We start from the raw sequence: 143218 nt of genomic DNA on the forward strand, positions 1-143218 counted from the left end.
GTACTCTGGTGTCTCTCAAGGGAGACCTGACTGGTGTCTCTCGGGTGAGATCTGTTCACTGACCTAGTGTCTCTCAGGGGACATCTGTACACTGACCGGTTCCTCTCAGAGTAGCACACACATAATGCTGGAGGAACGCAGCTGGCCAGGTCGCATCTATGGAGAGGAATAAACAGATGATATTGGGGCTGGACTGGAAAGAAAGAGGGAAAAAGTCACAAGCAAGATGAAGCAGTCATTGTCTGTCAGTGTTACCAAGTAGTTTCAGGAATCTATGGCCAGCAGGTATCGAGATGTACCAGAGCCTTGCCCCTCACGTACTGTTAAAATGGAAGTATTTTAAAATTCGTTCCTTGTTCTTCTCTGATTTAGCAGCAAGAGATGCTCTTTTATTTTATGAGTAAATACAGGAAGCAAAATAATTCTCATTCAATTAATGGGCCAATGTATTTAATGAACAGAGGGAACATCCGGTTTCCGAGAGCCATCTTCTCTCTGTCTCAGCACCCTGAGAGACGATGCCCTTTTATATCCCTCAAAAACTACCCTTACCCCACAGCTCTTCCGCCCCCTAGTGGTATCCAACCACTGGCGCCAAGCAATCTCGGATAACGGCTGGGGTCGCCCGTCTTGGAAAGATAGACGATGGCAAACCACTTCTGTAGAGAAGTTTGCCAAAAACAATCACGGTCACGGAAAGAGCAGAATCGCCCAGGTCATACGACCGGGCGCATAACGAGGACGAGTCGTACCAGCCTCTCGGCAAGTAGCTTAGAAACGGAGACAATAGGTCTGCCTGGAGGGAAACATTCTGCACTACAGAAATTGTAAGCTCGGGTATTGTATAATAACGGGGGTGCTGAGACCTCTGCGCAGTACTGTATTTGTCAGCATGGAGCGGAGAGCGAGTTTGTAAATGTGGCGGGAGCAAATAGAGATCGGTGAGGGTGGAGCGCCGCGGGAGGGGTGTGGGGCAAGTGGCAGAGAAGGAGTGCCAGGGGCGGGGAGTCGAGTGGGTGCAGACACCCCCCCCACCCTGAAACACTAGGTAAGGTACATTTGACTCCTTATTGATCATTACACAATGTCTTTCCGGTGCCTCCCACTTCCTCCCCTTTTCCCAACCATGATTTCCTCTCCCTGCCAAGGACTTTTGCAATTTACTGTATAGCTATATTGCATAAGACTTTTGTGCAGTACTGTGGCAATTTTATGTACTACTCTGTACAGCGGCCACAAAAATAAAAAATTATGACGTGAGTGCTGATAAACCTGATTCTGTTCTGGGTCTCTACTGTGGACTGAGATTGGGAAAGGGGGCAGGGAGAGTTTGTTTGGAATCAAATGACCTTGTCTCAGGGCTGGGTGAGTCTGCACCCGCGCCAACCCCCCACCCCTGGCACTCCGCTGCCACCTGTCCCACACCCCTCCCGTGATGCTCCACCCTCGCTATTCCCAAATCCTTTGGCTCCCGTCGGATTTACAAACTCGCTTTCCACTCCACGTTGACAAATACAGTACTGTGCCGACCCCCCCCCCCCCATCACGAAATCAACTTGATGAATCACCTCCTGAGCCTCTTTCCTCAAGTCAGGAGGCCAGAACTGAACACAGTACTCCGGGTACGGCCTCACCAGTACCCTGTACAGTTGTAGCATAACCTCCCGGCTCTTAAATTCAATCCCTCTGCATTGCAGTTACCACACGTACAAAAGGTTGGAGGGATTCAGGCAGCATCCGTGGAAGGGAATGAACAGATCCTCCCGTACTTGCTGAGTTCTTCAAACGTTTTGTGTGCTGCCCGGCACGGCTCTGGGCTTTACTCACTGGAATTTAAGAGAATGGGGGAGGGGGGAATCTCATTGAAAATGTCGACAGGCCTAGATAAGGTGGGTTTGGAGAGTGAGCTCAGCCTTAGAATAGAGGTGGCATCCACTTAGAACCATTTAGAGGATGGTGAATCTGTGGAATTTGATGGCATGGGTGGCTGTGAAGCCAAGTCACTGAGCGGTTTTAAGGTTGATTAATCAGGCCATGAAAGGTTTGGGGAAGAAGACTGGAGAACGGGTTTGAAAGGGAAATGGATCGTTCTAACTCTGCTCCTATGGCCTGTAGTTCCCGGCATCTGCAGAATCTCTCTTGTTAACGAGTCCCTCTGCCGCTCACTGTCCCAATGCCCTGTTTCCTCCCCCAGGCTTCGACCATTCCTTTCCCCCGCCAGTGGCACCACTGGGTTCCTCCAGCTGCCGGCGGCTGAGGCCTCCGGTCCCCCTGGCCGGTCGGAGCCGTGAGGAAGTGGCGGTCACAGCAGAGCAAGCGGAACAGCGGCCCAGTTCCCACTGGGTCTCGCCGGTTGTAAATGAAGCCACATCAGGAGAAATGGTTAAATTGCGATCTGTTATTGCGTTTCCCGTTTGTCCTCAGTATTATTTTTATCTGTGCAGTTTGGCTTATTTTGCACATTGTTTGTTTATGTATAACTTCTCGTAACATTTAAGTTCAAGCTTAATTGTCATTCAACCATACACACGTGTACAGCACTGTGCAAAAATCTTAGATACACACTCACTCACGTCTAACTAGGGCACCGAAGACCTGCAGAGCTGTATTTGTTAACGTCGAGCAGAGAGCGAATTTGTAAATCTGGCGAGGGTGGAGCGCCGCGGGAGGGGTGTGGGACAGGTGGTAGAAAGAGGGCCAAGAGTGGGGGGTGGCGCGGGTGCAGGCACACCCAGCCCCGATACACCAAGCAAGGTTATTTGATTCCAAATAATCGGTTTATTGATCATTACAGAAAGTCTCTCCCACTCCCTTCCCTCTCCCTGCCCCTTTTCAAAACGTGATTCCCTCTCCCTGCCCCCTTCCCACTACAATAGAGACCCACAATTTTATTCCACAATAGAGACCCACAATTTTATTCCACAATAGAGACCCACATCAGAATCAGGCTTATCATTACTCAGATTTGTCATGAAATCTGTTATTGCTGCGGCAGTACTACATAGAGTTACTGCAGTACTGTGCAAAAGTCCCTAGCTATATATGTTTATGTATACTAATACTTTGCGCGATACTGTATACAGCTAAATGAAGAATTTTAAATATGCCAGATGCAAAACCCAGTACACACAGCACACATAGTTACGATCCAGCACAGACGACAAAATAATATTAGCGCGGTTCCTGATTGTCATGGGCTGAAGACTGGTGGTGCGTGGGATGGTGTCCTGGAGCCACAGTTGTGCAAGAACCAGTGTTTATTGTATTCGCCCACTGCAAACTCCTGAACTTCCGGGCCACCCTCCTAGCTCGCGTCCTCTCCTTTTCCCTCAAAGGGCAACCCCTTCCGTTCCAGTTTCGTCCGTCCTGGAACTCTCAGTTCCCAGCCTTGGTGTCTCGGCACGAACGGTTCAACCCCGCCTCGCTTTCCGTTCTGGGTTTCCCGGCTTCACCCACCGAGTTCGGCCAGCTGCGAGGAAAGGACCCGAAAGGCGCTTCTCGCTCGCTTCTCACCTGTAGTGACCTGTACGGATGGGGTGCAGGTCACTAAATTAATTGATAAATTGGTTTATTATGGTTCTGCGTGCCAAAGTGCAGAGAAAAACTTGTCTTGCATACAGATTAGATCATTACGCAGTGTGGCCAACCCGGGTAAGTCCTACACAGTGAACGGTAGGGTACTGAGGAGTGTGGTAGAACAAAGGGGTCTGGAAATACAGACCCATAACTCATTGAAAGTGACGTCACAGGTAAATAGGGTGGTAAAGAAAGAAAACTTATGGCCCATTGGCCTTCATAACTCAATGTATTGAGTACAGGAGATGGGATATTAGGCTGAAGTTGTATAAGATGGTGGTGAGGGGTAATTTGGATATCGTGTGCAGTTTTGGTCACCTCCCTACAGGAAAGTTGCAAATAAGATTGAACTACTGCAGAGAAAACGGACAAGGATGTTGCCAGACCTGGAGGACCTGAGTTATAAGCAAAGATTGAATAGGTTAGGGCTTTATTCCTTGGAGCATAGAATATTGAGAAAAGATTTGGTAGGGGGAATGCAGAATTATGAGCGGTATAGATAACGGTATAGATAGCACTTTGGTTGGGTGGGACATAGCCAGAGGTCATAGGTTAAGGATGAAAGGTGAAAAGTTTAAGAGGAACTCGAGGGGAAGTATCTTCACTCAGAGGGTGGTGCGAGTGTGGAGCAAGCTGTCAGTGCAAGCTCAATTTCAAAGTTTAAGAGAAGTTTGGAAAGGTGCATAGATGCTAGGGCTACGGAGGGTTATGGTCGATGACAGGAGGCAGTTTAAATGGTTTGTCACAGACTAGATGGGCCAAAGGGCCTGTATCTGCTGTGTTTCTCTCTGTCTCTGTGACAGCACATTGAATTAGTGCAAGGTAAATCAATAACAGAATGCAGAATTAAGTTTGAAATAAATTTATTATCAAGTACATACACAGTATGTCAGCATATATAACCCTCAGAATCGTTTTCTTGTGGGCATACTCAATAAATCCATAGAATACTAACCATAACAGAATCAATGAAAGATCACCCAACTTGGGTGTTCAACCAGTGTGCAAAAGACAGCTACCTGTGCAAGTGCAAAAGGAAAATAATAGATAAATAAGCCATGAATATTAAGAACATGAGATGAAGAGTCCTTGAAAGTGTGTCCATAGGTTGTGGGAACAGTTCAGTGACGGGACAAGTGAAGTTATCCCCTCTGGTTCAAGAGGGGTAATAACTGTTCCAAAACCCGATGGTGTGAGTCCTGAGGCTCTTGTACCTTCTTCCTGATGACAGCAGTGAGAAGGGAGCACGTTTTGGGTGGTGGGGGCCCCGGGTGATGGATGCTACTTTCTTCAATAACACTCCGTGCAGATGTGCTCAGTGGTGGGGAGGGCTTTACCCGTGATGGACTGGGCCATATCCACTACATTTTTAGGACATTTCCATTCAAGGATATTGGCGATTCCATACCAGACTGCAATGCAGTCAATATTCTCTCCATTACACAGCTATACCTTTAAGAAGACCACAACCTAGTCGAGCTTTGGAGGTGCGCGCCTCAATGACCCAGAGAGCTGTGTTGGCCGGAGTCAGGGCTTTATGCTTTAGCTCTTGGTAGGGTCACCCATGCCAAACAGGTCAAAAGGTAGAGGCCAGACTAGGAGTGGTCCACTGGTCCTCCAGATTTGGGGGTTCAGCTCAGGGCTAACAACCCTGACCAGTAAAACAAAATTGTTACGGAAACAGCAGTGAAGACACTTTCTACATCTGAGTGGGACGGTATTCCTGAGTCTCCACCCGGGACTTACATGACTGACAGTAGTGAAAACCGAGAGGAAGTTACAGGCACGACGAAGGAAGCCCTGAATACCGCCGGCGATGGAGGACCTTCACTGCTGCCCGAAATGCCAGCAGCGTAACAGACGGTAACGACACATCAATAGAAGTTATTCAAAGTTTTAGATGTCATGCCGAATCTTCGCAAACTCCTAAGGAAGTGGAGGCTCTGCTGTGCTCTCTTTGTAATTACACAGATCTGCTGGCTCAGTACTCTGGAATGATCGCACTGAGGAATTTTAAATTGCTGTTGTATAAATGTAGTGTCACATCTACAGAGGAAGTTCAGAGCAGACACTTTCCTTTTATTCAAACTTCATCCTGTATAACCATATAACAATTACAGCATGGAAACAGGCCATCTCGGCCCTTCTAGTCCATGCCGAACGCTTACTCTCACCTAGTTCCACCAACCTGCACTCAGCCCATAACCCTCCATTCCTTTCCTGTCCATATACCTATCCAATTTTACTTTAAATTACAATACCGAACCTGCCTTTACCACTTCTACTGGAAGCTCGTTCCACACAGCTACCACTCTGAGTAAAGAAGTTCCCCCTCATGTTACTCCTAAATTTTTGCCCCTTAACTCTCAACTCATGTCCTCTTGTTTGAATCTCCCCTACTCTCAATGGAAAAAGCCTAGCCACGTCAACTCTATCTATCGCCCTCATAATTTTAAATACCTCTATCAAGCCTCCCTCAACCTTCTACACTCCAAAGAATAAAGACCTAACTTGTTCAACCTTTCTCTGTAACTTGGGTGCTGAAACCCAGGTAACATTCTAGTAAATCTCCTCTGTACTCTCTCTATTTTGTTGACATCTTTCCTATAATTCGGTGACCAGAACTGTACACAATACTCCAAATTTGGCCTCACCGTTGCCTTTTACAATTTTAACATTACATCCCAACTCTTATACTCAATGCTCAGATTTATAAAGGCCAGCATACCAAAAGCTTTCTTCACCACCCTATCCACATGAGATTCCACCTTCAGGGATCTATGCACCATTATTCCTAGATCACTCTGTTCTACTGCATTCCTCAATGCCCTACCATTTACCATGTATGTCCTATTTTGATTAGTCCTACCAAAATGTAGCACCTCACACTTATCAGCATTAAACTCCATCTGCCATCTTTCAGCCCACTCTTCTAACTGGCCTAAATCTCTCTGCAAGCTTTGAAAACCTACTTCATTATCCACAACGCCACCTACCTTAGTATCATCTGCATATTTACTAATCCAATTTACCACCCCATCATCCAGATCATTAATGTATATGACAAACAACACTGGACACAGTACAGATCCCTGAGGCACACCACTAGTCACCGGCCTCCAACCTGACAAACAGTTATCCACCACTACTCTCTGGCATCTCCCATCCAGCCACTGTTGAATCCATTTCTTTCGTCCTTGTATAATATTTCATAATTTCGGTGAATTTCCCATTTCTACCCCGCTGTTATCAGACTATTGAATGGTTCCTTAGTACAAACATATGGATTCTTGACCTCTCAATCTTCCTCACCGTGACCCTTATTGTCCGCCTGGACTCTTTAACAACGAGATCAGCTGCCGGGAATTAAGGGACCTGGCTTCGGAGACAGTGGAGCCATCAGCTGAGGTCTTGTCTTTAAGGCTCTCCAAGTTCTGGGTTGAAAACTGCAAGCGCGGCCCTGTCGTTCGAGGGATGAGGAAGATGGACGAACTGCAGGGACTCTAGTTTATTATTGTCACAGGTACAGAAGCACAATCTCGTCTTTCTGTACCGCCGTATTCCACTTATCAGTGCACCGAGGTCATACAAGGGAAAAGCAATCAGAAAATGCAGAATAGTGTTATTGTGACAGAGCAAGTGAGGTGCAGGGGCCTCATTGTGTAGATTGTGAGGTTAAGAGTTTGCCGTATCGTACTAGGGAACCATTCAGTAGTCTGATAACAGCAGAGTAGAAGCACAATGTTTAGAAGAGAAAAACATAGAACATGCAACATTACGCAAGAAAGAACAAAATTGGAACAACAGTCCATTGTAGTGCAAAGGATTAGCGGTGTTGTTGTACCGACGGTCCTTGCTGATGGACGTTGCCTCGTTGAGGTAGCACCTCCTGTAGATGGTGGGCAGGGATGTGTCTGTGATGTATTGTAAAGGGAGCTTGGGGAGCACCGCTGCGGGCTGAAAGCAGGTCCCCTTCCCCCCGAACTGGCAGCCCCAGTGGAGAAGAGAGCTGAGCGTGAGGAACAACCTCTCACTCAGCCTCGGTCAGACCAAAGAGCTGATTGTGGACCAGAACCGATCCTCACAGAGGGATCAGAAGTGGAGAGAGTGGGCCATTGTCACGATCTCAGAGGATCTAATTTAGTTGCAACATAGCGACGCGGCTACAAAGGAGGCAAGACATCAGCTATATTTCCTAGGAGTTTATAAAAGTGACTTAACTTGAGTTTGAGGAGATTTGTTTTGTCACCTAAAACACTCGAAAAGCTCTACAGATGTATCATAGAGAGCCTTCTGATAGACTGCATCACTGTCTGGTATGAGGGGGTGAGGGAGTGGATTACAGACTGTCGTAAAATTAGTCAACTCCATGTTGGGTACTAGCCTCTGTAATATCCAAAACATCTTTAAGGAGCCGTGCCTCAGAAAGGCGGTGCCCATTATTAAGGACCCCCACCACCCAGGGCATGCCCCCTTCTCATTCTTACCGTCAGAAAGGAGGTACAGAAGCCTGAAGGCACACACTCAGCGATTCAGGAACAGTTTCTTCCCCTCTACAATCGATTCCTAAATGGACATTAAACCTATGAACACAAACTCACTTTTATTATTTCTGTTTTTCACTATATTTAATTTAACCATTTAATAATATTTACTGTCATTTACTTTTTTTTACTGTATTATCAAGTATTGCATTGTATCGCTGCCGCTGTTAACGATTTTCACGAGACCTGCCGGTGATTTTAAACCCGAGTCTGAGTCTGAAACACTGGGAACGTTCATCTGCCGGACAACGCCGCCCTCTAGTGGCCGTATAGAGTTACTGCACCGTGTGGATTTGTGAGAGTGAATGGGAGAGAGAGAGACTGCCATTGCTGTGTCAAAGCTGTTTCTATGTGTGTGTTTATCACCGAACACCAACAAACTTCTACAGATCAAACACGAGGAAATCTGCAAATGCTGGAAATTCCAACAACAACACACACAAAATGCTGGTAGAACAATAGATGCTGCCTAGCCTGCTGTGTTCTGCAAACTTCTACAGATACTCTGTCGGAAGTGTCCTAACTGGTCGCATCATGGTCTGGTACGGCAATTCAAACACACGTGAAGCTGCAGAGAGCAGCGGACCACGCCGTCTTCTCGCAGCTACCACCGGGCAAGAGACACAGAGGCCTGAAGTCCCTCTCCACCAGGTTGAAGAACAGCGAGTTCCCTTCACCCACTTAGTTCTTGAACCAACCGGCGCATCCCCAAAACGCATTTTTTTCTCTCTAAACGTGTTTCTTCCCATGTGGGAGGAAGCCTGTGCGGCCGCGGGAAGAACGCGCGAAATCCTCACGGACGGCGTCCGGAATTGAACCGTGAAGTGATGCGCTACCGCGAGTTTTTCACCACCCGTGTGAGCGTACACTGTGCGTGTAACACGATGTAGTGACTCGGTGACCAAGTACGTGATTAGAGAGTGTTTTTCAGATTGTACGGGACACTCTTTCGGTGTGAGATTGTGTGTGTATGTTTCAATTAGAGCTTCTGGTATTTTGTGTGTGTGTTGTGTCAGAGTTGAGCTGATCATCGATTTATCTAATTTCCGGTGATTTTTCTACCCTTCCCTTCTCTCTTTTTCCATTCCCCGTTCCGGTTTTCCTCTCACTCCTTTCTCCTCGCTTGCCCCTCACCTCCCTCTGGAACTCCTCCCTCCTCCCATGATCCGCTCAAATTCCTTCTTCAGCCTTTTGCACATATCACCTAACAGACTGTCACATCGACCGCCATCGCACCTTACCCTTCATCTGGTCTCACCCCGTCCCCCTCCCCTCGCTTTCTTCTTCCACCCCTTCCCCCTTCCCGAAACACCGACCTGCTGAGCTCCTCCAGCATTCTGCGTGAGATTGTGTGTGTGTGTGTGTGATGGCGTGTGCAAGGCTCGGAGCTTTAAAACGTGTGTGCAAGCGTGTCAAGGTCCGAGGCTGTGCAAAACAGAGGGTCTGCGGTTGTGAACGTGTTTGTAAGTGTGAGTAAGACTTAATCGTCTGTGAATATCTGTGTGTGTGTGTATCTGTGACTAGTTGAGTCTCCATATCACTTGTGTGTATCTGTGAGTACTTGTGTGTGTGTGAGAGAGAGTGAGTGTGTGTGTGTATCTGTGAGTGTGTGTGTGTGTGTGAGAGAGTGAGTGTGTGTGTGTATCTGTGAGTGTGTGTGTGTGTGTGTGAGAGTGAGTGTGTGTGTGAGTGAGTGTGTGTGTGTGTGTGTGTGAGAGAGTGTGTGTGTGTGTGTGAGAGAGAGTGTGTGTGTGTGTGTGTGTGTGTGTGTGAGAGAGAGTGTGTGTGTGTGTGTGTGTGAGTGTGTGTGTGTGTGTGTGTGTGTGTGTGTGTGTGTGTGTGTGTGTGTGTGAGAGAGAGTGTGTGTGTGTGTGTGTGTGAGTGTGTGTGTGTGTGTGTGTGTGTGTGTGTGTGTGTGTGTGTGTGTGTGTGTGTGTGTGTGTGTGTATGTGAGGGATGGAATGTGATAGACAACGCGCCAAGCTCCAGAATACGGAGAAGACAGCCAGGTTCGCTTTACTGACCTTCATTTCAAACGTGACCGCCGCGGGTTACAAGCGGAGAGCGAGGGGGATCGCAGGCCGGGTGAGAGTCCCGCTGTGCTCGGATCTGAAGTTCACAGTACACTCATCCATAAAGTAGGAAACACTACAACGGCAGAGGCACTGAGTAATGCTCGCTACTTTATGGGAGAGTGCACTGTTGGTTCCTGTAGCTGTGTCCTCGCCGGTCTTCGGCCCGTCCGCTCCTTCCCGCCTGTCCACTCCCCACCCCGCCGTACCGACCCGAGCTTTCCTGTTGCTTGATGGTCTCCTACACCCCCCCCCCACCTCATGTCGATTCCCAGGAGTCATTCGCCACCTTCTCCCTCCCGACCACACTCCGGCCTGCACCCCACCGGCGCTGTCGCTGCTCTCCGCCCCATCCTCCCGTCCTCCCATCCTCAACGGATCGCACAGACCCATACATTTGCAGCTCTCACACTCACTCTCTCTCACACACACACACCCACTCACTCTGTCTCTCTCTCACTCTCACACACACTTTCTCTCACTCTCACACACACTTTCTCTCACTCTCACAATCTCTCTCCGTCTCACACTCACACACACTTTCTCTCTCTCTCTGTCACACAGTCTCTCGTTGTCTCACACATTCTCTCCTCATATGGACCTTCACACACAGATGGGGTAGAGAGGTTGATGGAGAGGGGAGGGGGAGGGGTTAGCAAGGGTGAGGGGAGAGATAGAGACTTGAGAGAGAACTGGGGGAGAGAGGGAGGAATGGAGAGACAAGAGGCCCAAAGCATGATCCAGTCACTACTCACCTCTGCCCCCTCGCCTCACAACCCTCCACTCTTTGCAACGGCTCCCCTCAGTATAAACAAAACTTCTGGAAGCAACTGCTGTGTCTACACCAAGGAATCTCCAAGTCTGTGCCTCTCCTCGGGGTGGGGCGGGGGGGCTCCAAAGAATGGAGAATGGTTGTCAGGTAGCCATTTTGGAAGCAGGCAGGCCCATGTTAAACCTGTAGGCCTTGCTGGTGTTCCCAGAAACAATGGGGGCCTTCCGAACTCTGATCCCATCTCTGTGTGGACCTGGGGCAACAGTAAAGAGATCCTGGCAGTGAGGAGAGACGGAGGGGTAGGGCGTGGACAATCCAGTGTCACAAAACATCTCTCGAGAGGAAGTGGGGTGGCAGCCAATTCGTTAGTGAAATGGGATGAATTCACCTCACTTGGAGAGGGAGGGGGGGGAGAGAGAGAGAGAGAGAAAGTGAAAGGGGTAGGGAGAGGGAGAGTGGGGACGGAAGGAGAGAGGGGCTGGGGAGGGGAGGGGGGAAGACAGAAAGGGAAGTGTGGGTGGAAATGCAGGAAAGGAGGGGAGATAGAGGGAGAAAGGGAGAGACACACAGGGGGAGTGATTTAGGGAGTGGGATAGGGGCGGGAAGAGAGCAGTGAGAGAAGGAAGGGAAGGTGGGGGGAGCCAGGAAAGGGGAGAGTACTGGGGAGAGGGGAGTAGAGAGGGAAGGATACATACAGTCAGGGTGGGGGAGAGGGAGATGGAGGAAGAGGGGGGAGAGAGACAAATAAAAGGTTAAATAGGTTAAATAAAAGAGTGTAAGTAAACAAAACCACAGCAGAAGGCAGAGAAGAGGGTGAGAGCAGGAGGAGGCAGGCGTCAGCCTGGGGAACTCACCACTTTGCGCCCTCCTTTGCCGTCTCAGACTAGGCCTCATCTTCCCTCCGTCATCCCAACCTCCCACTGGTCAGGAACGCCACCCTCCTAACCCCTCCCTTCAGCAAGCAGGGGGGAGTCCTAAAATGAGATTAAGGATTAATGTGGGGGGGGGGAGGGTGAGATGATCGTGGAGGGTGGAACAAGGCCAGGCCTCTGGATTTAGGTCCCAGAGGCCTGGATGTTACCGGGAGCCTGGGGCTGGGTCTTCAAGGTTTGGGAGGGATGGGGGCTATCCTGGAACTGGATGGAGGCCATGGTCCCAGGAGTAGATTTTCGGAGGGGGTGGCAGGCCAAAACTGGGGTCCAGAGACGAAGGCGACGCGGCTGCTCTCAGACAAGGCCCCAGGCCTGGCCTGGCTGGGTTTCCCTGAAGCAAGAGGTGGCAGAAAGGGCTGGGCAACTTTTAAAGGAAGTTCCCCCTCCCCCACCAAACTGATGCAATACGTGGGGGACAGGGTGAAGGAACAGGCCCGCCCCAAAACCACAGACCACGAGTTTCCGCCTCAAAAACAGTGCTGGAGGACTTAGAGAGAAAAGGGCCGGAAAAGAGAGGGTGGGGGCGGTGGGAGGAAATAACGGGAAAGAGTGAGGGACAGTGAGAGAAAGGAGGGAGAGAGACAGGTGGAAGGGGGAGTGGAGGAGGGAGAGAGAAGGGGAGAGGGGGGAGAAAAAGGGGAAAGATGTGGGAGGGGGGGGCAAGGAAGGCAGTAGAGAGGGGTGGTAAGAGTCAGGAGAGAGAGCTGTGAGGGAAAGAGAGGAACTGAAAGAGGGGAGAAATAGTATAGGGACAGAGGGAGGTTTGAGAGTGAGGTGGAGGAGGGAAGAGTGGGATAGAGGGGGAGAGAGGGTGGGGAGAAAGGGGGAGGGGAGAGAGAGGATTTGGGGTGTGGGAGAGGGCAAGAGAGGCAGTGAGAGAGGGGGGTGGAGCTGGATAGAGGTGGGAGAGAGAGGGGGAAGGGGAGAGTGCGTGGGTAAAGAGTGGAAGAGGGAGCCAGAGAGGAGGAAGACCAGAAAGAGAGAGACGATGGGGTGTCCGATGCCCGTCCCAGAGGAAGAGTTGACAGAACGCACACAAAATGCTGGAGGTTTCTCAGCAGGCCTGGCAGCATCTTTGGAAAAGAACAGACAGTCGAAGTTTCAGTCCGAAACCCTTCATCGGGGAACCTTCTCCAAGGAGTGACAGATGTAACTGAGGAAATATCGAAAGATTTGTCTGCCGCAACGTCATTGAGAGCGATTTCCCTACCCTGATAAAGTGCTCTTTGTTCCCCTGACCTACCCTTTGCTGATATCATCTTGGAAATAGGGAAATGAGTGTGCGTATGCAAAATTTCACCCTCATCACACACACACAATAAACAGGAACACATCCCCCTCCCCCCGTCCCACGACACTTTCGATCATTCACAACGTGTGTCTTTCTCTTGTATGCCAAGGCCCCATCGAGGATCTGTGCTCCTCGGTATTTCCCACTATTCACAGAACATAGAACAGGAACAGGCCCTTCAGCCCACAATGTCGTGCTGAACCAGCTGAAAAGTAAATTTTTAAAATAGCAAGATTAATCCCTCCTATCTACACTATGTCCCTATCCCTCCATCCTCCTCACATCCATGTGCCTCTCCAAACGTCTCTTAAAAGCCTCTAATGTATTTGCCCCCTACCCCCATACCAGACATCCACCACTCTCTGAGTGGGAAAACAACCATCACATCCCCTTTCAACCTTGCCCCTCTCTCTTTCAATGCATGCCCTCTGGTATTAGACATTTCAACCCTGGGAAACAGATACTCCCTGTCCACTCTATCCATGCCTCTCATAATCTTATAAACCTTTATCAGATCTCCCCCTCAGCCTCCGCCACTCCAAACTGAGGTGGCACAATAACTTTACAGTACAGGTGACCTGGGTTCATGTAGGGAGTTTGTACACTCTCCCTGTGGCCATGTGGGTTTCCACAGCGTGCTCTGGTTTCCCCCCCATAGTCCAGACGTACTGGTTGGTAGGTTAATTAGTCATTGTAAATTGTCCCGTGATTAGATCGGGGGTTTCTGGGTGGAGTGATTCGAAAGGCCTGTTCCGTGCTGTATCTCAGCAAACAAACAATCTCATAAACAAATAATCAAGTTTATCCAGCCTCTTGTGATAGCACAAGCCTCTAAGCCTGGCAGCATCCTGGTAAACTCTCCAAAGCCTCAACATCCTTCCTATTGCGGGGCGACCAGAACTGTACTCAATACTCCAGATGTGGGGCCTAACCAGAGTTTTGTAAAGTTGCAACATAACCTCCTGACTTTTGAACTCAGTGCCTCGACTAATAAAAGTAAACATTCCATAAGCCTTCCTAACCACCTTATTGATCTGTGTAGCCACTTTCAAGGAGCTATGAACTTGGACCCCAAGATCTCTCTGCTCAGCAACACTGTTTAGGGTCTTGTCCTTAACAGGAGACAGTCTCCTTGCATTTTCCCCACCAAGGTGCAACACCTCACAGTTATCTGGGTTAAACTCCATCTGCCATTTCTCTGCCCATATCTGCAACTGATCTATACCGCACTGTATTCTTTGCCAGTCCTCTTCACTATCCACAACTCCACCAATCTTGGTATCATCCACAAATTTACTAACCCACCATCTACATTTTCATCCAGGTTATTTATAAACATCACAAACAGAGGTCCCAGCACAGATCACTGCGGAACTCCACTAATTACAGACTTCCAGCTCAAATAAATCCCTTCACCCACTACCCTTCTATGTGTAAACCAGTTCTGAATCCAAACAGCCAAACCCCGTGCATTAAATCTTCTGGATGAGCCTCCCACGAGGGACTTCGTCAAATGCCTTACTAAGATCCATGTAGACAACATCCGTCTCCCTACCTTCACCAACCTCTCTTGTCACCTGGTCAAAAAAACTCAAATCAAGTTGGTAAGGCACAACCTGCCATGCACAAAGCTGTGCTGGCATGGGTTTCCGAAAGCTCATATATCCAATCTCTGAGAGCTTCCTCCAGCAATTTTCATACAACAGACATAAGACTCACCGGTCTATAGTTCCCAGGGTTTTCCCTCGTTCCCTTATTAAATAACATTAGCCACTCAAACATCCTCCGGAACCTTGCCTGTGGCTAGAGAGGGCATGAAGCCCACCGAAGTCCCTCCATTTCTTAATACGCCCCACCGTGCACCGTGTGTGCCCTGCCGTTGGACATTGAGGTCCCTCTTTGCTTCAATACTCCCAACCAGTCACAGTGTGTGTCCTACCCTTGCACATTGAGGTCTCCTGTCCTCAGTACTCATTCTGGGTTAAAAATTCCTATTAAGTTTCATTTCTCCCCCTAAACCGGTGCCCTCTAGTTCTTAATTCCCTGGCCCTGGGGAAGATACTGCGTGCACTCACCACATCTCTGCCCCTCCTAATTTTATACACCTCAGTAAGATTACCCCTGTCTCCTAAGGAGTAATGTCCCAACCCACCCAACCTCTCTAATAGCTCAGTGCCTCGATTCCCAGCAATATCCTCGTAAATCTCCTCTGCACTCTCCCCTATAGTAGGGCAAGCAAAACTGAGCACCATCCTCCAGTGCGGCAACATAACATCCCCCTCCAGGAGGGTTTGGAGGCTCGCGCGCCTCAGTGACCGGGAGAGCCATGTCAGCTGGAGTCGGGGCTTTACGCTTTGGTTCTCGCTGGGGGTCTCCCGTGCCAAGCAGGTCAAAGGGTAGAGGCCAGACTGAGAGGGGTCCACCGGTCCTCCGGGTTCGGACTGTAAACAAAACTGTTACAGAAACAGCATTGAGGAATCCTTCTAAACAGACAGAGGTGGAGGAGCTTCATTGCTGCTGTAAACAAGCAGTAATAATATGATAACATAATATCCAAACTGCTGTATGTGTGACTCCAGTCTCGGGGTACCATGTCTGGGTCTCTCTGTTCCATTTTAGCTCTTAGGTTCAGACCCAGTGACAGTGAAGGAGCAGAGGTACTCACTCCCTGATATTGACTGGCTCCTCCTCAGTGCAAAAGGTTTAGACAGGGTGGAATTTGTTAGGTGTCTCCAGGAAGGATTCTTGACACCGTACGTGGACAGGCCAACTGGAGGGGAGGCCATCTTGCATTTGGTACAAGGCCATGAACCTGGTCAGGTGAGAGATCTCTTGGTGGGAAAAAAGTGACCACAACTCCCTGATCTTTAGCCTTCAACAAGGATAAGACTAGATGACACAGGAAAGATAGTAATATTTTAATGTAACACCTTGGGTAAAGTTTCTACTGCTATGCTGTGAGGTACTTTCATTTTATCAGTTTTCTATAAAGGCAGTGTGTCGTATTGGTGAGAGTGTTTTGGCTTCGGCTAAAGAGATGGAGCCACGTTGTTCAACTTAGGAACGTGGTGCCTGGCAATCAGGATTGATTTGGTGCATGTTGTAACTTTCTGCCCAGTGGAACATCCTGGAGTGCCAGGTGAGAGCTGGTTTCTGAGGGTCTGGTTTGGGGGCTTCTGGCAGGAGCAGCTGAGTGGGGCACGAGGGAAGATGTGTTTGGTGATGGGAATTCAGCGCCATGAGTACAGCAATATGCCCAGCTTCTACGGAGGCGAGCTCCAATGTTTATGAGCACATTGGACTAGTTTAACTGTAATGGGCCCTTTTAATTTTATTTTCCAATTAACCGATAAAGTTGAAAATAGATAAATATAATTTTTTGTAATCTTTCACCACTTTTTTCTCTTTTGCATTATTTATTTAATTTATCTCTCTCTCACACATACACACACACATTTTATATACATGCATATATTTACGGGAGTCGGGGCTTTTTGCTTCGGCTCTTGGTAGGGTCACCCATGCCAAACAGGTCAAAGGGCAGAGGTCAGACTAAGAGTGGTCCACCGGTCCTCCAGGTTCCAGGGTTCAGCTCAGGGCTCACAACCCTGACTAGTCAAAAACAAACTTACGGAAAGAGCAATGAAAAATCCTTCTACATCTGAGCGGGACGGTATTCCTGAATTTCCACCCGGGACTCGCATGACTGCCAGTAGTGAAAACTGAGAGGAAGCTACTGACATGACGAAGGAAGCCCTGAACACCGCCAGAGATGGAGGACCTTCATTGCTGCCCTAAACGCCAGCAGCGTAGCAGGCATTTACAGATTGTGATGCTGAGTCACAATACTCCAATGCCTTATAAAGCCTCAGCATTACATCCTTCCTTTTATATTCTCATCCTCTTGAAATGAATGCTAACATTGCATTTGCCTTCCTCACCACCGACTCAACCTGCAAGTTAACCTTTAGGGAATCCTGCACAAGGACTCCCAAGTCCCCTTTTTACCTCTGCGTTTGAGTTTTCTACCCATTTGGAAAATAGTCCACGTATTGATTCTTTCTACCGAAGTGCATGACCACATACTTGCCACACTGTATTCCATCTGCTACTTCTTTGCCCAATCTCCCAATCTATCTAAGTCCTTCTGAAGACTCCCTGCTTCCTTAACATTACCTGCCCCTCCACCCGTCTTTGTATCGTCTGCAAACTTGGCCACAAAGCCATCAATTCCTTCATCCAAATCATCGACATATAATGTGAAAAGAAGCAATCCCAACACCAACCCCTGCGGGTCACCATTAGTCACCAGCAGATGACCAAAAGAGGCCCCTGTACATTGGCCTGTTTTATCACATGCCTCTGAGTATTCTAAAATCACATTATTAATGATGGACTCCAACATCTTCCCAACCACTGAAGTCAGGCTAACTGAACGATAGTTTCCTTTCTTCTGCCTCCCTCCTTGGTCACATTTTCAATTTTCCAGTTCTCAGGAACCATTCCAGAATCTAGTGTTTCTAGAACGATCATTATTAATACCTGCACAACCTCTTCAGCCACTTCTTTCAGAAACCTAAGGTGCAGTCCATCCAGTATGTGTGACTTCCCTACTTTCAGAACTTCCATCTTCCTAAGCACTTACTCCTTGGTAATAGCAACTACACACCTTTTTGCCCCCTGACATACTGCTAGTGTCTTTCACAGTGAAGACTGTTGCAACATAGGGGCACCCACGGTAGTGCAGTGGTTAGTGCAACACTATTACAGCTCGGGAGTTTCAGAGTTCATTCTGGCATCCTTGGTAAGCAAGTTTGTATGTTCCTTCCTGTGTGTGCGTAGGTCTCCTCTGGGTGCTCTGGTTTCCTCCCACTGTCCAAAGAGGTTTCGTAGGTTCATTGGTCATTGTAAATTGACCCGTGATTAGGCTAGGGTTAAATTGGTTTGTTGCTAGCTGGCGTGGCTCAAAGGGCTGGAAGGGCCCATCCCATTCTGTATTTCTGAGTAAATAAATACTTACTAAGTTCATTCACTGTTTCTTTGTGCCCCATTACTACCTTTCATGCATTATTTTCCAGTGGTCCTCTGTCCGCTCTCACCTCTCTGAAAAAACTTTTATTGGCTAACTTCATACTTCATCTTTCCTCTCCTTAGAGCTCTTATTGTTGCCTTCTGTTGGTTTTTAAAAGCTTCCCAGTCCTTTAACTTTTCGTGATTTTTTAAAATATTATATACCCTCACTTTTACTTTAATGCTGTCATTAACTTCCCTTGTCAGCTACGTTTGCATCGTCCTGCCTTTAGGATACTTCTTCTTTGGGATGTATCTTTTCTGCATCTTCCAATTGCCCCCAGAAATTGTTGCCACTGCTGTTCTGCCATGATCCCTTCTAGTGTTCCCTTCCAGTCAACTTTGGCCAGATCCTCTCTCATGCCTCTGTAGTTCTCTTACTGCACTGAAATACTGATACATTTGACTTTAGCTTCTCCCTCTCAAATTGTAGTGTGAATTCTATCATATTATGATCACTGTCTCCTAAGAGTTCCTTTATCTTAAGCTCCCTGATCAAACCTGGTACATTACACAACAGCCAATCCAGAATTGCCTATCTCCTAGTGGACTCAACCACAAACTGCTCTAGAAAGCTATCTTGTAAGCATTCTTCAAATTCCCTCTCTTGGGATCCAGCACCAACCTAATTTTCCCAAACTACACGCATATTGAAATCCCTCATGGATAGGTTTGTTCCATTGAGGCAGGGAACGGATGGTAGGGCAAAGGAACCATGGTGACAAGAGATGTGGAACATCTCAGGAGAATGAAAGACGCTTGCTTAAGATTTAGAGAGCAAGGATCAGACAGGACTCTGGACAGTTACAAGGTTGCTAGAATGGAGCCTAAGAAGAGATTTTGTAGAGCTAGGAGGGGACATGAGAAGGCCTTGGTGAGAAGGATCAGGGAAAAAGCCCATGGAGTTCTGCACATAAGTGAAGAGTAGGGAGATGATCAGAGTGAGGCAAGGACAGATCAGGGAATAAAGAGGAAACGTGCCTGAATCAGAGGAGTTAGGAGGGGGCCCTTAATACTTTTCTTCACTTTCACCAGTCAGAGGGACCTTGGTGAATGTGAGGTCAGCATGGATTGGGCTTATATGCTGAAATACATCGGCATTAAAGAAAGAGGCTAGACAGGATATACCTCAGGTTACTATGGGAAGTGAGAGAAGTGATTGTTGTGCCTTTGGTGATGATCTTTGCATCATCACAGGCCACAGGAGTTGTACCAGAATACTGGTGGGTGGAAAACATTATTCCTTTGTTCAAGGAAAGCAATGGGGATAATCCTGGGAATGATAGACCAGTGAGCTTTACGTCACTGGCGGGCCATACTATTGGAGAGGATTTTAGTGAAAGGATTTACAAGCACTTTGAGAAGTATAGTCTGATCAGGGATAATCAGATTAAGCATGGCTTTGTGAGGGGCAGGTTGCGCCTCATAGACTGGTTGATTTTTTTCAAAGTTCAAAGTAAATTTATTACAAAGTCAGCATATGTCACCATATTCAACACCGAGATTCACTTCCTTACAGGCGTTCACAGTAGAACAAAGTGGTACAATGGAATTACTGAAAACTGCACAAAGACTGACAACCAAATGCAAGAAAAAAGACAAACCGTGCAAATGCGAAAAAAATGTATTGAGAACACAAGTTGTAGAGTCCTTGAAAGTGAGTCCGTGGGTTGTGGAAGCAGTTCAGTCCTGAGGAGAGTGAAGTTATCCATGATGGTTCAAGAGCCTGAGAGTTGAAGGGTAGTAATTGTTCCTGAAACTGGTGGTGTGGGTCCTGAGGCTCTTGTACCTCCAATGTGCCTCATCTATGTTTCAAGAAAATGACAAAACAAATTGATGAACGCAGAGCAGTGGATGTGGTGTACATGGATTTTAGGAAGGCTTTTGACAAGGCTCATTCAGAAAGTCAGGAGGCATGGGATCCAGGGAAACCTGGCTACATGGATTCGGAATTGGCTTGCCTATGGAAGGCAGACAGTGGTAGCAGATGAGGATCTTCTCCCTGGAGATTGTTGACAAGTGGTGTTCTGCATGAATCAGCTCCCGTGACTTTTATAAACGACTTAGAGGAGGAAGTCGAAGGTTGGATTAGTAAGTTTGCAGGAGACAGAAAGGTTGGTGGAGTGGCAAGTTGATGGGGTGGTTAAGGAGATGCTGGGCATGTTGGCCTTCGTTAGTTGGGGACTGAGTTCAAGAGCTGCGAGGAAATGTTGCAACTCTCTAAAAGTCTGGTTTAGACCACACTTAGTGTATTGTGTTTGGTTCTGGTCACCTCATTATCAGAAGAATTAGAAAGTTTTAGAGAGGGTGTAGCCGGGATTTATCAGGATGCTGCCTGGACTCTGCATATTGACTGGGTCATCCATACAGTGTAACAGTGATAGAGTTTGTCACACATGTTCAGGAAAGTTTCTTTAATTAGTAGTCCCAATGAGACACCGTAAGACCATAAAACATAGGAGCAGAATTAGACATTTGCCCCATTGAGTCAGTTCCACCATAGCTGATACACTTCTCTCTCAGCCCCAGTCTCCTGCCTTCTTTCCATAACCCTTTATGCTCTGACTAATCAAAAATTTATCAACCTCTATGACTCCACAACCGCTTGTGGCAACAAATTTCACAAATTCACCACTCTCTGGCGAAAGAAATTCCTTCTCACCTCCTTTCTAAATGAATGTCTCTCTGTTCTCTGGCTCTGGTCCTAGACTCAGACACCAAAGGAAACATCCTCTCCACATCCACTCTGCTGAGGTCTTTCAACATTCCATAGGTTTCAGCGAGAGAGTGTGCAATACTTGCAGGGGATCCCCTTGCATCTAGTGATCATAATGCCATTAGCTTCAAGGTAATTATGGAAAAAGATAGGTCTGGTCCTTGGGCTGAGGTACTAAATTGGAGAAAGGCCAATTTTGATGGTATCAGGAAGGATCTGACAAGTTTGGACCGGGGCAGGCGGTTTTCTGGCAAAGACGTACTTGGTAAGCGGGAGGCTTTCAAAAGTGAAATTTTGAGAGTACAGAGCTTGTATGTTCCTGTCAGAATAAAAGGCAAGGATGACAAGAGATCTTGAGGCCCTGGTTTAAGTAAAAGGACATGCAGAGCGGGTATCGGCAGGTAAATTGGGAGGTCTAAAAGAAGGCATAAGGTTGCTCTGGCAGAGAAGGTGAAGGAGAATTCTAAGGGATTCTACAGATACGTTAAGAGCAAAAGGATTGCAAGAACCAAGGCTGCCCAGGCACTCAGTGTTACACGGATGACATCATCATAACCAGTGAGGATAAGAAAGAATAGTTCCAGAGTCGCAAGATAATGTTAAAACTATTAGAAGATAATAGGCTCAGAAATTATACAAAATTACACAAGTGTGCCGACAAAAATCAAGCAGTGGTGGTTTGCCCATAGTTTGCTTTTTGTATGTGTCCTACTTTGTTGCATTTTCTGCAAGTTTCACCTCTAAACTTGCATTTTGTTTGGTGAATGTGAGCCCCTGCACAACAGTAACACAACTTGTTCAACTAGGCCAGTTCTGTTTCAATTTTGCAATTTTGTTCCTGCTCACTTTCATCCCTGACCTTGCAACTCTGTCTGCAGTTTCAATTGAAACAGCGATTTCAACTGCTCTTTTCAATGTGAGCCGTGTTTCAGTTTGCAGCCATTTCTTAATGCTTTCGTGTAAGATTCCACAAACTGAACAAATCTTTCAGTGCACCATTGAACTGACAATGCTCAATCTCATCAATTCAGCCATGTATGTTGAAATGAACTCCCCTTCTTTTTGATTCTGCTTATGAAACCTAAAGCATCTGTAATCAATAATGGCTTCAGTTCTAAATGTTCCTGCATTACTTTTACATGATCAGCAATGCTCACTTCTGCTGCTTTGATTGGAGTACTTAAACTTCAAAGCAAACTGCATGTACTTAAACCCAATGCACTTAGTAGAATTGGTACTTGTTTCTCATTGGCTATTTCATTTGCTTCAAAATACTGTTGAATTAGCTCAGTATACACATTCCAGTTACCTTTTGTGTAACCAAACATGTCAATTTTCCCAATGTAGCCAGCCATTTCTGTTTTTTTAAAGCTTATTATCACTTGATACTTTTTATATATGAACACACAAATTCTTCCATTTTGTTACTTTAAAAAAAAACTTAATCATGACTTCCGAGCTGCTTTTATCTCTCACTGTTCCTCGCTACATTTAAAAAAAAAAGCATGAACATCTTGCTGCACTTTAACAGCTGTCTTGGGTTCATTTAAAAAATACCTTTGTCACCAGTGTTATATTTTGTAACTTCAAAATATTAAACTAATTCAAAGGCAGACACAGGAGTTGGAAATGTGGTCTAATTTCATGTTTACTTTAAGCGAGGAGTGCACATATCACATGGTAGTGTGATGACATATGCAATTCATATATTTATACCAGATATACCTGTAACCTGTAATGGATTACTCAATTATAACACATAATAAATGCACAACAACATCCTCTGCTCCACCCTGATCAATGCTCTTGGTTTCCTTTTGGAAAAACTCGAGAGATTTGTCAGCAATGATTTCTCATTCAAAGGCCGCTGGCTATTCCCAAGTTGGTAGATCCTGTCCCTCAGAATCCAGTCCAGTAAGATACCAACCACTATCATCAGACTCAACAGCCTGTGATTCCTTAGCTTGTCTTTTGTTACGAGTGATTGACAGACCTGGTGGACAATGGGGTGCAGAGTTAACCATTCCCCCCCCCCCCCGAGAACCTCCTGAGCTGTTGCTATGCTGCTATTGAGAGAGAGAGATAAAGCCCAGGTAAGAACATTTGCTACAGATTAGAGAGGGGAGAGAGAGACAGTTGATTTACTGTATTATGACTCTTCCTGGATTATCTACCTTCCACTACAAGGACTTTACTTTGCTCGTTAACATTCCTCAGGAGATAGCAGGAGTGGCCTGATTTGATGGACACAGTCATTCAGAGTTGATGGATAGCTGAGACCCCGTTAGTAGGGATAAAAGACAGGTCTGGAGAGACACCTTTCAGACACACCAGTGGACACTGACTGAGCATTGTGAACCCATAGGAAGGTGGGGGCTTCGGAGACCGAACCAGGAGATCGGTCAGTAAAGCTCACAGTGTAAAGGCAGGGCCGGTGGGGACTTGTGTGTGTGTCCACTCATGCCAGAGTGATGAGCCCACCACAGAAGAACGGTCCAGCTGAAGACCAGAGGGGTCATAACTGAATGACCACAACGATACGATGGAAGAAAGCAACGGCTGCTGTTGCTGTTACATCTCACTCGCTCTCTCTCTCTCTCTCTCCAACAATTTCAATACAACCATAACTACATCAGCATTTATGAACTGAACTCTATACTTTCCTATGACAATATATTTACCCCTAGACAGCAAGAGAGCTTGTTTATTATTGATTATTATTATTCCTATACATTTAGGTTTATTACTGCTAACTTGTATTATATGTATATTTGCATTTTTGATATTGTATTGTGTAGTTTACTAATAAACACCTTTAGTTTGGTACCACCAGACTCCAACGGATTCTTCTTTCTCTGCTGGTCAGACACCCAAAGTATGTAACACTTTGTTGCTCTTCTTAAATAAGTGTACAATTTTAGCCACACTCCAATTTTCCAGTACTTCATCTTTGGCAGAGTTGCATCTATCTCTGTAAGGACATCTTTAGTTTCTGCCATATCTTCCTACTAGTTTCTTTTGGCAAATTAGGGTGGACAAATTTCTAGGACCTGGCAAGATATTCCCTTGGACCCTGTAAGAGGCAAGTGCGGAAATTACAGGAGTCCGAGCAGAGATATTTAAATCATTCTTTGTGACAGACTGGAGGATAGCCACTGTTTAAGAAAGGCTTAAGAATAAACCAGGAAATTATAGGCCAACGAGCCTGATATCAGTAGTGGGGAAGTTACTGTGAGGTATTCTGAGGGACAGGATATATGAGTATTTGGATAAATGGCGACTGATTAAGGATAGTCAGCAATGCTTTGTGTGTGATAGGTTGTGTCTAACCAACCTTATAGTTTTTCGAGGAAAGTTGATGAAGGTAAGGCAGTGTGTGTTGTGTACATGAACGTCAACAATGTAGTTGACAAATCCCCCACTGGAGGTTGGTCAAGAAGGTTCGTCATTTGGCATTCAGGATGAGATTGTAAATTGGATTAGACATTGGCTTTGTGGGAGAAACCAGAAAGCATTTGCCTCTCTCACTGGAGGCATGTGACTAATGGTGTGCTGCTGGGATCGGTGCTGGGTCCATCGTTGTTTGTCATCTATATCAATGATCTGGATGATAATGTGGCTGGCTGGATCAGCACATTTGCAGATTGGTTGTGTAGTGGATAGCGAGGCAGTCTATCAGGGCTTGGAGCAGGATCTGCACCGGCTGAAAAAAAAAGGGCAGATGGAATTTAATGCAGACAAGCTCACGGTGAGTGGATGGTGCCAAGCAGGGCAGTAAAACAGAGATCTGGGAATAGAAAGTGATGGCATGTTGGCCTTCATAGATCGAGATATTGACTACATGAGTTGGGCTGTTATATTGAAATTGTATAAGATATTGGTGAGGCCTAATTTGGAGCGCAGTGTCCAGTTTTAGTCACCTATCTACAGAGAAGATGTACATAAGATTGAAAGAGTATAGAGAAAATCTACAAGGATGTTGCCAGGACTGGAGGACCTGAGTTATAAGATTGAATGGGTTAGAACTTTATTCTCTGTAAAGTAGAAGACTGAGGGGAGATTAGAGGTATACAATATTATGGGGGGTATAGATAGGGCAAATGCAAGCAGGCTTTTTCCACTGAGCTTGGGTGAGACTACAGCTGGAGGTTATGGGTTAAGGGTGAAAGGTGAAATGTTTAAGGGGAGCATGAGGTGAAACTTCTTCACTCAGAGGTCCATGAGAATGCGGAATGAGCTGCCAGCGCATGTGGTGCTTGCGAGCTTGATGTCAACGTTTAAGAGAAGTTGGATAGGTACCTGGATGGGAGGGGGATGAGGACTATGGTCCAGGTGACAGTCAATGGGACCATGCAGTTTAAGTGGTTCAGCACAGACCAGATAGGCCAAAGGGCCTGTTTTTGTGCATTAGTTTTCTATGACAGCGTCAAATGAGGTATAGGTTGAGCGAGCTAGGGCTTTTCTCTTGGAAACAAAGGATGACTTGATAGAGGTGTACAAAATATCAAGAGCATAGATTGAATAGATGGCCAGCACCTTTACCCAGCACAGAAGTAGCTAACGCCAGACGACACAACTTTAAGGTGATTTGAAGAAAAGATAGGCGGAATGTTAGGGCAGAATCCTGTTTTACCCAGAGAGGGGTAGATGCATGGGGCTCGCTGCTGGGGTGGTGGTAGAGGTAGATACACTAGGGGTATTTAAAAGACTCTTAGGTAGACATAAGGATGATATAAATATGGAGGGAAGGGTTAGATTGATACTGAAGTAGGTTAAAAGGTCAGCATATCATTGTGGGCTGAAGGGCCACTGTTCTATGGTCTGTGTTCATACATTTCCTAGTGTGGATGGTGTGCAGGTTGGAGGGCAACTTCCAGCAGGGGTTTGTAGTGTTCTCCGTGCTTTTGCCACCCATGTTTCTCTCGCTGGGACAGGTGCTGGGGTTTGGAAGGTGCAGACTGAGGATCCTTGAGGAGTTGTGCGTGTGTAGCCCATCGAGTGGCCTGCTACCTCCTGGATGGCATCCGGGCTTCTTGAGAGCTGCTGGACCCAGGAAAGTGGGGAGCGTCCCGTCCCAGTCCTGAACTACAGCCAGGGGAGAGGTAATGTGGCGGATGAATGAATGATCTTTATTATCATTATACACAGATATAATGAAACTCTGTTTGGCTTCCTCCCAGGTAATTAGATAAGGCAGTAGATAAAAACAAGACAGTAATAGAAAAACAATATTAAATAGATAAGTAGCAGAAAATAAGTTGCAGCAGCACCAGATGTGGAGTGCATGTTCTGTTTTCACCCAGGCAAGTGGGGAGTGTCCTGACACACTCCTGACCTGTAGACAGGGGAAGAGGTAATGTGGCAGATGGAGATGGTTCAGATAGGCATCTTGGTCTGCATTGACAAGCTGGGCTGAAGGGCCAGTCCCTGTGCTGTATAACTCTGTAATTCTACTGAGGAACAGAAGGACCTTAGTGTACAGGACCAGTATACAAGTCATACCTTCATCAGGTGGGGCTTTGAGTATAAAGAATTGTGAAGTCACATGGCAGGTGTTTGAAACTTTAGTCAGACCACACTTACAATACCGTGTGCAGTTCTGGCCACCCTGGTGTGGGGGTTTTGGAGAGGATGCAGAAGAGAGTCGCCAGGATGTTGCCTGGATTAGAGGCTATAAGCTATGAGAGGTTGGATACACTTGTGATGTTTTCTCTGGAGGCTAAGCAGAGATCCGATAGAAGTTTGTAAGATTATGCAAGGCATAGATGGTACATTCAGTCAGAATCTTTCTTACCCAGTGTAAGAATATCAAATACCATAGAGCATATATTTAATGTGGGAAGTGGAGAGTTTAAAGAAGATGTGCAGGGTAAATTTTTGTTCTTTTAAAAAAAAAAGAGGATGATGGACACAATAGAGGTACTGGAAGGCTCTTAAACACGAATCAGTCGAGAATGGAAATATATAGACACTGTGTAGTCAGAGGGGATTATGTTCGACTCAGCTGAGGGATCTTGGAATACAAATCCACAATTCCTTGAAAGTGGCATCACAGTTACAGTGGTGCGAGGAAGTTTGCCAAACCTGCAGAATTTTCTCCATTACTGCATAAATGTAACTTTCAGTAACTGGTATAACCCCTCGTACAGCAATAACTTCAACCAAACATTTCCGGTAACTGTTTATTAGTCCTGCACATTGGCTTGGAGGAATTTTAGGCCATTCCTGCTTCACCATTCGGATGTTGGTCCACTTCCTTGTATGAACTACTTGCTTCAGGTCCTTCCAAAACATTTCTATAGGATTAAGGTCAGGATTTTGACTCTGCCATTCCAAAGCATGAATTTTCTTCTTTTTAAACTATTCTGTTGTTGATTTACTTGTCTTTCAGATCATTGCTTGTTGCATTATCCAACTTTATTAAGCTTCAGGTGACAGACACCTACCCTGACATTCCCCTGCAAAATGTCTTGATACAATTTTGAATTCATTGTTCCCTCAACGATTGCAAGCTGTCCAGGCCCTGAGGCAGCAAAGCAGCCCCAAACCATGATGCTCCTTCCACCGTGCTTCACAGTTAGGATGAAATTTTGGTGTTGGCATGCAGTGCCCTTTTCCCTCCAAACATAGCAATGTGCATTTCTGCCAAAAAGTTCATCTTCTGTCTCATCTGTCCACAGACCATTGTCTCAGAACATCTAGGTGGTCTTTTGCAAACTTGAGACATGCAGCAATTGTTTGTTTTTTTTTGGAGAGCAATGGTTTCCTCCATGGTGTCCTTCCACAAACTCTATTCTTGTTCAGCATTTTTCTTATAGTGGGCACATGAACACTTTAGCAAGTTCTAGAGATTTCTGCAGGTCTTTTGTTGTTACCCTTGGTTCTTTCTCATCTCCTTCAGCAGTGCACACTGTGCTGTGATCCTTACAGGATGCCCACTTGCAGGGAGAAAAGCGACAGTACTGAATTTCCTCCATTTGTAGACAGACTGATGATCACACAGGTCTTTGGAAATGCTTTTATAGCAGTTTCCAGCTTCACGCATCTCCACAATACTTCTAAGGTCCTCAAAGTTATTTTGATCAAGGCATGGTGCACATAAACAGATCTTCCTTGAGAAGAGCAGGCTCTGTCAGTAACCTGCCCTTGTGTCTTTTTTATAGGGCAGGACACCTCGACAACCCACACCTCCAATCTCATCTCATTGATTGGAACACCTGACTCAAAATGGCTTTTGTAGATGGCATTACCCCAGAGGTTCACATACCTTTTCCAACAAATACATGTAATATTTGATCATTTTTTCAATAAATAAATGAACAAGTACCAAGTTTTTGTTATATTTAATTGGATTGTGTATCTATTTTAGGCTTTGCATGAAGATCTGATCACATTTTAGGTAATCTTTATGCAGAAATAGAGAAAATTCTACAGGGTTAACTTTCCAGCACCATTGTAAGCTTGTAAAGAGAGCTTTTGGCACATTGGAATTCATAAATCAGGGTACAGGAGTTAGAATGTTATACTGAAATTGTGTAAAACGTTGTTGAGGCTGAATCTGGAGTGTTGTGTACAGTTCTGGTCACCTACCTACAGAACAGAGATCAATAAGGTTGAAAGAGTACACAGAACATTTACGAGGATGGTGCCAGGACCTGAGTTATAGGGGGAAGGTTGAACAGGTTAGGACCTTACTCCCTGGAGGGCAGATTTGATTGAGGTGTATACAATTATGGTAAATGCAAGCAGGAATTGTCCGCTGAGGGAGGGTGAGACTCAAACTGGAGGTCATGGGTTCAGGGTGAAAGGTGAAGTATTTAAAGGGAACCTGCACAGGAGCTTTCTTCACTCACATTCCACCAGGGTCAAGGACAGCTTCTGCTCTGCTGTTATAAGATTACTGAGCACATTCAGAGTGTGGAATGAGCTGCCAGCATAAGTGGTGCATGTGTGTTCAATTGCAACCTTTAAGGGTAGTTTCGATAATTACATGGCTGGGAGGGGTATGGAGGGCTAGGGGATAGGTGCGGTCAATGGGACTAGGCACAATAACAGTTTAGCATGAACCAGGTGGACCAAAGGGCCTGTTTGTGTTGTAGTGTGCTATAACGCTACAACAGGGTGGCTGAAGGACCTATTCCCGTGCTGTACTCTTTTCTATGTTCTCAGAGATTTCCACGGACCTCCACTTTAAATAGCCAACCCCTTAGCTTATAATTGTTTCCTGTTGTGATCTTCCCACCGTCAAAGCAACTCCACATCCAACCCTTCCAAGTACCCTCAAGATCGTCCATGTTTGAACCTTCCCAATAACCCGTCAACTGTGTAGACACCACAACCAAGAAAGCACATCAGCACCTCCATTTCCTCAGGAGGTCTAAGAAATTTGGCATGTCTCTGTCAGCCCTGTTCAGATGCATTGCTGCTTGGTATGGCAACTGCTCTGCCCAAGAGAGTTGTGGACACAGCACATAATGAAACCAGCCTCCCCTCTATGGAATCTGTCTCTACTTCCTGTTGCTTTGGTAAACCAGCCAACATAATCAACTGCCACATCCATCTCGGACAATCTCTCTTTTCCCCTCACCCATCAGGCAGAAGATACGAAAGCCTGGAAGCGCGTTCCACCAGGGTCAAGGACAGCTTCTACTCTGCTGTTGTAAGATTACTGAGCGTTTCCCTAGTACAATCAGATGGACTCTTGACCTCATGATCTACCTTGTCATGGTCCTAGCCTGCCTGCAGTGCAGTGGAGGACATTGTCGAGTGGTGCAAGCTGAATCATCTGCAGCTCAACATCAATAAGACAAAGAAGATGGTGATGAACTTTAGGAAGATTATGCCTGCACTGCTCCGTTACTGTTGATGGTGAGGACGTGGATGAGATGAGGACCAACAAGTACCTGGGGTGCACCTGGATGACAGATTTGAGTGGAGCACCAACACAGAGGCTGTGTACAAGAAGGGCCAGAATCGCCTCTACTTCCTGAGGAGACTAAGGCCCTTTGAAGTGTACAGGCCTCTTCTTCACATTCTACCAGCCTGTTGTCACCAGTACAATCTTCTATGTGGGGGTGTGCTGGGGCAATGGCATCAACATGAGTGATGCCAACTGGGTCAATAAACTGATTAGAAAGGCCGGCTCTGTTATAGGAGTCAAATGGGACACACTGGAGTCTGTGGTAGAACAAAGGACCCTCCAGAAAATCCTGGCAATTCTGGACAATGTTTCTCACCCTCTGCATGCCAACTTGGCTGAACAGAGGAGCACGTTTAGTAATAGACTAAGACAACAGTGTTGCTCCAAAGAGCGCGATATGAGGTCATTCCTACCCTCGGCCATTAGACTCTATAATGAATCGACCTATGGCTGGGAAAGTGATGACCCCCCCCCCCTTCCTGTTAGACTGTGATAACTTTTTCTTTTATTTTCCACTTCTAATCTAATATTTGTATATCTGTGCACTTGCTACTGTGACATTGTAGTTTCCTTTGAGATCAATAAAGTATCTATCTTTGTATTACCTCACTGTATTTGTGTATGGAATGATTGGTATAAAATGCAACAAAAACTATTTTCATCTTCAGTAAATGTGACCAAAAAAGGCAAAAACTTTTCTCAGGTGCCCACATGATATTCTGTGCCGAAACAAAAATCTCCCTTCACTCTGACACACCCACTAAATTCTCCATTTATCCCATTTCCTTTTAAACCTTTAAAATTTCCATCATCACATCACTGCACAGAGTGCTCTTGGCTACAGGACACTCCTTGGACATCAGGGTTTGGAATACCATTGCAGAGATTTACTAGGATGTTGCCTGGATTGTGGAGCGTGCCTTATGAGAACAAGTTGAGTGAACTCGGCCTTTTCTTCTTGGAGTGACGAATGATGAGAGGTGACTTGATAGAGGTGTATAAGATGATGGAAGGCATTGATCGTGTGGACAGCCAGAGGTTTTCTCCCAGGGCTGAAATAGCTGAAATGAAGGGACATAGTTTTAAGGTGCTTGGAAGTAGGTACAAGGGTGATGTCAGAGGTAAGTGTTTCACACAGTGGTGGGTGCGTGGACTGCACTGCCAGCAACAGTGGTAAAGGCGGATACAATAGGGTCTTTTAAGAGACTCTCACATAGTTACCTGGAGTTTGGAGACATAGAGGGCTGTGTGGTAGGGAAATTCTAGGCGGTTTCCAGAGTAGATTACATGGTCGGCACAGGATTGTGGGCTAAAGGGCCTTTAATATGCTGTAGATTTCTATGTTCTAACACTGCACTGTGTCCACACGACCCTAAAGAAGTGAAAATGATCTGAGAATCTCATGGAGCCGTTTCAATGCAGAGGTCACTTCTGTTCAACTTGTAGTTGTTTGGGGAAAGAGACGTGCCCGACGCCCAGTCCCATGGGGGGGGGGGGCAGGGAGAGGACGGTGTGTCCAACGCCCAGTCCCCAGGGGAATACAATTTTAAAAAAGGCCATTTCTCTGTCTCAGTTCACTTCCTTTATTTTATATTTATAGACCTTGCAATTGCAAAATAAAATTGCTTGGTAGCTCAAGAACATTACAAAGAAGATAAATTCACTGTGTGTTTACACAATATGTTTACTTGAAAATGAACAAAAAACCTTACTAAAGAACCAAAAATAAAACAAGAGGAAACTTCTGGTGAAGCAGACCAATTTCTTCAGGTTCGGTGATCTGTATACTGATAACATCTGGGTTTCTCTGCTAACTCTTACTGAGTTCCTGGGAGAAGAGTGGGTGGGGGGAGGGGGGTATGGGAAGGAAATCTGCTGCTCTGTGGCAAATAACCCCCCCCACTCTCTCCCCTCTGATGAGGAGAGCTGGGTCTGTTCAACACGGACTCAGACATGTGATCGCACAGCAACTAGCTGTGAGGTGCACAGGTTCTCATGTGAGAGAGGTCTCTCTCTCTTGTCCGCCTCGCTCCCCCCCCCCCCACCTTACAATAGTCTGCAGAGAGCGAGTGTGTGTGTGTGTGTGTGTGTGGGCGTGGCCCTGCTCACTCCCACTCCCCTCTCCCCACCCCACACCCTCTGATCTCCATTTCCGACAACCCGAAGCAAGGTTCAGGAGGATCCCAGATCAGATAATTCCGAGCCGGGGGGGGGGGCCACAGGATCAGCTACCTTTACATACACAGTGCCCGAGCGAGGGAGTGTGTACGATGCCTGGGATGGGGCTACAGCATGTTCAATGCCCCATCCTGGGGACAGGGCACAGGGGGCATGTCCAACACACCATTCTGGGGAGGGCACAGAGTGGGTTGTGTCAACGCCCCATCCCGGGGGCTGGGGGCAAAGAGGGTGTGTCCAACACCCCATCCTGGGAGGAGGACAGAGAAGACAGTGTCCAATGCCCCATCCAGGGAGGAGGGGGGCAGAGAGAGGGATGGAAGATAAGTTGCTAGGGGTGGGTGAGACAGAGACAGGGAACAAAATTGGAGAAGATCCCTTGGGTGTTTTGAGGTTCGTCTATAGATCCCCCACCCCCACAAAGGTGTCCTACATCAAAGAGGCGGACACAGGGGTCAGATTCTGTCACCAAAGCCTGGAACAAAAACTACTCGTCCTCCACTAGGCCGTGTGCGTAGTATAACTGCACAGGTATGTGCGTGGAGTGAACAAGGGATGACAAATTCAACCCCCTACACCTGCGGGATGGTGGGGGGTTTATTTCAGGAGAGAGAAGGGGATGTACATATTTGGGTGGGATCATTGCCCCTGATTGAAGGGAAGGGGTGGGGATAGGGCAGGTGAAGATACTGGCTACAGTGTGGGAGTCTAAGATCATGCCCCCACCCCCTTTCTTACTGAGGGTGGGGCCCTTGACATCTTGACATCTCCATCTCTCTCTCTCCTGAATCCCCCACAGTTTGAGCACCCCCTTCCCTCCCAGTCCCATGTGCAGAATTTCTGTTGGCTTCTGCCCCCAACACCCCCCCCCCACACCGTGAGTGAACTTGCAGGAGGGGTTATTCAGGGCTTCTGCTGTTTATGGGAGAAGGGCTGGGGTGGGGGGGTGTGGGGCACGAGAAAACAAACAAGGGAGGATATATCGAGAGAGAGGGAGAGTGGGGAGTGAGGGGGAGAGAAGGGGGAGAATGCGGGACAGAGAAAGGACAAAGTGGAGGAAAGAGGGTGATGAAGATGGGGGAAAAAGTGAAAACAGGGATGAGGAAGTGGGGGAAGAGAGGAATGTGGGACAGAGAGGGCGAGGAGGGGTGGGAGGAGTAAGCAGAGGGGGAAAGCAGGTACGTGAGGTCTGAAAGCGAGGGAAAGAGAGTGAGAGCAGGTGGGAGGGACGGTATGGTATGGGCAGCAGGAAGGATGAGGAGGGAAAGGGTTGAGTCCAGTGTGTTCAGCCAGTGTGCTGAGTACAGGCAGCTGGAAGGGCTGCCCAGTGCGACAGCTCACTGGACGGCCTGTTCATTGGCACTGCTTCCAGAGTCCTGGGGCTTCATCACGTCCGGCAGCTCTGGTGGGCTGGAGAACGGGTCGATACGCAGTGGTTCAAACTGGTCATCTGCAGTGGGCCAGACAGAGAGATGGGTTAGAGTGCAGGGCTGGACAGTAACACCCTCCCCACATTCCCACGACCCCCTTCCTCCTTATGCCCCTCCCCATTCTGCAATCACCTTCTTTCTGTCTCTGTAATCGCCACTGCCTTACACCCCCCTACTCCGTCTTGCTAACCTCCCCCTACACACCTCACCATCTCTGAGAGACAAAGACAAACAGAAAGGGAGCGGTCAAGAGGTCATAAGACATAGATGCAGAATTAGGACATTCAGCCCATTGAGTCTGCTCTGCCCTTCAATCATGGCTGATTTTTTTCCCTCCACTCAATCCCATTCTCCTGAATTCTCCCCTTCCCCTCCTAATCAAGTGCAAAAGTAACAGGGCTGTTGTCATGGGAGTCTTCAACTTCCCTAACAGAAGAATGGACGGTGGTTGGGTCTCTGCACTGAGTTGTCTCTGTAACTCGGAAGGGAAGACGGAAGATGAGGCACACTGTGGTGATAGGGAATTCATCAATTAGGGGGATGGACAGTGGGCAAGTAAGAGTTTCCCCATATAGTATGTTGCCTTCTGGGTGCCAGGGTCCAGGATATCTCAGATTGAGTTCTCAACATTCATAAGTGGAAGGGTGAACAGCCAGATGTCGTCGTCCATGTAGGTACCAATGACATGGGTAGGACGAATTACAAGAGAGTTCAGGGAGTTAGGTGCTAAAATAAAGGACAGTACCCTCCAGGGTTGAGACCTCAGGATTGCTACCCGTGCCACGTGCTAGTGAGGCTAGAACTTGGAAGATTATACAGTTTAATACGTGGCCAAGGATTTGGTGTAGGAGGAAGGACTTAAGATTTTTGGATCATTGAACTCTCTTGCAGGTGGGACCCATACAGAAGGGACGGCTTGCACCTGAACCGGAAGGTGACTAATATCCTAGCGGGAAGGTTTGTTATTGCAGCACGGTGGGGTTTAAATTGGAGTTATAGGGGGATGGGAATCAGTGCCAGAAGAACTTATGGAGAGGTTGTGGAGGCAGATGTTGATAAGACCTCAGACAAAGTTAGGAGTCAAAAGGCTGAGCATGGGGGCAACAAAATAAAAAGGGGTGAATACAGGACTGAATGCACACAGTATACGGAATAAGGTAGATGAACTTGCAGCACAATGGCAGATTTTCAGGTATGATGTTGTCGGCATCACTGAATCATGGCTGAAAGATTATAGCTGGGAGCTTAATGTCCAATGATACACATTGTATCGAAAGGATAGGCAGGAAGGCAGAGGAGGTAGCGCATCTTTGTTGGTAAAAAAAAATGAAATCAAATAGTTAGAAAGAGGTGACATAAGGCCAGAAGGTGTTGAATCATTGTGGATAAAGCTAAGGAATTGCAAGGGTAAAAAGACCCTGATGGGAGTTGTATACAGACACCCAAACAGCAGTAAGAATTTGACCTAAAAATTACAACAGGAGATAGAAATTGCATGCCAAATGGGCAACGTTACAATAGTCATTGGGGACTTCAATATGCAGGCAGATCGGGAAAATCAGATTGGTGCTGATTTTCTAGGGGGGTGGGGGAAATTTCTCGAGTGCCCACAAGATGGCTTTCCTGAATTGGGTGTTGTGCAAGAACTGGAATTGATTACAGAGCTTAAGGTAAAAGAACCCTTAGGGGCCAGTGATCATTACATGATCAAATTCACCCTGAAATTTGAGAAGGAGAAACTAAAGTCAGTTATATCAGTATTACAATGGAGTGAAGGGAAATACAGAGGCATGAGAAAAGAGTTGGTCAGAGTGGTTGGAAAAGAACACTGGCAGGGATGACGGCAGGGCAACAATGGCTGGAATTTCTGGGAACAATTCGGAAGGCATAGGAGATATACATCCCAAAGAGGAAGAGGCATTCTAAAAGAAAGATGACACAACCGTGTCTAACAAGAGAAGTCAAAACCAACATAAAAGCCAAAGATAGGACATATAATAGAGCACAAATTAACGGGAAGTTAAAGGATTGGGAAGCTTTTAAAAACCAACACAAGGCAACTAAAAAAAAATGTAATTAAGGTAAAGATGAAATACAAAAATAAGTTAGCCAATAATATTAAAGAGGATACCAAAAGTTTCTTTAGATACATAAAGTGCAAAAGAGAAGCAAGAGTGGATATCGGACTGCTGGAAAATGATGCTGGACAGGTAGCAATGGAGAACAATAAAATGGCAGATGAACAAGTATTTTGCATCAGTCGTTACTGTGGAAGATACTTGTAGTATCGTGGAAGTTCCAGGAGTCATGTAGAGTGTGATGTTACCATAACTAGAGAGAAGGTTCTTGGGAAACTGAAGGTTTGAAGGTAGATAAGTCACCTGGACCAGATGGTGTACACTCCAGGGTTCTGAAAGAGGTGGCTGAAGAGATTGTGGAGCCATTAGTAATGACCTTTCAAGAATCTCTAGATTCTGGAAGACTGGAAAATTGCAAATGTCACTCAACTCTTCAAGAAGGGAGAGAGGCACAAGCTAGTTAGTCCTGACCTCTGATTGGGAAGATGTTGGAGTCGATTATTAAGATTCTCAGGAAACTTGAAGGCACATGTGAAAATAGGCCATAGTCAGCATGGTTCCCTCAAGGGAAAATCTTGCCTGACAAATCTGTTGCAAATCTTTGAATTACAAGATAGACAAAGGAGATTTGCTTGGTGTTATGTACCTGGATTTTCAGAAGGCTTTTGATAAGGTGTCACACGAGGCCACTTAACAAGCTACGAGCTCGTGGTATTACAGGAAATATTTTAGCATGGATAAAGCAATGGCTGATTGGCAATAGGCAAAGAGTGGGAACGAAGGGAGTCTTTTCTGGCTGGCTGCTGGTGGCTAGTGGTGTTCCATAGGGGTCTGTGTTGGGACTGATTCTTCTTACGTTATATGTCAATGATTTGGATGATGGAATTGATGGCTTTGTTACAAAGTTTGCAAACAATATGAAGATAAGTGGAGAGCAGGTAGTTTTGAGGAAGTAGAGAAGCTACAGTAGGATGTAGACAGATCAGGAGAAATGGCAAAGAAATGACAGATGGAATACAGTGTTGGAAAGTGTACAGTCATGCACTCTGGTAGAAGAAATGAAAGGGTCGACTATTTTCTAAGTGGAGGGAAAATACAAAAAAAAACTGAGGTGCAAAAGAATTTGGAAGTATTTGCGCAGAATTTTCTGATTTGCAGGTTGAGTCCGTGGTGAGGAAGGCAAGTGTAATGTTAGCATTCATTTCAAGAAGATTAGAATATAAAAGCAAGGATGTAATGTTGAGACTTTATAAAGCACTGGTGATGCCTCACTTGGAGTACCCTGAGCAGGTTTGGGTCCCTTATCTTAGAAAGGATGTGCTGAAACTGAAGAGGGTTCAATAGAGGTTCACGAAAATGATTCCCGGATTGAACAGCTTGTCACATGAAGATCATTTGATGGCCTGGGCCTGTGTTAATTAGAATTCAGAAAAATGAGTGGTGACCTCACCGAAGCCTATTAGATGGTGAGTGGATGTTTTCTATGGTGGGAGAGTCTAAGACCAGAGGACACAGCTTCAGAGTAGAGAGATGAGGAAGAATTTCTTTAGCTAGAGTGGTAAATCTGAAGAATTCTTTACTACAGGCAGCTGTGTAGGCCAAATTTTTATGTGTATTTAAGGCAGAGGTTGATAGATTCTTGATTGTTTAGGGTATGAAGGGATACAGGGCACAGGCAGGAGATTGGGGCTGAGAGGAAAATTGGATCAGCCATGATGAAATAGTGGAGCAGATGCGATGGGCCAAATGGCCTAATTCTGCTCCTATATCTTATAGTCTTATGCTGTCAGATCTCTTGGTGGGTGAACACTTTGGAGAGTGCCCATTAATTTGTCATTAATTAGGATGGGGGAATTATGATATTAGGCAGGAACTTGGGAGCATAAATTGGGAATGCACGTACTCAGGAAAAGGCACAATGGAAATGGGGAGCTCTTGCTTGCTGTTCTAGATAGGTTTGTCCCATTGAGGCAGGGAAAGAATTGAAGGGTGAAGGAACCATAGTTGACAAGAGATATGAAGCATCTTATCAAGAGAAAGAAAGAAGTTTACTTAAGGTTTAGTAACAAGGATCAAACAAGACACAAGAGAATTACAAGGAAGCCAGGAAGGAACTTAAGAAAGGATGGAAGAGTGAGAAGAGAGCATGGTGATTAGAATTAGGGAAAATACCAAGGCATTCTACATGTGAAGAACAGGAGGGAGACCAGAGTGAGGGTAGGATTATTTTAGAAACATGCACTTGGAGACAGAGGAGGAAGTTTTTAAATGAATATTTTGCTTCAGTATTCACCAATGAGAGAAACCTTGAAGTCTGTGAGGACAGTGTACATCAGGCTGATATTTTGCAACAGTCGACATTACAAAAGAGGATATGCTGGAACTACAGAAAATCATTAGGATAGATAAGTCCTAGGGCCATACGAAATAGAAATGTAGAAAATAAGTGCAGGAGTAGGCCATTTAGCCCTTTGAGCCTGCACGGCCATTCAGTATGATCATGGCTGATCATCCAACTCAGAACCCTGTACCTGCTTTCTCTCCATACCCCCAATCCCTTTAGCCACAAGGGCCATATCTAACCTCCTCTTAAATATAGCCAATGAACCGGCCTCAACTGTTTCCTGTGGCAGAGAATTCCACAGATTCACCACTCTCTGTGTGAAGAAGTTTTTCTTCATCTCAGTCCTAAAAGGCTTCCCTTTTATCCTTAAACTGTGACCCCTCGTTCTGGACTTTCCCAACATCGGAAACAATCTTCCTGCACCTAGCCTGTCCAATTCCTTTAGAATTTTATACGTTTCAATAAGATCCCCCCTCAATCTTCTAAATTCTAGTGACTATAAGCCTAGTCAAACCAGTCTTTCTTCACATGAAAGTCCTGCCATCCCAGGAATCAATCTGGTGAACCTTCTCTGTACTCCCTCTATGGCAAGAATGTCTTTCCTCAGATTAGGGGACCAAAACTGCACACAATATTCTAGGTGCGGTCTCACCAAGGCCTTGTAGAACTGCAGTAGAACCTCCCTGCTCCTGTACTCAAATCCCTTTGCTATGAATGCCAACATACCATTTGCCTTTTTCACCGCCTGCTGTACCTGCATGCCCACCTTCAGTGACTGGTGTACAATGACACCCAGGTCTCGTTGCATCTCCCCTTTTCCTAATCGGCCACGATTCAGATAATAATCTGTTTTCGCAACCAAAGTGGATAACCTCACATTTATCCACATTAAATTGCATATGCCATGAATTTGCCCACTCACCTAACCTATCCAAGTCACCCTGCATCCTCTAAGCATCCTCCTCACAGCTAACACCAGCGCCCAGCTTCGTGTCATCTGCAAACTTGGAGATGCTGCATTTAATTCCCTCGTCTAAATCATTAATATATATTGTAAACAACTAGGGTCCCAGCACTGAGCCTTGTGTTACCCCACTAGTTACTGCCTGCCATTCTGAAAAGGTCCCGTTTACTCCCACTCTTTGCTTCCTGTCTGCCAACCAATTCTCTATCCACATCAATACCATACCCCCAATACCGTGTGCTTTAAGTTTGCACACTAATCTCCTGTGTGGGACCTTGTCAAAAGCCTTTTGAAAATCTAAATATACCACATCCACTGGCTCTCCCCTATCCACTCTACTAGTTACATCTTCAAAAAATTCTATAAGATTTGTCAGACATGATTTTCCTTTCACAAATCCATGTTGACTTTGTCCGATGATTTCCTAATATACCCTAAGTAACTACAGTAAGTGAGGGAAGAGCTGCAGCACTTTGGCAATGATCTTTGTGTCCTCACCAGCCACATGAGTAGGGGTGACCCTGGTAATTATAGACCAGTGAGTCTTATTTCAGTGGTGGGCAAATTATTGAATCGGATTATTAGAGACAGGATTTATGACTATTTGGAGAAGCATAGCCTGATTAGGAATAGTTGGGGCTAGTCACGCCTCACAAGCCTGACTGAATTCTTTGCGGACGTGACAAAGTACATCGATGAAGGTAGAGCAGTGGACGTGGTGTCTGTGGATTTTAGTAAGGCTTGATAAGGTTCTCCACAGTAGGCTCACTCAGTAGGCATAGGATCCAGTGAACCTGGCTATGTGGATCTGGATTTGTCTTGCCACTAAAGGCAGACCGTGGTAGCAGAGCGAGCAGTGGTGTTCCACTGGGGTCTGTTCTGGGACCGCTGGCCTTTGTGATTTTTATAAATGACTCGGATGAGGAACTGGTAGGCTGTGTTGGTAAATTACAGGTGACACAAAGGTTGGTGGTGTTGTGGGTAGCGTAGACAGTTGTCGTGGGTTATAGTGGGGCATTGGCAGGATGCAGATTTGGGCTGAGAAGTGGCAGATGGGAGTTCAACCCGGTAAAGTGTGAAGTGATTCATTTGGAAGGTCGAATTTGAAGGCACAATAATGGCAGGATTCTTAGCAGTGTGGAAGGACTGGGGGATCTTGCAGTTCACACCCATAGATCCCTCAAAGTTGCGGCGGAGGCTGATAAGGTGGTTAAGGCAGCACATGGTGTGCTGGCCTTCATAAGTCACGAGTTAGACCACTGTGCTATATTGTATCTGCCACTTCTTTGCCCATTCTCTCAAACCAGCAGAGATGGGGTGAGGGGGAGGGACAGAAAGGGCAGAAACAGCAAGATTGAGGGGGAGGAGGCAGTGAGTGAAGTGATGGTGAGTGGACGACTCTGTCTGTGACGAGCAGCCCATCTCCTACAGTCCCCCCAACTGTGGCTGAATGAGGGTTGCTCTTTTTCTGCATGAACGCAGGAAACTATCTGCCCACACACGCCTTGCTTCCTCTGACTGGCAGCTCAGAGTGAGGGGTGGGTGTTGTGGAGAGTGCAGGGGTGTGGGACAGCATGGCTCCTGGGAAGGGGCAGGGAGGTGAAAGGGAACTATGGAGAATATCTCCAGAGATCCAATCTGAAAACCGACTGGTGCCTCGCAGGGGGAGATCTGTACACTGACCGGTGTCTCTTACTATCTCTTTTGGGAGTCGGGGGGTGGGGGTTTGGGAATCTATAACACTGTTAGCAGAGGCTGCACAGAGGGGTGAGATCAGCCAGTGTTGTGGACTCAGTTACTTCCAAATAGGGTCAAGGGAGTAGAATTGCAAATGGTAGAGGGTTGGGGACATACATGTGGAGAGCGTGGAGCATGAGGCAGATGGTGGGGGTAAAGAGGGCGAGCAGAGCAGGCCCAGAGGAAGCCCTCCAGCCCTCTCTGCCCCAGGAATTACTGCAGCTGACACCACCATCCTCAGAATATCTTCCCCTAACCGTCTAAAACTCCCCCCTACCACCCTGCCGTTTGGCCGGGGTTGGGAAATGGGAGAGGGCTGCATCTTGGAACACCCCTCTCCCCCTCAAGCTGTGGGACACTCACCCAGCGACTTGAAGGCCAGTCCCACTGTGGCCGGTGCTTGGGGTCGGGCGGTCTGGCTGGTGAAGCCACAGTCACCCAGCGTCTTCGCGTCATCCAGCAGCTGGTCATCCTGTCGGAGGAGGGAGAGGGAGGGGGGGACAGAGTGTGAAAACAAGTTAGTGTTGTGTAATTGTTCGCCTCACAGGTACAGACACACAAGTATTCTCGCTGCGACTCAGATGGTTGATGAGAGGATCCACCGTCTCCCCCAGCACAGGGCCAACCCCCTCAGCAAGTGGCAGCTCCTCTATCACCCACTGAAGGACAGTGCACCATACAGGTTTCTCCTCCAGGAGCAGGACAGGGCCATTCACTCTTTAAACCACATCTGATTTTTCTCTTAAACCCTTCTCCCTGCAGCCCTCAACTTCCTCACCAATCAAGAACCTCTGTCTTAAATACACCCAATGACGTGTTTTCCTCTTTATTTTGACACTGTGTCCTTGGATCGCAAACTCTCCCACTGATGTGGACGTCCTCTCCACGTCCACTCTATCCAAGCCTTTCAGTACCTGGGAGGTTTCAATAAGATCCCTCTCCTCATCTCTTCCTCTTGAACTCAAAGGTACAGGCCCAGAGCCAGCAAACACGCATCGTTCTTTAACCAATTCAGTCCCAGAATCATCAACGTGAATTTCTCTGAGCCCTCTCCAACGCCAGCATGTTCTTTCTAAACTATAGGGCCCAAAACTACTCACAATACTCAGAATGTGGTCTGACCAATGACGTATTATAAAGCCCCAGCGTTGCATCCTTCCTTTTAAATCAGGAATTTTTGTATACGTTACACTGTTCACTTATAGTTCCATACATGACTTACTCTGTAGAGGTGTGGGGAAATACATACTCAGTTTTTCTACTCCAAAAGAAAGTTAAACGAATCGTAAATAAGGCAAGTTATTATGAGCCAACCAATCCACTACTTATTCAACTAAACACTTTAAAATTCAGAGATTTTGTAGATTTTAAAATAATACAAATTATGTATAAAGTAAAAAATGGACAGATACCACAAAGTATCCAAAGATTGTTTAAAATGAGAAAGGCAACATGATTTGAGAGGAACATGTATATTTCAAAAACAAAGGATAAGAACAAATGTAAAAAATCATTGTATTTCAGTCAGAGGGGTGAATCTATGGAACAGTTGTAGTGAGAATTTAAAAACATGCACCACACTTAACAAGTTAAAAAAAATTATTTAATGAACAAATATAAAATACATGATTTTAAATGAATGGGAGTAATGTACATAAATGATATTTGGAATTGGATTTTGTGTTAAATGATTATGAATTTTTTTGTTTTTGATGTGATGATTGACACCAAATATGTTGTCGTCTCAGTAAGAGGGGAGGGCGTAATAAGCTGTAGCTTCAGCCTATACCCTTTCGGTTTGTTTTAAAGAATATCTATGTTTTTTGTTGTGATTTTGTCCTATGAAATCACCGTTGTAAATGATGCTTTTTGTTATGTTTGTACTGACCGAAATAAATTAATTTCATTCATTCATATTCTATTCCTCTGGAAACGAATGCTAACATCGCATTTTCCTTCCTTACAATCGACCCAACCTATAAGTTAACCTTTAGGGAATCCAACACAACTAAGGACACCCTCTTCATCGCCAACATGGTGGAATAAGCTGATACAGCTCTCCTGCATTCAGCTAAAGTAAATAGCGAGGCAGAATGCACAAGAAGTAAAGTTCATGGGAATCTTAATCAGCTGAGTAAGCAGGCCAAGGAATGGCAAACAGAGTTTAGTTTGGATAAGTGCAAGATATTGCTTTTTGGCGAGTAAAATCAAAGTTGGACTTTCACAGAGGACAGAAGGGAGTGTTGTAGAACAGAGGGAGCATTGAGCTCAGGTATGGGATTCCCTGAGAGTGGCAGCACAGGTAGACTGGGGGGTGAAGACGATGTTTGGCACGCTGGCCTTCAGCGCACTGAGTACCCGGGTCAGGAGGTCATGGTGCGTTCGTACAGGATACACTTGGGAGCACTGTGCTCCGTTCTGGTTGTCCCACTAATGGGAACAATGCCATTAAAGTGGAAAGAGTGCTGGTGATTGATAAGGATGTTGTTGGTACTTGAGAGACAGGCTACACAGGCTAGATTTTGATTCTCGGAGGAAAGGAGACCAAGTGATCTTGTAGAGATGTCTAATATCAATAGGGGCATAGACAGGGTGAATACAAACAGTCTTTTTCACTAAAGGCGGGGAATCAAGAACAAAGGGCACAGGATTAAGGTTAAAGGGGAGATTTAATTGGCACTTCCCCCCTCCCCCCAAACTGAGTGTGGTTAAAATATGGAACAAGCTGCAGGGGCATTAACAACATTTAAACTGCATTTGGACAGGTACACAAATAGGAAAGACGTCAAGAAACAAGGGCCAAGTTCAGGCAAATGGGACTGGCTTGGCCGGGGCATCTTGGTCAGCATGGAGCAGATGGGCTGAAGGGTATGTTGTTGTGCTGTATGACTCTACAAGGTGTCTCAGGATGGCAAAATCCACTTTAACACTCATTATCACACCAGTATCAATATTTATTTTGCTTTTCAATGAATGTTACATTAACTCATGTTTATCCTCGTACTCCGCCACAGCAGATAAAAGCTAATTTCATGGCATTGTGTAATAACAATCCAGTTAAACAAAGATTAAACTGATTTTTTTTTCCAAAAAGTTATTAATTAATAATAAGCTAGATAGAGTGAAGCTCCCTCAACACAATCCCATCACACACTCCCAGGGTCAGACAAAAGAGTGAAGCTCGCTCTGCACCATTCAATCACACACTGCCAAGGTCAGACAGGGTGAATCTCCTTCTGTGCTGACTCATCACACATTCCTGGGATCAGAGACAGAGTGAAGATTCCCTCTGCAATGTCCCAGGACATTGGGAACCGCAGTGCATAAGCATAAACACAAACAAACACACACACTTTGTACAGTTCAGATGGACTCTTCACCTCCCAATCTACCTTGTTATGGCCTAGCAACTTATTCTCCACCTACACCATGCCTTCTCCATAACTGTAACAGCTTCTTCTGCACTGTTACTGCTTACTGCACTTATACTACCTCGACATACTGATGTGACAAAATGATCCGTATGGATGGCAGTATGAACAAGGCTTTCCACTGCAGTCTGATGTTACCCTCCCTTCTGGCATCCCCGGGTATCAGTTACACACGCTCCCCCTCATCACTGGAGTGGGCGTACACAGGATTCACCAGGATGTTCCCAGGACTGGAGGGCTTGAGAGGCTGGAGAGGGCCGGGACTATTTTTCCTGAAGGCCAAAGGGTGCCCTGGCGGAGGTTTATAAGACCACGAGAGGCAAATAGAAAAGATGCACAGACTTTGTCTGCAGGGTTGTGGAAATCAAGAACCAGAGGGTATAAGCTTTAAAGTGAGACAGGAGAAATTTTATAGGAAGCCATGGGGCAACCTTTTCACCTAGAGGTTGGTCAGTATTTGGAATGAGCTGCTGGTTGAGGTAGGTACGTTTACCAGTACCTGCTGTTTAAAAAACAGGACATGGATAGAAAACATTTAGAATGTGAGGTCCCAACTTGGATTCCATGGACCCCTCAGTTAATGGTAGGGGTCCATGGCATTAAAAATGTTGGGCACTCTTGGCTTAGAGGGATTTAAGCCAAAGCACAGGCAAACAGAACTAGCTTAGATGGGAATCTTCGTGAACACAGACCAAATGGGTTGAAGGGCTGGATTCCATGATGTATGGCTCAGTGACTCAATGATTCTCGCTCTTCTCCCTCCCTCCACTTTGGGAGGTTAAATCAAGGAAGGTCCTTCATAGAGAACAGCAGGGCCCTGGGGAGTGTTGAAGAACAGAGAGACCCAGGGCTACATATGCATGACTCCCCTGGGACTCCCTGAAAGTGAAACCACTAGTACTCAGGGTAGTGAAGATATCTGACACGCTGGCATGGAGTACAGGAATTGGGACGTCTCGTTACAGCTGTACAAGATATCAGACAGACCATACGGAGAATTGTGTGCAGTTCAGGTCACCCAGCTGTATGAAGGTGAGATTAAGGTGGAGTGAGTGCAGAAAAGATTCGCCAGGGCATGGTTGGGACTGTTTTTCCCTGGAGCGAAGGAGCTGAGGGGTGACCTCTTGAGAGCTTAGATAAGTTGACCAACTCTTTTTTCCCCAGAGGAGGGAAGTCTAAGTGTAGAGGGCAATATGCTCAAGGTGAGAGAGGAAAGTTTTAAAAAGGGCAGACTTTCATCCAGAGGGTGGAAGGGATATGGAATGAGCTGCCAGAGGAAGTGGGAGAGGCAGATACAATTAAGTGTACACGTACACAGATAACCAAGTTGAAGAGGGATATGGGACTAATGCAGGCAAATGGGGGCTAGGTAGACGTGTTAGATAGCAGGGTCGAGTTGGGCAGAAGGGCCTGTTTCCGACTCTATATTTCGATAATGAACCATACATCAATTTACCTGATGGGAATAAACCAACTCTCAGGCAGAGCAGAAGACAACATCACCACCTGCTGGCTGCAGCTTTACCTCAAATGTCTCCTCTCTCCTGCACACCACCACTTTGCTCCCACTAACCTTTAACCTACCCATGGGTGGGATTCACAGGCACCAATTAATTCCCAACCTCCCGCCTGTTGTCGAGACACTGGATGGAACCAGAGCTTCTGGGAGAAACCCACATTTATACAGAAAACACGCAAATTCCCGCACATGCACACGCAGGCAGGGCAGGGTTCTCTCTGCAAATTTAACAATCTCGCAATCCTTAACAATGGGAGATATGCAGCGAGTTTCCTGCAGGAAACCAACACCATTCCACAAGATGAGTCCACTTGGCTCCTGGAGTGGCAGGGAGGGGTCTACGTGAGCCACCTCAGCTCCATCACTAGTGGGGTGGCAATCTCGATGGCCCTATCATTCCAGTAGAAATGATCAAAGTCCAGGATATAATTCCCAGTCATCTGCTCCACCTTGCTGTGTGCCTGGACGGCGTACCATTGCTATTTGTCGACGTGTATGCCCCCGGGGACAGGGTGTTGCAGATGCACCTGTTCTACCAGGTGTTCACCCTGCTGAGTTCCATCAACGCCAGAGACTGCGTCATCCTCAAGAGGAGATTTCAACTCTACCCTCGGGGGGGGGGATGACTCTGGTCTCCAGCGTCAATGAAGAAGTTAAAGGAGTTAGTGGGCTCCTTTGGCTTGGTGGCTTTGGCTCCTTGGCTTCCTGTTCCTAGTTCCTTCTTGAGATGGTCGGGGGTGGAGGGGAGGGCCTGCATAAACAACCCTCTTAGGCATATGCCTCCTGCACTAGTAGCCTCCATGCAGCCTGTGGCATGCTCACACCACCACGACACGTGGATGCAGTTCGCTCCTCTGCATTTGCAGGGTGGGGTCCAGGTATGGGCATTTTAGCAACCATCTGCTGAAGGACAGCCGATTTCAGGGCCACCTGGAAGGACACATGAGGACTTCTGCTCCTCCTTTCTATGGTGGGATGTGGGGCTCTGAGATTGAGCAGTTTGAGAGAGAGTTGCTCCACTTAGAGCCCTGCCTTGGTCCAACTGCTGAGGATTCACAGTTATACCAGAAGGAAGGATTCACTGAAAGATCTGTAGCTCCAGCAGCCCCGAGATGCATGCGTGCTGCAGGATTTGGACTGTGGCTTACCCTACTTCTATTCATTAGAGAAGTGGAGGAGAGCAGTTCCTAGCTTCTGAATGTGCCTAATGAAATCAACCAAGAATTATTCTCTTTCTATGAGCCCTTGTTCTCGCCAGACCCATCAAATGTGGAAGCATGCAGGGAGGTCTGGGAGGGTTTGCTGATGGTCAGGCTGGCTGCTCCCGATTTGAGCTGAGCTGTCTACAGCCCTTCGAGCAATTCCTGAGGGTCAAGTTCCCCCAGCCTAGATGCCCTGACCATTGAGTCACTTCAAGCTTTCTGGGATGTCCTGGAAGATGATCATCGTCTTGTTCTAGAGGACAGCCTAGGCACCAGGAAGATTCACCTTTTGTGACAGAGAGCTGTCATGTACCTGTTGCCCAAGGAAGGAGATCTGAAGTGTCTGGTCTCCATTTTGTGTGTGGACTGTTGGCAATGGCCAACAGTCTTGGCTCAGTGTTGGGGCAGGTGATCCATGCCGACCATTGCAATGTAGCACTGGGCCGGTCCATTCTGGACAATGTTCATCCAGTTCGGGATCTGATCCACCTGCTCCAGGACACTGGGTCCCTGGCAGCATTTCTCTCTTTTGACCAGGAGAAAGCATATGACAGTTTCCTGGTGGGCACTCTGCAGGCCTGGACCACACTTTGTAGCATGGGTTTGGCTGTTACACTACACCACAAAGTGCCTCATCAAGGTCAATGGATCATTGATGGCACCCACTCCCTTTCACAGGAAAGTACGTCAGGGAATCCTCAAATCTCACTGGTTGTACACCATCTATGTAGAGCCAGTCCCGTGTCCAGCTCAGAGGGTCTAGTTCTGTACAAGTTGGGCACAGAGGTTGCCTGTCAGCCTATACCAGTGATGTGCTCCCAATTTGACAGATCCCGGTGACCTGCAGTTGATGCCAGGTTTACGCAGCTCCATCCTTCCCCAGGATCAACTGGGCAAAGTGTTCCGGACTCTTAGTGGGTCAACTGCAGGTAGACTCCCGCCGGGGGTGATGAAACATTTTCCTTGGAGCACCAAGCATCTTCCTCTGGGAGGCCTGGCTGGCGAATCGGGAGGACCTAGAGGTGAATGTTGTGGCCTGGCTCCTGAGGGTACTTTCCTACCGAGGTGAGGTTTTTTGGTACCAAATGGCCATGTTACAGAGGAAGTTAGTGGACTTCTTCTGGGGCAGCAGGAAATACTTTGCAGTGGTCCCGAGTCTCCTGATTGGAAATGGTAGACAGTCGCCGGTGCGCGTCTGCACACATGTTGGCGACTCTTGGTCTCAGGACCCTGTAGAGACTGCTGTACTCCGAGCACCCTCTCTGATGTCATGGGTTCATGACGGCCCTACTTCAGAGTGGCCACCACATTAGCGAAATGGCTTGGCTATCTCTGGTGGACGTCAGCCGTGCTGTTCTGCAGAGGCTGCCTGGCTTCTATCAGGACTTGCTAAGGTCTTACCCCAGCCCTACATCATTAGGTGCTGGTGCAGCTCAGGTCAGTGGAGTATTTCTAGCTGAGCCCAGCTCTGCTCAACTGGAGTTTCTTGTTGGCCCCAAGCCACAGATTCTTATCTGGGAGCTGGTCTCTCAAAATTTGAGCCATCTCACATCGACACCTGCAGTCCCTTTCAGAGCTGCAGGTAGGGGATACCTATATGAGCAGCTACCCTGCGCCATCTGTTTCCTAGCCATCGTTCACCATCCCAACATGCTGTGCATCAATCTTCACACCTGGGAGCCAGTGAAAGCCATTCTGTTATGGTGTCCTCCCCTTGTACACGGATCTCCCAGCTGCTTGTCACTTCTGCTGGCTGGAAGAAACCATGAACCATATGTACATGGAGTGCACGAGGCTGCAGCCCTTACTTGCATATCTGAGGGGGCTGTTTCTTGCCTTCTGGCTGCATTTTAGCTCCACCCTAGCTCCACCCTCTCCATCTTTGGTCATCCAGTAAAGAGGGGGAAGGGAGGGAGGAGGATGTCCTAGTTAACCTGCTCCTGGGGCTGGCTAAGATAGTTATCTGTGGGTCCTGGAGACAGACTGGGCTCACTGCCTGGAAATGTTCAGGGGTTATGACTGGAAACACAACACGTGGCATCCATGGGTAACAGAGGTGATTTGAAACCGCTGGGCACCGCAGGGATCAAATCTTCAAGGGATCTTGAAGAAGATGAGAATGCATTAATTTAGTTTCTGTTAGTTATGATTTGGCCGGGTTTTGTTTGTAATTGTACATTGGTGTAGTGGCATGAATTTGTAATAAGCGTATTTTTGTAAAATGAAAGGGGGCAAACACAGAGTGAAGCTCCCACCACACTGCACTATCACATACTGTATTCCCGGGGTCAGATACTGAGTAAAGCTCCCTCCACACCAGAATATCATATACTGTATTCCCGGGGTCAGATACTGGGTGAGGCTCCCTCCAAACCAGAATATCACATACTGTATTCCCGGGGTCAGATACTGAGTGAGGCTCCCTCCACACCAGAATATCACATACTGTATTCCCGGGGTCAGATACTGAGTGAGGCTCCCTCCACACCAGAATATCACATACTGTATTCCCGGGGTCAGATACTGGGTGAAGCTCCCTCCACACTAGAATATCACATACTGTATTCCCGGGGTCAGATACTGAGTGAGGCTCCCTCCACACTAGAATATCACATACTGTATTCCCGGGGTCAGATACTGAGTGAGGCTCCCTCCACACCAGAATATCACATACTGTATTCCCGGGGTCAGATACTGGGTGAGGCTCCCTCCACACTAGAATATCACATACTGTATTCCCGGGGTCAGATACTGAGTGAGGCTCCCTCCACACCAGAATATCACATACTGTGTTCCCGGGGTCAGATACTGGGTGAGGCTCCCTCCACACTAGAATATCACATACTGTATTCCCGGGGTCAGATACTGAGTGAGGTTCCCTCCACACTAGAATATCATATACTGTATGCCCGGGGTCAGATACGGAGTGAGGCTCCCTCCACACCAGAATATCACATACTGTGTTCCCGGGGTCAGATACTGGGTGAGGCTCCCTCCACACTAGAATATCACATACTGTATTCCTGGGGTCAGATACTGAGTGAGGTTCCCTCCACACTAGAATATCACATACTGTATTCCCGGGGTCAGATACTGAGTGAGGCTCCCTCCACACCAGAATATCACATACTGTATTCCCGGGGTCAGATACTGGGTGAGGCTCCCTCCACACCAGAATATCACATACTGTATTCCCGGGGTCAGATACTGGGTGAGGCTCCCTCCACACTGTCCCGTCACCCACTCCAGGGACAGCCACACATTAGGAAGCGGCAAACTGTCACCACACCTTGTAGAGTCGCTGGTCCTCAGGCAATCGCTTCAAGATGCCCTCGACTACCTTCTTCAGCTCCAGAACTGTGGTCGATTCTTTGGCATCGGTGAATATTGTTGTCCTGTGTCGGCGAATCATTAAAAACACATCCTGTTGAGGGGACGGGGCAAAAGGAGACGTTAGCCCTTCCAGAACAGCAGATACCCCCAGTTCAATCACATACTAACAGGAATGGAAGTGTAGCTTCCAACATCCCATCACAGACTCCCGGGGTCAAACACAGGCTGAATCTTGCCCCACCGTACCGTCCCATCACACAATCCTGGGTCAGACAGAGTGAGAAGACCTCCACACCATTCCACCACACTCTCTGCGCTGTCCCATCTTTACTCTCTGTACATCCATGATTGTGTCACCACCCACAGCCCCAATCTGCTAATTAAATTTGCTGACGATACTACATTGATTGGCCTAATCTCAAATAATAATGAGGCAGCCTACAGAGAAGTCATCACCCTGACACAGTGGTGTCAAGAAAACAACCTCCCCCTCAGTGTCACAAAAACAAAGAAGTTGGTTGTGGACTACAGGATGCATGGAGGCAGCTATAACCCCCATAGACATCAATAGATCTGGGGTTGAGAGGGTGAACAGTCTTAAATTCCTCAGCATACACATTACTGAGGATTTCACATGGTCTGTACATACCAGCTGTGTGGTGAAAAAAGCATAAGTGTCTTTCACCTCAGATGTTTAAAGAAGATTGGTATGGGTCCCCAAATCCAAAGGACTTTCTACAGAGGCACAACTGAGAGCATCCTGACTGGCTGCATCACTGCTTGGCATGGGAACAGTTCTTTCCTGAATCACAGGACTCTGCAGGGAGTGGTGCAGACAGCCAGCGCATCTGTAGATGTGAAGTTCCCACTATTCAGGAGGCTTACAAAGACAGGTGTGTAAAAAGAGCCTGGAGGATCATTGGGAAACGGTACTACAGCATGAAAGCCAGAACCAACAGGCTGTGGGACAGCTTCTTCCACCAGGCCACCAGATTGATTAATTCACACTGATACATCTGTATTTCTATGCTTTATTGACTGTTCTGTTGTAGATACTGTAACACTTACCCACAGGCTGGTATATGTCTAGGGGAAAAAGGGATCCAGCCACTCTCCAACCCACCTCCCGTACACGCAGGTGCTGTGAGAATCGAGTTTACGCCTCGAGCCCGCCAACAGTATCAAATCCACAACAAATACCGTTATGAAATACACTTTAAAGAGTTTACTAAAATTAAAGAGTAGTAAGCAATACAATATATATACACAAGGAAAAAAAACAAAAGGCGCCACTTATCAAAGTTCAGTCTGTTTAGTGCACTCGTTGGAGCTCAATCAACGAACCAATCGACCCATCCGGCCGTCGCACCTGGGACCACCCCGGTGGTCTTACGAGCAGTCCAGCACACGTCCACCTTCTTCAGTGTCTTCCTCGGCCTCTCCCAAAAAACCCGCGAAAACCCCTCCCCCAAGTTCCCAGCATCACAAGACACAATGACATTCCCCATTGATTAACAAATGAATACAATTACCATATCAGCCATTCTAAAGTGAAACAACGGCTAGAGAAACACTTATCCGACAAAGAAACATTCCTACTTGTAACAAACCAAAGAGGCCATTTTGAGTAACATACCCAGGACATTGTACATTCTCTCCCCACCAGCAAATGTCATGCCCTCATGGCATTACTAGAGGTCCCCAAAGCTTCTTGCAACACACAAAACCCAACCCAGGTGCAGAAGGCAATGACATAACTACCCAGAGCAGTAGAAATCACACTCGGTTCTCCCGGTACCACATATGTCAACCGCTCCGGGGGGGCGCTTAATCCTCTGAGATCTCCATACCCCTTCTGCCCCACTGGGCTCCCTCGTCACCTGTGAACCCACTGTCTCGGACACCCCAGGTCTACCTGACAGACCCGCACCCCCTTCCTCACAGGGGTCCTCCCTCACCCGAGATCTCTCCGGCTCACGCTCAGATTCCACCCTCTCTCCCACCAATGTAGGCTCCCTCTCCAATTGACCCTCAAGACCTTCCCTCCGACCCTCAAGACCTTCCCTCCTCTCACCCAATTCAGTATGGGAAGGGCCAGGAGCTTCCTCTCCTGGTACTGGAGCACCAGCGAATGGGAACGGGACCCACTCATCTGAGTCGTCCTCCTCTGAATCGGTAGCCATTCCCGAGTGAGGGACCCGTCCCCGCTCTTCAGCAGCGGGCTCTTCCCGTTCTCCGCTCCCTCGCAGAGTCCTTGTACTGGGCGTAACCTCCCACTCGGGCTCCTTATCCATCCTCGGGTTTCACCCGGTAAACTGGCAGGTTAGGCATCTGGCTCTCTATTACATAGGGGCTGGCCGCCCATCGATCTGCCAACTTGTGCTTACCAGGGAGTCCCAAATTCCGTAAAAGGACCCGGTCGCCCGGTAATAATTGTACAAACTTCACCTTTCGATCATACCACATCTTATTCCGCTGATTTTGTTTGGTAGCCGCCGCCTCGGCCAACTCGTACGCCCGCTGTAACTCCCTCTTCATGTCGGACACGTACTTTAGATGGGACTTCCCGGGAAATTCACCCACTCCACCTCCAAAACACACGTCAATGGGCAACCTCGCTTCCCGCCCAAACATCAGATAATAGGGTGAATACCCTGTAGCCTCATTGCGAGTACAATTGTAACAGTGAACCAATTGTCCAATATGACGACTCCACCTGCTTTTCTGCCCAATCTCCAGCGTCCCGAGCATATCCAACAGGGTCCTGTTGAATCTCTCTGGCTGAGGATCTCCCTGTGGGTGGTAAGGGGTAGTCCTGGATTTCTCAACCCCAAGCATAGTCAGTAATTCCTGGATAAGGCGGCTCTCAAAGTCCCGCCCCTGATCACTATGGATTTGCCTGGGAAGGCCGTAATGCACAAAGTACTTCTCCCATAGCACCTTCGCCACTGTCGTCGCCTTCTGATCCTTGGTGGGAAATGCCTGAGCATAGCGAGTGTAATGATCGGTGATGACTAATACATTCGCGGTGTTGCTGGTGTCAGGCTCAATCGACAGGAAATCCATACATACCAGGTCCAGAGGTCCCGCACTCTGCAAGTGCGACAGTGGAGCCGCCAACACTGGCAGGGTCTTCCTCTGGATGCAACGACGGCATCCCCTACAGTATTCTTCGACGTCCCCCCTCATCCGGGGCCAGTAGAACCGGTCTTTGAATAATCCATATGTCTTTTCCACCCCCAAATGTCCAGAATCATCATGTAAGGCCTGGAGTACAGTCTGGCGATACTCCTCCGGCAGGACCAGTTGCCAACAGCGGGGTTGGTCCGGAGGCGTCGTTACCCGGTACAAGATTTTGTTCTTTAACTTCAACCGAGACCACTCCTTCAACAACAGAGGCACGTATGGGTGTTTCGCCTTCTCAGCCAACGCCCCATCCCCCTTCTCGACCGCTCTCCACACTGTGCCAATGCCCGGGTCATTTTGCTGAGCAGTTGCCACTTCCCCCGGACTCAGTTCCGGCAACTGTTTAGTCCCCAGAGCGGTCAGGTCACAGTAAACTAGGGGTATGGCGTCGTCAAAAACCCCCAAATGGTCCACGGCTCGTTCCAGCCTCCCTCTTCCCTCAGCTTTCACGGTGATAACAAACTGACACATCGCCTTCACTCCAGGGGCAGGGACACTCTCCCACTCGTCCCTCTCCTCCTCCCCCGGCTCCCGACGAGACAATGCATCCGCATCGATATTCTTGCTTCCGGGGCGGTATCTCAGGCTGAAATCATATACCGACAATGCCGCCAGCCACCGATGTCCTGTGGCATCCAGCTTCGCCGAAGTCAAAATATAAGTGAGAGGATTGTTATCCGTTCTCACCTCAAACTTGGCTCCGTAAAGGTAATCGCCCAGCTTGTCCACCACCGCCCACTTCAGCGCCAGGAACTCCAACTTGTGAGTGGGATAGTTTCTCTCCGATGGCGACAAGCTTCGGCTGACAAAGGCTACCGGCCTCAATGCTTTGCCATGCTCCTGGTACAGAACAGCCCCGAGACCCTCTCGGCTGGCATCCGTGTGCAGCACATATGGCTTCTGGGGATCGGCAAAAGCCAACACCGGGGCCTGGGTCAGTGCCCTTTTCAAAGATTGGAACGCCTCTTCACATTGATCATCCCATCTCGAGCCAAAAGGTTCCGCCAGGTTCCAGTATCCTCCAGCATCCTGCCTCTGGTTCCCCGTCCTCTTCTTCCCCACCGGGGGATAGCCACACAACAGCTGAGTTAACGGGTGACACACTTTGGCGTATCCTTTCACAAATCGCCGGTAATACCCACAGAATCCCAAAAATGAGCGCAGAGCACCCACTTTCTGGGGTCTCGGCCAGGTGGTCACAGCCTCTATCTTGGTTGGATCAGTAGCCACTCCCTCTCGCGAAATGATATGGCCAATGTAGTTAACCGACGACTTGCAGAACTGGCATTTGTCCAGGAAAGCTTCAACCCTTTTTCATTAAGCCGACCCAACACCTTCAACAGTCTCTCCTCATGTTCCTCCAAAGTCGATCCAAACACTATCAAATCGTCCAGGTACACCAGCACCTCCAACAGATTCATATCCCCCACAGTTCTCTCCATGAGCCTCTGGAAGGTGGCTGGGGCTCCGGATATGCCTTGGGGCATTCGTTCGAACTGAAAGAACCCCAGCGGGCAGATAAAAGCAGTCTTCTCTTTATCGGCCGCACTCATCGGGATCTGGTAATACCCACTTCTTAAATCCAGCACACTGAACCACTTCGCACCGCTCAGGCAGGCCAACGCATCCTCGACTCTTGGGACAGTATATTGATCAGGGACAGTTCGCCGATTCAACGTCCTGTAGTCAACACACATGCGCACTCGCCCATTCTTCTTCCGTGCCACCACTATTGGGGACGCATAAGGACTTCGAGACTCAGCTATGATTCCGGCCTCCTTCAACTTGCACAAGTGCTGTCGCACGTCCTCAACATCTGCCGGAGCCAGCCGCCGGGATCTCTCTCGGAACGGGGAGTCCTCCGTCACCCGGATGGTGTGGCGAGTGCTTTTGGAGCAGCCAACATCAAACTCGCCCCGAGAAAAAACAGCTTCCATCTTCAGCATCTTCTCCACTAGCCTGCGTTTCCACTCCGGCGACACTGGGGAATCCCCGAAGTTAAAGGCTTCAGCAGTCAGCTCCCTTCGATGCTCCGATCCCTCCCCGTTAGGGGTCCGCACCGGTGCGCTGGACATTACTGTCACCGGGAACAGATGCGCCAGCGGCATTCCCCTCTTAAAGGTGATTTCTCTTGCCGTGGTGTTCCTGACACTTATAGCTATACGCCTCGCATGTACCACCCCTGGTCTCTGCACTTCGGGCCTCACCAGCGCCCCCGCCGGAAATCGTGTCTCCCCTTCAAGATCGTCTGGGGCATCTACTAACAGGGCTTCTCCCGTCGGCACTCCTGGGAATCTGGGGGTCCCCATCACTAGGGCTACCTCCCCGGGTCGGATCACCTTGGGCCTCGCCTGCGTACACCACACCATCCCTCGTTTACACTCCGGGTCCAGCCCTTGGGAGGCAACCCCTTCTGCGAACACTGCTCGAAACACTGGATGCACCGAGAGGGTCTCCAGAAAGTCTTCCCCCCCTTTCTCCTTACAAGCTCCCAGGAGCCGTCGCACAACTGGGGAGTTAGTCCCCACCAGGAGGGCAGCACCACCGGTTTCCACCGGGTCAGGACACACCAACACCAACGTCTCAATAGCTTCCGACACTCCCACGTCGCCCTCCGAGAACTCCAATCTCACCGATAGGTACCCATCGTACGGGTAGTCACCCTCGCTCACACCCCAAATCTGCAGGGCGTCAAATGGTGTTACGGGCAAATGCTTTAGATGTTGATTGTAGAAAGACCGGTACAATAAGGTCACCTGCGATCCCGTATCAAGAACGGCTTTTGCGTAAATTCCCTCTATCCGTAGATCCACACTGGCACGGGGTCCTACCAGCCCATCCGGAACAGAGGCATGGACACCCGGTGGTCTTCCGGCTGATCTCTGGGAACGTGTTCTTCCAGAGGCTCCAGTCCGTTCCCTCACTGAGCCTCTCCTAAGTTTCCCGACACCTCTCCCTCTTTTAGTCATAGGGGGGCTTGTCCTCCGCGGGACTCCTTGTCTCTCACAATCCTACCTAAAGTGACCCTCCTCTCCACAGCTATAGCACACCCTCGGCCTTCCACAGTCCCGCCTGAAATGCCCCTCTTTCCCACAGTTAAAGCACACACTGCCGGCCGCCCCTCCTCTCCCAGGACGGCTCCTGCTCCCAATCCACTGCACTGATCGCCCCTGAGAGTAGGTACCTCCCCGGTCCCTCCCCTCCAAAGGGGGTTCCCTACTCCCCGGGGGAATTGTCATTCCTCCACTCAGCCACCACTTCCTGTATCGCTGAGGATTGCTCCCGTAGGCCCGTGCCCCTTTTCCGCCCCAACGCTCTCTCTTCCTCTCGCACCTCTCTAATCAGTTGCCCGAAGGATGGAGGGGGACCTTTCCTATAAGCTTGCCGGATAGTCCACGCCACCTTGTCCTCCTCCAGAGAGCCACTGAATAGCTGACTCATCCTCACGCTAGCCACGTCAATCGCCTTCACTACCCCTCGGCGCCGCAGCCCCGAGAGCATCCCCTCCATCCTAAATATGTACTCGGAGAGCTTTTCCCCTCTCCACTGTTCCAGGCGTTGAAACTCTGCTAAAAGCAGCCAGGGTTCCCCTGACAACCCAAACGCTCCCTCCAAAACTTCTAGGCAGTCCTCCACTGAGGCCCCAGGCTTCTCAGCTTTCAACTCCCGGACGGTTTTGGCTGCTAAACCCCTCAAACTTCCCACCAATCGCTGCCTCTTCTCCTCCTCTGAGCCTGGCCACTCCTCTAACATCAAAGACGTATGCTCGATCCAGGTCTCATAGTCCACCTCCCCATCCGGAGTAGGCTTGGCTCCGGAGAACACCCCCAGCTTCAGCCGTGGCCTCTTGGCCACCCCCACCAGGGAGTTAAGTGCGGCTGCCAGCTCCGAGGCTTCCACCCTACCTGGGGAGCGGGGCTTAGTCACGACTCCCTCCTCCCACCTCCCTTTACTAGTGCCGGGCACCTCTCTGGTGTCCACCTCTAGCTCTAGCTCTTCCCCCGATGTCTCCTCAGCCTCATCCTGGTAGGAGTGGAGCCCCCACGGCCCCTCCTCCCCCGGTACACTGACCGTCGCCGGCAGTTCCACCGTCCTGACTTCAGCACTCGTACGAACCAACACCCAGCTAGACTCTACCTCTTTACCACATCGTCTAGCTACCAATTCTACCTGCCCAATACCCTTCACCGAACTTAAACCCCGCACTATCGCGTCTCCCGAAACTCGAACATCCACTCCGCTCACTACGCATGCGTACTGTACCGGTACACCTTCAAACTGGCACCAACAAACAAACTTATCTCTGTCCATCGTCCTCTGCTGCCTGCGACTCCACAGCCCCTGACAATCCAATCCGGGACGAGCACCCCACAAATGTAACACTTACCCACAGGCTGGTATATGTCTAGGGGAAAAAGGGATCCAGCCACTCTCCAACCCACCTCCCGTACACACAGGTGCTGTGAGAATCGAGTTTACGTCTCGAGCCCGCCAACAGTATCAAATCCACAACAAATACCGTTATGAAATACACTTTAAAGAGTTTACTAAAATTAAAAAGAGTAGTAAGCAATACAATATATATACACAAGGAAAAAAAACAAAAGGCGCCACTTATCAAAGTTCAGTCTGTTTAGTGCACTCGTTGGAGCTCAATCAACGAACCAATCGACCCATCCGGCCGTGGCACCTGGGACCACCCCGGTGGTCTTACGAGCAGTCCAGCACACGTCCACCTTCTTCAGTGTCTTCCTCGGCATCTCCCAAAAAACCCGCGAAAACCCCTCCCCCAAGTTCCCAGCATCACAAGACACAATGACATTCCCCATTGATTAACAAATGAATACAATTACCATATCAGCCATTCTAAAGTGAAACAACGGCTAGAGAAACACTTATCCGACAAAGAAACATTCCTACTTGTAACAAACCAAAGAGGCCATTTTGAGTAACATACCCAGGACATTGTACAATACTATTAAAAGATTACTATAAATCGCACATTGTGGCGGAGACGTAACGTAAAGATTTTTACTCCTCATGTATGTGTACGTAAATAATAATATCAATTCAATTCAAACACTCCTAAGGTTAGACATAGGGTAAAGCTTCCTCTACACCGTTCCATCAAACACCCCTGGGGTCAGACACAAGAGTGAATCTCCCTTCATGACATCCCATCACACACTCCTAGGGACAGACACAATACAGAGATGTTTTGATTGAGCTAGGAGAAATCAAGGAAAATAACTGGATAAAGTTTTCCAGATGCATTGGAGGAAGTGTGAAGGGTCTCTTGAACATCTCAGGTTGTTTCAGTGCAGAGGCTTCAGTTGGAGTTTTTCCGCCAGTTTGGACTGTGTTTGTTGGTGGCTGCTGAATGCATAGATTCTTGTTGCAGTGGTTTGATTGGAAAGTAGGGAGCGAATCACCACTGATCCCCTGCTAACATCAGGACAACACTCCTTCCTCCTGCCTCGTTGTATTCCTGACTGGTGTGAGTGCAGGAACATTTTGGAAATTTCATCCTTTTCCTGTCCGGCTGGCAATTCTTCAAGACCGACGGAGCCTTTCCTGACATTGGAATTTCTGGTGCCATCTGGCGAATCGAAGGGTGCTGGTGCTGAGGCCTAGCATACTTCTGACATGAAGCTCACCACAGCTAGTCTCCATGTGAATGGCAGCAGAGGCTCTCTCTGCAAGTTTAACAGCCTTTCAGTCCTTAGGGACGGGAGATAAGCAGTTTCCCAGAAGATGAGTCCACTTGACTCCTGCAGTGGCAGACAGAGACCCCTCAGCTCACTCTCGAGAGGGTGGCAATCTTACCGGCCCTGACTTTCCAACCAGAAATTGTAAAAGTCCAGGATATCGTTCCCGGCTGTCTGCAACATTTTGCCATGTACCGGATGGCGTACTGATGCATGACATTAACTTGTGTGTGCCCCCCGGGCATGGAGGGTTGCAGACACCACTGTTCCATCAGGTGTCCACCTTGCTGAGCTTCAGCGACTGCGGGAGTGCATCATCCTCGGGGGAGATTTCAACTGTACTCTCGAGGAGGACCACTCTGGTCTCCAGCGTGACCCAGCATAAGCAAAGTTAAAGCAGCTAGTAGGCTCTTGTGACTTACTGAACCTCATCTCTGACTCCAGTGCCTTCTTGTGAAGATCTTGGCAAGGAGGTTCCACACTGATTGCCTCGATATCTCTCCTGCTTATCAGCATCCTCCATTCGGCCAGACCCGTTCTCAGACCACCACCTCCTGTGGATCCAGTACGCTTCTCTGCACTCACATTTTAATAACTGGCTGCTGGAGGACAGCTGATTCTGGGATTCATTTGAAGTGTTTTGGGCCACTTGATGGGAGAGATGAAGGATTTCTGCTCCGAGGGTTTGGTGGGATGTACATCCGGTTTCTATGTCAAGAGTACACTAGAGAGGTGATAAGAGGCGGGGCTCTGAGATCAAGCAACTTGAATGAGAGAATTATTCAAAGAATCCCATCATAGTTTAGCCATTGGGCATCCACAGCAAATATTGAAAGGCCTCGAGAGAATGGACTTGGAGAGGATGTTTGAGATGAGAAGGAATTACTTTAGCCGGAGGGTAGTGACCCTGTGAAATTCAGGGAGCACAGATCCAGCCTCACTTGTAAATGAAAGGCTCCATCCTAGTGAACCTCCACTGCACCCTCTATTGAGGTGCCCTGTCTGCCCCTACTATTCCAATCCCACTTCATTTGCCACACTTCACCACGCTCTAGGAGTAATCGTACAACTCTAAGTTCCCAAGTTTGCACACCACCCGCCTGTCGTGGTCTAACCATGTAGACGTCACCAACACCTCCACTTCCTCAGGAGGTTAAGGAAATTTGCTGAAAACCTGTCGACCCTCACCGGATCCATCTCAGGTTGGTGTGCTCTGCCCTTGACTGCAAGAAGTTGCGGACACCACTCGGCATATCACGGAAGCCAGCCTCCCCTCCGTGGACTCGGTCTACATTTCCCGCTGCCTCAGGGAAGTCCCCATCCTACCCAGGCATTCCCTCTTCTCCCCCCTCTCATTGGGCAGAAGGTACAAAAGCTGATACAGAAGTCCATTGTACAGTGCACCAGTACGATAAGATGGGATTCATGACCTCATAGTCTACCTTGCCATGGCCTTTGCACCTCATTGTCCGTCTGCACTGTACTTTCTCTGTAACTGCAACACATTATTCTGTGACAATTTTCCCTTGTACTCTCGATGTTACGATGTAGTGAAATGACACGTACACAAAACTGATTCTTTTCCCTTTGGCTTACAACTATAAGCCGATTTACCAACTAACCCGCCAAATCGAGTGCAAATTTGACAATGGTTATATCTGTGTGAAGTGCTCCCGGTACCAGTCACCAGGAAACCTCCAAATAACATTAAATGCCCAATCGCCTGTGTGTTGCCAGCATACACCATTTGTTGCTTGTACACCATCCTGGCTCAGGTACTGTCACATTACCAGTCCAGCCAGCTTGACAAGTCCCACCACTTCAGCTTGACAACAGCTTATGCAGACATAGAGGCATAGGGAACTAATCCCTCTCAAGCAGTTTTGCCTCATGCCATCACACACCACCATGAAACCCCACCCCACTGAAAACACTGTGGGTGAGAGTGTGCTGTGGTTTCACTTGCCCTGAATCCATCTCGCTCCCTTCCAGCCAACCCATGCGTGGATTCTCTCTCTATACATCTGTCTCTGTGTGTGTTGGGGTGGTGTGTGCGTGTGTCCACCCCCCCCCCCAGCTCCTGTTGTCCCTCCTCTTCTCCCTGTGGCGAGTTTTCTGCAGCCCCCTGCTCCAGCTGCTTTTTTGCCGGCCCAGTCCACCTCCATCTTCTCCCCCTCCCTCCGGCCTAAATGACAGCAGCCTCTTCAATGACTGGGAGGACAGCATCTTCGGGAATGATTTCTTTGAGCGACACCACAATACTGCTCAGCCCAAGGTGCTCTTCCCGTCTCACTCCGAGGACCTCGGATTCAGTTTTCTGTCTGGCAGGTCAGTGTGCAGACAGCTGAAATCTGTGTCGGATGGCGTAGAGGGAGCTTCACCTTGTTTCTGACCCTGGGAGTGTGTGATGGGACCTTGTGGAGGGAGCTTCACCTTGTATCTGACCCTGAGTGTGTGTTATGGAACCGTGTGGAGGGAGCTTCACCTTGTATCTGACCCTGGGACTGTGTGATGGGACAGTGTGGAGGGAGCTTCACCTTGTATCTGACCCTGGGAGTGTGTGATGGGACCTTGTGGAGGGAGCTTCACCTTGTATCTGACCCTGAGTGTGTGTTATGGAACCGTGTGGAGGGAGCTTCACCTTGTTTCTGACCCTGGGAGTGTGTGATGGGACTGTGTGGAGGGAGCTTCACCTTGTTTCTGACCCTGGGAGTGTGTGATGGGACAGTGTGGAGGGAGCTTCACCTTGTTTCTGACCCTGGGAGTGTGTGATGGAACCGTGTGGAGGGAGCTTCACCTTGTTTCTGACCCTGGGAGTGTGTGATGGGACCGTGTGGAGGGAGCTTCACCTTGTATCTGACCCCGGGAGTGTGTGATGGGACCGTGTGGAGGGAGCTTCACCTTGTATCTGACCCTGAGTGTGTGTTATGGAACCGTGTGGAGGGAGCTTCACCTTGTATCTGACCCTGGGAGTGTGTGATGGGACAGTGTGGAGGGAGCTTCACCTTGTATCTGACCCCGGGAGTGTGTGATGGGACCGTGTGGAGGAAGCTTTACCTTGTATCTGACCCTGGGTGTGTGTGATGGGACAGTGTGGAGGGAGCTTCACTCTGTGTCTGACCCTGGGAGTGTGTGATGGGACTCTGTGGAGGGATCTTCACCTTGTATCTGATCCTGGGAGTGTGTGATGGGACAGTGTGGAGGGAGCTTCACCTTGTATCTGACCCCGGGAGTGTGTGATGGGACCGTGTGGAGGGAGCTTCACCTTGTTTTTGACTGTGGGAGTGTGTGATGGGACAGTGTGGAGGGAGCTTCACCTTGTATCTGACCCCGGGAGTGTGCGATGGGACCGTGTGAAAGGAGCTTCACCTTGTTTTTGACCGTGGGAGTGTGTGATGGGACAGTGTGGAGGGAGCTTCACCTTGTATCTGACCCCGGGAGTGTGCGATGGGACCGTGTGGAAGGAGCTTCACCTTGTATCTGACCCTGAGTGTGTGTGATGGGACAGTGTGGAGGAAGTTTCAATCTTGTTTCTGACCCTGGGAGTGTGTGATGGGACCGTGTGGAGGGAGCTTCACCTTGTATCTGACCCCGGGAGTGTGCGATGGGACCGTGTGGAAGGAGCTTCACCTTGTATCTGACCCTGAGTGTGTGTGATGGGACAGTGTGGAGGAAGTTTCAATCTTGTTTCTGACCCTGGGAGTGTGTGATGGGACAGTGTGGAGGGAGCTTCACCTTGTATCTGACCCTGGGAGTGTGTGATGGGACTCTGTGGAGGGATCTTCACCTTGTATCTGATCCTGGGAGTGTGTGATGGGACCGTGTGGAGGGAGCTTCACCTTGTTTTTGACTGTGGGAGTGTGTGATGGGACAGTGTGGAGGGAGCTTCACCTTGTATCTGACCCCGGGAGTGTGCGATGGGACCGTGTGAAAGGAGCTTCACCTTGTTTTTGACCGTGGGAGTGTGTGATGGGACAGTGTGGAGGGAGCTTCACCTTGTATCTGACCCCGGGAGTGTGCGATGGGACCGTGTGGAAGGAGCTTCACCTTGTATCTGACCCTGAGTGTGTGTGATGGGACAGTGTGGAGGAAGTTTCAATCTTGTTTCTGATCCTGGGAGTGTGTGATGGGATGAGACACTTGAATTTTGTCATTGTAATTTGTCCTCTCTCAACAGCGTCACCAAACCCTCATTAGGGAGCACATCAACCCCATGAAACCTGACTGCTGAACATTCCAGTATCCGAAGGTGTGCCATATTCAGCATGGTTATATTTCAGGAACTACAGGCTGGGATGTGGTGTTTATATATAGAATAACAAATCCCCAGGAGAAGATTACAGGCTAGGATCTAATCCAGACATTTAGGGTGTTTATACATAGAATAACAAATCTCCAGGAGAGGGTTACTGGCTGAGATCTAATCCAGACATTTGGGGTGTTTATATATAGAATAATAAATCCCCCAGGAGAGGGTTACAGGCTAAGATCTAATCACGATGTTCGGGGTGTTTATATATAGAATAACTGACCCTGGAATAGATTACAGGCTGAGATCTAATCCAGACATTTCTATACAGTAAAGAATAACAGATCCTCAGGAGAGGGTTACAGGCTGGGATCTAATCCAGGTGTTTGGGGGTTTGTATATATAATAACAGGTCCTGGGAGTGGGTTTATATAAAGAGTAACTGGTTCTGGGTGTGGGTTAGAGGCTGGGATCTAATCCAGGGGTTTATCTATCAGGTTGTCTGAGGTATTGTGACTGTTTCTGGTCTCTGCTCTCTCCACCCATTCCTATACCCCCCTCATCATCTGCAGGACACCCAATCGAGCCAGCCCCAACCTCAGCTGTATTGGAGGGGACTCACCCCTCCCTTTTGCCGAGGAGGACAGGATGGGCCCCCCTTCTGGCCGGCCAGCCTTGGAGCCCCGCAACCTACTCAGCCTCTTTGAATCGGCCGAGCGTGACTGAGTGTGTTACTGTTGGGGAGGTGAGGGTTATTTTATAGGGATGTGTGGATGAATCCTTTTCTGGTGGTATTGGGTAGGGGCAGGGGAGTATCATTCCTGAGGAGCTGGGAAGGTGGTGAAGACTGTGGCACCATTCTGCAGTGGGTGGGGATGTAACACTGCTGCAGCGCTGGTGGCAGGGAGGGGAGAGTGGGGTGGGGGTAACCATTCCTTAGTGGGGGGAGGGCTCAGGCTGTACTTTTGCCAGTTTAATGGGTGGAGTGGTGGGCAGAGGTGGCTTTTACCATTGCAAGGCAAGAGAGTGGAGTGTACTGTGTGGCCAACCTTGGTTCTGATGTAGATCCCCTTTCCCCCTCCCCACTCACCCCATCTTTCCCCTCCCAACCCACTCGGAGTTCACTGATGATTAGATCCGGGTATTGTAGCTTCAGGATCGGAACTGGTTACATTCTGCGCACCGCCGCTGTGTACATATTAAAATATTGGAGTTTTTGTGTATGTTTCCTTGAAATAAACAGCTTGTTCTTTGGCTGATTGGTTGTGTGGTTAATTATCCAGGCAGGGTTCTGTCCACATGTCCCAACTGTACACTGTGACAGTCGGGGCAAGTACCTCCTCACGAGTGATGATGTCCCTCCTCTGGACTGTCATTGTCCTGTGTACAGTGAAACATTTTGTCCACATGCCATTCATACAGATCATTTCACCACATCAGTACAGTGAGGAACCACAAGGGAAAACAATAACAGAATGCAGAGAAAGATATAACAAAGAAAGTGCAGGCAGGCAATAACCTGCGAGGACCACGTCAAGGTAGATTGTGAGGTCCAGAGTCCATCTTATCTTACAAGAGGCCTATTCCAGAGTCTAATAACAGTGGGGTAAAACTGTCCTTGAGCCTAACGGGACATGGCTTTTGAACCTTCTGCCCAATGGGAGAGGGGTGAAGAGGGAATACTCAGGATGTGTGGAGTCTTTGATCAGTCTGGTGGCTATACTGCTGCAGCAGGAAGTGTAGACAGTGTCTGGGAGGGGGAGGGGGGGGCTGGTTCCCATGATGTGTTGAGCTGTGTCCACAACTCTCTGCAGTTTCTTGTGGGCTTGGGCAGAGCAGCCGTTTTGTCAGTGTGTGTACGTGCGCGCGCGTGCAATTTCTCTCTGTATGCAGGGTGACATCCCACTGCATATACGTGCATACTTGGGGATGATTTCCCACTGTATACATCTGCCTTTCCATGTGTGGGGGGGGGGGGGAAGAGATTCTCCCTGTATATCTGTGTATGGGGGGAGGAATATATCTGTGCGTGTGTATGTATATATCTGTCTGTATGGTTGAATTGTCCCTGTGAATTCTATCTCTCTCTTCTCAAGGTGTGTTTAATTCCTTCTGTGTATTATCTGTATCTCCTCAGCTCTTTGGAGGGGGCGTTATTTCTCTTCTGCTGCTATGGTCATTTAATTCTCATTTAATCTCTTCATTCTTGTAAAAGAGGTTCTCTGTACATGTCGGTGTATGATGCACAGGAATCTGATTTATCTCTGTATATATCTGTATTGCTCACTGCTGTATTTGGGGGGGGGGGGTTAATTCTCTGTGACTGCAATGGGCATATAATTCTCAGTGCACATGCTTCTCCCTACCTGATACAGGGGGTTTAACTCTCTGTCCATACCTGTCTGTCTCTGATGTGGCAGTTTAATTCTCTCTATGTCTCTCTCTCTCTCTCTCTGGTGGGGAGGTAAGGTTTGATTTTATGTGTATGTATCTACCCCTCACCACAATGGGGTCTTATTCTCCCTGCATAAGTCTCTCCCTCTTTCTGATGCAGAGAGTGGTGTTTTAATTTTTTTTTGTATGCCTCTGCCATAGGGGTTAATTTGCTCTATAAATCTCTTTCTGCTATTTTGGGGCGGGGGGGGGGGGGTGCTCCAGCCTATCTCTGCTATGGACGGTTTAATTCTGCGTGTATATAGTGTCTATTTCTGCTGAGGAGGCTGTAATTGGCTCTGTATATATCAGCCTCTCTGCAATGAGGGGAGTGTTTAAATTCTCTTAAATATTAATATCAGTCTCTCTCTGCTGTAATGGGGGAATCTAATCTGTAGATATCAGAATCTCACTGGCATCATGGGTTAATTATTATTGTACATGACTCCTTCCGATATGCGAAATTTAATTCTCCCTAAATGTAGCTCATGCTCTGTAATGGGGGGGGGGTTAATTATATATATCTCTCTGCTGTGTCAGGTGTGTTTAATTCTATCTGAATATACCCACTGTATTTCTCACTGTCTGGGGTTAGTTCTCTGAATGACTCTCTCCCTAATACGAGATTTATATACAGATCTCTCTCTGCAATGGGGGAATTTACCCTTTTGTATTGAACACTCTCCCTGATTTGGGGGTTAACTCTGTACAACTATCTCTCCGCAATTGGGGATTTAAATCTGTTGATATTTGCTTTCTTTTTCCATAGGAGGCAGGTTGGTTTACTTCTCTCTGCATAGATCAGCCTCTCTCTGCTGTATGATGATTAATGCTCTGTATATGGCCCCTCTGTTATGGGTGATATTAATCTCTCTATAAACATGTCTGTCTCTGCTAAAAGGGTGGTGGTGGGGGAGCTACTAATTTCTCTGTATGTATGTTTCAACCAGTGTAGGGGGTTTAATTCTGTGTAGTGCCTCCCTCTTTATTGGGGGTGGGAGGAATCATTCTCTGTATATCTGTCTCTTCGCACATGAGGGGGGTGAAGTAAGTGTGTGTGTGTGTGTGTGTGTGTGTGTGTGTGTGTGTTAGAGTGAATTCTATGACTTCTTTATGTATATCTCTGTGTACTGAGGGTGAATTCTCTCTTTATATATGGGGGGCAAGGGGTGAATTCTATCTGTATATATCTGTCAAGTGTTTAGGAGTGAATTCTCTCTGTAAATGTGGGTGAATTCTCTCCGCCTACAACTGTCTCTCTCCCTCTACAATGGGAGTCTAATTCTGTCTGTATATATCTGTATTTTTCCATTATTGGCGTGGGTGCATTTAATTTTCTCCATATATCTGTCTCTCTCTGCTTTGAGAATATAATTCTCACTGTGTATATATATCTGTCACGAGCTACTATGGGGAGATGAATTCTAACTGTGCATCTCTCTTTTTGTGCTATGGGAGAATTTAATTGGCTGTACATGTCTACCTCTCTATTGCGGGGGTCAATTTTCACTCTGTATATACAACACTCCCTGTAATAAGTTTAATGTGCTCTGTTATATTCATTTCCTTTTCTCTGCCACATAGGGAGGATGAATTCTATCTCTACATGGGTGGAGATACATCTCTTCCAAAGAAGGTGTAAGGTGCTCCTTCCCTCCTGCAGGTCACCCTTGGGCAAGGTGTAGCACATGCTTAGCCTCCCCACCAATCAGGGTCACATGAAACCATGGGAGCAGGTGGCAGACGGTCATATGAGCAGCTGATGCACATCACAAGTCCTGGTGATGTTTCTGTCAACGCCCGAGGCAGTCAATCTCTGAAGAGTATCGTTAATGGTTCATCTTTTAAAGACACTACCCAGAAGAAGTCAATAGAAAATTTTGCCAAGAACAATCCTGATCTTAAGATAGGACTACAATGGCACACGTCATACAACATGGCACATGATGATATATCTATTTCTCACTGCTATTTTCTGTTAATTCTCACAGAATATCTTTCTCTGAAACAGAAGATTTAATTATCTCTTTCTCTCTCTCTCTGCAATGGGGGGGGGGGGAAGGAGGAGGATGTTAATTCTGTACATAACTGTCTCTCCATACAACAGGTAGCACAGTGGCTAGCACAATGGGTTCAATTCCTGCTGCTGTCTGTAAGGAGTTTACAGGTTCTCCCTGTGACTGCGTGGGTTTCCTCCAGGTGCTTTAGTTTCCCCCCCACAGTCCAAAGACATTCTGGTTGGTGGGCTAATTGGGCATTGTAAATTGTCCTGTGATTTCGCTAGGATTAAATCAGGGGTTGCTGGGCAACACGATTCGAAGGGCCAGCTACACATTGCATCTCAACAAATAATCAAGAATGTATCAACCTCTGCTTTAAACATACCCAAATACTTGGCCTCCACAGATTTACCACCCTCTGGCTAAAGAAAATCCTCAACTCTGGACATCTCTCTGTGGCCTCTAGTTCTAGACTTCCCCATTATAGGAAACATCCTCTCCACAACCACTCTGTCTATGCCTTTCAATATTTGAAAGGTTTCAATCCGATTCCCCCCTCATTCTTCTAAACTGAATACAAGCCCAGAGCCAGCAAACATATTTAACCTTTTCATTCCCAGAATAGCACTCATGAAACTCCCCTGCATCTTCTCAAATGCCAGCACACCTTTTCTTCAATAAAGGGTCCAAAACTGCTCGTAATACTCCAAGTGCAGTCTGACCACTGCCTTATAAATCGTCAGAATCACATCATTACTCTTGTATTCTAGTCCTCTTGAAATGAATACTAACATTGCATTTGCTTTCCTTATCACTGACTTAACATCCAAGTTATCCTTTAGAGAATCATGCACAAGGACTCCCAAGTCCGCTTGCACCTCCAATTATTGAATTTTCTCCCCATTTAGAAAACAGTCTATGCCTTTCTACCAAAGTGCATGACCAGACACTTCCCTACACAATATTCCACCTGCCACTTCTTTGCCCAGTCTAAGACCTTCTGCAGACTCCCTGCTTTCTCAACACTACCTGCTCCACCACCTATCTTTATATTGTTTGCAAACTTGCCCACAAAGCCATCAATTCCATCATCCAAATTGTTGACATATAACCTGAGAAGTGTCCCAACACACATCTGCAGAACAGATCTTGTCACTGGCAGTCAACCAGAAAAGGCTCCCTTTATTCCCACTCTTTAGTCTCCTGCCAGCCAATCCTCTAACCATGCTAGTATTTTTCTCCTATAACACCATGGGTTCTCATCTTGTTAGGCAGTCTAACATGCAGCACCTTGTCAAAAGCCTTCTGGAAATCTCAGTAAACAACATCCACTGACTCTCCTTTGTCTATCTTGTCTGTTATTTCCTCAAAGAATTCCAACAAATTTGTCAGGCAAGATTCCCCCTGAAGGAAACCATGCTGACTTTGGTCTAATTTATCATGTGCCTCCAAGTACCCGAAAACCTCATAATAATGGACTCCAACATGTTTCCAATCACTGAAGTCAAGGTAACTGGCCTATAATTTCCTTTCTTCTGCCTCCCTCCCTTGAATGTGGAGGTCTCTTTCTGTATGGGAGAGTGAAGGTAGTGAGTGAGTGAGTGTGTGTTTGAGAGAGAGTAAGAGAGAATTTTTCTCTGTAACACTCTCTCTGCTGCATGGGGGACAGGGGTTCTATCTACCTCTGCTATGGGGTTTCTATATATGTTTCTCTGAATTAGGGGTTTTAAGTTCCCATATATGCAAGGGGGTGTTTTTTAATTTTATGTTTTGTATATATTATATTTTATATTTAATTTTGTATACAAGTATTGATCTTTTCTATGGAGTGATTTAATTTTATATATATATTTCTGCCTGTTATGGGGGCTTAATGCCCTCTGCCAATCTCTGTTTCCCTTTACCTTCAGAGTTGCATGGGTTTAATTCTATGGGTCTCCCTCTGCTACATGAGGTTTAATCATCTTCATTTATCTCCCATGTTATGGGGGCATGTCTGTCACTGCTACGTGGGGCAGGGTTTGATCTTAATGCTTCCTGTATACATCAGTCTGAGAACGTGTGGGTGAATGAATTCTCTGTAGGAGTAAGTTTCTCTTTTCTATGGCTGGCCTTAATTCCGTTTATTTATCAGTCTCTCTCTGGCGTGTGCGGATTTAATTCTTACTACCTACATACCTGTTACTACCTGTTACAGGGTATTTACTTCTCTCCTATCTGTGTGTGCTGTGAAGGGTTTAATTCTCTCTATATACATTTCTCTATGCTATAAGACCATTTATTTCTCTCTGTACATACATCTGTCTGTCTCTGTTATAGGAACATCTATTTCCCTCTCTCTGTTATGGAGGTGTTTACTTCTCTCTGTATGGATTTGTTAGTGGGCTTAATTTTCTTTGTATTTCTGCCTCTGCGTTTAATTATCCCCGTGCATATCAGTTTCTGGCGCTGATGTAAAGCCGAGGGGACATTTAACTGTCTACTTCCCCTCCCTCTAGTACCACTGTCCCCTCCCGACCAGTGTCCGAACCCCAGCCCGGTGTTGCGGCCTAACCGGCCCACTGTGTCCCAAGATCGGGGTCAGGGCCGAAACGGCCTAAGACCCCCACCTGCTTCAAGTGATGGCCTTACCCCCACACCATCTCCGCGCCCACGTCTCACCATCCGCAATCCCCACCCGGCCGTCTACCCCGGCCACCCTCCCTCACTTACCATGTCGCCGCAGCCCCGGGCAGCCTTGCACCACGTGACCCGCCGGCTCGGTCCTCCGCTATCCCACAATGCCGGCGTGGTGACCGCCCGTCCCACGTGACAAGGCAGGTCTGCTGTGAGGAGGCGGGGCTGTTCTAATCAGTATGTGACCGTCAAATTGGGAAGGCCATCCGTCGGTCCTCCACTAGCCCAAAGTGCCAAGCGCATTGACCATGTGATTTTTCCATCTCCCGTCAGCGTCACGATAATGCCATATTGGTACAGGAACTCCCGCACTTCAGAGCCGCCCGCAGAAATTATGCCCCATGTTGGTGAGGGCGGCGGCCACGTTGGTAAAGGAACTTCAGCCCATCCGTGCCGCTTGCCGAAATTATGCCCCATACTGGGAAGGTCAAAGGTGAGACGATCAGGCGGGAAACGCTAGTGGACGTTGAGAAGGGAAAGTTGGAGGGAGTTGTAAAGTGGTCGGTGACCGGCTTAATGAACAGGTAACACGCACTTACTGGTGGCCTGGAAGGTGAGGGGAGGGGATGGGGGCGTGGGCATGAGGGAAACAATACGGGAGAATGGGGTCGGGTAAAGGGAGGGGATGGGGGCGTGGGCATGAGGGAAACAATACGGGAGAATGGGGTCGGGTAAAGGGAGGGGATGGGGGCGTGGGTATGAGGGAAACAATATGGGAGAATGGGGTCGGGTAAAGGGAGGGGATGGGGGCGTGGGCATGAGGGAAACAATACGGGAGAATGGGGTCGGGTAAAGGGAGGGGATGGGGGCGTGGGCATGAGGGAAACAATACGGGAGAATGGGGTCGGGTAAAGGGAGGGGATGGGGGCGTGGGTATGAGGGAAACAATATGGGAGAATGGGGTCGGGTAAAGGGAGGGGATGGGGGCGTGGGCATGACGGAAACAATACGGGAGAATGGGGTCGGGGAAAGGGAGGGGATGGGGGCGTGGGCATGAGGGAAACAATATGGGAGAATGGGGTCGGGGAAAGGGAGGGGATGGGGGCGTGGGCATGAGGGAAACAATATGGGAGAATGGGGTCGGGTAAAGGGAGGGGATGGGGGTGTGGGCATGAGGGAAACAATACGGGAGAATGGGGTCGGGGAAAGGGAGGGGATGGGGGCGTGGGCATGAGGGAAACAATACGGGAGAATGGGGTCGGGGAAAGGGAGGGGATGGGGGCGTGGGCATGAGGGAAACAATACGGGAGAATGGGGTCGGGGAAAGGGAGGGGATGGGGGCGTGGGCATGAGGGAAACAATACGGGAGAATGGGGTCGGGGAAAGGGAGGGGATGGGGGCGTGGGCATGAGGGAAACAATACGGGAGAATGGGGTCGGGGAAAGGGAGGGGATGGGGGCGTGGGCATGAGGGAAACAATATGGGAGAATGGGGTCGGGGAAAGGGAGGGGATGGGGGCGTGGGCATGAGGGAAACAATACGGGAGAATGGGGTCGGGTAAAGGGAGGGGATGGGGGCGTGGGCATGAGGGAAACAATACGGGAAAATGGGGTAGGGAATAGAATGGAGGAGACTGGTTGTGAGGGGAAGTAGGGAGTGAGAAGGATAGAGCAGGGTCGAGGCAGAGAGGGAATGTTGAGGGGGAGCGACGAGTTAGGGAGAAGCGTGGTTGTGGAGTGGCATGCAGGTGGGGAGTGGAAGGTATGGTAGGAATGCATGGTAAATGGAGAATGAAGGAAGAGAGGAGGATATGGAGGGGAGGGGTAGATTGAAGTTAGGGAGAGAGAGGGATTATTAAGGGAGGATTGGTAATGTCTCTCTCTGTCTGGACCTCTTGCCTGCTCGCCTTTAGTCTGACCCGCTCCCCCTCTCCCCCCACGCTCGTCTGCTCTCTGTTGCTCTGACACTGTCTCACTCTCTCTTTCTTCCCTCTCTCTCGGTAGAAGATACGCCAGCACGGGAAGGACGTGACTCAAGAGGGGCTGACCCCATGGGGGAGTCCCCACTGGCCCGCACCCCCCTCCCTGTTCCTGCTTTCTTCCAGCAGGCTCAGGAGCCCCACTTCTCGAAGAAGAAGGGCCGGGGGGAAGGTTTGGCAGCGGGAGAAAGACCCACCCCCCGGCCCCCTGTCTGGGGCGGGCTGCCCCTCACACGGGTCTTCCCCAACAGAGCGAGGAGTTGGACCCGGACAAGGCCCAGAAGCGTCTCAGCCTCATTACCCCTCAACAAGGGGAGCTACGATGGCAGCAAGGACCTGCCCTACTTCGAGCAGTGTTTCCAGAGGATCAGTCAGCTGGGGCGTGGTTCCTTTGGGGATGTTTTTAAGGTGGGTTACATCCCTTCCCTTCTCTCCACCTTCCCACCTCCCTCCAAACTCCTCCACTCCTCGATCCAGCCTCCCCTCTCCCCCTCCCCTTTGCCCATTGCTCCTTCGCCGACCCAAACCCTCATCCCTCGCCATACTTCTCCCTCACAACCTTACCCCTGCCCTTCCCCCATATCCACGCTGTTGTGTTTTGTAACTCCAACACACAAAAAAATCGAAAGAGTAATGCCTGTACTCGTTTTATTTTTACTTTTCGTGAGGTGAGCACAGATGATGTGGTGGCGTAATGGCGTATGCCATTCACGTACTTTTACATATAACTCATAATGAATTAGTTAAGCACAAAAAAAATCTTAAGTAATATTAAGATTACTCCTTATTACCTTATTGCTCAAATATTAAATAGACAGCAGTCTTCCCTGCTTGGCTATCAACTCGCAACTCAATGGAGAATGTCTATATAATACAGCTACTACATAGACATCCACAGCATAGTAAACTTTAAGTTGTCCCATTCAGGTCTAAAGAGTTAATTGCTATGGAGTGTTTCTTCCTCTTGTGAGCTAATGGCTTTCCTGACAGAGAGGGTAACTGCTCAGTAGGGAAGGCTTGTTGCTGTGAAACAATCTCAGGTTCTGTGGCCTCCTGTGTGGTGGTGTTGTAGGAGTTGAGTCTAGGACTACAAGAAGAGGTTCTGACAGGTCCAGACACCTTTCTTCTCTAACAATTGATTGCTCTCCTCAACTGATCCAACATGTTGTCTCCAGATGACATCAGACGTTAACTCTACTGTGTATAGGAAAGTGGTCCACTTCTGCCCTTAATCTTTCCAAGTATTGTATTTGGATACAACACGGTCTTTTAAGAGACATGGAGCTTAGAAAAATAGAGGGCTATGTGGTAGGGAAATTCTAGGCAGGTTCTAGAGTAGGTTACATAGTTGGCACTACATTGTGGCCCGAAGGGCCTGTAATGTGCTGTAGATTTTTATGTTTACTCACGTTTGATCCTCTCTGTAGTCCCTCGACAGGACTGTTAGTCCTGAGATTGGGTTTGAGGAGATCCAAGAATGAGCACAAGGAACCCCCAGAAATATCATAACTGGTGAGTTGTTGGTTCTACATTACAATATGTAAAGGGAAAATTGGTGAGCTTCTGATTCAGTGTAAGCATAGTCTGTTCTGACAATGCTCGCAGTGCATTGTTTAGACTCTAAACCATGGGTGCACAAAACCCTCAGTGAATGGTAGGGGTCCATGGCATAAAAAAGGTTGGGAACGCCTGCTCTAGACAAACCTATCCACCAAGCCATTTGTAACTGGGTGGTATGGTGCAAATGTCTTATTCCATTTGTTTTCAGGAGTTGTTAGTTTCTGCAGCACCAGTACTTGAGAAGACGGTATGTGAGGCTGTAGTGGAGGATGTTGGGAACACTTTTGGCCACTCTGTATCTGCATCCACTGCTACCAAGAAGTTTATGCTCATGAATGGCCTAGCAAAATCCACATGAATCCTCTGCCAGAGCAATGCAGACTCATCCCAAGGATGTAGTGGTGCTGTTCTTGGCATCTTGAGCAGTTCATGGCAAGCTGTTTGATCTGCTGATTTATCTATCCCAGGCCACCAGAGGAAGTTTAGAGCCAACATTCAACACTTTAACTCTCAGCTCAGATGTTATGACAGCTCTCAACCCCACCTAAGGCAGCCCCCACAGCACAGAATGCTGGATGGATTCGACGTTTCAGGCCGACTGTACTCTTTTCCATAGATGCAACCTGGCCTACTGAGTTCCTCAAGCATTTTGTGTGATTGCTCAGATTTCCAGCATCTGCAGTTTCTGATAAGACAGCCCCCATTAAGGGCAAGTTTATCCCAGCGCTGGCAAAAACGGAACTGGAATTTCTGTTGCATGCTCTAACCATTTTGGGTGACAGTGCAGACCTGACTCAGTGTGGGGTCTTTAATGGTTTCCCTTTGGATCTTCTCTTCTGTAATAGGGAGACTTTATTTGCATTAGGGAGAATGCGTCAAGAGGAGTACCTTCTTTTGTAAATTTTTCAGGTATTTCCTTTTTTCAAGAGTAAACAGGGCAAACCTTCAGCACTTCCATGGTTAGTCATCCTCCTGAATTCAATCTTATTATTCCGTCCTCCAAAAAACTGAGCCAGTCTCTTGCATTCATGCTGCTGCTGTTCGTGGAACATATTTCTAGGGATTGAAAATGGACACGGGAGGTTGATGATCAGTAATAAGGGTAAGCTGTCTCCCATACAATCACTGGTTGAAACCTTCTATGCCCCAAACCAGACTCGAGGCCTCTCTGTCAACCTATGCGTAATTTTCCTCTGCGGTGGTCAAGGAATGTGATGCAAAGTCTATGGGGCATTCACTTCTGTCACTCATAACCTGTGGCATGACTGCACTGATACCGCAAGGCACAGTCACAGGCAAGTTTCACTGGACGATGTAGATCATGATGTGTCTGAGGTCACCATTTCCTTTACGTTTTTGAAAGACACTTCACACCGATTTGTCCGCTGCCATTTCTTCTTGATCTGCAGTAATGAGTTCAAGGGGGTAGAGCATAGTCACCAAATTTGCCAGGAACCTGTTACAGTAATTGACAAATCCTAAAATGGACTGCAACCCTAACACATCCTTTGGCCTCAGGGAATCCACCACTGTTTGAATTTTGTCAGCACACTTGTGTAATCATTGTGTGTCCATGGTGTTACCACAGTAAGTGATGCTTGGTTTAAAGAATTCACACTTGCTGTGTTATGCTCTGAGCCCATAATCCTCTAACCTTTTAACACTGTCTTGAGAACTTGGAGATGTCCATCCGATTCCAATAATCCTTACTAGTAATGATGTCATCCAGATAACACTGAGTGCCTGGGCACCTGGTCCATGGCTGTCTGCCAGAGTGCAGATGCAGGTGCTACTCCAAAAATAAGCCTATTGTAATGATAAAACCCTTGTGACAGTTTATGGTGAGAAACACCTTGGACTCTTCTATCTGTAGATAGGCCTCAACTAAATCAATTTTGAAGGGTTTCGCTCCAGAGGTTTGCAAATACATCCTCTATTGTGGGCAGAGGGTATTGATCTACTTTCAGTACAGGGTTGATCATGATCTTTAAATCACCACAGATGCTGACAAACCTGTCGTCTTTGGCTAATAGGACCACTTGCATTGCCCATGGGCTACAGTCAACCTTAGAAAGAAATTCCTTCAGCCTCCATGTAATCACTTTCACTTTCTATCACCGATGGTATCATGAACCCCATAAGCATTTTCATTTGACACTATTTTACCCTCGAATGGCTTGGATTTTCTAGGTCATCCTCAAACTCTGCTGTGGCATCATCCAAAACTTTTTCGATTTGCTTTCAGTTGACTCAATTGCAGGGGATGTGCCATGCAAATTCTGGATAGATCACCAATCAAGTTTTTGTTGGCTTAGAATGCTGGCCCTCCTGTTTTTACCACATACAAATCCAATCTGGCTTGTTGGTTGGTATATTTCAGTGTTACGAATGTCATTCTCACAGCAGTTATCTCCAGTATAAATTCTTAGTTGGATATCTGCAGGCTTCAGTGATTTTGTGGAATGAGTGAAACAGCTGAGTAAACGTCCAATTCCATTTTAATTAATTTACCGTTCACTTTTGATGTAAGCCATATTGCTCCTCTATTGTTAGTTTTCACATTGTAAATCTCAAGGCTGCTACCTTACATCAACGGCATGCAGCTTAGTGATCTTTTTGAAGCTGCAACTTTTTACCTTTCTTTCTTCTCTGTGCAGTCCATTGATTTTTGCCTGACCAACATGCTCTTTGCACGTGTCCTGCTTTGTTACATGTTCTGCAAGTTTTACCTTAAATCTGCATTTATTTGGTGTACGTAAGCCCCTTCCACAATGGTAACACAAATTTATTTGGCTAGGCTGGTTTCAGTTCAGATGTTGCAATTTTGTTCACTTTCACTTCCATTCCTGACTGAAATTCAATTGTGTTTCTACCTGTTGTTTCCATTGATATAGCAATTTCAACTGGTCTTTTAAATGTGAGTTGGGCTTCAGTTAGGACCCATTTTTGAATGCTTTCTTGTAAGTTTCCACAAACTAAACAGTCTATCATTTAGTCCATTGCTCCCACTGCTTCCCTGAAATGCCCCCTCCCGCTGCATCAATGCCCACTTTCCCCCACCTTGCCCTCTCTCTCTTTCCCCCTTCCTGCAACTTCCACCCTCAACTCTATCAGAGTCCATGTCAAGTTTATTGGCTCACATGCAAATTTCAGGTGACACTCCAAATCTCCTCAAGCTATAATGAAATATAGCCACTGTCTTCCTTTCTTTTTTTGCTGCATCGATATGTTGGAACCAGGTTAGGTCTTCAAAAATGTTGACACCCTGAAACTTGAAACTGCTCACTCTCTCCACTTCTGATCCCTCTATAAGAATTAGTGTGTGTTCCCTTTCTGAAGTCCAGAATCAGCTTTTTAGTTTTACTGATGTTGAGTGCAAGGTTGTTGCTGCAACCCCACTTAACTATGTTATATCTTGCTGCTGTATGCCCTCTGGTCACCATTCTGCCAACAAAGGTTGTAACATCAGCAAATTTATAGATGGCTTTTGACCTGTGCTTAGCCTCACAGTCATGGTTGTAGAGGGAGTAGAGCAGTGGGCTAAGCACATATCCCTTCATCTCTGTTTAAAGGGATGTTCTTCAGTTCTAAGGCTGTGCCCTCGCTTCTATGCTCCCCCACTATTGGAAATACACACTCTATCAAGGGTTTTCAATATTTGATATGTTTTGATGACATTCCACCCCGCCCCCCCCCCCCCCCCCACCATTCTTCTAAACTCCAGAGAGTATGTTCAAAGTGTTACCAGGATCATTCCCATGATGCTCCCCTAGACCCTTCTGAATGCCAGCTCATTCTTTCTTAAATGTGCTCACAACGGGTCACAATACTCCAAGTGTGGCCTAATCAATGCCTCATAAAGCCTCAGCATTACACCCTTTCTTTTATATTTTAGTCCTCTTGAAATTTCCCTGCCTTGTTACTGACTCAACCTGCAAGTTACTCTATAGGGAATCCTGCAGTTCGTACCTCAATTTTCTGAATTCGCTCCCCCATTTAGAAAGAAGTTTGCCTTCACTTTTACCAAATTGCATGACCATACATTTCCCTACACTGTATTCCATCTGCTGTTTCTTTGCCCATTCGCCCTGTCTGTCCAAGTCCTTCTGGAGATTCCCTGCTTCCTCAACGCGACCTGCCCTTCCAGCTAATCCCACGAGGTCACAGCAAGAGCGTTTAAACTCTGCCCAGGCAGCACTGGAGGTAGGGATCAAACCCGTGTGTGGAGGCCAGAGGCAGTGGCTCTTCGCACTGTGCTACAAAGTGAACAGTTATTGGCAGGATAGGGCACGAAGTGAGTGAGCTGGGAACGTGATAGTAAATAGTCTTTCCCTTCCTGTCTGTCCCTCCCTTCTGACCCCACGAACCCCTCTTCCCATCTACCAGGTACGAAGCAGGGAGAATGGCCGCCTGTACGCGGTGAAGCGCTCGCGCCGGCCATTCCGGGGTGAGCGAGACCGCCGGCGGTGCCTCGCCGAGGCCCGTCGCCATGAAGGACTGGGCCCCCACCCCAACCTGCTGACCTTCGTGCGTGCTTGGGAGGAGCGGGGCCAGCTCTATATCCAGACTGAGTTGTGCGAGGGGGGCAGCCTGCAGGGGCAGCTGGTGGGGGCCCTACCCGAGACCCGTGTCTGGGAGGTGCTCTCCGACCTGCTCTGTGGCCTGGGCCACCTCCACCGGCGCGGCCTGGCACACCTCGACGTCAAGCCTGCCAATGTCCTGCTCGGGGCAGGGGGCATCTGCAAACTGGGCGACTTCGGCCTGGTTTTGCCGGTGGAGCGGGACGGAGAAAGGGCCAAGGACGAGGATGAGGAGGAGGCACAGGAGGGAGACCCACGGTACATGGCGCCTGAGCTGCTGGATGGGGTCTACGGCACAGCGGCCGATGTCTTCAGGTAAGGTGGGGCGTTCTTCACCACTTCCCCTTCCCCCCCCCCCCATCAACCCCACATCCCTCCCCTTCCCTTCCTCTCTACTGTAATCCCTGCTCCCCCAACACACAGCTTGTTTCCCCACCTATCCTGTCCAGTCTCTTCCCATCCCAGGACATGCTACCCCTCCCACCATCCTTAACTCCTCCCCCTTTCTCTGGGGCCGGACCAGGCATCAGACCACTCCCTACCTCTGAGATCGGGCATTCTCTCTCCCCCTGTCCAGAATTGGCATTGCACACCTGGTTTCCCCCAGTACTGGGTAGCCGGCACGTTATCCCTCTCTGGGACAGGATGAACTCTCTGACTGTCTGTCTGTCTCTCTCTCTCTCTCTCTCTCCCTTCGCAGCCTGGGAATGTCGATCCTAGACATCAGCAGTAACCTGGAGCTCCCTCGGAGTGGGGAGGGATGGCAGAGACTGCGGCGAGGATACCTGCCCCCAGAGTTTGTGTCTGGTAAGCTGAGGACAGAGGGTCAGGGATGTCCCACGTCCGGGCAGGGTACAGACAGCCTTCCTGCATCCAGGCAGGGGATGGAGGGGAGTGGACGGAAGTATCGCGCTGGGGTAGACAGGATGGTGGAAGTCTGACACCCCATATTTGGGACAGAGACCCTGCGCCGGTGCAGAGGAGGGAGGCTGCGGACTTCCTGGACAGACAGCACGGACTCCACCCTATGGTCGAGGACTGGAACAAGAGTAACTCTTTCCTTGTTGCTCTCCCTCCCCAGGTCTCTCCCCTGCACTGCGGGACTTGCTGCGGTTGATGCTGGAGCCGGACCCCCGGCAGCGACCCACGGTGGAGGAGCTGCTGTCGCTGCCCGCCCTACGCAGGGTCCGGCGGTGGAGGCACCTCCGGCTGGTGATGCTGTCAGGCTTGGAGCGAGCACTGGTCCTGTGGCAGGTTAGTGTGTACCCTGGCCCACCCCCCGCGCTCCATTGCCATCCCTTTCCCTGCTGCTCCTCCCTCCCCTTCCCCTACCTACCAACTCCATCATAGACACCAATCACCTACACTCTCCTCCCTAATTTTATCACTATTCCCTCTCTGTCTCTCCCTCCTTTGTCCTGTCACCCTCTCTTCCTAATCCCTTGTCAGTCTCCCTTCCTCATTTAACACTCCTTTCCTGTTTAGTCCCTGCCCTTGCTCTGCCAGATTCCTCGCGTGTTTGTTGTAGACTAGCTTCAAGAGACATTCATAGAGATTTTTCAAAGAGCTCAGCAAAAGTATATTCCAGTTAAAAGTAGTGGATATGGCCCAGTCCATCCACAGGTAAAGCCCTCCCCACCGTCACAGGAACGCAGCTTCCATCATAGGGTTCCCCATCACCCCGGTCATACTCTCTTCCCGCTGATGACTTCAGGACACGCACCACCAGGTTCAGGAACAGTTACTACCCCTCAACCATCAGTCTCTTGATCCAAAGGGGATAACTTAACTTGCCCCATCACTGAACTGTTCCCGCAACCAATGGACTAATTTTCAAGGACTCTTCATGTCAAGTTCTTAATATTTATTTATTAACATTATTATTTCTTATTTATTTTTGTAATTGTACAGTATGTTGTCCTTTGCACCCTGTTTGTCCGCTCATTTGGTGCAGTTTTTCATTGAATCTATTATGGGTATTAGATTTATTGGATATGCCCTCAAGTAAGTAAATCTCAGGGTTGTATATAGTGATATGTACTTTGATAATAAGTTTACTTTAAACTTTGAAGGTGTTATGGGTAAAGCAAAGACAGCTTAGGGTAACCAAGGAAAGGAAGAAGGCATCAAACATACGGTTAGTTTTGATAGCTTCCTTTATTTCCTTCATAAGGTTAGTGAGTAGTGACGCAACTTTAAAAATACAAAGAATTGTTAAACAAGCAATAAAGAAAAGAAAGATTATTGAAAGTAATCAAGCATGAAATATAAAAATAGATATGTTTTTATACTAATTGTTATGTGTCGTGTGATGTGGGCAGAGGTCTGTCAGACAGGATGCAATGTTGGTAAATGCGAGGTCATCTGCCTTGGAAGGAGAAATAGAAGATCAGATTATTATTGAAATAGTGAAAGATTGCAGCATGCTGTCATACAGAAGGACCTGGGAGTGTTTGTGCATGAATAGCAAAATATTAGTTTGTAGTTGCAACAGGTTATCAAGGAAATAAATGGAATTTGGCCTTCATGGCCAGAGGAACTGAATTGAAGAGCAGGAAGGTTACACTACAACTCTACAGGGTACTGATGAAGCTGTACTGCAGTACTGCGTGTAGTTTTGGTCTCTGTACTTGAAGAAAGGTATACTGGCTTTGGAGGCGGTGTAGAGGAGGTTCACCAGGTTGATTCCAGAGATGAGGGGGTTACCTAGGACTATACTCACTAGAATTCAGAATGAGAGGGTGTCTCATAAAATTATGAAAGGGACAAATAAAATAGAGTCAGGAAAGTTGTTTCCACTGGTAGGTGAGACTAGAACTAGGGGACAAAACTTCATGATTCAGGGGGATAGATTTATGACATGATGAGAAACTGCTTTTCCCAAAGACGATTGAACCTGTGGCGTTCTCTGTCCAGGGAAGCAGTAAACCACAAGGCATACAGTATTGTGCAAAAGTCTTGGGGTACTGTCCAAGCAGAATTAGGCCATTCAGCCCATCACTTCTGTTCTGCCATTCCAACATGGCTGAGTTATTATCTTGCTCTACCCCATTTTCCTGCTTTCTCCTCATAACCTTTGATGCCCTGATTAATCCAGAACCTATCAACTTCTGCCTTAAGTATACCCAGTCACTTGGCCTGAGGTCTGTGGCAATAAGTTCTACAGATTCACCACTCTCTGGCTAAAGAAAGTTTTCCACATCTTTCTAAATTGACACCTTTCTACTCTGGGGCTGTGCCCTCTAGCCCTAGACTCTGCCACCGTAGGAAACATCCCCTCCACATCTACTCACTCTAGGCCTTTCAATATTCGATAGGTTTCAATGAGATTCTCCCTTCATTCTAGACTCCAGTGAGTTCAAGCCCAGAGCCACAAACACTCCTCACACGTTAATGCTTTCATTCCTGGGATAATTCTTGTGGGCTCTGGGATCATTCCTCTGGACCCTCTCCAAAGCCAGCACATCTTTTCTTAGATAAGGGACTCAAAACTGCTCACACTACTCTGAGTAAAGTCTGACTGATGCCTTATAAAGCCTCAGCATTACATCCTTGCCTTTGTATTATGGTCCTCTCAAAAAGAATGCTAACATTTTATTTGCCTTCCTTACCACCAGCTCAACCTGCAAGTTAACCTTTATGGAATTATGCATGAGGACTTCCACATGCCTTTGCACTTCTGATTTTGAATTTTCTCCCCATTTGGAAAATACTCCATGCCTTTATTCCTTCTACCAAAGTGTAATGACTATTGCCACAAAGCCATCAATTTCTTTGTCCAAATTATTGATATGTAATGTGAAAAGAAGCAGTCCCAGCATGGACCCCCACGCAACATCATTAGTCACCAGCAGCCAACCAGAAAAGGCTCCTTTTATTCCCATTCTTAACTTCCTGCCAATCAGCCAATCTATGCTAGTATCTTTCCTGTAACACCATCTTGCTAAGCAGCTTCATATATGACACCTTGTCAAAGCCTTCTGACAATCCAAATAAACAACATCCACTGACTCTCCTTTATCCATCCTTCTTGTTATTTCCTCAAAGAATTCCAACAGCTTTGTCAGGCAAGATTTCCCCCAAAGTAAACCATGCTGACTTTGGCCTCTTTTATCATGTGCCTCCAAGTACCCCGAAACCTCATCCTTAAACATCTTCCCACCACTGAAATCAGACTAACTGGCCAACAATTTCCTTTCTTCTACCTTCTTGTGGTAGACTGGAGTGACATTTGTAATTTTCCAGTCTTCTGGAATCATTCCAGAATCTAGTAATTCTTGAAAGATCATTTACTAATGCCTCCACAATCTCTTCAGCCACCTCTAACAGAATCCTGGCGTTTAGGGGCTGCCTCGTTAAATAGTTTTAACCAACAGATAGCAGGGAATGAAGGGTTATGGGGGAAAAGCAAGTAGGTAGATCTGAGTCTAGAATCAGAATTGGTCTATGGCCTGATCAGCCATGATCTAACTGAAAAACAGAGCAGGCTTGATAGGTCGAATGGCCACCGCTGCTGCTGTTTCTTATGATCGTATCTGAAGATGTTACTGATAATGTGACTTCTCTCTCTCTTCCCCCCCCCACCCTACCCAACTGCCAATGCTTCTGTCTCTCGCTCTGTGTGTCTGTTCCTACCTCACTGTGTGTCTGTCTCTCTCTCTCTATCTGCCCCTCTCTCTTTCTCACTGTGTGTGTGTGTGTGTCCACCCCCCCCAGTTCCTGCTGTCCCTCCTCTTCTCCCTGTGGCGAGTTTTCTGCAGCCCCCTGCTCCAGCTGCTTTTCCGCCGGCCCAGTCCACCTCCATCTTCTCCCCCTCCCTCCGGCCTAAATGACAGCAGCCTCTTCAGTGACTGGGAGGACAGCATCTTCGGGGATGATTTCTTTGAGCGACACCACAGTACTGCTCAGCCCAAGGTGCTCTTCCCGTCTCACTCCGAGGACCTCGATTCCAATGAATTCAGTTTTCTGTCTGGCAGGTCAGTGTGTAGAGAGCTGAAATCTGTGTCGGGTGGTGTAGAGGGAGATTCACTACGTATCTAACCCTTGGAACATGTAATGGGACAGTGCAGAGGAAACTTCACCCTGTTTCTGACCCTGGGAGTGTGTGATGGGACCGTTGAGGGAGCTTCACCTTGTATCTGACCCTGGGAGTGTGTGATGGGACCATGTGGAGGGGACTTCACTCTGTTTCTGACCCTGGGTATGTGTGATGGGACAGTGCGGAGGGAGCTTCACTGTTTCTGACCCTGGGTATGTGTGATGGGACCGTGTGGAGGGAGCTTCACCTTGTGTCTGACCCTGGGTGTGTGTGATGGGACTGTGTGGAGGGAGCTTCACCTTGTGTCTGATCCTGGGAGTGTGTGATGGGATGAGACACTTGAATTTTGTCATTAGTAATTTGTCCTCTCTCAACAGCGTCACCAAACCCTCATTAGGGAGCACATCAACCCCACGAAACCTGACTGCTGAACATTCCAGTATCCGAAGGTGTGCCATATTCAGCATGGTTATATTTCAGGAACTACAGGCTTGGGATGTGGTGTTTATATATAGAATAACAAATCTCCAGGAGAGGGTTACTGGCTGAGATCTAATCCAGACATTTAGGGTGTTTATATATAGAATAATAAATCTCCAGGAGAGGGTTACAGGCTGAGATCTAATCATGATGTTCGGGGTGTTTATATATAGAATAACTGACCCTGGAATAGATTACAGGCTGACATCTAATCCAGACGTTTCTATACAGTAAAGAATAACAGATCCTCAGGAGAGGGTTACAGGCTGAGATCTAATCCAGACGTTTCTATACAGTAAAGAATAACAAATCTCTAGGAGAGGGTTACTGGCTGAGATCTAATAACTGATCCCAGGAAATGGTTACAGGCTGGTATCTAATCCAGGTGTTTGGGTATATGTATATAGAATAACAGGTCCTGGGAGTGGGTTTATATAAAGAGTAACAGACCCTGGGTGTGGGAACGAGGCTGGGATCTAATCCAGGGGTTTGTTTATAGAATAACAGGTCCTGGAAGTGGGTTTATATAAAGAGTAACAGACCCTGGGTGTGGGAACGAGGCTGGGATCTAATCCAGGGGTTTGTTTATAGAATAACAGGTCCTGGGAGTGGGTTTATATAAAGAGTAACTGGTTCTGGGTGTGGGAACGAGGCTGGGATCTAATCCAGGGGTTTGTTTATAGAATAACAGGTCCTGGGAGTGGGTTTATATAAAGAGTAACTGGTTCTGGGTGTGGGTTAGAGGCTGGGATCTAATCCAGGGGTTTAGGGGGTTTATCTATCAGGTTGTCTGAGGTATTGTGACTGTTTCTGGTCTCTGCTCTCTCCACCCATTCCTATACCCCCCTCATCATCTGCAGGACACCCAATCGAGCCAGCCCCAACCTCAGCCGTATTGGAGGGGACTCACCCCTCCCTTTTGCCGAGGAGGACAGGATGGGCCCCCCTTCTGGCCGGCCAGCCTTGGAGCCCCGCAACCTACTCAGCCTCTTTGAATCGGCCGAGTGTGACTGAGTGTGTTACTGTTGGGGAGGTGAGGGTTATTTTATAGGGATGTGTGGATGAATCCTTTTCTGGTGGTATTGGGTAGGGGCAGGGGAGTATCATTCCTGAGGAGCTGGGAAGGTGGTGAAGACTGTGGCACCATTCTGCAGTGGGTGGGGATGTAACACTGCTGCAGCGCTGGTGGCAGGGAGGGGAGAGTGAGGTGGGGGTAACCATTCCTTAGTGGGGGGAGGGCTCAGGCTGTACTTTTGCCAGTTTAATGGGTGGAGTGGTGGGCAGAGGTGGCTTTTACCATTGCAAGGCAAGAGAGTGGAGTGTACTGTGTGGCCAACCCTGGTTCTGATGTAGATCCCCTTTCCCCCTCCCCACTCCCTCCATCTTTCCCCTCCCAACCCACTCGGAGTTCACTGATGACTAGATCCGGGTATTGTAGTTTCAGGATCGGAAATGGTTACATTCTGCGCACCGCCGCTGTGTAAATATTAAAATATTGGAGTTTTTGTGTATGTTTCCTTGAAATAAACAGCTTGTTCTTTGGCTGATTGGTTGTGTGGTTAATTATCCAGGCAGGGTTCTGTCCACATGTCCCAACTGTACACTGTGACAGTCGGGGCAAGTACCTCCTCACGAGTGATGATGTCCCTCCTCTGGACTGTCATTGTCCTGTGTACAGTGAAACATTTTGTCCACATGCCATTCATACAGATCATTTCACCACATCAGTACAGTGAGGTCACACAAGGGAAAACAATAACAGAATGCAGAGAAAGATATAACAAAGAAAGTGCAGGCAGGCAATAACCTGCGAGGACCACGTCAAGGTAGATTGTGAGGTCCAGAATCCATCTTATCTTGCAAGAGGGATCTCACCACCCTCCCTACTCCCCTTCACACTTTCACATCTTCTGCCCAATGGGAGAGGGGAGAAAAGAATATCCGGGGTGGGTGAGGTCTTTGATCGAGCTAGCTGCTTTCTCAAAGCAGTGAGGTGTAAACAAGAGTCCACAGAGTTTCAGGGGGTGGGAACCAGAGTGCCAGAATGGTGGAGATAGATGTTGTTAAGACCTCAAAGTCAGGAATCAAAAAGTTGAGCATGGTGTGATGAGTGTCCTGAGCTGTGTATATTTCAATGCATCATTGTATTGTCGGAAAGGCAGATGAGCTCGGCATTGATCAACACATGGAATTATGATCTTGTAGCTCTTAGTGAGAGTCGGTTGCAGGAGGGGCAGGATTGTCAGCTCAATATTTCAGGGTTCCGTTGATTTAGATGCAACAGAGCAGGAGGGATTAAAGGAGGAGGAATGGCATTACCAGTCAGAGAAAATGTCACAGCAGTGTTCAGTCAGAACAGACTGCAGAACTCATCCAGTGTGGTGTTATAGATGGAACTGAGAAATAAGAAAGGTCTGACCATGCTAATGGGGTTATATTACAGATCACCAAGCTATTTAAAGGAACAAATTTGTAGAGATTGCAGACTTGCAAAACAACATAAGGTTGTTATAGAAGGTGATTTTAACTTTTCACGTATTGAGTAGGACTCCCATACTGTAAAAGGACTATATGAGATAGAGTTTATCAAATGTTTTCATGAAGGTTTCCTTAATCAGTACACAGAAATCCCAACAAGAGAGTGCATAGTACTCGATTTCCTATTTGGGAATGAGAGACGGCAGGTGACAGAAGTTTGTGTAGGGGAACACTTTGCATCTGGTGATCATAATGACATTAGTTTCAAAGTAAATATGTAAAAAAGATAGGTCTGGTCCACAGGTTGAGATTGGTCAAAGGCCAATTTTGATGTTATCAGAAAGGATCTGGCAAATGTGGATTGAGTCAGGCTGTTTTCTTGCAAAGTTGTACTTGGCAAGTGGGAGGCCTTCAAAAGTGTAATTTTGAGAGTATAAAACATGTCCGTCAGAATAAAAGGTAAAGATAACAGGTGTAGGGAACCTTATTTTTAAGGAGATATTGAGGCCCTGGTTATGAAAACAAAAGGAGGATAGACTGAGTTGGTTAGGACTTTATTCCTTGGAACATAGAAGCCAAGCAAGCTTTTAACACTGAGATTGGGTGGAACTACAACCAGAGGTCTCGGGTCAGTAGGGGTAAGCAGTTTAAATGGTTCAGCATGGACTAGATGGGCTGAAGAGCCTGTTTCTGTGCTGTACATTTCTATACTTGTAGAGGGGAGGCTGGTCTCTGATGTGTTGAGCTGTGTCCACAACTCTCCGTGGTTTCTTGTGGTCACAGGCAGAGCATTTGCTTCACTAAGTGTGATGCATCTGGATAAGATACTTCCTGCAGTGCATCGATAAAAATTGGTGAGGGTAGTTGGGGCCATGACAAATTTCTTCAACCACCTGACAAAGTACAGGTGTTACTGACCTCTCTGGGCTGCGGTGTCTCCATGGTTGGACCAGGACAGGCTATTCGTGATGTTCACACCAAGGGACTTGAAGCTCTCAACACTGTTGATGTAGGCAAGATAATGTACACCATCTCTCCCCGCACCCCCACCACCACTCCTGAAGTTACTGAGCAGCTCTTTTGTTTGATGACATTGAGGGAAAGGTTGCTTTCATGACACCATGTCACTAGGTTCACTATCTCCTTCCTGTACGTTTTTCTGAAGCTGTCTGCCTCTCCAGCGTAATTCACAGACTCTACAATGTAAAGTTATTGTTAGAACCTTAGACAGTGATGAGGAGGCTTGCAGGAGTGAGGTAGATCAGCTAGTTGAGTGGTGCCACAGCAACAACCTTGCAGTTAGTATGAGTAAGAACAAGGTATTTGATTGTGGAGTGGGAAGTCATGGAAACACACACCAGTTCTCATTGAAGAGTCAGCAATGGAAAGGGTGAGCAGCTTGAAGTTCCTGGGTGTCAACATTTCTTAAGATCTATCCTGGGCCCAATGTATTGATTGCCCAATGTGAAGTTTGAGGAGATTTGGTATGTCACCAAAGACTCTTGCAAGTTTCTACAAATATAACGTGGACAGCATTCTGACTGGTTGCATCAGAGTTTGGCCAATGCAGAGGGTTATGGTGCAACCCTCCCCATTATGGAGGGCATCTTCTGGAGGCAGAGCCTCAAGAGGGCAGCATCCATCACCACCCAGTGCTCACCCTTTTCTTGTTACTGCTATTGGGGAGGAGATACTGGAGCCTGAAGACCCACACTCAATATTTTAGGAACAGCTTCATCCACCCCCCCCCCCCACCATGAGATTTCTGAATGGTCCATGGACACTTCCCCATTAATTCTCTATTGCACTGCTTATTTATTTTTATAACTTATCATAATTGTATGCATTTTACTTACTGCCACCTTAAAACAATAAATTAATGATGTACATCAGTGATAATAACCCTGATTCTCATTCTGAAGTAAAGATCTGTTGCTTTCCGAGTCATGTGCAGTCCCAAACTTCACCACTCGACTGGCCTTTCCAAGATCTTGTCCTCATCACGAGAACTCAATCCATGAGGATCGAGAAAAATGTCTCCTCCTTGCCAACCATCAACACAGGCACACGTTAAGCTATGTGTGTAGCCCCCTGCTCTACTCCTTAAGTACAAAATGACTGCATGCCTAAACACAGTTCCATTGCCATCTACACATTTGCTGACAATACCGCTGTTGTTAGGCGAGTCACGGGTGGAGCTGAGTCAGTGTACCGGAGCGAGAGAGTGGTTGAGTGGTACCACAAGAGCCTCTCACTTCACGTCAGCAAGACTAAAGAGCTCATCATTGACTTCAACAAGGGGAAGTAGGGTGAATGTACTCCAGTCTACATTCGGGGTGGGGGGGTTCACAGTGCAGAGAGTCAGCAGCTTTAAATCCCTGGACATTAGCATCTTGGGTCCAGCACACCAATACACCACTCCTCACTGAGGGATCAGAAGTGGAAAGGGTGAGCAGCTTCAAGCTCCTGGGTGCCAGCATCTCCGAAGATCTATCCTGGCCCCAACATATTGATGCAAGAAGGCAGAACGGTGGTTATATTTCATTAAGAGTCTGAAGAGACTTGGTAATGTCACCGAAAGACTCTTACAAATTCGTACAGATGTACCATGGAGAACATTCTACAGTAATAGGTCACCACTGCACAGTATTGGAAAAATTGCAAATTCAGCCTGCTCCATCATGGGCACTAGCCTCCCCAGCACTGAGGAAATCTTCAAAAGGCAATGCCCCAAAAAGGCAACATCCACCATTAAGGACCCTCAACATCCTGGACATACCTTTCTTTCATTGCTACCAGCAACAATGACCTCCATGAGCCTTAAGACACACACTCAGCTGAAAGGGTGAAAAGACCTTGATGGGAATTATGTACAGGCCCCCGAACAGTGGCTGTGAAACACAAATTACAATGGGAGGTAGAAAAGGCATGTAAAAAAGGCAATGTCACAATAGTCATGGGATTTCAATATGTAGGTAAATTGGGAAAATTAGGTTGGTGCTGGATCCCAAGAAAAGCAATTTGTAGAATGCTTACATTAGGTATCTAGGATTGGGTCCATGGCTTTCTAAAGGGGGAGGATGAGCAGCTCGAAGTCTTGGTACATATTAGCACCAATGACGTAGGAAAGGTGATGAGATTCTGAAGAGAGATTTCAGGGAGCTCCTGCAGGCAGAAAGCTGAAAAGCAGGACCCCTGGGTTGGCAATCTCTGGATTGCTGTCTGTGCCACATGTCAGTGAGGGTAAGAATAGGATGATTTAACAGATGAATGTGTGGCTGAGGAATGGTTCAGGGGGCAAAATTTCAGATTACTGGATCATTGGGATCTCTTCTGGGGAAGGTATGACCTGTATAAAAGGGACGGGTTACATCTTAACCTAAAGGGGACCAATATCTTTGCAGATAGGTTTGGTGGTGCTGTTCAGGAGGGTTTAAACTAATTTGGCAGGGAGATGGTGACCAGAGTGATAGGGTTGAGGATGGGGGTAGTAGTTAAGTTTACAAACAGAGGCAGTGTGTAGTGAAATTGCATATGACCAGGCAAAATTGCAGTGAATGGGATGAGATGCAATGTAAAAGGGGGACAAAATTGAAAAGGGTGACAAAACAGGACTGAAGGTGTTACATCTGAATGCATGCAGCACACCAAATAAGGTAGATGAACTTGCAGCACTGTTACAGCTCGGCATGTATAATGTTCTGGGCATCACTGAATCGTGGCTGAAAGAAGAGTATTACAGGGAAATTAATGTCCAAGGATACACAATGTATTGGAAGGACAAGCAGGTGGGTAGAAGAGGTGGGGTGGCTCTGTTAGTAAAAAATGAAATTATTAGGAAGAGGAAATAGGATCAGAAGGGGTAGAACGGTTATGAGTAGAACTAAGAAGCTGCTAGGGTAAAAAGACCCTGAGGGGAGTCATTTACAGATCTATGAACAGCAGTAAAGATGTGCTATACAAATTACAAGAGACAGAAAATGCATATCAAAGGGACAATGTTAGTTATGGGGGATTTCAATATGCAGACAGATTGAGAAAATCAGATTGGTGCTGTATCCCAAGACAGGGAATTTGTAGATTGCCTACAAAATGGCTTTGCAGAGCAGCTCGTGTTTGAGCCCACCTGGGATCAGCTATTCTAGATTGGATTTTGTTCAATGAACTGGAATTGATTAGAACTTAAGGTGGAGGGACCCTTAGGGGTCAGTGATCATAATATGATAGAATTTGAGGAGAAGCTAAAGTTGGAGATGCATCAGCATTACAGTGGAGTGAAGGGAATTAACGAGGCATAAGAGAGGATTGGAAGGGAACACTAGCAGAGATGACAGCAAAGCAGCAACGGCTTAAATTTCTTGGAGCAATCCGGAAGGCGCAGGATATATACGTCCCAAGGACGAAGTATTTGAAAGGCAGGATAATGCAGCTGAGGCTAAGAGAAGTCCCAAGACAACATAAAAGCCAAAGAGAGGGCATACAATACAGCAAAAATTAGTGTGAAATTAGAGGATTGAGAAGCTTTTAAAAACTAACACAAGGCAACTAAAAATCATAAAGGAAAAGATGGAATACAATGGTAAGCTAGGCAATAATATTAAAGAGGATACCAAAAGTTTCTAGTTTCTTCACACACACACACATACGTGCAAAAGAAAGGCGAGAGTAGATATCGGACCACTGGAAAATGATGCTGATGAGGTAGTAATGGGGACAAGAAAATGGTGGATGAATTTTGCATCAACCTTCACTGGCACTATGCCGGAAGCTTGAGAGTCCCAGGGGTAGAAGTATGTCAAGTTGTCATTACAAGAGAGAAGCTGCATGGGAAACTGAAAGGTCTGGAGGTAGATAAGTCACCTGGACCAGATGTTCTACACCCCTGGGTTCTGAAAGAGGTGGCTGAAGAGATTCTGGAGTCGTCAGTAATGATATTTCAAGAATCAATAGATTCTGGCATGATCAGAGTGGAAAACTGCAAATGTTACTCCACTCCTCAAGAAGGAAGAGAGGCAAAAGGAAGGACATTAGAGGCCAGTTAGTCTGACAGTGATTGGGAAGATATTGGGGTCGATTATTAAGGATGAGGTCTCAGGGTACTTGGAGGCACATGACAAAATAGGCTGTAGTCATCATGGTTTCCTCAAGGGAAAAATCTATTGGAATTCTTTGCAGAGATAACAAGCAGAATAGACAAAGGAAAATTGGTGGATGTTGTGTAGATAGATTTTTAGAAGGCCGTTGACAAGGTGCCACACATGAGGCCGCTTAACAAGTTAAAAGCCCATGGTATTACAGAAAAGATACTAGTATGGATGGAGGATCATTGGCTGATTGTCTCGAGGTAAAGAATGGGAATAAAGGGAGCCTTTTCTGACTCTCTGACAGTGACTAGTGTTGTTCCACGGGGGTTTGTTGGGACCGATCCTTTTCATGTTATATGTCAATGATTTGATGGCTTTATGGCCAAGTCTGCAGATGTTATAAAGATAAGTGGAGGGCAGAAAGTTTTGAAAGAAGCAGAGAGGCTACAGAAGGACCTAGACAGATTAGGAGAATGGGCAAAGAAGTGGCATATGGAATACAGTGGCAGGAAGTATATGGTCATGCACTTTTATAGAAGAAACAAAAGTGTAGACAAAGAAATGGTGGATGAACTTAATAAATATTTTGCATCAGTCTTCACTGTATGCTGGAAGTTCGAGAGAGTCAGGGGCCAGATGTGAATGTAGTTGCTATTACAAAGGAGAAGGTGCTAGGGAAGCTGATAGGTCTGAAGGTAATAAGTTCACTTGGAACAGACGGACTACACCCCTGTGTTCTGAAAGAGGTAGCTGAAAAGAGTGTAGAGTCATTAGTAATAATCTTTCAAGAATCACTAGATTTGAGAATGTTACTGGGAATCACTATAGAAACATAGGAAACCTACAGCACAATACACGTCCTTTAGACTCTGTCCACTCTTCTCACTGCCTCAGTAAAGCAGCGAAGATAATCAAGGACCCCACCCACCCTGGACAATCTCTGTCCTCCCTCCTTCTGTCAGGCAGAAGATAGAAAAGCCTGAAAACACATCCCACCAGTCTCGAGAACAGCATCTTCCCTGCTGTTATAAGGCTATTAAATAGTTCCCGAGTATTTTAAGATGGACTTTTGATCTCACAACAATAGACAATAGACAATAGGTGCAGAAGTAGACCATTCGGCCCCTCGAGTCTGCACCGCCATTCTGAGATCATGGCTGATCATTCACTATCAATACCCAGTCCCTGCCTTGTCCCCATATCCCTTGATTCCCCTATCCATCAGATATCTATCTAGCTCCTTCTTGAGAGCATCCAGAGAATTGGCCTCCACCGTCTTCCGAGGCAGTGCATTCCACACCTCCACAACTCTCTGGGAGAAGAAGTTTTTCCTCAACTCTGTTTTAAATAACTGACCTCTTATTCTCAATCCATGCCCTCTGGTACTGGACTCACCCAACATCTGGAACATATTTCCTGCCTCAATCCTATCAAATCCTTTAATTATCTTAAACGTTTCAATTAGATCCCCTCTCAATCTCCTCAATTCCAGCGTGTACAAGCCCAATCTCTCCAATCTCTCTGCGTAAGACAGCCCTGCCATCCCAGGAATCAACCTAGTGAATCTACGCTGCACTTCCTCAACTGCCAGAATGTCCTTCCTTAAACCTGGAGACCAAAACTGTACACAATATTCCAGGTGTGGTCTCACCAGGGCCCTGTACAAATGCAAAAGGACATCCTTGCTCTTGTACTCCATTCCCCTTGTAACAAAGGCCAACATTCCATTTGCCCTCTTCACTGCCTGCCTCATTATAAAAGAACATAGAATGGTAAAGCACATTACAGGCCTTTCGCTCATGATGTTGTTCTGTCCCATTAACGTACTGTAAGGTCAACTTAACCCCTCTCTCCTGCATAACCCTCCATTTTTCTTTCATCTATATGTCTAAGAGTTTCTTAAATGTCCACCACCCCTGGCATGCACTAACCACTCTTTGCAAAAGATTTACCTCTAACACGTCCCCCATGCTTTCCTCCTAACCACCTTAAAGTTACACCCCCTTGTGTTAGTCATTTCCACCCTGGGGAAAAAAATAGTATTTGGCTGTCAATTCTATTTATGTCTGTTACCATCTTGTACACTTCTATCAAGTCACCTCTCATTCTCCTTCACTCCAAACAGAAAAGCCCCAGCTCTCTCAACCTTACCTCAAAATACATGCTTTCTAATCTGGGCAGCTTCCTGGTAAATCTCTTCTGCACCCTCTCTTAAAGATTCCACATTATTCCCATAATGAGATGATCAGAACTGAACACAATACTCCAAGTATGGTCTAACCAGGGTCTTCTAGAGCTACAGCATTATCTTGCAGCTTTTGATCTCAATCCCACAACTAATGAAGTCTAATACACCACACACCTTGTTAACCAAAGGAGATTCAGCAGATGCTGGAGGAACTCAGCCGGTCAGACAACATCTATGAAAGGAATAAACAGTCAATGTTTCAAGCCAAAAACCCTTCATCAGGACAGCTTTTCAAAAAAGTTGTTGATAAAGACGCAGAGAGCTTTAAGGCCTTCTTGATGGGGGATAGAAGTGTATAGGAACTGTACACTAATGATGAAAATCAAGACCAAGGCATTAAAAGGTGTTGAAGAGATTGAGAGCATTGAGAAGTTGTAGAAATGGGTGGGAAGGGACTGAACCAGGAGGGATAAAATTGTGTAAAGTTATGTGGACATGAATTATGTGGGGCAGGAACAGGCAGAAACAATGGGCCTATCCCGTCAGTGAGGTAGGAGGTAGAAATGAGCAGAACAGGATAAGGGGGCTATGAGGTTGGTGGCAGTGGAGAGATCCTGGAGTTAATAAGATTAGTGATTGTGCAGAGGATAATGGCTTGAAGTTCCTGAGTGGGTTCCTGTGCAAGAGATTAAGTAATAGGAGTTGTTTGAGACACACTGCCTGGCCTCAGCAAGGTACAGGCCAGTCTATCAGACTACAACAGCAACCATTTTCCAGCAAGTTTGATGGTGAGGATGGGATTGGTGTGGAGAGAGTGAAGGGCACTGAAATAGGAGAGAGGAACGCTGATCAAGACCATAAGACACAGGAGCAGAATTAAGCCATTGAGTTCATCAAGTCTGCTCCAACATTCCATCACGGCTGATTTATTATCCCTTTCAGCCTCATTCTCCTACCTTCACCATAACGTCTGACACCCTGACTAATGAAAAAAACCATCAACCATTGTTTTAAGTATACTGAATGACAGCCTCCACAGTCATCTACGCCAATGAATTCACCACCCTCTGGTTAAAGAAATGTCTCTCATCTCTGATCTAAATGGATATCCCTGTATTCTGAGGCTGGATACTCTGGTCTTAGATGCCCCCCCCCCTCCCACCCCTATAGGAAACATTCTTTCATAAGAACATAAGAAATAGGAGCAGGAGTAGGCTACCTAGTCCATCGAGCCTGCTCCATCATTCAATAAGATCATGGCTGATCTGCCATGGACTCATCTCCACCTGCCTGCCTTTTCCCCACAACCCTTATTCCCCTACTATGCAAAAATTTATCCAACCTTGTCAGAAATATATCCACTGCTTCATTGGACAGAGAATTCCACAAATTCACCACTCTCTGGGAAAAGCAGTTCCTTCTCATCTCCATCCTATATCTACTCCCCATGAATCTTGAGGCTATGTTCCCTAGTTCTAGACTCACCTACCAGTGGAAACATCTTTCCTGCCTCTACCTTATATATCCCTTTCATAATTTTATAAGATCTCCTCTGATCCTCCTGAATACCAGCAAGTACACTCTCAGGTCACTCAATCTCTCCTCACAGTCTGACCCGCTTACCACTGGAATCAACCTGGTGAACCTCCTCTGCATCACCTCAAAAGCCAGTATATCTTTTCTGCATCCACCTGTCAATATTCATTAGGTTTCAATGAATACCCTCTTCACTCTTCTAAACTCCAATGAGTACAGGCCCAGAACCATCAAATGCTCTTCATACAATAACCCTTTAATTCCCAGAGTCATCCTCATGAACCTTCTCCAATGCCAACACATGTTTTCTTAGATAAGAGGTCCAAAACTGCTCACAATACTCTGCGGTCTGACCTTGCTCTTGTATTGTAATCCTCTCAAAATGAACGGTAACATTGCATTTGCCTTCCTCACCACTGACTCAACCCGTGAGTTAACCTTTAGGGAATCCTGCACAAGGACTCCCAAGTCCCTTTGCACCTCTGATTTTTGAATTTTCTCCCTGTTTAGAAAATAGTCTATACCTTTATCCCTTCTACTAAAGGGCATGACCATACAACTCCACACACTGTTTTCCATCTGCCGCTTCTTTGCTCATTCTCCTAATTTGTCTGTCCTTTTGCAGAGTCCCTGCTTCCTCAACAGTACCTGCCCCTCCACCCATCTTCATATTGTCTGCAAACTTGGCTACAACATCATCAATTCCATCATCCAAACTACTGATTTATGAAAAGGAGCAGTCCAAGACCAACCCCTGTGGAACACCACTAGTCACTGGCAGCCAATCAGAAAAGGACAGCTTTATTCTCCCTGTAAAGGGGATTTCTTCGTTTTCTTTGTTACTGTGTATATGTTAATCAAAATGGCTTCTTTGTTTCGTTAAAAGTAGGAATGCTTCTTTGTGCAAGAGAGTGCTGGAAGCTTGTTTGGGTTAAAATTTACTGATAACAAGAATTGAATTCCTTTGTTAACCAATTGGGACTAATGTTGTTCTTTCTTCTGAGTCTGTAAGCTATTGTTGGCGGGCTTTGGGGGAGATCGGCGCAAGGGGTTGAGAGAGAGAGGACGCAATGCTGTAAACTGGGTGAGGTACGGACCCCAAGGGGGGGGGGTCCGAGGCCAGGAGGTACCCCGAGGAGAGGAGACGAAGATAGATGTGCTTGGTTGACCACTTCGGGTGGTCCTGAGCTGCAAGTAGAGGAGTTCGGAGGGATCGAATGGTGGCCAGAAGACTTCAGTAATTGAGCTCCAACGGTTGCACACGAAGTGGTTTGGACTTTGATAAGTTTGGCGCCTTTTCTTTATTTTTTTCCCCCTTCATATATACTGTATCGTTATTAATCACTTAATTATAGTAACCTTTATAAATTGTACTCATTTAATCGCATATGGTGTACTGTCTGTTTTTGGGTGAGGCGGGGACATCCCACAGCATCCACACCAGCTGATTACCCAGTTTGGCGGTGCCGAAGGCTGCTCCCCCTAGACGAGAACGAGCTGAGCGAGCCTGAGGCAACCCAGGGGGTTATATCCCTCTTTTCCTCCTTTTGATGTCACATTAGCAATTGGAGATGAAAAGATCCAGAGTAGGCAGAAGACCAGAGCGGGGTCTGCCAGAAGAGGCAGGAGAAAGGGTGGAAATTAGTGTAGGGAAACCTTGTCAAAGCGAGCTTGGTGAAGGAGGCAATGGAAGAAGAGCTTGGTTCATGGTAGTTGCAGAACTTACTGAGGTGTGGACACAGGGGGGGCAACGGTAAGGCTCTTGCTGAGGACTGAATATTCTACCTCAAAGAGAAGGTCAGAGAGATGGTAAAGACAAGGCAGGGATTACAGCTAGGATGAGAGGGGAAAATAGTTTGAGGAGTCAGTGGAGAAGGAAGGATTGGGGTGTTCAGTAAAGATAGGGTGAGGAAGGTCGTGTGAAAAATGAAGAGGTGTCAAGGTAGCCTGAGAGACCCAGGGTTGGTGGGGAGTGCTGGTGAGGGAGTCAAGGGACCCAGCAGCAGTGAGAATGGTCTTGGCCTGGAGGTGAAGATGGCCAAGGTGGGGGATGGAGTCAGAGCTAGAGGATGTGTAATTGGTGGATTGGAAGCATCCGGATCATTGGAACTGGAGAGGTTGGGATCTGTTGTCAGACCTGATTTAGGGTCTTGTCCAGCAACTTCAACTGTTTACTCCTCTCCATAGATGCTGCCTGACCTGCTGAGTTCCTCCAATGCTTTGTATGTGATACATCTTCCTAGCCAACCTATCAAATTTGGGTGGAAACTTTGAGGAAGGTACTGTATGGACCCAGTCCCCTAGATCCCTCTGTTCCTCCACGCTGCTAAGAATTCTGCTGTTTATTTTGCCTTCAAGTTTGACCTTCCAAAGTGAATCACTTCACACCATTCTGGATTTAAATTCATCTGCTTTAAATTTAAATTCACAGTCCAGCTCTGCATCCTATCAATATTCTGCTATAATCTCTGACAACCTTTTAAACTTTCCATAGCTCCATCAACCTTCATGTATTCTGAATGATAGTGAATGATCAGCCATGATCTCAGAATGGCGGTGCAGACTCAAGGGGCCGAATGGTCTACTTCTGCACCTATTGTCTATTGTCTAAAATTAATAACCCACCCTTCCACTTCCCTACAGGTGTCTCAGAACAGATCCATGTGGAAACCCTGGTCAATGACCTCCACCCAGAATAGCCTCCATTTGCTACAACCCCTCTACCTTCTATAGAAAAGCAATTCTGGATGCACGAGGCCAAGTTTCCCTGGATCCCATGCCTCCTGACCTTTAGAATGGGCTTACTGTGCAGAACCTTGTCAAATGCTCACTAAAATACATAAACACTTTAACCACTGCTATACCTTCATCAATTTGATTTGTCGCTTCCTTGAAGAATACAATCAGGTTTGCGAGGCATGACCTGCCCCTCTCAAAGCCACACTGACTATCCCTAATCAGATAATGCTTCTCCATATGTTCGTAAATCCGCTCTCTAAGAATCTTCTCCAATAGTTTGAACACCACTGAATTAAGACTCACTGGTCTGTTACAATTAGAGGGCACGGGTTCAAGGTGAGAGGGCAGAGACTTAAAGGGGCAAATTCTTCACCCAGAGGGTGGTCCATATATAGAACAAGCTGCCAGTGGATGTGGTTGAGGCAGGTACATTAATAATGTTTAAAAGACACTTGGACAGGTACATGGATAGGGAATTTTAGAGATATAGGCCATACACGGGTGAATGGTTGTAGGGTCTATCTCATTGTGACCCTTACACCTGATCATCTGCCAGAACAGCACTTCCTCTGTAACCATAACACTATTTTGCATTGTGCTATTTGTATGGTCTCAATGCATTGATGCGGTGAAATGATCTGTATGGAACAAAATGTTTCACTGTACCAGGTACACGTGACAACGATGAACCAAGTTCCCAGTTCAGAATTCGCTGATACACCTCACAAGTGCATCACGTCAGTCGTAATTTATAACAAACACTCTTTATTTTGTGAAGGAGTTCCCATGGGGGGGGGGGGTGAGGGTGGAAAGACGAGATGATGGGGAGGGATTGGGGAGACTTTGGGGGAAGGGGGAGTGAGACACAATGCAACCACCCACCCCCACCACAATCTGTGCCCTTTCCTTCCCCAGTCGAAGATTGACGCTGTGAGATATAAAAGTTGCAAATTGCAGGGGGTCATGGGGAGGGTCCAGGGAGGTAGGTAGGTCAGGAAGACTCTGAGCTCCCAATCCCAGGACAGGGCGAGGGAGGAATCACACTGGGTTCCCGCTACCCACCCCTGGGACCAAGGGGGAGCGCTCCCTCTTTGCCCTGTTGTATTGCTTGCTGGTGGAAGGGGCAAAGGGAGGAGAGTGGGTGGAGGAGCTCGAATAATCACCCTGGTCACCCCTCCCTTCCTAATTTGTGTTTGTTGGGGAGAGGTGAGTTGGAGTGTGGGGTCACACAGACTACCCTAGTCCATGTTGTGTTGGGGGGGGGGGGGGGGTTCCCACTCACCTCTTGGGACGTAGAGGAATCCCAGGCATGGTTGATGAGTGGGGGGGTGAGAAGAGGAAGAGAGTGAGACTGTGCAGTGGTGGGAGTTGAAGGAGGAAGAGGAGGTAGAGGGGTGTCCTGTCTCCAGAAACACCCCGTTAACCATCCCAAATCCAGTAAGCACCTTGTTTACCCCCTCCCCATCACAATTCCCCGACTCTCTCCTGTCTCCCCATGTCCCAGTCTTCTCCGAGACCCTCATCTCGACTCCTCCCCTTGGGTACATTATTGTTTCTTGATCAGAGCCCATGTTTGGGTCGTTGTCTGAACCCACTATCGGGTCCGTTGTCAGAGCCCATGTCCGGGCTGCTGTCTGTTGTCTAAGCCTGCATTGGGTTGTGTCTGGACCAGTGTCTGGCCTATTGCTTGGGCCCAGTCTGTTGTCTGAGCCACTGTCTGGGCTGTTGTCCGCGCCATCGTCTGAGCTGCCATCTGAGCCGCCTGGGCCCTGCTAGGCCACCATCTGTCATCTGTTCCTGTTTTCTCCGGCTGGAGTCTTCGTGTTCTGGCAGTGGGGTTTGGGGACGTAGGGAGAAGGGAATGGTGGGGGGGAGAGGATGGGGAGAGGTCGCAGGAAGGAACAGGGAACATGAAGGTCAAAGGTCGCAGGGAGTCCAAGGGTTGGGGGAACAGGAAGACGGGCATCAGGGTCAACAAGAGGTTGGCAGGGAGGAACTATGGGGGTCACTGAACGGGGGGTGGGAAGTTGAAATGGAGGTCAGGGGCTGAGGGAAAGCAGAAGTCATAGTCACAAAGGTCCAGGAGGATCAGAAGAAATGGAATGAGGAGGAGGGTGAGGAGATACTTAGAATCTAGTGTCACGAGGGGGTCAAGGGTCAATTGGAGAGGGAGAAGGTCAGAAGTGGTCAAGGGGGATTGGGGTGAGTGGGAGGTGGGGAACGGGCTCAGGAGAAGGTGCTAGGAAGATTGGGAAGGCATTCAGAGAGGAGGAGGGGTTGGGGAGAGAGGTAGGAGTCAGGAGGGGCAGCGGGGGTCACTGATCCAGCCTAGGTCATCCAGGACACCCCGGTTCAAGCAGTAAATGCTGGCCACCACCAGCAGGTGCATGATCTGGTGGCTGTTGAGGCAGTAGTCGAAGGCGCCGGGGAACCAGCGTTCAGGGATCCGGCCAGCGTTGATGAGCCCTCCCAGCGCCCCGAGCCCGTCCATGGCCAGGTAGCAGGGCAGGGCGGAGGGGGAGCCCCAGGCCAGGCCACACCACCGGAGCAGAAGGAGGACCAGCCGAAAGCAGGCCGGCCCCAAGAAGCAGCGCAGGCGCCCAAGGGTGGTGACGGCCCCCAGGGCTTGACGTACGACCCAGAGCGAGAGGGTGGCGTAGGATAGCAGGGCCAGTGCACGCAGGGCCGGGCGGCACAGGAGTGTGGCGTAGATAATGGGGAGTGCACCTGGGATGGGAGAGGGAGAGAAGGCAGGAGTGGGATGGAACCAGGAGCGATGGGTGGTGGTGCAGCCAAGGGGGAAGAGGGGTGGTGAAGGGGGGGGAATGAGGGGATGGGGGAGAGAAAGAAGATTATAGACAATACACACTCCACACCCCTTCCTCACTGGTTCCCTTTGACCCATCTAGGAGTGTGAAGGGGAGAGAGGGAGCGACCAGCCCAGATGTGGTGGGGTAGAGGGAGAGGCCGGCCAAGGTGCAGATGGCCCCGTAGTGGGGAGAGGGGGTGAACAAACAGCCCAGATGCGGGGCAGAGAGAAAGTCTGGCCCGGATGCAGGGGTTCACTTACCCAGCGTGTTGAGCAGGCAGATGCCGCACATGTCGATAGTGAGAAGAGTGTGGTAGACCGGCGCCCCCCCCTCATGGTTCATGAAGAGGTGATAGAGGACACTACCCACTTGGGGGGCGACACAGGCCAGGCAGTGGGACACGGCCAGCCATGGGACGCTCAGCTGCGACCACGGAATTTCAGCTGGCATCAGGAACAGGAAATACAGCAGTGGGATTCCTGAAGGGGAAGGAACAGCTGTTAGCCAAAGGCAGGGTAATACTTTTCCCAACTGATCACTGCATCTCCCACTCTCTCCAACCTACCTCTCCTCTCCTCCCTCCACATCTCCCCTCCCCATCTATCTCTCAACCCTAATGACCATCCTCCCAGCCCCACCCTCCCCATTGCCAAATGACTGCATCAGTCCCCTCCCCTCTTCCCCTGTATACGCCTCCCTTCCTTATCAACCCCTCTCTCTCCACACCCTCCTTTGCAGGGTCAGTATCTTTTTTTCGCACAGAGGCTGGTAAGGATATGGAACAAGCTGCCAGAGGAGTTGAGAGTTAGGGGGCAAAAGTTTAGGGGTAACACAAGGGGGAATTTCTTTACTCAGAGAGTGGTAGCTGTGTGGAACGAGCCTCCAGTAGAAGTGGTAGAGGCAGGTTCGGTATTGTCATTTAAAGTAAAATTGGATAGGTATATGGACAGGAAAGGAATGGAGGGTTATGGGGGGAGTGCAGGTCGGTGGGACTAGGTGAGAGTAAGCATTCAGCACGGACTAGAAGGGCCCAGATGGCCTGTTTCCAGGCTGTAATTGTTATATGGTTATAGGAAGTGGGGGAGCCCAGATGTGGCGGGGTAGATGGGGAGACCGGCCAAGGTGCAGGTGGCCCAGTAGTGGGGAGAGTGGCCAGCCCAGATGCAGGAGAGAGGGAAAGTCTGGCCCGGGTGTGGGGATTCACTTACCCAGGGTGTTCAGCAGGCAGATGCTGCACGTGTCGATAGTGAGAAGAGTGTGGAAGATAGGTTCACCACCTGGTATAATTTGAAGGAACTCAGATAGGTGCACGGACAGGAAAGGTTTAGAGCAACACAGGCCAAATGCAGGCAAATGGGACCATCTTAGTTGACATGGAGCAGTTGAATGTACATCAGCCTACATCATGGGGAGTGGTGGTGGAGAGAGAAGCTTTAAATCCCCCAGCACTAACATCTGAGGTGATCTGTCCTGGGCCCAGCCCAGGAGGGAAGTTGGAAGAGGTGAGCAGTAGTGATATGGGTTTCATTGGTTAGGGGAACAAACAGGAAGTTCCATGCATGAGAACGAGATTCTCGAATGGTACATCACCTCCCCGGTTATCAATGTCAGGAATGTCTCAGATTGATAGCATCTTTAAGGCAGAGGGTGACCAGCTGGAATTCATGGCCCACAACAGTACCAATGATACGGCAGGAAGGGTGACAAGGTCCTGCAAAGTGAGTTCAGGGAGTAAGGTGCTAAGTTAAAGGACAGGACCTCCAGGATTGCGACCCGTGTCATGTGCTAGTGAGACCAGAAATAGGAAGATTACAAAGTTTAACACACGGCTAAGGAGACGGTACAGGATGAAGGGCTCCAGATCTTTGGTTTGGTCTTTCTTCCAGGGAAGGTGAGACCTGTATAGGTGGGACAGTTTGCACCTGGACTGGACTTGGGACTAATATCCACGTGGGAAGGATTGCGAGTGCTGCTTCGGGGCTGGGGTTTAAACTAGAGTTCCAGGGGATGGGAACACCAGGGCAGCTAATGGAGTGGTTATGGGAAAAGTGGATGTTAGGCTACATCAAGATTAATCAATGTCATTTCCAGAACACAGGTGCAAAGGAGAAGAAAATAATTGTTACTCCGGATCCGACGCAGGACAACAAAAAAAAACAAGATATAGAACACAATAATAAAAAAAATACATATAAAATAGTTTATGTACATAGATTGATTGAATTTCCATAAAGTGACACTAGGTACAGGAGTGTCCGTGCATAAGGTGACTGACAGGAAATGGTAAAGTAGCGATGGGGGAGTGGAGAGCTGGGTTTGTGAGTGGAGGTTTTGATCACCCTTACTGGCTGGGGAAAGTAACTGTTTTTGAGTCTAGTGGTCCCAGCATGGATGCTACACAGCTTCCTCCTGACGGGAGTGGGTCAAACAGTCCATGAACAGGGTGAGTGAGATCCTTCATGATATTGTTGGACATTTTGCGGCAGCTTTCAGTATGCGTGTCCTTGATTGCGGGTAGGATGGTGCTGGTGATGTGTTGAGTAGTTTTCACTACCCATTGCAGAGCCTCCCCATCTGCTGCGCCCCATACAGTGATGCAGCTCCCCACTGTGTGTCCGTAGAAGGCCAAAGAGTACTGATGTGCATAGCCCACTCCCTTCAGCCTCCTCAGAAAGCAGAGGTGTTGACCTGGTTTCTCAATGTGGAGAATGTGAGAGGCTGTGTGAGATGTGCACTCCCAGGAGCTTGAATCTGCTTGTAGTTCCCATTGCTAAGCCAGCGATGTACAGTACTGTGCAAAAGTCTCATATATAGCTTGGGTGCCTAAGACCTTTGCTTAGCACTGTATTTGACAATGTAAGACACGCAATGTTTGACACGCAAGATTGTACGTAAATCTGGTGGGAGCAAAAGATGTTGGGAATGATGAGGGTGGAGCAGCTCAGAAGGGGTATGGGACAGTTAGCAGGGAAGGTTTGCTAGGGATTTGGGGGAGGGGTGGCACAGGTGTAGACACCCCCAACCCTGAGACGCAAGACAAGGTAATTTAATTCCAAACAATTGGTTTATGTATCATTACAGAATGTCCCTCTGGTGCTTCCCAATCCCTCCTATTTCCCTGACTGCTTCCCACAACAGAAACCCATATCAGAATCAGGTTCATCATCACTCACAAAAGTCATGAAATGTGTTTTTTTTTAATGACAGTACAGTGTAATACATAATATTTTTACAGTTTTAGGCACCCTAGCCACTGTATATGTGCCTGAGACCTTTGCTCCTTAAGTCTATAATCATCTCCTTTGTCTTAATGACATTGAGGAAAGGGTTATTTCCCTGGCACCTGCCTCGAGCTACAAAGACAGAAACCAAAAGGCTCAGCATGGTGGAAGTAATATTCTGAACTGTGTACATTTCAATGCAAGGAGTATTGTAGGTAAGGCGGATCAGTTTAGAGCCTGGATCAGCACATGTAATTAGGATAATGTAGCCATTAGATACTTGGTTGCAGGAGAGGCAGGACTGGCAGCTCAGTGTTTAGAGTTCTGATGTTGTAGACATGATAGAGCGGGAGGTATTAGTGATGGTGCAGTGGCATTACTAGTCAGGGAAAATGTCATGGAGGTGCTCAGATAGGATACACAGAAGGGCTCATCCACTGAGATGGAACTGAGGAAAAAGAAAAGGATGAACTCGTTAATGGGATTATAACATAGACAACCCAAAAGTCCCCGGGATTTAGAGGAGTTAACCTGTGGAGAGATTGCATACTGTTGCAAGAAACAAAGTTGTGATAGGTGATTTTAACTTCAGACATATTGACTCAGACTCTCATAATGTAAAAGGGCTGAAAGCGATAGAGTTTGTCAATATGTCGAGGTCCCAACTAGAGAGAATGCAATACTGGATCTCCTATTAGGGAATGAGACAGGATAGATGACAGAAGTGTTTCTAAGGGAACACTTCGGATCTAGTGATCATAATTCCATTAGTTTCAAGGTAATTATGGAGAAGGATAGGACTTGTTTTCTTGTTGAGATTTTAAATTGGGACACAAACAAGAGAAAATCTGCATATATGTTGGAAATTTAAGCAACACAGACAAAATGCTGGAGGAAATCAGCAGGGCAGGCAGCATCCATGGAAAAAGAGTAAAAAGTCAAGACCCTTCATCACTCCTGTAAGGTACTATAAGGGATGGGATACACAAGTATTTGGATAGACAAGGCCCAATTAGGGATGGTGAACATGGATTTATGTGTGGTAGGTCATATCTAACCCATCTTAATAGCTTTTTGAGGAGGTTACCAGGAAAATTTATGAAGGAAAGGCAGTGGATGTTGTCTGCATGGATTTTAGCAAGGCACTTGCCAAAGTCCCACATTAGAGGTTGGTCAGGAGGTTCAGTCAGTAGGCATTCAGCATGAAATAGTAACTGGATTCAACATTGGCTTAGCTAGAGTGGCAGCAGATGTTCCATTACTGAAGAAGGGAACCAGGGATAATCCTGGGAACTATAGACCAGTGAGTCTCACGCCGGTGGTAGGGAAATTACCAGAGAGAATTCTTAGGGATAGGATTTATGAGCATTTGGTAAAAATATAGCCTAATTAGTGAATACCTGCATGGCTTTGTGCAGGCAAGAAATGTCTTACTAACTTAATAGAGTTTTCTGACAAGGTGACAAGGGCAATTGATGAAGGTAGAGCTGTGGATGCTGTCTACATGGCTTTTGGTAAGGTGTTTACTAAGGTCCCTCATGGTAGGCACATCCAGAAGATTAAGATGTATGGGATCCATGGGGAATTGGCCATTTGGATTCAGAACCGGCTTGCCACAGAAGACAGAGTGGTCTAAGGCACTTATTCTAGCTGGAGGTCAGTGATTCATGGTGTTTCGCAGGGATCAGCACCGGGAGTGTTGTTTGTCATCTATATTAATAATATGATAATATGATAATATGATAAACTGGATCAGCACATTTGCAGATGAAACCCTCCCAAATGCTGTTGCAGGAAAGCAGCATCCATCAACAGGGACCCCCAGCACCAGGTTCAGAACAGATGCCCCTCAACCATCAGGTTCTTGAACCAAAGGGGATTAACTTATCTCACCCCATCATTGAAATGTTCCCACAACATATGGACTCACTTTCAAGCACTCTTTATCTCACATTATTGATATTTATTGCTTATTTATTTATTATTTTTTCTTTTTGTTTTTGCACATTTACTATCTTCTGCACTCTGGTTGAATGCCCTAGTTGGGCAGTCTCTCTTTCATTAGAATAATAACCATCATAGATTTATTGAGTATGCCCACAAGAAAATGAATTTCAGGGTTGTATATGGTGATAATAAATTTACTTTGAACTTTGAATGACACCAAAATTGAGGCTGTAGTAGTGACAAAGGCTGTCAAAACCTGTAGCAGAATCTGGACTAGCTGGAAAAATGGGTTACAAATGGCAGATTCCATTTTGTGCAGCAAAGTATGAGGCTTGGTCATTGGTAGGACTTACACAGTGAACATTAGGGGATTTGAGTACAGTAAAATAGAGGGATATGGGCATACAGATATATATAATTCCAAGAAAGTGATGTCATGGGTAGATAGTGTTGCAAAGAGAACCTCTGGCACATTGGCTTTTATAAATCAAAATACTCAGTACAGGAGTTCTACAAGACATTGGTGACGCCTAATTTGTGTGCAGTTCTAGTCACCTACGTACAGGAAAGTTTTCAGTTGGATTGAAAGAATACAGAGAAAATTTACGTGAATGCTGCCGGGACTTGAGGACCTGGGCTAATAGGTTAGGACTATATTCCCTGGGGCGAGGGAATATGATAGAAATATACAAAATTATGAGTATAGATGGGTAAATTTCCACTGAGGTTGGGTGAGACTAGAACTGGAAGTCATGTAAAGGGTGAAATATTTAAGGGGAGGTTGAGGAGGAACTTCTTCACGCAGAGGGTGGTATGTGTTTGGAACAAGACACCAGTGGAAGCAGTGGATGCAGGTTCAACTGCAACAGTTAAGTAAGGTTTGAATGGGCACATTTTTGGGAGGAGTATGACGGGACATGGTCTACGTGTGGGTTGATGTGACTACGCAGAATAATCATTCGGCATGGCGTAAGTGGACTGAAGGGCCTGTTTCAATGCTGAGATGCTCTATGACTAACCATTCAGTTCTTGAACCAATCTGCACAGCCCCAATCATTACATCAGAAGAGTAATAAGGTGACTATTTAGCACTAAAATAGACTTTGTTTTGTTCCAATTGTGTCCTTTATTGTCATTTTTAATTGATGCACCACAGCTGTATCACAGTTTGGTACGGCATATTTCTGCCTGTGATTGCATTAAATTGCAGAGAGTTGAGGACACAACTCAGCACATCACAGGAACCAGACTCCCCTCCATGAAGTTCATCTGCACTTTCCACTGTCTCTGAAAAGCAGCCAACACAACCAAAGACCACACCCACCTCAGACATTCTCTCTTCTCCCATTGGGCAGAAGATACAAAAGCCTGAAAGTACATCCCACCAGACTTAAGAACAGCTATCTAACTTTGATCACTTTATGCGAAAAAGTACTTTATTTATTTTTGTTGCATTTTCTTGTAAAAACTGCATCTGTTTAGCTTATGCTTTTCCTGAGAATGTTGTATATCTGATGCTATCTGATGTGATTCTGTTGTATTAAGTTTTTCATTGAACCTGAACTTATGTGTGACAATAAACAGTTTTTGATTTTGATTTTCAAACTGCTGGAGAAAGTCACACACTTGTGCAGATAATAAACTCCACTGTGACTTTAAGGAGAAAAGGAGAAACGAATGGAGACAGTGGAATGAGAGAGATTAAAAGACAGAGAACGAAAGAGATTTAAGCAGATTTAGGGAGGGATTTCGCAGCCCTAACAGCGGCATTATCCAAAACTCTTGACGCACTATGGTTGGGATGAGGGTTGAATTTTACAACACTGCTCCACGAGTTACTGCTCCCTCTCCAACCACCTGCAGCCCTGACTAACCACAATACCGCACCAAACACCCATCACAACCCACCTCTCACCCAGTCTGTGGCGGGGATAGGCTCACCCACTGGCTCCCAGGCTGATGCAGATGGGAGTGGACGTGATGTGCATCAAGCGGAGCTCAGTGTGCTAATCCAATCACAGGGGATGGAGTGTCAGCTAATTCCCCTCAAGGTGACCAGCTCTACAGTTTGAAATGGGGACACTGCTGGCTGGGAAAGATTAAGATAATCAGACATAGAAACAGAATCAGGACATTTGTCCTCTGGTCCGTTCCACCATTCGATCATGGCTGATTTTATAATCCCTCTCAACTCCATTCTCCCGTCTTCTCTCCATAACCTTTGACTCCCTTACTATATTAATCAAGAACCTCTAAAACTTCTCTTTAAATATACCTAATGACTTGGCTTCCACAGCTGTGTTGGGCAATGAATTCCACAGATTCACCACTCTCTGGCTATAGAAATTTCTCCTCATCTCTATTCTAAAGTGACTTCCCTTTATTCTGAGGCTGTGCTCATGATCCTGGGCAAATTTGGAATCACCCTCTCCACATCCACTTTGGGCATTTTAATAATAATTATTAACAAAAATCCCTTCCTGCTCTGACAGCGGAGACAGTGGCTTGTTTGCGCAGCTTATCCTGAGAACATCTGGAGTCTCTCACTGCAGGATTGGTTTCTGAATAGTTCCCCTTACCTCCATCTGGATGGGACACTCCGCAATTCCCTAGGTGGAATTAGTGCATTCCTTCCACATCTCCCCTATCTTTCCCCCCTTCTTAAGAGGGAGGTGAAGGGTAGGTGATAAATGCTGGAAAGTTCCCCACCCTCAAGGGGAGATGACAGCTATACATGATATCTGTGAGGCTGCACTGTGCAGTTTTGGTTGCCCAGCTATAGGAAGCAAGGGAATAAGCTGGAGATGGTGCAGGAGAGATTCACCAGGACATTCCCGGTACTGGAAGGCTTGAGTTGTAAGAAGAGACTGGACTGGTCTTCCTTGGAGTGAAGGAGGCTGAGGGGTGACCTGAGGTTTATAAAACCACGAGGAGCATAGATAAGGTGAGAGGTCATGGTTTCTCTCCATTGGGGCACAGATTTAAGGTGAAAGGGGAAAGGTTTAAATGGTCAGGACTTTCAGCCAGAGGGCTGTACGGATATAAAACGAGCTCCCAGAGGAAGACACTTGGACAGGTACACAGATAGGAAAGGTTCAGAGGGATACAAGTCAAATACAGGCAGATGGGATCAGCTCGGGAAAGGACTGGGTTGGGGTGAATGGCCTATTTCTGTGCTGCATGACTCTGGGACACTGACCACTTTAAGTGGAGATTGTGTTGATATCTTTTGATACCTTCCACCACCTCTCAAAACCAGAAGTTTACAGAAAATTGTTATGTGGGATCGCACTGTGTAGCCCGCTTGCAGCCACACATAGGCTGCAATGTATTTAATATTTCAGTAATATTTGAGTAATATATTGTTTGATTAAGCATTTTTTGTTTACATACTCTTACATATAACCCATAATGAAGTACGTGAATGGCTAATGTTATTACGCCACCATGTCATAAGCAAGCACCGCAGTAAAGCAAAACAAAGCAGCTCCTGGGTTTTTCTTTCAATAACTTTTGGAGTTCCAAAATACAAGTGACAATGAGGTAGTTTTAAAACGAACCCTACCTGTTGAAGTGCAGCACGTTCTTTTTGCTTCGCAAGGGGAGAGAGAAATGTTCACGTTTTAAAAAACATGCTGCAAGTGTTTCTTCAGAAGGGGACAAAATTGGCGTTCACCTCTCATAGGCAATTCTACTTGCTTTCAAATACCTCAATTTGTTCAGTTAAAAAAGGTGGAAAAATGAAGAAATTCATGGGTTCATAAACAGTGAGTACCAGGTGATAACCATAATTTCTTTCTTTTTTTTAAAAGGCAGAAATGGTTGGCTATATTGGAAAGACAGACATGCTCAATTGCACAATAGATAACTGGATTATGTATGCTAATGAATTGAGCAGTTTTTTTTTTAAAAGCAAATGGAATCACCAATGAGAAACGAGTGCCAGTTTTGCCGGGTGCAATAGGTGGCATAAAGATTGCCAAGAAGTCTGACTATTGCACCCAAACCAGCCGAAATGGGCTTTGCCAATATCATGAAAGCAACGCAGGATCATTTAAAACCGAAACCATTGTTGATTGCAGATGCTTTAGGTTTCATAAGCAGTATCAAAAGGACAAGGAGACTATTTCAGCTTACACAGCTGAATTGAAGAAATTGCCTAAGCATTGCCAGTTCATCAATGGGTTTAATGATGTACTGAGAGATTGTTTAGTTTGTGGAATTTTACAAGAAAGTATTCAAAAGTGGCTCCTAACCAGGGAATAACTCAGATTTAAAAGAGCAGTTTAAATTACTGTGTTGCAACTGAGTTGCAGTCAGGAATGAAAGAGAGCATGAGCAAAACTGTAATGTCTAAACAGAAACCTGCCTCGCCGAACAAATTGTGTTACCGTTGTGGCAGGGGCTCGCATACTCCAGACCAATGCAGACTTAAAGGTAAAACTTGCAACAAAGTAGGACACATACAAAGGGCATGTTGGGCAGGCAAAAATAAATGGACTGCACAGGGAAGAAGGAAAAGATAAAAAGTCCAGTTGTAGTTTCAAGAAGAATCTGCATGCTGTTGATGAATGATCTGATAATGATGAGAGTGATAAAGGACTGAGTAGCCTTGATATTTACAATGTGAGATCTAACCAGAAATGACCAATACGGCTTACACCAGATGTGAACGGCAAATTAATTAAAATGGAATTGGACAATAGCTTGGCTGTTCCCGTCATTACACAAAATGAGCCTGAAAGGCATCTTAAAGATGCTGAACTGAAGCCTGCACGTATCCAACCATACTGGAGAAAAGATAACTCCTATAGGAATGTACAGTCGGCCCTCCTTATCCACGGATTCCGCATGCGCGAATTCAACCAACCATAAATTGCGAAAACCTTGAAGTGCTCTTCCAGCACTTGTTGTTCGAGCAGGTACAGACTTTTTTTCTTGTCACTATTCCCTAAACAATGCAGCATGATTGAAGATCCATCCATCATTTGCATGTCAGATCCCCTGCAATAGAGTCAACTAAAAGCAAATTAAGAAAGGTACTAGATGATGCCAGAGAAGCGTACAAGGACAGCACTGGAAAATTCAACATAGAGGATAAGATAGTGTTAAATGAAAATGCCACACTTAAGTTTTTAAAAGCCCATCCAGTTCCTTGTACCCTCTGTAATAAAATAGTAAGTGAGCTAGATCACATGGAGGCTGAAGGAATTCTTTCCAAGGTCATGTTGAGCATTTGAGCAAAGCCAGTGGACCAGAAGCCAAGAAGAATGGGTCTGTCAGGATCTGTGGTGATTTTAAGGTCACCAGCAACCAGTACTGAAAGTAGATTAATACCCACCGCCCAGGGATAAAGAATATATTTGCAAACTCTCTTGGAGGGAAAGGTTTTGTCAATTACTATAACAGGTTCCTTCTCCAAGAGAACGACAACCTCGTCGTTGATTTTGGAGGCTCACCTGCCTCAATATCCTGCACAGCCATGTTGACTGAGGTCAGGCCTTGTGCTTTGGCTCTTAGTAGGGTCACCCATGACAAATAGGTCGAAGTGTATAGGCCAGACTAAGAGTGGTCCATTTGTCCTCCAGGTTCGGGGATGTCAGCTCAGGGCTAACAACCCTGACTAGTAAAACAAAATTGTTTACAGAAACAGCAATGAAGAATCCTTCTACATCTAAGCGTGACAGTATTCTTGACTTTCCACCAGGGACATGCATGACTGACAGTAGTGAAAATCAAGAACAAGCTATGACATGAAGATCCTGAACACCACCAGAGATGGAGCACTTTCATTGCTGCCCTAAATGCCAATGGTGTAGTAGGTAATCATTTTCATTTCAGAACAGGCTCCTGCCAAGCCTGGCTACTGTGCTTCACATCTTGACTCATTACTACAGACCGGGAAGAAATGGCAATGGACAAAGCAGTGTGAAGTTGCTTTCCAAAAGAAAAAGGAAATGGTGACATCAGACACAGTATTGACACATTATTATCCACATTACCCAGTGAAGCTTACCTGTGAAAACTTGCCTTATGGTATAGGGTGCAGTCATATCACTTTATAAGTGATGGAAGTGAACGCCCCATAGCCTTTACATCACGTTCCCTTACCGCTGCAGAGAATATTACAAACAGATTGACAGAGAAGCCGCAAGTTTGGTTTGGGTATAAAATTTTTCAACCAGTACTTGTATGGGAGAGAGTTTACGCTCATTACTGATCAATGACAAGTGTCCAATTTCAATTCACAGAAGGGTGTTCTGCTATCAGCAACAGCGTGAACACAAAGATGGGCTCTGATTCTTGGAGAACAAAATCACAAGATCAAATTCAAGAGGACAACTAATCACGGAAATACTGATGGTTTGTCCCGTTTACCCTCGGAAATGGAAGTACCAGAAAAACTTACAATACAGGACACTTCCCTGTAGTATTCTTCCTAATGCAAATCAAAAATCTCTCAATTACGGCAGAGTTGATACAAAAGGAAACCAGAAGTTAAAAGGTCTACATGGCAAGCAAAAATGGCTGCAATGTGCAGCAAATATTCCAATTTCCCCATTCTTACCAGTGCCAGGATGAACTTCCCTTTGATAGGGGTTGCCTTATGTGGGGATTGAGAGTTTATCACCATCCATACCGACAGCCAAAAAGTCAGAAGAGTTATACGTCAGTCACCTAGGCGTGGTCAAATTGAAAGCATTGGCTTGAAGCAGTTGCTGCTGGCCTGGGATAGATCAGCAGATCAAGCAGCCATGCACTGTTTGGGATGCCGACATGCCCAGATGATGCTCCATCCCTGGGAATGGCCTGCATTGCCCTGGAAGAGGATTCATGTGGATTTTGCAAGACCGTTCATGGGCACAAATTTCTTGCCAGTAGTGGATATAGCTACAAAGTGGCTGAAGTGTTCCCAACAGCCTCACACACTGTTGATGTGTTGAGACGCCCCTTTTTAAGGTCCAGTGCTCCAGAACACTTAGTCAGTGACAATGGACAACAGTTTGTTGAGGAACAGTTTCAGTCATTCCTGAAAATGAATGGAATTACATCTGTATCATACCACCCAGCCAGAAATGGCTTGGTGGAAAGTTTTGTCCAAAGTTTAAAGAATGTTCTGTGAGCAATGTCAGTAGAACACACTACACTTACACAGAATCAGAAGCTCACCAACTTCCTCCTTGCATATTATAATGCAACACACTCCACAATCAACAACTCACCAGTACGCCGCTCCTGGATTTACTATGCTCTGCCTGTCTAAATAGTAGCTGAGAGTTGAGATCCATTCTGTATTGAGTTGGGAGGATTGAGGTGTATTTAATATGCAAGTAATATTTGAGTGATATTGTAAATATATTGGTTAAGCATTGTGTTTACATAATTCAACATGGGTTATATGTAAAAGTATGTGAATGACATACGTCATTATGCCACCACATCATAGGTGAGCGTCTCACTAAAGTAAGACAAAGTAGCCATGCATCTTCTGGTTCCTGTGTTTTTCTTTCCATAAGATTTGGAGTTACAAAACTTAATGGGTTCAACCCCTCTGACTGTGAAGGGTGTGGGATGGGGAGGAGTAGTGGTTGCTGTGAGTGGGGATTATGGGCTAGGCTAACCTAGTCATCTATCGGGTGACAGCGGATTATCGCTGACCTGGGGGCCCACTGCTCGGTGCTGTCTCTCTCCCTTGTTCTGATACACCTCACATTGTCTGCCCCACCTTACCTCCCTCTCTGAGAATTTACCCCTCCACTGCTTGCTGTTGTGTGTTCCATTACGATGTACCCTCACATACCCTGCTTCTCCCTCTCTGCCTCTTCCCCTACCCTAAGGCACTGCAATTGCTGCTGCGTAGCCAGTTTTTACACACCCTTGCATCCACCGTGTTGTTTCCACTTTTTCCTGTTTACCCCCACCCCCACTGTCCTTTCTTCTTACCATGGCTTCTCTCTGCCTCTCCCCCCCTCCCAGTCCCTCTGCCCCGCACAGAGATGGTGTTGGGGGGGGTAGGGGAGAGAGAAAAAATATGGAATGAGCAGGACAGGCAGACAAGGACCAGCTCATCTCAGATGGTGATGAGGGCATAAGGAACAAGATACCCCAGCTAGTGTTGCAAAAACTCTGCACTCAACATCAGTAAAATCACAGAACTGATTGTGGACTTCAGAAAGGGTAAGATGAGAGAACACACCAGTCCTCAGAGAGATCAGAAGTGGTGAGAGTGTGCAATTTGAAGTTCCTGGGCGTTAATATCTCTGGGGGCCAAACCTGGTCGTAATATACTGATGCAGCTGTAAAGGTTAGACAGCGGCTACGTTTTATTAGGAGTTTGAGGAGATGTGGTTATGCTTATGTCTACAGATGTATCATAGGGAGATTCCTAACAGGTTGCATCACCGCCTGGTATGGGGGTGGGGGGAGGGGCTGCTACACAAGATCGAAGTTTATAGAAACTTGTAAAATTAATCAGCTCCATCATGGGTACTAGCCTCCGCAGTATCCCATATGACATCTTCAAGAAGTGGTGCCTCATAAAGGGGGCATCCATCATTAAAGACCCCCCATTTCTACTAACAGGAAGGAGGTACAGAAGCCTGAAGACACACACTCAATTCAGGAACAGCTTCTTCCCCTTTTCCATCTGGTTTCTGAGTGGACAGTGAACCCATGAACACTACCTCATTCCATTTTGTTTTTATTTCTCTTTTTGCATTACTTCCTTAATTTAACTATTTAATATGTATACTCTTGCTGTCATACAGATTTTTTTTCTATATTATCATGTTTTGCATTGTACTGCTGCCGCAAAGTTAACAAATTTCACAATGTCTGCTGGTGATCTTAAACCCGATTCTGATCCATCATAAGCAAGAGATTCTGCAGATGCACACACAACAAAACGCTGGGGTTCTCAGCAGGTCAGGGAGCCTGGAGATGGGTAAACAAGGCAGCCCAATCAATTCTCCAACATCTACTGTAACCCGGACAGAGTACGCCAAGTTACACAGCGTCCCAGTCCATGGATACAAACTGCCTGTTTGAGGGCTGAGCATGGTAGAGTACACTAGGGCCCCACACACTGCTGGCTGAGCCCATCCCCACTCACACGCATTCCATGAGCCGACTGCATTTGTTGCAGTGATGGGGCGTGGGAGTCATCAGTCCAGCGAACCTCCGGAGGGGAACTGCGGACGAGTCTTGAACAATGCGAGGATGAGTGATGCTGGGAAGACAGGTGCATGGCTTAGCCGAGAGAAGCACAGCCAGACCCAACAGTAGCCTCCCTCGAGTGCCTGGTGTTTACCCTGTTGCTCACTCAGGCAGGCTCCTCTGGGGAACTAATTAGCCCAAGGAGTATGTCAGGGCTGATTTACAGAGGTCCTAGAGCTTTGCAGCAGGAAACCGTTACACAACGTGCTCTCTCAGCACACCTCCAACCCATGTTCATATACAGCACAGACCGATTACTTCACTGATGATCCAACAATATTTCCTTCAAAAACACCAATCAAGCCCTTCCATCAGATTCCTGACATAGGAGCAGAATGAGGCCATTTGGTCCATTGAGTCTGCTCCACCATCCGATCATAACTGGTTTATTATCCCTCTCAATCTCACTAGGGTGTTTGTGGTCTGCAAGGCTTTGTTTCTTTTTCTTTTCATGTGGGGGAGGAAATTGATGTCTTTTTTTCAGCTACTTGTATGGTTTTCTATATTCAATGGCTATCTGGAGAAGACAAGTCTGAGATGTATTCTGCGTGCATGCTTGGATAATAAAATTAACCTTTGAACCTTCATTCTCCTACATTCACCCCACACCCTTACTAATTAACCTCCGTTTTAAATATACCCAGTGATATGGCCTCTATTGAAATCTGAGGCAATGAATTCCACTAATTCACAACCAGCTAGCTAAATAAATACCTCATCTCTGTTGTAAAGGTAAAAAATTGCCTGACACATCTGTTGGAATTCTTTGAGGCAGCATAGAGAAAGGAGAGTTAGTGGATGTTTCAGAAGGCCTTCGACAAGGCAAATCTAATGTTAGGATTCATCTCCAGTGGATTTGAATATAAAAAGCAAGGATGTAATTGTGAGTCTTTATAATGCATTGGTTTTACAGCATTTGGAGAACTGTGAGCAGTTTTGGGCTCCATATCTTAGAAAGGACATGCTGGCATTGGAGAGGGTCCAGAGGAGATCCATAAGAATGATCCCAGGAATTAAAGGGTTAACATGTGAGGAATATTTGATGGCTCTGGACCTGTACTCACTGTAGTTTAGAAAAATGACAAGGGCTCTAATTGAAACCTTTAGAATATTGAAAGGCCTAGATAGAGTGGATGTGGAGAGGATGTTTCCAATAGTGGGAGAGTCTCGGACCAGAGTGCACAGGCTCAGAATACAAGGTCATTGTTTTAGAACACAGATGTGGAGGAATTTCTTTAGTCAGAGGGTAATGAATCTGTGAGATCCTCACCACAGATGCCCATGACAGGAACATCATTAGGTATATTTAAAGTGGAGGCTGATATGTTCTTGATTAGTTTGGGTGTCAAAGATATGGAGAGAAGACAGGAGATTGGGGTTGAGAGAGAAGTCAGATATGATAGAAGAGCAGAGTAGACTCAAGGGGCTGAATGGCCTAATTCAGCTCCTATGTCTTGTGGCATGTTCACACATGCATACCAACGGTCCTCTTTAAATTTCTCTCCTCTCTCCTAAAACCTAACCCCTTGATTTACTTCAACAGGGGAAAGTGGAGAAAGAAAGATTCTCCTTCCCCCATTGATACTTGGGATAATCTTTCACACACGTCAGGTCACCCAAGCCTCCTTCACCCCAGGAAAGTGGCTGAATAACTGCTTCTTTCAAGGAAACCCACCAATATATTAACACCCACCAGGATGCTGCAAGGAAGCAACACTGCTCTGGGGAGGGGGAGGGGATTTCACACAAGAGAGCCTACAAACAGACCGGGGATTGGACAGGCTCAAGGAAACAGGGACTAGGAGGACAGGATGCTGGGCAGGGTTGGTTGGCTGGCTGGCTGGCTGGCACTGATTCCACACCACAGACCTACTCCAGAGGGCCACAGAGGGAGGCTGGAAACAGATTGTTTCTCCACCTTACCAACCTACCCACTTCCCTCATTCCCCTGGCAAGTCACCGACCCCTCCTATCCCACCACACTGCTTCACCTCCTCCATCCCATCAAACCGTTTCCCTCCTCTCCCCATCATACCAACCTCCCCCACTCCCTCCCCACCACCCTGGTCAACCCACTTCCCGGCCCGTAAACCCACCTCCCTCTCCCCCAACATCTCTTTCCCCCTCTCCTCTACCTCCTCCCACCCGGGACAATCTCGGACACCGACCTTGGGTGACGTTACCGAGCTCATTGTACAGGTAGAAGAGGCTGCCCATGACCCTACCCCCCCTGGACCCCCTACCCCTGAGATCTCTCCCCCCACCCCATACACACCGAGCATGGCTCTGGACCGCCCCCACCCCGGCCTCCCGTCCTCCCCTCTCGGACACTGACCGTGGGTGTAGATGTTACCCAGCTCGTTATGCAGGTAGAAGAGGCTGCCCATGACCCTACCCCCCCTGGACCCCCTACCCCTGAGATCTCTCCCCCCACCCCATACACACCGAGCATGGCTCTGGACCGCCCCCACCCCGGCATCCCGTCCTTCCCTCTCGGACACTGACCGTGGGTGTAGATGTTACCCAGCTCGTTATGCAGGTAGAAGAGGCTGCCCATGACCCTACCCGCCCTGGACCCCCTACCCCTGAGATCTCTCCCCCCACCCCATACACACCGAGCATGGCTCTGGACCGCCCCCACCCCGGCATCCCGTCCTCCCCTCTCGGACACTGACCGTGGGTGTAGATGTTACCCAGCTCGTTATGCAGGTAGAAGAGGCTGCCCATGACCCTACCCGCCCTGGACCCCCTACCCCTGAGATCTCTCCTCCCCCCCCACCCCTTACACACAGAGCATGGCTCTGGACCGCCCCCACCCCGGCCTCCCGTCCTCCCGTCCTCCCCTCTCGGACACTGACCGTGGGTGTAGATGTTACCCAGCTCGTTATGCAGGTAGAAGAGGCTGCCCATGACCCTACCCTCCCTGGACCCCCTACCCCTGAGATCTCTCCCCCCACCCCATACACACAGAGCATGGCTCTGGACCGCCCCCACCCCGGCCTCCCGTCCTCCCCTCTCGGACACTGACCGTGGGTGTAGATGTTACCCAGCTCGTTATGCAGGTAGAAGAGGCTGCCCACACAGCCCCGCAGCGGGGTCACGGGCCGGTAGCCGCCCAGCACGAACCGGTTGAACTGTAGGTGGGCCGGGCTGCTGGCCCAGTCCTGGAGCCGGGGCCCGCTCGGCATCAGGCCAGGAGAGGGCAGAGAGCCCGGACCCACCGAACTGCCAACTGTCCGCCGCTCCCCCTTCCAACTATAAGGGGGGGGGGGGGGGGGGGGGCGGTCCCGACTCGGCCGGCAGTGAGCAGGCGCACTGGCAACGGGAACCGGCGGAGAGACAGCACAGGCGCACTAGCAACGGGAACCGGCGGAGAGCACAGGAGGGGACAGCTGAACGCAAAAGGGAAGAGAGGAAGAATGGAGAAGTGCATGCATACTGGACGATGAGCAGGTGCACTAAAACCGTGAACGGCAGCGCTTAAAAGCGGCGTCCTTGTGGGGGGGAGGTGGTGGTTAGTGGTTTAAAATTGTGCGCAAGCGCGGAAGAAGCAGTCGGCACACCTGCTCTGTACCCGGCTTCAGACCGCCTGCCGGCAACAGAATAATCCCGCCATTTACCGTCATCCTGTCAGTCATTGGTCGGTCCTTCCCTTCAGTTCATCCCGTCAGCTAATGAAATGTCCCGAACTTCTTTGCACCCCTGTCAGTCAACTATTGGTTCCCGCCCCTTTGCATTCTGCTGCCAGTCAACAAGGATGCTGGAAATCCGGGCAACGTCCACACAATACTGGAGGAACTCAGCAGGCCAGGCTGCCTCTATGGAAAAGAGTACAGTCGATGATCCGGGCCAAGACCCTTCGGCAGGACGATCAGCCAGTCAATAATAGATCTCTAATGACAGACCCCGACCCAACCATCTGTCAGTCAACACTAGGTCCCGTCCTGTTACAATCCTGCTGCCCGTGATAGCCCCGACCCATCCTCCTGTCAATCAACACTAGGTCCCGCCCTGTTACAATCCTGCTGCCCGTGATAGCCCCGACCCATCCTCCTGTCAATCAACACTAGGTCCCGCCCTTCTCATTCTTTTGACAGGTTCCAACCGCAGGTTAGTCAGTCACGTGTCCTGCCATTTCCCCCCTGTCATTCAACCGCATGCCCCGCCCCTAGATCCCTCAGACCCGCCCCTTTCTCATCCATCGGTCAATCAATGCTGCTCTTTCTCATCTGTCTATCAATCAATCCTAGATCCTGCCCCTTCTTATCTGCCTGTCATTTAAATCTGCCTTGCTTAATATCCTTCTGTCAATCACAGGCCCTGCCCCTTCTCACCCTCTCGTCCGTCAACCATGATCCCTGCCCCTCCTGCTTCCCATCACCCACCACTCAGCCTTCTACTTGTCATAGAAACATCATATCTCTATATATTATAGTTTTGCTGCCTAAAAAGAAATTTCACAACATATGACATACCAAGTTCAAGTTTATTGTCATTCAACTACATACGTGTACACCGCCAAACGAAAGACCAAGGTGCACAACTAAGTACATATAAAACTCACACACCACATATGATGTAATACTACTACAAATAGATTAATAAATAATAAAATATATTCCAAAGATTGACATTTAGGATGAGGAAACCAGGAACTAGAATAATAAATAACTGGTCAAAGTGCCCAAAGTGGGGGTGAGGGGCAGCCTTGTATGGAAATGTTCTCACCCCTGGTAGCAAACCCAACATGCAGATAGAATTTAGACAGGATTGTTTTAAGTGAGCTTGGTTGAAGTTGCCAGTTACAATAAAGAAACCATTGGTGTGTGTGAGCCTTGGACATCACTGATGGTGTCAGAGAGTTCATGCAGTACCTTCCCAACATCAGCACAGAGGTGAGGGGATGTATTCAGTCATAACCACAATGGCAGTGAACCATTCAACACCCCCCCCCCCCGCAAATAGAGGGGATTGCACTTCACGTTAAAAGCCAGAGGTAAACACGACCAAAGCATTCACACACCATTTCTTATTAGAATGGATATATAGTCCTCCGTGGGTCTTAGCAGAGTTGTAGGGTTTCAGTTGGCCCGAAAAGAGATGAAACCCACGAGCTGGATGGCCGCTTCAGGGGTGGTATCTTGAAGCCATGTTTTCCGGCGGGAAGAGCATCCAGCAGTCTTTCACCTCACGCTGATTCACCCGGTTTATTTCCTAGCGATCGGACATTTGAAAGTCGAATCGAGGGAGGAGCAAGCCTGCGGGGTTTCGCCTTTCGTCTCGCATGAATACCAGCACATTTACCGTCCTTCTGCTCACCTGCGCACACTTTCTACCCTCGTTTGCAGCAGGCGATGACTCAGTACTCAATAAGCCTCTTTGTGAGTGATAATTTCTGATACAAATCACTAGATTGTCACACGTACCGAGGCACAGTGAAAATCTATTGCTCTGCTTGTCATCCGCACAGATCAGTGGGGCAAATGCGAGACAGTGCACTATTCAGGGCAAGATCCCTAACAGCGTTGCAGAGCAGAGAGATCTTGGGGTCCAAGTTCATAGCTCCTTGAAAGTGGCTGCACAGGTCGATAAGGTGGTTAGGAAGGCTTTTGGAATGCTTGCTGTTATTAGTCGAGGCACTGAGTTCAAAAGTCAGGAGGTTATGGTGCAACTTTATAAAACTCTGATTAGGCTGGTCATCCTGCTATATGAAGGATGTTGAAGCCTTGGAGAGGGGGTAGAAGAGGTCTACCAGGATGCTGCCTGGTTCAGAGGGCGTGTGCTATCACGAGAAGCTGGATAAAGTTGGGTTGTTTTCTCTGGAGTGCCGGAGGCTGATGGGAGATCTGATAGAGGTTTACAAACTTAGGAAAGGCATAGATAGAGTGTACAGAAAGTGTCTGTTTCCCAGGGATGAGGTGCGTACCACCAGACAGCATGCATTGAGGGTGAGAATGGGTAGGTTCAAGGGGGATTGAGGAGTAAGATTTTTACTCAGGGAGTGGTGGATGCCTGGGATGTGCTGCCTGGTATGGTGTACAGGCAAATACATTAGAGGCTTTTAAAAGACATTTGGCTAGGCACATGGATGTGAGGAAAATGGAGGAACTGTGTAGGTAGGAGGGATTAGTGTTCGGGTGTTTTCAATTTGCTTCGGTACAATGTTTTGGGCCGAATGGCCTGTTCCTGTTCTGTTCTACGTTCTGTTATTTTGTCAGATCATTACATCGAGGTAGGACTTGGGGAAGAACAGTAACAGAATATGCAGAGTAAAGTGTAACATCTGCAGGGAGGGTGCAGTGCAATGAGGGCTACTACACAGTCGATTGGGAGGTCAAGAGTCTGTCCTATCATACCAGGGAACCATCCAGGCCTTCTAACAGTGGGGTAGAAGCTGTCCTTGAGCCTGGTGGGACGTGATTTCAGGCTTTTGTATCTTCCGCTCAATGTGAGGGGTGAGAATAGAGAACATCTGTAGTGGGTGGGGTCTTTGACTATGCTGACTAAGTGTAGACAGTGTCTTTAGTGGGGAGGGCTGCTTCCTGATGTATTGGGCTGAGTCTACAACTCTCTCTGCTTTATTGCAGTCACGGCCAGAGCAAACCGTGATGCGTCCAGATCGGATGCTGTCTCCAGTGCGTCGGTAAAAACTGAGTGTCGACTGGGACGAGCCAAACATCTTTAGCTTCCTGAGGAAGCAGAGGCGTTGGTGAGCTTTCTTGGGTAATGGCGCACATGTATTCGAACCAGGACAGGTTATCGTTGAGGTTCATTGAAGCTTGGACTCAATACAGTTGATGTAGACAATAGCATGTGCACACATCCCCACACCCCTTTCCTGAAGACAATGACCAACTCTTTTTTTTCCCTTTTGACATTGAGGGAAAGGTCATCAGTTCACCGTGTCACAAAGCTTTCTGTCTCCGTCCCGTACCCTGACTCATCGTTATTTGAGATGCCAACTGCAGCCTTGCAGATGGAGACAGGGCAGGTTTATTATCGCTGACATACGTTGTGAAATTTGTCATCTTGCAGTGCAACGACATAGAAATTCTGAGGAAGTTTGGTATGTCACCGAAGACTCAAGCAAATTTCCACAGAGGTGCATCTCCGCCTGCTATGGAGGCTTGAGTGCACAGGATCGGAGAGTTGCTCCATCACAGGCTCACCTTCCAGAGGCATTCCCTCAAGGACATGCCCTCTTCTCATTGCTGCCATCAGGGAGGAGGTAGAGGAACCTGGAGACACACACTTCATGGTTCAGGATCAGCTTCTTCCCCTCCGGCATCAGATTTCCAAATGCTCAATGAACACCACCTCACTGTTCTTCTTTTGCACTTCTTTTATTTTTTGTAACTTAACGCAATTTTTATGTCTTGCACTGTACTGCAGCCACAAATCAACAAATTTCACCACATATCAGCGAAAATAAGCTCGATTCTGATTTTCAAAACATTTCCATTTTGCCTTACAACAACATTTTGTGTTCCACATTTTTACATACACCGACAAGCAATCAGACATGGTGCCGGCACATTTAACTCTTCTCCTTAGAATTTGGGGGAGGGTAGGGAACAAGATCTCAATGTAGAAAAAGAATGAAGTCATTACCAGGGTGGGGGGGGGGGTCAGCAACAACAGGAGATGAGGTGTAGAGACACCAGCCCAGCAGGGATGGTCCCAGTGTGCCTGAAGAGCCCGGTGGGGCGATGGACTGAGAGGGAGACTGGGTCCCCAGAACCGGCGGGGTAACTGTGAGAGGGAGAGGAAGGAGGGCAGAGAAAGAGAGGGACAAGAGAGTGGAAGAGAGGTGGAAGGGAGGGGAGGTAAGACAAGAGTGGGAGAAGGGGAGAAGCAAGGGACAGGGAAGAAGGCTGGGAAGGGGAGAGTGGGAGGGATAGGGAGCAGATCAGTGAGAGAGAGGTACCTGAGAGAAGGAAGGAGAATTGGAACAGGATGGCAAGAGGGAGGAAGAGAGGGTGAGCGAGAGATATATGGGGTGGGGGAATAGGGAAACAAGGGAGGAAGAGATGGAGATAGCATGGACAAAGAAAAATGGAGGACTATGTAGGAGAGAAGATACAGGGATCAACAGGAGTGAGATACAGGCCGGGATCTAATCCAGGGGTTCCTAAAATAGAATAACAGATCCCTGGGAGTAGATTGCAGGCTGGGATCTAATCCAGGGGGTTTGGGGACTTATGTATAGAATAACAGATCCCCAGGAGTGGATTGCAGGCTGGGATCTAATCCAGGGGTTTGGGGGCTTACATATAGAATAACTGATCCCCTGGAGTGGGTTACAAGCTGGGATCTAATCTTGGGGATCGGGATTTATATATAGAATAATAAATCTCTGAGAATGAGTTACCAACTGGGATCTAATCCAGGCTTTCAGGGGGTTTATATATAAAATAACAGATCCCTGGAGTAGGATACAGTCTATGGTCTAATACAGGGGTTGGGTGGGTTATATGTAGAATAACAGATCCTGGAAGAGGAAGAGAAACTTGTGAGCCACTTTGAACAGCTGTGTTGTTTATATATTTACATCATAAATGATATCTGTGTGGATTGTCCGTGTTCCATAAATTGGAATTTACTGTGAAACTCTGTGGCCCTTCTTCACAATCCTTTGATGGAGAGCTTCAGTCACCAGATCATAAATGGGATGCTCTCACCACCGATTTGCCTCAAAGGCACAGGCTGCTTCTATGTGGCCCTTCATCCATCCAGCCTCTGCTATCCCCCTCACAAGTCTGGAACATTGAGGAGGTAGGTGATCTTTCCGTTCAAAATGTCTCTTCTCTCCCAAACACACCATTCTCTCCTCCCCCCTCCATCCTCCCAACCAGGCATTGGACCCATCATTTGCCACCCCCACCACGACATTGGCAATTAACCCATGAGGGACTTTATGAAATGCCTTACTAAATTCCATGTAGACAACATCCACTGCCCTAACTTCATTAATCTCTCTCATCACCATGTCAAAAATATCAAAAAAAGTTGGTAAAACACAACTTGCCCCACACAAAGCCATGTTGGGTCTCTCGAATTAGCCCATGGGTTTCCAAATGTTCATTTTCTCCAGCAATTTCCCTAACAACTGACATGAGGCTCACCAGTCAATAGTTCCCAGGATTTTCCCTTGTTACCTTTTTAAATAGAGGCATATCAGACACTTGTCAGTCCTCCAGGACCTCACCTGTCGCTAGAGAGGACACAAAGATACTGGTCAAGGCCCCAGCAGTTTTGTCTCTTGCCTCCTTCAAATCCCATCAGGCCCTGGGGACTGATATTAATACTCATTAAGAGGCCCAACACTTCCACCTCCTTGACCTCTAAACACCCTAACATATTTTTTACACTCAGCACTAACCTCCTGTTGCTCCATATCCTTTTCCTTGGTAAATTCTGAAACAAAGTTCTCAGTAAGTACTTCATGCACATTCTCCAAATCCAAGCAAATGTTCCTCTTTATCCTTGAATGGTCCTACCCTCTCCCTAGTTATCCACTTGCTCACGATGTATTGGGATGCCTTGAGATTCACCTTAATCCTCCTTGCCCTTCCCAGCTTTCTAAATTCCCTTCTTTATTTCTTTTTTGGCTTCTTTGTAATCCTAACTTCATTTGATAGGCTCCATTTGATCCTAACTTCTGAAGCTTTAAATACCATTTCCATTTTCTTCTTGACTAGAAATTCAAGATTCTCTTAACTTTCCACCCTCATCCTTCCTTCTAATAGGAACTTTACTCTGTACGATTGATCTTTAACCACTCTCCACATGTCTGATGAGGACTTGCCAATTAAATAGGCATCTGTTAGTCTCATGACACCACGGATTTGTGCCTTGGAAGGTTTCCAGGGAGCAGGGTTGTATGGGAGACCGGCATTTGCCCAAGCTGCTAAGCCTTCCCCTCTCCACGCCACTGATGTTTTCCAAGGGAAGGGCACGAGGACTCAAGCAGCTTGGCATCGGTGTCGTCACAAAGCAATGTGTTGTTAAGTGCCTTCTTCAAGGACACAATGCGCTGCCTCAGCTGAGACTCGAACCAGTGACCTTCAGATCACCAGACTGATGCCTTATCCACTAGGCCACGCGCCAACACAAGTTAAACGCAAGTTTTGCCAGTTAAAAAGGTGTTCCCAAATAACGCTTCTTCGTTCCTGCCTAATGCCCTCGTAGTTTGCCCTAATCCAATTTAAAACTCTCCTGCAGGTCACTGCTAGTCCGCTGAAAGGTCAGTCACCTGGCCTGGCTCAACACCAGGTCCAGTACGGCCCCTCCTCTTGTCAGACTGTGCACATATTGATTTAATAAATCCTCAAGGATACACTTAACAAATTCTTCCCCATCTAAACCCCCTGCACTAAGAAGTCCCAGTTTATATTAGGGAAGTTGAAATCCCCCATGACAACAACCCTATTATCTTTACACATTCCCTTCATCTGATTACTTATCTGTTCGTCAATGTTCTGGTGGCTATCAGGGGGTCTGTGTTTCAATCCCATCTGTGTGACTGCACCCTTCCTATTCCTGAGTTCCACCCAAATGGACTTGTCTGATTTTCCCACTGTGTCTCCTCTGAGTGCAGCTGTAATATTGTCCCTGATTAGTAGTGTAACTCCATCCCCTCTTAAAATCCTCCTCTATCTTTTCTAAAACCTCACTCTTTCCAATATTTTTATTAGTTTCTACATAAAAGAATACAGAGTACAAGGAAGTGTATATAAGAGGTCAGAAAAGATTTTAAAAAACCAGTTACGTTGTATCTGTTCATAATAACAATTACATTACCCCATATTCATAGAAGTTAATCAATAGTTATATTGAACTATACTAATTTATTATAAAAGAAAAAATATCTAACCCCTACCAAGACTGAAGCTGTTTATTAAGGAGAAAAGAAGGTAAATACCTTCTTATATAATAAAAATTAATAATAGCCAACATGAGTTTAAATAACAAATTGAAGGCTTTGAAAATAATTCAGAAAAGGTCCCCACAAAGTTTGAAAGTCTTGACAAGATTCAGAAATTGAAAAACAAATCTTCTCTAAATCTAATCATAACGTCACATCACCATTGAGCATGAGGAGGAAGAACATCTTTCCATTTAAACAAAAGCGTCCTCCTAGCTATAAGAGAGCTAAAGGCCAAAATATGTAAATCAGATGCTTTCAGCTTAATATCTTGTCCAGCAACAACACCAAAAAGGGCCGTCAGAGGGTTAGGCTTAAAATTGACTTTTAAAAAAAAATAAGGAAAAAGTTTGAAAAACTAACTTGCAATATTTTTCAAGATTCAGGCAGGAACAAAACTTCAAAAACCTGGTATATTAATCAGCTATTCCTGCCCCTCTCTCAACCAAGGTTCAGTAATGGTTACAACATCATAAGTTTCTTGAACTGAAACATGCTCTAAGTTTATCACCTGTACCCAGAATACTCCTAGCATTACAATATACACGTTTCAAACTATCTGATCCATCATGTCTATTATTTTAATTTTGCCTTTCAACAGTTTCCCTGACATCCACCTTCTGGTCTGAATCTTTCCTTAATTACCTGGGTCTCCGGTTCCTGGCCCCTTTCAAAACTAGTTTAAACCCTCACAAGCAGCACAAGCAAACCTCCCGGCCAGGATATTAGTTCCCCATCAGTTCAAGTGCAACCCATCCCTCCTGTAGAGGTCACTTCTCCCCCCCAATGAGCCAACAACTTGAAGCCCTGACCCCTGCACCATCTCCTCAGCCACTCATTCATCTGTACTCACCCCATTCTACCTGCACTAGCCCGGAAGTAGTCCGGAGATTACTAATAAATTTTTATATTTTGCACTGTACTGCTGCTCCGAGACAACAAATTTTGTGACGCGTCAGTGACCTGATACTGATTTAGTTCTCCAGGTATTGAGTGAGAGAGGAGGGGTCCATTACCTATCTCTCCTAAAGCAGTAGGATTACAGAATTGTACAGCTCAGAGACAGGCCCTTCTGCCCAGGATGTCCATACTGACCCCTTCCCTCCCAATCCCTTTCACCAGTTTTCCGACTCTACCCTTCTACGTGCTGTTTCTGTCTAAATGCCTCTTAAACGCTGTCACGATGTGCGCTGACAATATCAGAACCCATAGGCGGAGGAAAGACGGACTCCGTTGTAGAGACAGTGGCAAGAGTTTATTCATAATAATTCAAAAGAAATTTGGCTCAGCCAAGCGACACCGCGACAATAAACATTCTCAAAGTGAGGACCCCATGATTGGCGCTAATTGGGCGTCTGCTTAAATGATACAAGTAACAGAGACTCCCCAAGCCTATCAAAATAAATTTAAGCTTAAACAGAAAGCACCAGGACAGCACGTTACAAAGAGCGAATCGCTTGAGAAAAACACAATGAACTCTAAACGATTAACCAATTCAGGTGCTCGAAAAGCCTCGGCGCCTAAAGCTCTCCTGCGCCCCACACAGGCCCGAAGAGCTCATTACAAGTGCAGTGACTGCATCAGATTCCACCACCTCCTGTGGCAGCTCATTTCAAATGTCACTCACACTTGGTATGAAATATCTCACCCCTCAGGTCCCCCTTTAAATCACCTTCCTCTCTCCCTAAACCCACAGCCTACCTCTCCCTCTGGCAGCTAATTTCATATCCCCAGCACCCTCTGTGGGAACAATCTGCCTTTTTAAACCTATTCACGTGAACTCAGCCCAGACCGTCACACAAACCAATCTTCCGTCCTTGGACTCACTTTGCACCGCACGCTGTCAGAGCAGTGCTGCCAGGATAACCAAGGACACGACGCACACAGCCAACACATTTTTGTCCTTCTTCCCTCCGGGAGGAGGTTCAGGAGCTTAAAGATTCATGCGGCCAGATTTGGGAACAGCTTCTTTCCAACCGTGATAAGACTGCTGAACGGATCCTGACCCGGATCTGGGCCGTACCTTCCAAATATCCGGACCTGTCTCTCGGTTTTTTTGCACTACCTTACTCTCCCTTTTCTATTTTTTATTTATGATTTATAATTTTTTATTATACTTACTATCGATTTGTACTCCAGGGAGCACGAAGCACAGAACCAAATATTGCTGTTTTGATTGTATGCTCTAGTAGCAATTGTTTGGCGACAATAAAGTATTAAAGTATTAAAAAGCATTCCCCCTAGTTTTGGACTCCCCTCTTCTGGAAGAGGGACAGAGATAGAGGGGGAGGGGGACAGAGAGAGGAATGGGGTGAGAGGGGGAGAGAGAGAAAAAAAGAAAATGACCACCCTCCTCATCTACACCCCTCATGATTTTATAAACCTCTGTCAGGTCACCCCTCCAGTTCCCTTTGCTCCAGGGAAAACAGGCCGAGACTGCACAGTCTCCCCTTACAACTCAAGCCTTCCAGCCCCGGGAATGTCCTGGTGAATTTTTCTTCCACCCTCTCCACCTTCATATTGCTGGGTGACCCGAACGGCACATACTATTCCTCACTGATGTATCGCTGTAACGGGACATCCCAACCACTGTACTCAATGCTCCAAACGGTGAAGGCCAGTGAGCCAGACACCTTCTTCCCCTTTCCAGTGACTTCACTTTCAGGAAACCACGCACTTGTACCCTGGGTCTCTCTGTTCTACAACAAACCCCAGGGCCCTGATGTTCTACCATCTGCCCTGCTGGGCAATGAGGAAGCACACTATCCACTGAATTCCCTCTTGTGGTTGATACTCTGACCGCACAGAAAAAGTCCCTGATGATCTAGCCTACTGCCGAGGAGGTTGAGGAGGCCTGGTTTATCACCGAACTCTAACAAGCTGCACTGTTGGAAGTGTCCTGGTGGCTTCACGGTCTGCACAGCAATTGAAACATGCAGAAGTGTAAGAAGCTGCAGAGAGTAATGGGTGCATCCCCTCCCCACCGTCAGTATTTACAGCGAAGCCTCAGGAAGCAGCAGCTTATTCATAATAATTCCAGAAGAACATCGGTGCCTTGGCCAAGTGACACAACGAGAAGAAACATTCCCAAAACTAGGACCCCGCGATTACCTCAAATCTGGTGTCCATTTAATTAATACAAGTATCACAGAATCCCTGACCCTCTCAAAGTAAACTTCATAAGCTTAAACAGAAAGCACCAATGTCCATTATCAAAGATCCCCACCATCAGTGTCACGGTCCCTTCTGGCAATCCCCCACCTGGCTATTTTCCTCAGGATTTGGGCCTCAATCCCCTTGTTTAGTTTCCAATCATTCCCAGGTTCCACTAACTACACACACCTGCTTTCCATCAGAAAATGCAGGATAAAGACCCTGTGATCACAACAAGGAGCTGCCAGTTTGTTGGTCGACTCCGGCGTCAGTAACCTCATTTCACGGCTCTTAGGACTGCCTGTTCTAAGTCCAGCATCGTTCCTGGATACCGATTCCACGCTGGCTACATCAAGAGCGCCTCCTGATTCTGCCTCCGCACCCGTGTTCTGCACCTGGGTTTGTCCACCGCTTTGCTCGTGTAACACCCAGGCCATGCCATCTTCTCACAGCTCCCATCTACAGAAGCCCGAAGTTCCACACCATCAGGATAAGAGCAGCAACCTCCTTTCAATCATCTGGTTCTTGAACCACCCGGCATAACCGCCATCAGTACCTCAGTACAGCAACACTGTGACCACTTCACTCTTGGGTGGACTAGTTCTAATGGTATTCTTTATTGTAACATTTCTACCTGACTTGTGTTTGATTGTTGTTGTTCCACCACCGTCTAGTTGGAGGGGCCACTACACAGGATCGGAAATTGCTGCAGAGAGTTGTAAGCTCAAGACAGCTCCATTATGGGCACCAGCCTCCCCAGCACTGAGTACGTCTTCAAAAGGTGATGCCTCAGAAAGGTGGCATCCGTCATTAAGGACCCCATCACCCACAATGTGCCCTCTTTTCATTACCACCACCATGGAGAAAGACAGGGACAGCTTCTTCCCCTCCACCATCAGATTTCTGAATGGATAAGGAACCCATGAACACTAAATCACTATTACTTTATCTTCTCATTTTTGCACTACCTATTTTTAATTTAATTTCTTATTGTAATTTATAGGGTTTTTTTAATCTTCATGTACTGCTGCCGCAAAATAACACATCCCACGACATACGCCTGTGAAGTTAAACCTGATTCAGATTCGGGTTTAGAACGTTGTACATTTGATGCAATGTCTGATTTTGGATCTTTATCAGAGAACAGCAGGTCACAGGTACGCACGTCCTCGATGTGACCGTGCCTCTCGCAAGGTCCTCCATTTGCACCACATCAATACCCTCCACCTCCACGGCCTCTGATGCTCTAGGGCCAAATGGCATCAACCTCTCTCTCCAAACCTCTCCCCACCACAGGAGTTTTCCCCCACCCACCCTGGCTCCAGAACACTCTCCTCTTCCCTCCCCTCCACTGAGACCTCTGCGAGACACTCTGTGTGCCTCTCTCTGTCACAGACCTCTCTCGGGTGGGGAGGCAGCTTGGAGTGTTTCTCCCACAGTGGAGGAGACGGGAGAGTGGAAGGGGAGGGAGATAATGGGGTACCGTAGATATCAATGTCCTGGAGGGAAGAGAGGGGGCATCTAGTTGCTGTTGAGGAGGGATTTGAGAGAGGAGCTGGAGAGGGTGTCCAGACAGGCCAAATCAGCCCCCACACTCTGGGCTGTGGAGGGCCCCACAAGGACCACTCTTGAATGCTTGTAGGTGACTGCCCAGCCTTTGGGAGTGTGGCCAGTGCCAAGATCCGACTGCCTTCTCAATGTCCAGAGACCCAACGCCATCTTCTGCTGAATTCGAGTGCAGGTGCTTGGGGGAAGGGGTGTTTGGAGAGAGGGGAGAGAAACATCAGTGGACGAGAACAGACAGGGTTATCGCACAGGCAGAAGGCAGTGAGGGGAGAGACAGATGTCCAATGTTCAGTCGCAGAGGGAGGAGGGGAAGAGATAGATGTACAATAACAGATAGAGGAGAGGACAGTGTGTTACGCCCAGTCCCAAAAGGGGGAGAGGATGGTATATCCAATGTCAGTCCCAAAGGGGGGAGAGGACATTGAGTCCGATGCCCAGTTTCAGACAGCGGAGAAGGCAGTGAGTCCCATGCTCAGTCCCAGGGAGAGGGGAGAGGACGATGTATCCGATGCCCAGACCCAGGGCGGGGGGAGGGCATTAAGTCTGATGCCCAGTCCTGGGGAGGGGAGGGCATTGAGTGCAATGCCCAGTTTCAGACAGCGGAGAAGGCAGTGAGTCCCATGTTCAGTCCCAGGGAGAGGGGAGAGGACGATGAGTCCAATGCCCAGTCCCAGAGAGGAGAAGATGTTGAGTTCAAAGCCCACTTCCAGAGGGGAGAGAGGATGGTGTATCCGATGCCCAGACCCGGGGCGGGGGGAGGGCATTAAGTCCAATGCCCAGTCCCGGGGGGGGGGGAGGGCATTGAGTCTGATGCCCAGTCCCAGAGGGCGGAGAGGGCATTGAGTCCAATGCCCAGTCCCGGGGGGGGGGGGGGGGGAGGGCATTGTCCAATGCCCAGTTCCCAGAGTGGAGGAGAAGACAGTGTGCCTGTTGCCTGCTCCCGGGGGGGGGAGGGTGGAGAGGACAGTGAGTCTGATGCCCAGACCTGGGGGGGGGGCAGGGCAGGAGAGGATGGTGTGTTTTACCTCTTGTGCAGATGACACACTGTGACGAGGACAATGATGCCTGTTAGAGTGACGGCTGTGTACAAGGCCCAAGCTAGAACAGGAGAGAAATGGGAGGGAGTCAGAACCTGGGAGGAGACATCCCCCCTCCCGATGATCCTCCCTACCCGCCCCAAACAACGCTCTCGCAACAGCCAAAGGAAGGAATGGCAGAAAGGCAGCGGAACTCAGCAAGAGAGGACCACACCCGGGTTCCCACCCAATCCAGGGAACCTCCCTCCCTGCTCACAGCTCATCCCTCTGGGCGTTTGGTGAATCCGGTGTTGCTGCAGCTCCCAGTGTCTGCAGACACTCCCCCTCCCTCCCTACAGCTCACTCCCTACCATCCCTCACTCACACCCTCCTCTCTCTCCTGCCTCAGCCCCTCCTCTTTCCCGTCCCCTTCCCTTTAACCCTACTCTCTCTTTCATTCCCCCCTCCACCCTCATTCCACAACCTCCGTTCTGCCCCATCTAGTACCCTGCTCGGTGTTCCTGGGGGAGGGGAAGGAAGGAGTGACTCCCCCATCCCCATACCTGCTATTCCAGTCATCATCCTGTTCGAGCGTCCGGTCTCTAACCCCTCGGTCTCCATGGAGAAGGATCTCGGAGCCTCCGTCAATGTTCTGACGTCATCGTTCTCCAGACCTGGGTCAAAGTTCAAAGGCAGGTTGGTACGACTGGGGCCAGGGGTCAAACCCAAACCTTCACCCTGTAGCTGACTCTGAAAGTGTGTGATGGGATGGTGTGGAGGGAGCTCCACTCTGAGGCTGGCCCAGGAGTGCGTGGAGGGAACGTCACTCCATGCCTGACCCCAGGAGTGTGTAAAGTGACGGTGGGGGAGAGAGCGAGAGGGAAAAGGGAACAGAGGTAAAGAGGGGGATAAAGGAGGAGAGAGGTGAGGTGAAGAGGGTCAGGAGGTTGGGGCTGTGTGGAGCAAGGTAGCCTCTCCCCCCCCCCTCAGATCTGTAGATCAGTGTGAAGGGGAAGAGGGAGGGCCCTGACACTGTGAGGGAGCCAAGGGGTGTGGGTGGGGGCTGGACGAGGGAGTGAAAGGGGTGGGATTACTGAAACGAGTGAGCCTCCCCCAGATCTCACCTCGGTAGACCAGTGCGAATCCCTGTCCCTCATGGACGGAGTTGGAGAGGAACCGGAGCCGGATCCAGCCGGTGTGGAAGCGGTGGGTTCCCAGGGGGGAGCCTCCCCCCACGAAGGTGGCCAGCAGCCGGCCCGTCCGCCCCTCCCGCACTTCCAGTTGGTCGCCCCCTTCTCGCAGCTCGAACAGCCGGATGTCCAGCTCGATGGCCTGGGCGCCCGGTGGCCGCAGGTCCCAGAAACACTCCGAGTCTGGCTTGTAGGTATCCGGGTATTCCGGGGAGTAGATTACCCCAGAGCGGGAGCGCAGATCTCCCCCGCATGACCCTACGGACACTGGGGGAGAGAAGGGAGGGTTAAGGAATGCTCCTCCACTCTCCCGATCCTCACTGCTCACCCCTCACCTTCCCAATCTCCTCTCCCCATCCCTTCACAATGCTCTCTCTCTCCTCATCCTCTCCTTTCCCCCTCCTGGTCCTCTACCTCCCATTATCCTGCCCATTCCCTCCCCTCCCCCTCAACTTCCCAATCCACAGTGACCCTCCCCTCCCCCTCAACTTCCCAATCCACTGAGACTCTCCCCTCCCCCTCAACTTCCCAATCCACTGTGACCCTCCCCTCCCCCTCAACTTCCCAATCCACTGAGACCCTCCCCTCCCCCTCAACTTCCCAATCCACTGTGACCCTCCCCTCAACTTCCCAATCCACTGAGACCCTCCCCTCCCCCTCAACTTCCCAATCCACTGAGACCCTCCCCTCCCCCTCAACTTCCCAATCCACTGAGACCCTCCCCTCCCCCTCAACTTCCCAATCCACTGAGACCCTCCCCTCCCTCTCAACTTCCCAATCCACTGTGACCCTCCCCTCAACTTCCCAATCCACTGAGACCCTCCCCTCCCCCTCAACTTCCCAATCCACTGAGACCCTCCCCTCCCCCTCAACTTCCCAATCCACTGAGACCCTCCCCTCCCCCTCAACTTCCCAATCCACTGAGACCCTCCCCTCCCCCTCAACTTCCCAATCCACTGTGACCCTCCCCTCAACTTCCCAATCCACTGAGACCCTCCCCTCCCCCTCAACTTCCCAATCCACTGAGACCCTCCCCTCCCCCAATCCACTGTGACCCTCCCCTCAACTTCCCAATCCACTGAGACCCTCCCCTCCCCCTCAACTTCCCAATCCACTGAGACCCTCCCCTCCCCCTCAACTTCCCAATCCACAGTGACCCTCCCCTCCCCCTCAACTTCCCAATCCACTGAGACCCTCCCCTCCCCCTCAACTTCCCAATCCACTGTGACCCTCCCCTCAACTTCCCAATCCACTGAGACCCTCCCCTCCCCCTCAACTTCCCAATCCACTGTGATCCTCCCCTCAACTTCCCAATCCACTGAGACCCTCCCCTCCCCCTCAACTTCCCAATCCACTGAGACCCTCCCCTCCCCCTCAACTTCCCAATCCACAGTGACCCTCCCCTCCCCCTCAACTTCCCAATCCACTGAGACCCTCCCCTCCCCCTGAACTTCCCAATCCACAGTGACCCTCCCCTCCCCCTCAACTTCCCAATCCACTGAGACCCTCCCCTCCCCCTCAACTTCCCAATTCACTGAGACCCTCCCCTCCCCCTCAACTTCCCAATCCACTGTGACCCTCCCCTCTCCCTCGAGCCTCTGCTTCTCCCCTTCCCATTCCTCCCTGAGAAAGACTTGCCCTTTCTAGGACCTTTTCCCTTCCCCTCCCCCTCTCCCCATCCTCCCCCCTTCGCTCCCTCACACTCACCCTCGTAGACCCCGAGACGCCCGTCGCCGCCACACAGCTGGCTGGACTGTCCGAAGCAGACCTGGTTACATTCCAGCAGGCTGGTCCGTCTCTGTCCGCGCAGGTCCGCCCTGCTACCGCAGAAACAGGCGTACCCGGCCTCCAGTCCTGCCAGCTAAGATGGGAGGGGGCGGTGGTGAAGATCTGGTGGTTTGACTCAGCTACACCACCCCCCCTCCCGCCTACCCTTCTGAGGGATCGTGAAGTGCTGGATCCCTCCTCACATCACCTCTCTGACTCACCACACCCTCTCCGTCCCCCCTCCCTTCCTGTGCTGTGCACCAAGTTGGATCTAACAAACTCGTCCCCGTTACCCATTCCCTCCTACGGATCCCGGGGCTGGGGTCTCTGCTCACCCTCATCCCTGGCACACTCAGCACCCGGGTACACACGGAGAGAGTAACACGGCGCAGAACGATTGGCAGACACACACACACACGAAGATGCACACTCAAAAAACACACCAAAGCGGATGCACGCACACAGAGACAGACGTACTCACACACGCCCGTCTCTGCTCACACCCCACTGGAAAGCCGGGGGAGGGGGCGCCCCTCGCCAGTGACAGGGAGGAGGTGTGGCAGCAGGGTACTTTGCCCGGGCCGTTCTCTCAGCACCCCCCAACGCTCACATACACAACGCGAGCCGATACGAGTCAGGGAGGACCACGGGAAAGTACAAACGCGGGCACTGGCTACAGGCACCCACGAGGTCCAAGTCACAATACATATAATGTCACCAAATAAAAACCCTGAGAATAATTTTCTTGCAGGAAAATATAGAAATCCTATTTCATAAATACAATTTATGAAGAATTGCGCACAGACAGGGCAGGAAAGCGGGTGTGCAGAGGGGCGCCGGTCGCAGAAGAGCTGGCGAGCATTCGCACACGGATTTGTTTGCACGCCAGCAAGTGTGCACGCAGGAAGATGTGTGCGGGAGGCTGCAGACACACGGGAGAGAATGCATGGGGTCGTGTACGCGAATGCACTGCCGGCGAGCGTGCATACAGGGGGAAGTGATAATGCGTACAAGGTGGTCAAGCGGCCCCCCACCCCCCACAGTCCGAGGCACAGCCTACCTACCTCGTAGCCCTTCCTGCGGCAGAACCGGACGCAGACCTGGACCGTGAGTTTAGTGGAGGTGCCGCTGCTGCCGCTCAGCGTCGCCGGGCTCCCGGTGTCCACGAAGCAGCCCACGTAACCTGGCACTGTAGAGATGGGCGGGGTCAGTGGCGGTCCAACTGGCAGCGGGCTGCGTGCCCGGTAGGGGTGTGGGCATTCACAACAGGGGGTGCACGTGAGTAAGAGCAGGAGGCTAGTGCGTAGAGTGTGCAGGGAATGGTGCATTGGGTGCGCAAGAAACTAGTACATTTATGAGTGATTGTGCCAGACACTCTTGCATTTCCATGGAGAAATTGGAGTTTTTGCTAGCGTGCGACAGTTGGTGCAGCCGACAGTGTTTGGGAATTAGTGCACAGAGAAGTGTGCTTGCAAGGGTTCCGGGAATGTGCACGTTTGTGAGTATGTGCAAGAAATTACTGCACTGGTGAGTGTGCACACAACCGGTGCCCAGTTAGGGTGCCAGTGCACTTGGTGAGAGGAAATCATCGCACTGGCAAGGAGAAAATAGTGCAATGCCAAGTGTGCGAGGATTCTGTGCACCAGTGAGTAAGAATTCAGTGCATGGCAAATATGCAAGAAAAATAGTGTGTAAAAGAGCGTGCCTGAAATTAGTGCCCTGATGAGCGAAAATTCAGTGCATTGGCAAGTGTACAAGAAACCAATCGTTAGCGAGTGTGCAAGAAATGTACACGTTAGTAAGAAGATATGGGTGCACTGGTGAGAGAGTAATAGATTAGTGAGTGAGAAAATAATTCAGTGTATTGGCAAGTGTGTAGAAATCAGTGCAGTGGTGAGTGTGCAGGGAATTAGTGCATGGGTGGATGTGCGATCGCCAACCGGGAAGCCGGAAATGATGCATCCGTGAGCGCGCAAGGGGAGAGTGGGTCAGCGAGCGTGCACCACGATGTGAGGTACTCACTTGTACAGCTGGGGATGTTGCAGTACTTCCAGTAAATGCCTTCCTCGCTCTCCGAGATGTAACACCACGGCTGCACATCACCGTCCGGGTTCCTACCACACCAGGGAGGGACGAGAGCCCGTCAGCCTCGAGGGGTGGGGGAGAGATAGGGCTGTACATCACGGTCTGGGTTCCTGCCACACCGGGTATGGGGTGACAGTCAGGGTGCTGGGGGGGGGGAGGGCAAGATATCACCAGGGAGAGTTGGGGGTGGAGGAAATGAGCGCTGAGAGGTGGTGAGGAGGAATGAGGGGACAGTAAGGAGAGGGAGGGAGAAGCGAAAGGGGAGATAGGGAGAGGGCAGTGCCGGGGCAGGGGGTGGGGTTGGGAGGATAGGATGGGGAGGGGATGACTAGGAGAGATGAGAGGGCGGGGGAGTAAAGGAATGGAGGGGAGGGGAGAGGAGGAGGGTGGAGGTTGTGGTGTGGAGGGGAGATAGGTAGGGGAAGCAGAGGGGGAATGGAGACGGGAGTGAGGGGGAATGGGGAGTAGAAGAGCGGAAGGAAAGGAGGAGAGCAAGAGGAGTGGGGAGGAGAGGAACGAAGGGGGTGGGAGGGTAGGGAGAGGAGGGGAACGGTGGAGGAAGTGGCGAGCGAGATCATGATACCCACCGGCAGTAGTTATGATTCCCCAGCCCCCATTCCCCGTTGGGGTACACACGCGTGTTGTAAGCGTGCTGGCGCGTTTCGTTCCAGTACAAGCACCGCTTCCCGTTCTCGACAGACGTCTGGTCCTGGTCGCCCCGGTAATCGGCTCCATTCACCCGGAAACACTCGGAGACTCCTGGAGAGACGGGAGATCAGCCAGACCAGAGATTCCCGTGACTGACCCGCACCGGCGTCACCATGCACCGTTCATGTCTCCATATCCCCCTGGGTCAGACCTACACCAGGAGCATCGGGCACGGTTCCCATCTTCATATCCACCGGATTTGGAATCACACCAGGACGAGAGAGAGAGGGAGAGGGAGCGCACAGGAGAGAGCGGGGTATCCCGGGAGAGGGATCGCGAGAAAGATTGCGCACGAGAGAGCCTTCCCTACACCCCTCCCCATCTCTGCAAACTCTTCTCTCCCCGTGCCCCTTCCCGTCTCTGATGCTGCCTCCTTCCTAGAGAGTACCATCTCTCCCCCGGAGACACCCACCTCTTTGTGCAGGGATTCTGACTGGATCACGGGACAGTTGTGTGGAATTCTTCTCCGGCAGTTCCGTGAGGTTATCAGAGTACGGGAGAGAGTCTGTAACATTAACAAGCTGAGAATGGGTGTCAAGGAATGGACGCTGTAGGAGCAACAGGCAAATTGATACAGACAGCAACACTGTGACCATGAGCAGATAACACCAACTCCCTGACTACCATTGCACGTAAAACCCAGACAGGAATAATGACTACAGTCAGGACAGAATAGAATTGAAGACCGGAGGCGCGTCGGGAGCTTCACTCTGTATCTGACACCGGGAGTGTGTGATGGGACAGTGTGGAGGGAGCTTCACCCTGTCTGACCCCGGAAGTGTGTGACGGGATGGCGTGGAGGGAGCTTCACTCTACGGCAACTGTTAATTAGCTACAGCTCAGTGTTTAATACAGTCATTCCTATAGGTCTGATCAAAGAACTCCAAAACCTGGGCTACTGTGCTTCTCTCTGCAACTGGATCCTTGACTTCCATACCAGGAGATCACAGTCTGTGTGGATTGGAAAAGGCATCTCCTCGTCACTGATCATCAACATTGGCGCACCACATGGACGTGTGCTTAGCCAAATCTCTCTATACCGGGACTATTTTTCGGCGCAGCTCAAATGCCATCTGAAAATTTGCTGATAATAGAACTACTGTCAGCAGAATTTCAGATGATGACAAGAAGGCAGACAAGAGCGAGATATATCAGCTTGTTGAGTGGTGTCGCAGGAACAACCTTGCACTCATTGTCAGTAAGACCAAAGGATTGATTGTGGACTTCACACAGGTTACGACAAGGGAACATGAACCAGTCGTCATTGAGGGATCATCAGAAATGGAGAGGGTGAGCAATTTCAAGTTTCCGGGTGGCAACATCTCTGAGGATCTAACCTGGGTCGAACATATTGACATAGTCACAAAGAAAGCAAGACTGCAACTATGCTTCAATAACAAGAGAAAATCTTCAGATGCCGGAAATCCAAGCATCAGCGTCATATACAAAGTGTTGGAGGAACTCAACAGGCCAGGCAGTATCTGTGGAAAAGAGTAAGCAGACAGAGTTTCAGGCCGAGACCCTTCATCAGGACTGGAGAAAGAAGTTGAGGCGAGAGTAAGAAGATGGGGGAGGTGCTGGGTGAAACCGGGAGGGGTGGGGGAATTGGTGAAGTAAAGAGCTGGGAAGTCGATTGGTGGAAGAGAAAAGGGGCTGGAGAAGGGGAAATTGGATAGAGAAGGGTAGACCATGGAAGAAAGGGAAGGGCAAGGAGCACCTGGGGGAGGTAATAGGCAGCTGAGGAGATAAGGTGAGAGGGAAATGGGAATGGTGAAGGGGAGGGGGGGCTATATTTCGTTAGGAGCTTGAGGAGATTCGGTATGTCACCAAAGACATGGATAAATTTCTACAGATATATCGTGGAGAGCATTCTGACTGGCTGCATCATCGCCTAGTATTGTGTGTGTGTGTGTGGGGGGGGGGGGGGTCCATAGAAAAATAAGCTGTAGAGGTCGTAAACTCAGTCAGCTTCATCACGAACAGTAGTCAGGACATCCCAGCGTCCAGGACATCTTCAGGGAGCAAAACCGCAAAGAGGCAGCATCCATCAATAAGGACCCCCATCACCCAGGACATGCCCTCGTCTCATCAGAGAGGAGGTACAGGAGTCTGAGGGCACGCACTCAACGATTCAGGAACAGCTTCTTCTCCTGTGTCAAGAGATTTCTGAATGGACATTGAACCCATGAATACTACCTCACTAAGTTTTAAATTTAACTCGTAGATATAATTTTTACAATAATTCAGATTTTACGTATTGCAATATACTGCTGCCACGTAACAACACATTTCATAACATATGCCAGTGATATTAAACCTGATTCTGACCCTTTGAGTGTGTGATGGGACAGTGTGGAGGGAGCTTCACTCTGTGTCTGACCCCGGGAGGCTGTGAAGGGACAGTGTGGAAGGAGATTCACTCTGTCTCTGACCCGGGAGTGTGTGATGGGACGGTGTGGAGGGAGCTTCACCCTGTGTCTGACCCCGGGAGGGTGTGAAGGGACAGTGTGGAGGGAGATTCACTCTGTGTCTGACCCCGGGAGTGTGTGATGGGACGGTGTGGAGGGAGCTTCACCCTGTGTCTGACTCCGGGAGTGTGTGAAGGGACAGTGTGGAGGGAGATTCACTCTGTGTCTGACCCCGGGAGTGTGTGATGGGACGGTGTGGAGGGAGATTCTCTCTGTGTCTGACCCCGGGAGTGTGTGATGGGACGGTGTGGAGGGAGATTCACTCTGTGTCTGACCCCGGGAGTGTGTGATGGGACAGTGTGGAGGGAGCTTCACTCTGTGTCTGACTCCGGGATTGAGTGACGGGACAGTGTGGAGGGAGATTTACTGTGTCTGACCCCGGGAGTGAGTGACGGGACAGTGTGGAGGGAGATTCACCCTGTGTCTGACCCCGGGAGTGAGTGACGGGACAGTGTGGAGGGAGATTTATTCTGTGTCTGACCCCGGGAGTGAGTGACGGGACAGTGTGGAGGGAGATTTACTGTGTCTGACCCCGGGAGTGAGTGACGGGACAGTGTGGAGGGAGATTCACTCTGTTTCTGACCCCGGGAGTGAGTGACGGGACAGTGTGGAGGGAGATTCACCCTGTGTCTGACCCCGGGAGTGAGTGACGGGACAGTGTGGAGGGAGATTTATTCTGTGTCTGACTCCGGGAGTGTGTGAAGGGACAGTGTGGAGGGAGATTCACTCTGTGTCTGACCCCGGGAGTGTGTGATGGGACGGTGTGGAGGGAGATTCTCTCTGTGTCTGACCCCGGGAGTGTGTGATGGGACGGTGTGGAGGGAGATTCACTCTGTGTCTGACCCCGGGAGTGTGTGATGGGACAGTGTGGAGGGAGCTTCACTCTGTGTCTGACCCCGGGAGTGAGTGCGGGACAGTGTGGAGGGAGATTCACTCTGTGTCTGACCCCGGGAGTGTGTGATGGGACAGTGTGGAGGGAGCTTCACTCTGTGTCTGACCCCGGGAGTGAGTGCGGGACAGTGTGGAGGGAGCTTCACTCTGTGTCTGACCCCGGGAGTGAGTGACGGGACAGAGTGGAGGGAGATTCACTCTGTGTCTGACCCCGGGAGTGAGTGACGGGACAGTGTGGAGGGAGATTCACCCTGTGTCTGACCCCGGGAGTGAGTGACGGGACAGTGTGGAGGGAGATTTATTCTGTGTCTGACCCCGGGATTGAGTGACGGGACAGTGTGGAGGGAGATTTACTGTGTCTGACCCCGGGAGTGAGTGACGGGACAGTGTGGAGGGAGATTCACCCTGTGTCTGACCCCGGGAGTGAGTGACGGGACAGTGTGGAGGGAGCTTTACTGTGTCTGACCCCGGGAGAGAGTGACGGGACAGTGTGGAGGGAGATTTATTCTGTGTCTGACCCCGGGAGTGAGTGACGGGACAGTGTGGAGGGAGATTTACTGTGTCTGACCCCGGGAGTGAGTGACGGGACAGTGTGGAGGGAGATTTACTGTGTCTGACCCCGGGAGTGAGTGACGGGACAGTGTGGAGGGAGATTCACCCTGTGTCTGACCCCGGGAGTGAGTGACGGGACAGTGTGGAGGGAGATTTATTCTGTGTCTGACCCCGGGAGTGAGTGACGGGACAGTGTGGAGAGAGATTTACTCTGTGTCTGACTCGTGTGTACGGAGAGACTCACCTCGGTGCTGCAGTGAAAAAGACTCTTGGAGCCGAACATAGATGAAGATCACAAGCTGGAGTTCAAACTGCATCGCTGGTCTTTCTGGAAGAGCACCCAGCAGGAGGGAGAGAGGGTAAAATAGCAAAATTGAGGGTAACGTGGAGAGTGGGTATCAATGTTAGAGAAGATGGAGGGAGAGAGAGGTGACAGGGATATAAAGGGGAGAGAGGGGGAAGAGGAGAGAGGTGAAGTAAGATGGAAAGGAGAGAGAGAGAGAGAGGGGAAGAGATGGGGAGCGGAAGAAGTAGAAAGAGGGTGCTTCTCAGGAGCCAATCAGTGTCCCAGGACCCGAGTCCTCAGGATGGAACAAGTAGCGGATCGAGCCCCAAGGCGGAGAAACCTGTCCTCCGCCGGCATCAGTACCCTCTCTCCTGTCTGTCCCCAACCCGGCACCGGGAGCATGTAGGTCTGTTCCGAGACTGTGGCAGAGACGTCCGCCGTCTCTCTGTCTCGCCGGCGCAATTACCCAGGGTCTGCTCGCGGGTGCAGGACCGACCCAGGCAGACTGAGCGAGGCATCACCTGCTCCCTGTTTAAGAGGAGCAGGGGGTGGGAGGAGGAGCTGCCTGACTCGTCTGTGGGAGCTGTGTGTGTGGGAGGTCGGGAGAGAAGGAAATGAGGGAGGAAGAAAGAGAAAGGGGGATGGAGAGAGGGACGAGGAGAGGCTGGGAGGGGGAGGGAGGAAGCGGGATGGGTAAAGGGTAAAGGAGAAAGAGGGACTGGGAGAAGAGGGAGCAAGAGCGGGAGTGAGAGGAGAGGGCGTGGGTGAGGGAGGGTGGGAGCAAGAGAGGTGAGAGAGGGACGGGGAGGAAAGAGGTAGAGGTGGAAGCGGGTAAAGAAAGGGGTGAGAGTTGGAGAGGAGGGGGCAAAAGGGAGGAAAGATAAATGTGGGGGGGGGGGAAGAGAGAGGCGAGGGAAGGGAAAATGTGATGTTCATCCAACTCCCTCAGACCATTCTCACCACCCCCCCGGACCTGTCATTGGACACCCCATTCTCGTCTCCCAGCTCGCCCGTCCGTAGACCGTCACACACCGTCCTCTCTCCACCCTTGGCCACGGACACGCCGACCTCTCCCCTCACCCCAGTCTGGTATCTACTCGTATACTCACTCGGTAGCGAGCACGGGCGAAGGTGTGCGTGAGAGAGGACTGGGTCTATTCCAAGGAGACGTTCTCTGCCACCTTCTCCCGGGGCTGCTATCGTTTGAAGTGAGAGCCTTGTGTTTGAGAAGCTGTTTGAGATTTCGATTGATGTTAAAGAGAAAGGTTCTTTGGATTTCTCTCGAAGAGCTTTCATCAAAGCCCCAGATCTTGGAACAGTTCCCGTACCCATTTGTACCCCGAAGGCTTGTGTTAACCCCTACAATGCTAACTAGATCACCGAACAGTACAGCACAGGAACCGGCCTTTCGGCCCGCGATGCCTGTGCTGTACATGATTCCAGATTAAATTTA

The 143218-nt window shown here is 48.1% G+C and overlaps 4 protein-coding genes and 1 long non-coding RNA gene across 9 annotated transcripts; 2 read left to right on the forward strand and 3 right to left on the reverse strand.

Annotated features, from left to right (window-relative positions):
* Window positions 1-33001: 33001 nt before the first annotated feature.
* On the reverse strand, window positions 33002-70530 carry elob (elongin B). Its single transcript, XM_059953933.1, has 4 exons — window positions 70398-70530; window positions 50066-50200; window positions 40988-41096; window positions 33002-33521 (listed from the first exon to the last, which is right to left on the reverse strand). The coding sequence occupies exons 1-4, from the start codon at window positions 70398-70400 to the stop codon at window positions 33409-33411; spliced, it is 360 nt and encodes a 119-aa protein (XP_059809916.1). The 5' UTR covers window positions 70401-70530; the 3' UTR covers window positions 33002-33408.
* A 142-nt stretch (window positions 70531-70672) lies between these two features.
* pkmyt1 (protein kinase, membrane associated tyrosine/threonine 1) lies at window positions 70673-85479 on the forward strand. Its single transcript, XM_059953920.1, has 8 exons — window positions 70673-70885; window positions 72305-72687; window positions 78226-78734; window positions 79120-79226; window positions 79501-79673; window positions 83136-83395; window positions 83835-83906; window positions 84798-85479. The coding sequence occupies exons 2-8, from the start codon at window positions 72352-72354 to the stop codon at window positions 84949-84951; spliced, it is 1611 nt and encodes a 536-aa protein (XP_059809903.1). The 5' UTR covers window positions 70673-70885; window positions 72305-72351; the 3' UTR covers window positions 84952-85479.
* Window positions 85480-100210: 14731 nt separating this feature from the next.
* Window positions 100211-118424, reverse strand: paqr4a (progestin and adipoQ receptor family member IVa). Of its 5 annotated transcripts, none has more exons than XM_059953925.1 (4): window positions 118185-118319; window positions 111957-112053; window positions 101033-101251; window positions 100211-100689 (listed from the first exon to the last, which is right to left on the reverse strand). In XM_059953925.1, the coding sequence occupies exons 2-4, from the start codon at window positions 111991-111993 to the stop codon at window positions 100259-100261; spliced, it is 687 nt and encodes a 228-aa protein (XP_059809908.1). In that variant the 5' UTR covers window positions 111994-112053; window positions 118185-118319; the 3' UTR covers window positions 100211-100258. The 5 variants fall into 5 exon arrangements, with proteins under 5 accessions (XP_059809908.1, XP_059809910.1, XP_059809907.1 ...); XM_059953927.1 differs by lacking the exon at window positions 111957-112053 and adding an exon at window positions 115053-115169 and having other exon boundaries at window positions 118185-118301; XM_059953924.1 differs by lacking the exon at window positions 111957-112053 and having other exon boundaries at window positions 118185-118424.
* A 47-nt stretch (window positions 118425-118471) lies between these two features.
* Window positions 118472-125314, forward strand: LOC132383124 (uncharacterized). The gene is made up of 3 exons (XR_009508550.1): window positions 118472-118609; window positions 120375-120537; window positions 121744-125314. It is a non-coding gene; the product is annotated as an uncharacterized LOC132383124 (long non-coding RNA).
* A 1885-nt stretch (window positions 125315-127199) lies between these two features.
* LOC132383119 (kremen protein 2-like) lies at window positions 127200-142226 on the reverse strand. Its single transcript, XM_059953921.1, has 10 exons — window positions 141724-142226; window positions 137981-138073; window positions 137448-137619; window positions 136798-136889; window positions 135840-135964; window positions 134716-134869; window positions 132943-133275; window positions 132382-132492; window positions 131828-131900; window positions 127200-130980 (listed from the first exon to the last, which is right to left on the reverse strand). The coding sequence occupies exons 1-10, from the start codon at window positions 141794-141796 to the stop codon at window positions 130758-130760; spliced, it is 1449 nt and encodes a 482-aa protein (XP_059809904.1). The 5' UTR covers window positions 141797-142226; the 3' UTR covers window positions 127200-130757.
* Between the last annotated feature and the right edge of the window lie 992 nt (window positions 142227-143218).

Source organism: Hypanus sabinus, chromosome 29, assembly GCF_030144855.1.
Source record: "Hypanus sabinus isolate sHypSab1 chromosome 29, sHypSab1.hap1, whole genome shotgun sequence".
Classification (NCBI taxonomy): Eukaryota; Metazoa; Chordata; class Chondrichthyes; order Myliobatiformes; family Dasyatidae; genus Hypanus; species Hypanus sabinus.

What these genes read in the sequence shown, in the direction of transcription:
- paqr4a (XM_059953924.1), bottom strand. Translation starts at nt 118,344, where the DNA reads ATGCCGAGCGGGCCCCGGCTCCAGGACTGGGCCAGCAGCCCGGCCCAC. An exon ending in GGGTAACATCTACACCCACG is followed by an intron (nt 101,252 to 118,184) that starts GTCAGTGTCCGA and finishes CTTCCCCTTCAG; the next exon opens with GAATCCCACTGCTGTATTTC. An exon ending in CTGCCTGCTCAACACGCTGG is followed by an intron (nt 100,690 to 101,032) that starts GTAAGTGAACCC and finishes CTCCCATCCCAG; the next exon opens with GTGCACTCCCCATTATCTAC.
- pkmyt1 (XM_059953920.1), top strand. Translation starts at nt 72,352, where the DNA reads ATGGGGGAGTCCCCACTGGCCCGCACCCCCCTCCCTGTTCCTGCTTTC. An exon ending in ACAGCGGCCGATGTCTTCAG is followed by an intron (nt 78,735 to 79,119) that starts GTAAGGTGGGGC and finishes CTCCCTTCGCAG; the next exon opens with CCTGGGAATGTCGATCCTAG. An exon ending in GAGCACTGGTCCTGTGGCAG is followed by an intron (nt 79,674 to 83,135) that starts GTTAGTGTGTAC and finishes CACCCCCCCCAG; the next exon opens with TTCCTGCTGTCCCTCCTCTT.
- LOC132383119 (XM_059953921.1), bottom strand. Translation starts at nt 141,796, where the DNA reads ATGCAGTTTGAACTCCAGCTTGTGATCTTCATCTATGTTCGGCTCCAA. An exon ending in GCCGCAGGAAGGGCTACGAG is followed by an intron (nt 134,870 to 135,839) that starts GTAGGTAGGCTG and finishes CTCCCATCTTAG; the next exon opens with CTGGCAGGACTGGAGGCCGG. An exon ending in GTGTGTCATCTGCACAAGAG is followed by an intron (nt 130,981 to 131,827) that starts GTAAAACACACC and finishes CCTTCCCCCAAG; the next exon opens with CACCTGCACTCGAATTCAGC.
- elob (XM_059953933.1), bottom strand. An exon ending in AGGACCAGCGACTCTACAAG is followed by an intron (nt 41,097 to 50,065) that starts GTGTGGTGACAG and finishes CTCCTCCGACAG; the next exon opens with GATGACCAGCTGCTGGATGA. An exon ending in ACTGGCCTTCAAGTCGCTGG is followed by an intron (nt 33,522 to 40,987) that starts GTGAGTGTCCCA and finishes GGCCCACTGCAG; the next exon opens with ATGACCAGTTTGAACCACTG.